This window comes from Streptopelia decaocto (genome assembly GCF_964273445.1).
Source record: "Streptopelia decaocto genome assembly, chromosome: 7".
In the NCBI taxonomy this organism is placed as follows: domain Eukaryota; kingdom Metazoa; phylum Chordata; class Aves; order Columbiformes; family Columbidae; genus Streptopelia; species Streptopelia decaocto.
This window is the reverse complement of record NC_138661.1, coordinates 18,393,642-18,537,820: the sequence shown is the minus strand read 5'-3', so window position 1 is coordinate 18,537,820 and position 144,179 is coordinate 18,393,642. Positions and strand designations below refer to the sequence as shown.

Below are 144,179 nucleotides of genomic sequence, written 5' to 3'. Positions count from 1 at the left end.
GCATTTATGCACTGCAGTTGTGCATTAAGTGCTTTCGATTTATCTTTATGGACCTGGAAGTAATTACAAATTGTCTTCCCAAATGATTATAATTATTGAGATAGTATATTAACTTCTACTCCATTCCAGTCTGTTCTTGCGCTCCTGTCTGATGATTTGAAGGCTCTGAGACTGTTAAAACTGATAAATACAAAAGCTGAAGAGAGCAGGAAATGCAGTTTCATCTGGGAGAAAACCTGGTAATACAGACTACGTGATTCAACAGCTGAGGGCCTTTCACTCAGCAATCAATGTGCTTAGTTGTTGAAGCATCAGAGGCACAAACTCTGCTTATAGTGGCTGTTACTTTAATGTTGCTAGTTTTGAAAGTCCCTGGACAGAACCAAATGCCCTTCAAAAGTGACTGTTCGAAACTGCAGGAGCAGCACACTGACCTGTTGACGATAACCAAATGCAAGTCAGAGCACTTTGCTCGCAACTGGTTATTCCCAACTACGTCTCACTGCTTTGGTGGCACTGTGCCAGGGCTCCTCTCTTCATGAAGTAGATGCTCTGATTCATCAAACAAGGGGAGTTACGTCAGAGCAATGAAGCCAAGACCTTCAAAATGCTCACAGTAGCATCCAAATGACAAGCCTTTTTTTTATTAAATTTGCAGCTGTCATATGATTCCATTGAGAGATTTAAAAAACAGAATCTGAGCAAGCTTGATCCTTGCAAGATCTGCCTCAGGATACAGTATGTTAAATGAGTATTTTCTATATCTGACTGTAATCTTCAAGGCACAAGTACACTGCATGGGAGAAATGAGCTGCCAGAAAAAGCACACAGTGATCCTTGACGATTAAACCACTTCACAAGAAAGGTCAAACTGAGATCCATGGGGATGAAATCACTGACTGGACCACGTCTTCATACAGATTAAATGTTTAAAGAGATCTTCACACCAGTGGGTCATCTGCTTTTATACCCACAGTAAGTCATACCACTAATGTGAAGGGGAAAAACGTACTGTTTCCTTTATTGATAGAATGTTTACCCATGGTCAGAAGAACTGGAGGCATCTTATCAGATATAAGCTGATTTCATAATCCTGTACTGATGCAGTAGCTCCTGGCAAGGTTGAGTGAGGAGATCCCCAAGGGGACCAAAAAAAAAAAAAGGTAGAACATTGTATTACTTACAGCAGAAACAAAACCAAACCAAACCAGAAACAAACAAAACCAACCAACCAGCCAAAAACCAAACCAAAACTCACACAAAGAAAAAAAACACCCCATTTTTCTCATTCTCTCAGGAGTAAACTTTTCATGTCTGTCCTCTTTGATCCAAAGGAGAGAGTCGCAGGGTTGGGCAGGAGATGTGGTAGCCCATTTCCAGGCTTGCTCCCATGACATGAGCACCACAGTCATTCCTTCACAGCTCAGCCGGTGCAGGGCAAGCAGATTACCAGGGCGTACACTGGGGTATGAACACGCAGCCATGCAGCTCTCCAGCCCAGCTGCCCAACTGCAAGGGTATTCAAACACTGGCATTGAGGAACCAGCTCCCCAACACTTCCACATTGTAAACTCACATGGTATCTTGCTTTGCAGTAACTTGTAGAAAAGGAATTTGGGGGTTTTAATTTGATTGCAGCATTTTAGTCTAACTGCAAGGCACTGAATAAGTCCAAGGATTATATTTGTTAATAAAACAGGAAGTTAATTTTGAGTGGCACCCTTTGAATATTTTACAGGTTGCCACAATCAGATGTAGGTTTTGAATGGCTTTGGTACCTTTTGGCACAGGTGAGTTTGATCTGCCAGTCCTCAGCAGATCTTCTGCACCCTGAGATCTCATCAGCAGTTACCATGGTATAAAATGGTGCTGTGGAGAGTACACACAAAGCAGCTTTTAATGGCTCTCCCTTCTTCCTTTGAACAGAAACTAGCAAAGAAACAAATATTTTTCTGAAAATCATGTTAAGATTGTCAGCCTTAGAGTAGGAGTGAGCCACTACAGCATTACAGGGCTCCAGAGCTCCCACTGAAGTGTGCAGCAGAGCAAGCACACAGCCCTGCGGGGCTGTGGTGGGAGGCGGCAACACCAGCCTGCCTGTACCTTCAGGTCAGCATGCATTTCACCCCAGTTACCTGCAGTGGGATTTAAGCATGTGTTCTCACTATACTGATCTGTAGACCCTCAGAAACATGAATCAGATGAAAATGCTGCTGACTCTACCAGCATCCATGAGCTCCTGCAGGGAGCATCTGTGTAGCATTTGTAAGAAAAGTAGCTTTGCTGGAAGTGTGTGGCAACTGTCCTCTGTGGCGTGTACTGCAAGGGCCAGATACACTGTGAACTCTTTCAGGTTCTTCCCTGCCACAGCAATGCATCATTCATTTGCTGTAACACCTGCTGAGTCCTAATGACCTCCTAGCCTGTAAGCACGGGCTTAAATGCTCTGCTGAGCTGGGACCAAAATGATGTTATTTAAATATAAAATGCTTTCTTGTCCTGCTGGTTATAGAAATGATTGAGCCTCAAGTGATAGATGCAACACAGTGATGCAGAGCAGATCTATAACAATCAGACCTTATGGGAATTTTGTACTGTAAAACAAATTGGAGTGCTTTGTCACCCTGATAAATGGAGAAATTGAAAATGTGATTTGTAATTCAGAAAATAATGGGATTAATTAAATAGTCTTGTAAAACTGAAGATTCCTTGAGCAATAAGGAACTGAACAGAGACCCATAATTATAGGAGAGGGGACAAAGCTGACTGGCAGTCACATTATGATCTATTGTTCCAAAATTTACTTGAACGGTGCAGTGAAAAAATGCACTGAGGAAAGAGTGATTGCAGTGAGCTGTGGTACAAAGCAAGATGGTGGCTACATTATTTCCTCTGAAAGTGGCCCATATCTTGTGGTTTGATTCCAGCTGCCCAACTCTGGAAGATAACCAGAAGCTTTTAGTTGGTATGTTTCCTGCCCAGTACCAACATCACTACTGATCTGTCTATGTACATGTCACTAAAAGCATGGCCATATTTGCTAATTGGGCTATGAATGGGGCTTCCACCTAGGGGAGTGGCAGCATATTCATAAACTGCAGAGCATAAACACTAGGATTTGGGGTAACTTTTCTAAGAGGCTGTTTTAACCTGTTCTTATCCTGACATTTCCTCTATGAGTACAGATTTGTTTACACTTTTAGGGGTAGGCAGAAAAATAGTATGTCGGATGAACATCAAAGGCAAACCAGTGTTAACAGCATGTGTGCAAGGTGCTGCAGCCACTGTCACATTCGGAGGGAGGGTAGCTGGGAGGTCCCATTGCTCCCAGGCCTGCTCTGTGCAGAGCCAAATCAGCTGTGCTCCATAACCACCTGCAGACAGAACAACGGGAGCAGCATCTAAATGCCCCACAGCATAAGCCAGATGCTCAACCAAAGACAGCTGCTTATGGACCCACTTTGAGGACATAATGATAAAAATTACTCCAGGCACCTCCTGGGCTTGGCAGCAACCACGTTTAGTGTTTAGCACCTCTTACTATCTGTATTGTCACGCTATGGCCATTTGAGTGAATCTGAGCATGTGAATCCTTTGCGCATCTGTTCCTCATGCTAGCAAGTCCTGCCCGTGGAGAAGGGCTGAGAGAACAACTTGGGACCGGAAGGTCAGTGTTAGCCAGATACCATTCAGTGGGGAAGAGTCGACCCTCACTCTACTGTCACATCCTGCATGGGGCCAGAGAGCGAGACCCCAACCATGTGCTAAAGGGGAGAAGGAACATTTCTCCCTGCTTATAGTTTTCCACTATGCAAATTCTGAAATTTTAGGAGAAAAGCTATTTTACTGGGCAGGTTAATTTTACCAAGCCCCCATGAGAAGGATTCTGGAGCAGCATGACATGGGAAGCAAAGAGAAATGATGAAGAAGAGGAGAGGGAGCCAGAGGCACATGTGCCTGTTGGGCCATGTAAGCCAGGAAGCAAGTCACTCCACCTCTGCTCAGCTCTCTCAGGGCATTTATGGAAATATCCATCCCATGTTCACTTTTGCAATGCACAAAGTCAACCACAGTTCTGTGATTACGCTTGCAGCATCTCCAGCCTTGTTCTCCTTTCTATGAGGCTGCTACAATGCAAAATGTCTCTCCCTCTCCTCCCACTGCTGTAAGACTATTTTATTTCAGCAGAAGTCACACATTCAGCTCCATTAAACATAATAGCATCAGATTGACATGAATGCTCTTTTAGTTATCTAAGTGAGTGCTTTTGCCTTTGAGCAGGCAAATCCTCTCACTAAAAGCCTCCATTCTCCATATTGTGCCAATGGGTGGCTCCATTAGTCACCAATTGCAATGTAGCTACACTTTGGGGGGTGGTTGCACCTTGCCCAGTCTTGTCTGTACCCCTGTTCCAGAAATGTGCATCAGTAGGTAAAATTTCCTCCGATGTTTAAGGAGGAGATCTACAGACTTGGTAAAATTATACAAAACAGAATTGTCTTTCAAGCATCAGTCACCTATTTGAGCTGTTCATTTCTGTAAAAACTAAGCAATAAAAATTGACACCATAGCATGTCGTGAGAATTAACAGATGTTGCAGAGCACCTGGGGACCTGAGGTGCAAGATGTTCATGGCACGGCTGTCCCAGTTTTGTGAGGCAGTTCAGTCCTTCCTAGATATTTCAAATCCAAATGCTCCCCCCAGCTGGCACCGCAAGCAGTAGTGGCACATACGCCTGCTAGGATGTACTTGTGTAATATTCTCAGAGTGATTTCTAGAGGCATGAAAAAGACATGAGCTGATTCACTGCAGTTAACCCCAAAGCGCTCTCACATCTCCCACAGACAGGCAGATGCACCAACATCTCGTGCTAGAAAATCCTGGGAGCTGCTCTCCTGTGGCACATTTCTTCCTTCGTGCCTCACTCCACACTGCAGGCTTGGAGGCTGCTGCTACAGGAATGACTTCTTCCTTCAGCTTGCCTCTCTGGCTCAGTTTGCACTTCAGTGCTGGGACAGTAGCAGTAGCTGCTGCAAAGTCAGGAGTCAACAAAATATAAAAGCCCTTGTATTACCACAGTTGTACTTTTTGTCAGAATGAGCAGAAGACAGCAACCAGCTGCTGCAGAGAGAGGTGGCTGTCCTGACCTCAGCTGTGGGAAAAAACATGTTACCTGGGAAGCTCAGGCTGATCTCTGTGGGGCCAACATATAAAGCAGAAAGGCAACTCAAAGGTTGGAGTGTCAGCCCTTGTTGTGCTTCATCATTGTCTTATAGTTTTCACTGAGTGGGCTTTTGTGCAGACACTTGTGCTTGTGACAGGCTCTCTGCTCTCTGTGCACCTGCCTTCTAGCACAGCCCCTGCCAAAAGACCGGTGTTAGCTCCCTGGGCAGCAGGGGCCCCCATGATTCGCTTGCAGTGTTGGGGAACATGGGGCCTGATGCTCATCCACCCATCATTTTGTCTTTCCACAGACCAGTTCCCTCCTGATAGACTTCAGATTCACTCCGTGCCGTGGCTTAGACATGCCTCATGCACTTTAGATGAATCAATAGGAATAATGTATTGTTAAGTGCAACAAAAGGCCTCAGAGCATCTTTGACATTCACTTGAATTTTAATTTTCCCTTTTTTGAAAAAGAACCACTGTGGTTTCCATTTGATCTCTTGGGCAAATATAGAGCAGAGTGTGACACGTGGCCACTTGTGCCAGGAGCATAGGCTTGGTAAAATGTGATAGATTGGCAGGGCACTAATTAGCAACATAGCCCTGTTCTCTCATTTGCGGATGTGGTTTCCAGCTGTGGCTTTGTATGAGAAACCAAATCAAATGCAAGTAAACAATCTGGAATTTGAAATCAGAAGTGCTTGGGTAAGAAGCTGTTTGACAGCTTCTAACCAGAGGCACGAAGATGGCAACAAGCACAGTAATAAAACATTCCATGCAATTTAGAGGGAGGAAGCAGTCACTGAAATGCCTTGCCTCAGGAGACAAAAGGAAGAATCTGTAGATTAAAACCCAAACTGAAGGTTAAATGAGCTGCCAACAGTTTCTAGGTCAGATTGTCATGTTCACCCAACAAAGCCTCACTGCTGCTGGGACCTCAGGCTGTGGTGACTTTCTTCATATCTCCTGTGTCTTTTTGCCATGGCATGTTACAGTCTTGTAGACTTTTGGTATCATGTATAGAAGAGGTTACACTTATCACAGGATATGGGGAAAGATTTCCAGCCCAGAGCTATGGCACAGAGGGGAGGCTCTGGAGAACACAGTGGATTAAGCCCTTCCAGCTTTTTTAACTTGTTGGCGTATGTTATGTGCTTGGTAGTTCTTTGATGCTGATGCACAAGGTGAAGTGTCGCTTCACTGCAGAACTGAATTTCCTGAGGACAGAGGCGGCCGAGCCCTGGCCATGCCTGACTGAGGACAGACGGGTGCTGTGGCTGCCAGCCCAGGAGACAGGAACACAGCTCTGCTCTGAGCAGACTCTGGTGAGTTAGGGGAGCACACACTCCACTCACCAGTGCCAGTGGGGAAGGGATTAGATTACATTAGGCATTCTCCCCCGCCTCGTAAGCCTGCATGGTACGGGCGGCTGTTGTTTTCCCTCTTTTCTCCTGTGCTAGCGTAAGCTTTTTGTAGGAAACCAAGCCACCGAACACATTCTGCGAACCCACTTTTTTGTCCCTTATCCTACCAGTTGCCTTCTGCACCTCAGTAACAGCCTGCAAATCAGAGACCTTTTGAGACAGGGTTTGGTCATTCCTGGGCATTCCTTCACTGAAGAAGTGCTATTCAAACACAGATCATTTGTAGCCTTCCTAAAACAAAGTTGTTAATGGAACAAAAAAGGCTTGTTCATTGCATAGTGCTATGCTGTGGTAGGAATGAGCTTTTATTCCTCATGAAGTACAGAAGAATAGATGTGAGTGTCTCTGTGGTAGCAGTATATGCCCATTTCAACAGTTTCCTACATACAAAACAGCCTCTATATTACAATGCACTAAAAGTTATGAAAAACCCACTCATGGAGGATGCCTTAATGAAGTTATGCCAAATCAGATCAGGTCAAATGTCTAGTCCTGCTTCCAACAGCAATCAGTAGCAGAAGTCCAGGAAACTTCAATGCAACAGTGTCTCCATACAGCCTCTCAGCCTCCAGGATTTTTCTACTTAAAGATTTCCCACACAGCTTGTGAGGGAACAAAAACTACAAATTTGGAAAAGGAGCAAAGAAAAGGAATCCAACAATGTAATTTAGAGGTAGAGTGAGAAGTGGAGGTTGTCAAATAATATCTGCTGGCTTGCAGATGTATGTCAGTCCTGCAGATCCTCCCACAGTTTCCAAACATTGTGTCAGCCTCAAGTCAGGAGAAACACTGGTATTGATGCTAAATGAATCCAGTCTTGAAGCTCACTTGGTATATTCCTTCTCTGAAGAGGCTGCTATGAAGGTACTCGCTGTGCTGGTACTTGCTGAGTAGCACTGGGTTGGCTGCAGTGAAAGCAGGGCTGTGTGCCAAAAAGGGGTATCTGGCACCTCATGAGACAGGGTCACCAGTGTTTGCATGCACCTGCACTCCCAGCCACAAGAAAATTAATGAGCTTTGCTTAACAAACTGCCTTGAGAGAATTCCTGCAGCAATTTACATGTTAGGTATACAGCGGTAAGGATGTAAACATTCAGACTAGCTCTTTATAAGGGATAAAATAGGGGATTTGTAATGAAGATGAAATATGAGTTGGAAATTAGATAGGAAATGAATAACTGAGCTAAAGGCAGAGTTCAGACAATGAACTGAAATATGCTTTCTGGAGGATTTTTCTATTAAGGCTAATCGCAACAATGTCTGTTAAATAACATAATCCTCACACAGCATCAACTGCTGCTGGTCCCATACACTTAAGCTTAACTAGAACAATTTACAGGCCTGTGACAGACTTCCACATTTTTAGTGAGAAAACATCCAATATTTGTATTTGTGCTGCTTCTGGACTTTGACCTGAGCTCTTAGCCCTGGCCACTGCTTACTGCAGGTAGACTCTTACAGTCAGCCCTGGTGTAAACTTACTTTCGGTAAGTTGAATTAGCCTAATGACCCAATCCAGTTCTGTCCTGTGTGTTCCATACATGCTCAGACAGTGGTGGTTTATTTTCAATTAGCTGTGTAGACAAAGGACTTGAGAACTTCTCCGCAGTGCCAGAGATAACATGGAGGTGGCCAATAAGGCAACAAACAGCTCGCACGTTACAAACAGGTACTGTGTTTAAATACAAAAAAGATGTTAATCTGACAGTTGCCATGGTCTCACAGTGAGTTGCTGCAATAACCAGTTGCAACAAGCCACACGGGAAGAAAGTCTCTTCTTTTTCTCAACAGTGCACCCATTGAAAAGTAAACCAATGAGCCTTCGGTGCGACAAATGGCCTGACTGTGTATGTGTGTATCATTGAACAGCATGTGCAGGGAAGTTTCCTGATACACCACAGGTGATACTGTGCATGCTTCCACTCCTCCTCATGGCTTGTCTGTCTGGCAGGACGAGGGTGGTCAGTGATTTTCCCTCTGGGTTGTCCACAAGTTTCCAGGTACCTGCTGGGTCTGGATGCTTTCAGTAGCTGCTTGTTCCTCAGCACTGGTTCTGGCATCAGTCTGTGCCCAGCTCCTCTGGGGGTGATGCTCACACCTCAGGCTATTCTGCAGCTGGGATGCCTGGCCACTGCATGAGCTGAGGGGAAAGGATAAAGAGAGAGAGGCTCACGAAAACTGAACTCTTCTGTATGTTTGGAAGCGTACCTCTCCCCCCAGGTCACACAGGTGGGGACAAAATCCAGGCTGTCTTGGGCACGTGTATAAGTCCCCAGTCACCAGGTTGTCAGTATGTTCAGCCATGATGCATGGCGAATGGAAAGGAGAAGGAAAAAAAAAAGGCCTCCTCATCCTTCTGAGCACTTGGCCTCTCACGTTTCCATGTGCCGTTGTCTTTCAGCTGCCAGCAGTGTGTGCAGGAGCTCCCAGCAGCCCCGAGTCTCTGGGACGCCTGGCTAGACTGGCTCCAGGGGACACATAGTGTTGTCATGATATCTCACCCCAGAACAGAAACTCTTGGGCTTGTTTTCCTCCCTTGAATCTCTTTTACCATGGGAGGAATAGAATTGTTTACAAACTCAGGACATTAATGCGAGTTAAAGGTTAAGGGTTCCTGCAGCAATTTTTGCCTCCTTCTGACAGCACAGCCAGAGACATCATATTCCTGATGGTTTTGTGCTAATTGAGGTCATGTCAGACCACTGCCTGTCCAGCACCCCTTTTTTATTTGGGGTAACTTTCCAATGTTCCTACCATAAGCTAATGATGAAAAAGAGATGATGGTCCTGTTTTTTCTATTCACTCTTACACAACTCCTCCAGACTCACTTTCCTCTTCTGGAAATACATTCTCTGGCTATAGGTGACAGGAATCAGCTGAAATCCCTTCACATTTCAGGCAGCAGTCAGACAGCACACGCCTATAAAGCTCTGCTCCCCTGCCTCTCTTTTCATCTCTTCAGCTGTTGCTGCCCTCCGTCTAGCCAACCAGTTCTTTACTGTTTTATCATTGCCTTGCAAGGTCTCCAATTTGCTCCTGGAGAGATTATCAATAACCATGGTTCTTGTCAGCACTATTTATTTTATTTGTGTATTGAGGATATTGAACACTTTCCTTGGAACTCCCAGCCCCTGCATTACTGTGATCCAGGAGCATCTCAGCTTTCTTTTGTAACATAAAATACTCTCCTGACCACAAGGAAAAGCTGGAACACAAGGTTCTGGTGCACTCTGTAAGGTCATAAAATTGAGGGCAAAGAGATCATTAAAATGTGTTTCTAAAAATAATGGGGAAAAATGTGGTTCTCATTTTGGTGTTTGCAGTGTGGCTTTGGGATTTAGGGTTGGCAGTGCTGTGAATGTTACACACAGCACTGCAGCCAGCAGCTGTTAACATGGGTTTGATTGTCGGCAGTCTCTACATAAAAATCATCAGGAGGAGACAGCAGAAAACCCTGAGAAGAGCCTCTTCCAAGGAAATTAGCATCCTTGAAGGGGAAAGTGTTTGGCCTCCACAAACCGGCAGGAACAGAAGGTACTCAGTGCTATGAATATGCAGACCCCCAAGCGAATGGTGCTGGCTGCCTCCCAGGGGCTGCAGTCCCTTCAGCCAAAACCTCTGCCTGCTTGGCATGGGACACTGGTGACTTCTGACACTGCAATTCAAACCCGGCTGCTGCCCAGAACAGCCCATGCACCAGCCCAACACTGCTTGTCCAGAACCCGCATGAGTTGCCCTGCTCCACATTCGGATGAGATACCTCACCTAGAAGTGATCCAGCTCTGCTGCCTTCCCTGCCAGGTCTGGGTCACTCATCAAACCTGGCTCCTGTTCCACGCTGTGTGAGTAGTCTCTAGAACAAACTGAGAGGAACACCAGACATTGACCTGTTCAGAGAAAGAAAAAGAGATGAAATGTTAGTTTTCTTGGAACTGCTATTTCAGGATGTCTTGTGGCCTTTTTGTTCGACAAGCTTAATAAAGAATGCTTATATTGTACAGGAAATCTGGTTAGTCTCCACGAGAGGACTTCTCAATTGTTAATCTCATTTCTGCCAGAGACTAAAATCTGGCTACCATGATTATTGTCAGCCTGTTGATCTAATATTCGTAATCATATCCTTAATTGTATAGCCAATCACTTTTTAACTGGCAGTAGGATCTCTGAAAAATACATCTGTTTGGGGTAGCAAATCTACCAGCTCTAGAGATTCCTGCTTCTAGTTTATCTTGCTTAAAATACTGAACAAATTGCAGGCTTTCAATGAAGTCCACACAAGCCATAACTGGGAGTGCTGCCATTTGCTATATAAATGCATTGTTTGTGTGCCATTTATTTTGATATTGTTTATACTCTTGTGCTGTAACCAATAATGTAGTCGTGAGGTGCAAGACAGATCAGCTGCTCCAAATACCTTGGGGAGAGTCCTGGTTTAGTTAAAAACAAGTTTCTCTTTTAGTGAATTTGCCTGTCAGCTAAAGCCTTCATATTAGCTGCATTTTCCTGGAAAACCGGATACATGTTTTGGTAAACCTAGCAATGGAATGCGAAGTTATTGATAAGCATGGATGGACATCTCACGAGGGGGGCAACGAGAAACAGGTGACAAAGACACTGACCAATGGAGTATAACATTCCATTCACGTGAATACTTCATATAAAAGCGAGAGATCACGAGGATCTCATCCTTTTTTCCTTATGGCCAACATTAGGAGAAGACCTTGCTAGTCATCCCTGCGAACTGAGGCCTAGTGACAGACTGAATCCAGCTCCGGTTGGCTGCAGAGTCCAATCCAGGACTTCAGGTGCCGGCTCTGCAGCTGCTGGGACTTTCAAGATTGGTTTTGTATATTTTGTATTATTTTCTCTATTCTTATCAGTAGCATCAGTAAAACATTTTTAATTTTTCCAGCTCTCTTCTCTCTGTCCTTCTTTCCCTCCCGATCGCCTGTCCTCAGGGGAAAAGGGGGGAGAGGGGGCTAACAATACATTTGCCACAGTTTTATTGTCACCCCACAATCAAAACCTATGACAGGGAGACACAGATTGCAGTTAGTTAATAAAAAGAGAGTTTCCTTACAAAGCAATGAGTCATACTAGATTATTTTTAAATTTCCTTATATTTTAAAGACAGCATATTAACTGTGTGGGATCTAGCACACATGAAAAGCACCATAGCTATACAGGCTACAGATTTTTCTGGCTAAAGAACAGATAATTTATAGTAAGAGTTTTAGCTAGTCATCATAATTACTTAAAGTAACATGCCCACTTTTCCTCTGCCTGAGTATGATTTGTACTAGTACAGGGCAATTTGTTGCTACTAGAGAGATAAAGGCCATCAACCTAGGTCCTCAAATGGATAATGTCAAGTTGGGCTTCAGACATCCACCAGAATCTTCTGGAATCACATGACTGTGAATTCTTTCTCTTGTCATCTCTTGGAAATCATGACCTTGAATTAGGTGTGTGGGCTCCCCTGAGAAACGCTAGAAAAAGTCAGGACTTCCAGAACAAGATTCACAGTTGTTGTGCTGTTTAAGATATCTGTTATAGAAGAAGTCTGGCATCCTTAAAGAATAAACCAGTATAAAACATTGAGAAGTTTTCACTCTCCATGGTCAGAACTGATTTTTGAGACTTACAAGTTTTCTGGAAACACACTGCTGGTGTCTAGGTTTCAGAGAAATGCCCTGCTTAGCCATCTCTGCTGTGAAATCAGTTTGGTTTAGATAATATGACTTGCATTTATGCAAGTCCTGGCACAGGGATCTCACCTTTGTTGGGATGCTAACTTCCAAGTACTCGCTTGTTCCTCCAGATGTTTCAGGGGAAAAAAAAAGACAAACATTGTCTTATTATCAAGGAGATGTAATGAATATACAAATAAATGTTATTTGTGATCCATATTGAAGAGAAGAAAACCATTTCATCTCCATATGAAGCACCATATTGAGAGCAGAATGGAGACAGGGTAATAGTGGAAATCAAAAACAATGGGAGAGAGTTCTTGTCAAGCTTCTAGGGAAACAGTGATAGTTCCCATTTAATTGCTATAACACAAACTTGAACACGCTTCTAATTTACAGAGTAGTGACTGTGTTCTTCTCTGAATAGACAAAAGGCTGGACTTAGTAGAAAAATGCCCTGAAGTCCTTACTAATGCCATGAAACTTCAAAGCTTGAACTGGACAGAAGAATGAACTACAAAAGAAGTTGACAGTGCTGTTAAGAAACAAATAGCAAATTGGGTAGGATCCCCTTGACTGTTTTCTGTAACCTTTTCAGTAACCCTGCCCCAGGAAAGCCAGCAAAGCTCTTCCCCAGCAGAGCTGCTGCATGGCTGGGGCCAAGGCCACCCAGCTGGGCTCGGACTCCTCTGTCTGAGCGCAGCCCCGCACCCTTGGTGCCTGCAGCCTGGCTGTGAAGCACGAGGAGGGCCTTGAGGGGTACTTATGAAGGTTGTGTAAATAAAATAACACCATCCCTTGAAAGCTCCAATTTTGACAATTCTTCCCTTGTGCACTTTCGCATCACGTGAGAACCTGAAGTGACGTTTGGAGTCCATCAGAGCTGAGGGACCACACAGGCAACATGAGGAGAGATTTGCATGTTCAGAGGGCACTTCCCAAGAAAACTCTACAGTCATTATGTAAATAGCTGTACTCAGAGGCATTAATAATTGTTTTCAGGGAGCTTACAGAGCCATAGGCAATAGAGTTGCCCAGAATAACTATAATATAGTACCAACAAACCTCTTTTCAACAACCACCTAAATGCAGAAAAGGGACCATGTAACATAAACTGTGCAGTCTTCTCAGCTGTTGGAGGCTAAACTGAATTTATTTCTTTGCAACAGTGCTATATTCAGTCTCAATTAAATGTGCTCAAGAGATCCATTCTCAAATGTTACTCAGACTGCATGACCAATTCTTTACTTACAAAAGGAGCATCCTGAGCTAAAAAGACCACAAAGTGAGTAATTCTTGTTGGCAGGGAAGTCCCAAGAAAGCAGGCTTCGGCAGAAGGAAATGACGTGCCACATCCTGCGGGGAAGAGGAAAATCCCTGCCCTGTACCCAGAGCCACTCAGGGCCAGGGCGGGACATTGGCAGCAGTGTGCACCCAAACATTTGCCTCATTGACCATTTAAATGTCTTTACTCCAATATTCTGTTTAGAAAAATACTCCATTTAGAAGAATACTCCACAGACTCATAACTGGGCAGCTTTTTCTGTAAAGTAACATTATGTTCTGCTCCTTTCTGTCATTCTGGTATTCCTATTTTCATATTACCCCTCACTTCTTAGTGCTTACATTCTTGTGTTATTCTGTTCTTCCCAACCCTTGACATGTATATACCCTGACATACATTTAAATACTGCTTACATCTTTTTTCTGTTTATTATTGTTTTTGCGATGTTAAATATTTCCTCCTTGGTGATTTGTATCACCACATCCCATTCCGTCATTGTTTAGTCTCTCACTTTATTATGTATCTAGGATCTAGCTAAACTGGCTTAAAAGTGTTTCACTTATTTTTCTCTGCAGCTGTGACCTTTCTGTGTAGGGAGACAGTTTACTTAGATTGTATGACCACTGCATAGCTGTGCACTGTCAATAAGAGCAACAGCAAACAATACACGAGTAGCAAAGGGGGAAAAGTTGATAACCTAGAGCAAAAAGTGCATCTCTTTATGAAGACAGAAGCACATGTACCCATGAAGACCTCTGCTGGCAAGCTCTATTTGAGAATCACTGAAATGAGAATGAGAGTCTAAAAAATGTTAAACTGTTTAATGAATTTTACTCCTAACCATAAAATATCATTTGTGTATTTGTGGAGGAATATTGTCATGGCACTCTTTCTTACAATGCATGATGTGTTCTTAAGGTGTGCTTTCTACCAAATATACTACTAATGCAGTTTTACAGGTCCAGTCGGTTGTTTTCCACTCTCAGCCTTGCAATACACAGCCTGGGCACTGCTACCTTTCCTCCCCGAGTTCTCCTGACATAAGCTCCTTCTCAGATTCCACCCTGGACTCAGAGCCACAGTTACCATCTCCTTTGCACGTGCACACACACTCCTAGCACACCTACATCAACCGAGTCGTTCATCTTTCTTTCTTTCTTCAAATCAAGCACTTCTGGTCAGAAGTGTCTTTAGTAAGCTAAATACATGTTAAATAATGTTCTTGTCTTTCAACTTTATCTAATGAAAGTATAAAACTAATCTTACAGGCAGACCCTGTCTTTGATACTTCCAGATCTGGCTTTTCTCTACGGCATAAACATAAAATGCTTGCAGGGTCAGCTAAGGTTTGTAACGGTCTGGGTTTGGGAGAGAAGGACAGAAACGTGCTATTTATTTTACTCTTAGCCCTGAGCTGAATTTGGAGTCAGACCACCATGAATTTAATTAGGAACAACTTAAATCTGACACTCAACACAAGACAGTTTTTGAAATGGCAAATGCTTTTCTACTCTGAATCCTGGTGATATATGGTAAACACCATATTATCTCTAAAGCTGATCACATGGAAGCACAGGTGGATGGAGCACAGCCACGAAGACAAATGCTGATAATAGAAGTACAATCAGTCATGGGAAGACATTAATTTCTCTAAATTTAATTATACTCTGAGATCCAATGACAGATACAGGCCAACAGTGCGTTGTGTTTAACATTCCATTTTAGTTGGAATTCTTTTAGTTTTGCAAAAGACTATTGTTTCTCTGAGGGGGCATCTGCCTTCTTCATTCTCATGCTGGGGAGGTTTGGTTTCCCATGAGCTAAAGTGTTCCCCTTCTAAGAGCTGACAGCAGAATATGTTAACATTGTTGTAACTACCATCCCTGCTTCATATTCAGTTAACTGGAATGCTTTCATGAGGTTCCTGAAAACACGATTGTGCCACAATGCAATCACATTTCATGTATAAATATGCGTGGGTTGGATAATTTTTTGGATGTGAAACCTGCCAGAAATACACTGCTGCTGCAGAAAGTTGTCTTAAGGTGTTAAGAGCAATGAAAGCAGAAAAATGGACTAGAGAATTTTGCATCTTGCTGTTGATTCACACGTACCCTGTGCCAGATCGGTCAGACTCAGCTTGGGAGTACTCTTGTAGTTTACATCAATTTTTTTCTGCAGATTGAGAAACATATTCTGCAAAAAGTAAGGTTTCTTCTACCTCTAACTTGTATAATTCTATATATCTTCGGTTGAAGCCTTTCTCTTGTGTTAGAGGGGATACAGACAAATCTTACTGAATGATGACAACAGGTGGTTTTACATGTTTCAAATGCAGTGAAGAGTAAATAGATTATGAAAGATTACAGATTACAGAAAGAAAACAGATTATGAAAGAAGAGGTGACGCTCAAAATGTCATAGCATGACCCCAGTTCAGTTTGATGTTACTGAAAAACAGTATAGTCCTGCAAATCAAACTTGTAGTCTCTAAACAGTTCACACTAGAATATGAAGTACATTATCCTGATAGATCAAACATTTGAGGAATACAGTATGAAGGAAATTTATGAGAATGAAAAAGAAGGAAACTGAAGTAGAGGGCTATTTTTACAGCAAGGAATGCAGACATTTTCAGTAACTATAAACCGGTATCTGAAAAGTCTTGCCAAGGCTGACTTTATGGGATTGGCAGAGAAAGAGTCTGTATCAGGAAGGGACAAAGCTTTTTCAACAAACATTTTTGTAAAAGGTAAGATACAGCTTCAGAGCCACAGCACCTGCACAGCTCCTATGCTTTTCCAGAGGAGACTGGCATCTCCAAATACTCCTGAATTATCCACCCTACCCATTATTAGAAACACCCAGATAAAGCAATACCCAAGGAAACAGGAATTCTCATTTCTCACTTCGCATGCCAGTACCACCTCATTCCACTGAATTCAGGGCTTTCTCCAGCTGTTTTGGATAGACAAGATTTCTCCACAGTCTCTATAGTAAGTGCTGGCACTTCCACAATGGAGCTTTGGTTCTTATTTTCAAACTTATCTTTCAATAAGAGTATCTTTTGTGTGAATGAGCAAAGTAGAACTAGAAAAAACAGTCCCTCAGCAGCTGAAGAAATAATCTGTAGAAACGGCTGCTTGCAAGTGAGGACGACTGATCTGACTACCTCAACAGATTCAATTTGCACTATTAACAGTAAACGTAATTACACAGGTATATCAACCGTACCTCCAGACAGAGCTGTGCAAACACAGGTTGATTGAACAGACTGTGCATCATGAAACTGAGGCCACAATTATTCAATAGAGGATGTGAACACGGCGAGACGCTTGTGCAGTATTAGATTACAGCGCTGCAGGAAATGACAGGGAGGAGCGACTACATGATAGCCAACAGATTAATGCAGAACCAGTACTTCGGTGAGGAGCAATTAAAACCAACGTATCTTCATCTCAATTCCAGTGGCAAGGTGGTGAAGCTAGTGACTCATGGGTTACTAGAGACATTAAGATTTTTCCATTTGTTTTTCTGCTCTCAGACAATGACTTCCCATTCTCCTGCACTGATGACAGCTCTCTCCTTTCTCTCCACTTTCTGCTTCCCTTTAACACTCCAGTGCATTCAGTCTACTTATGCTCTTCAGTATTACATTCAGCCTTCCTTTCCTTCTGCTTCCTAAGGCATTGGGACTGTCTCCAAGTGCTTTTCAACTGCAAGTCTCTCCTCAAAAGTACTGTCCTTAATGAACCCTTGGCTGGGGTGTCTGTGCTGATGTGCTTTGCCCTCAGGGCTCCCTCCTGCACTGTGAGACAGAAGTCCCATGGAGCAGGCACCACAATGCCCTTCTGGGGCTTTGCAAAGCATGAGCGCTTGTAGCACTAGATAAGTAATTATAACAACTCTGCCCTTTTGTGAGGAAAAACATACAAATCATTAGCAGTTAATAATTCAATAGAGCACATAGACTAGGCAAACAAGTCTGTCTAAGGATTTCAGACTCACAGCCTAAGTAGCAGCCACTATAATATTTAGAAAGCATTCATATGTGTATTCAGAAATACAACTTTCTGTAAAATGAGGGGAAAAGCCTATTCCAAATTTTCCTCTTTCCACAAAAATTATTTCAGTGTCTCCTCATTAGTTGACTGAGTCCTGCAAAGTGGCTCTGGAACAAACTCAATTTATGTGAATGTTGATGTAATTAATGATGAAGTACTCAGTTTGTTACCATAGACTATTGGTATATCAATGGGCTGACTCTGAGGAGCATTGGGTGATGGCATCTTTTCAACATTAGCAACTATTAATTGTCCAGGTGAAGAACTCAGGATTCCATTTATATGACATCTCCATATTTCACCACTTCCACTTTTCTCCTTTCCCCAAATTTAGTAATTTCCTCATCAGGCAGCCCTTCGTATCAGCTTTCATAAGGCTACAAAAAGCCCTAGAAAATACAGACTGGCTAATATGTTAAACCTTATGGACAAATCAACTGATTATTACATTTGCCTGGCATGCAACAAAAAGTCACCATAGCAACATCATTCTTCACTCACTGCTAAAGTACCGCAGGTTCTTTTCTTACAGAAAAACGAGAACTAATAAGCCACACTACCTAGTATTTTGCCAAACACTGTTTCAATAACAGGGAGAAAGACATTTTCTTCTTACACTCCCTTTCAGTTGGGTTTAGGATGCCACTCTGCTCTTGTGCTGCTTTCACTCTTTGGAACCCTTTAGACCAAACTTTGCCATCGCTCATGGGGATGCACTGGCCACCAGGTGAATGAGGTGAATCTGACACCGCTTACTATAAGGGACAAATTTCACTTCAGCTGTTGGATCATAAAACTGAGACGGTCTCCTTCACCCACCTGCCTGCCTACAAGACTATGAGGTTTAACTTAAAGGAATTGTGTTGCTTTGAGACTTGCAAATGAAACCATATGAAGACACAGTATATTATAAGCATTATTGGTAATCTAATTGCTTGTTCTGCAGTATTCTGAAAACACGTATGGGTCAGTCTTCAAGGTGTCAGGCTTTGCTACAGCAACTTTGGTACCACTGGTGGGAACACACAGTGTTTTAGAGGAACAAGCCCCCAGCTGCAGCCCTAACCCTCCATTCTGTCACAACCCCCTGGTGCTAACTCAGTACCTTCCAGCCGCACTAAAGCTGCAGATCCATCGCGGGGCTCTCCCCGAAATGAGGAATCAGTGAGTTGCCTTCAGTTGCCGTTTACTCTTTTGAGTGATATTATGGCAATTTTGTGCAGGGAAAGAAAGGCAGAGCAAGAGCTCCTTGTGCCTTGGGGATGCAGCAGGTCAGAGGCTGAAAGCTCTTGCCCACACTGGCCACAAGGGGGTGACAATATTCTGGGGGCCAGGAAGGACTAAGGACCAGCACTGTCCGCAGTCTAGAAACACAACACTATGTCAAGGAAGGTCACAGAAATTATGACTAATGATTCAAGCTGTGAAACATCAGGTGAATCTTTCCTAAGGGAATGCTGTCTTATTATAGACCAAATATTTCAAATCAAATGAATTTTCGCAAAGAGCCATTGAAGCTTACAGGCTTCCATTCCTTTTTAAAAATGAACTGGTGCAAATGTACAGTGTGGACTTCAGGAAAAGAATGGAGGTGAAGATGACACTCCCTTTTTTAAAATCATTGTATGTGAGTCTTGGTGATGGGAGAAGGAGGAAGAAATCATGCTGCCTGACTTAAGGCACTTATTTGAGCAGCTTAGTTAAAAAACCCCATGTCCCTGGTTCCCTGGCTGTGCAATGTAAAGGAAAAGACTGTTCCAGAAGGGGATGAGCCTTGTTCTGAACTGGGCGAGAAACTTCTCTTACTTGATTCTGTGGGGACACTGCAAGGGTGAAGTCCCGAGTTAGTAAGTACCCCTCACACAGTTACATGCCAGTTAGTTTGAAGAACTTGTAAGAAGCACAGAATTTAGACACATACACATACACACAAAAGTTTTCCAAATGGTCCTTAATAACATGCAGTTTTATTCATTTATCGAAGGAGATGTAAGTTCATAATCCACTTACAAAAAGAGGGAGTCCGAATTGCAACGTTTGAAAATATACCCCACTATATGTAGCTACAATAGTAAGCTTAATCTTTTTCTTATCTGTATTTGTTTATTTCAATTTATGGAATCAAAAAAAGCTCTAGGCACCTAGACACATATTAATAAAGATAAATTAACATCAACAACATGAGCAATCCTAGTAATTTCCTCTATGTGCAAAGGGAAAATAAATCTCTTTGCTATGTACTAATCCCAACCCAAATATTCCCCCATCCCTCAGCTGCCCTCTTCCTCCTCAGAAGCCTGGGAACAGAGACGGGGGCTTTACAACATGCCTAAAAGATCAGCAGGCAGCTTACTTCAGAATAGAAGCACTAAGAAAACACTAAGAAAAACAAAGCATAGAAAAACCCACCCTCCCTGAACAACTCTTAATATTGTTTTTATGTGAACAGAAGCTTTTTGATGCCCCCAAGGCTGTGTTCATCTTTAGAAACAAGGACTGTGTGTCCTCTCCTGTTACCCCTGCTCACTCGCTCGCTCTTTTGGCATTTTTCTAGCGAGGGTAACACAAAAAATCAGACATACCAGGATCAATGAACATATATATTGTTTAAACTTCCTAATTTGACAGTATCTTTATTCTGCAACCAAATAAAGAATCTGGATGTGGAAAGATAGGACAAGCAGCCAGGTTACAGAACCACACTTGCAGTCAGCCAGCACTAACCCCAAGAACTGAAAGCCATTAACCAGATCACCCCAAATTAGGAAATCGGTTCAAAACCCACAACATTTCTGTGATTCATGCTTTCTGTCACAGCTGTTCCACTGCATGTAGTTAAGTGAATGAGCTAGGAGACAATCTTGACAATATCCTTTTACTGTTGCTCCCATGTATAATTTCCTAATTATTATAAAGGTTACAAAACCAGATCTGCCATCACAGATGTGTCCTGTGAACTCACAAATGCAAAGCTGGGCTTTTAGATTCATCCTACACCCCTATGGTTTTGTTCAGCTCAATTCAAATGACTGCAAAGCTACAAGCCACTAAAATTGGAGTTTTATAAGAAAAAAGTGACAGGAAATCTGAACCATAACCAGTACTTCCAATTACAGGTATAATTCTAAATAAATATGGGTATGCCTGAATCTAAAGTGAGGTTGAAGAGAAGTAAAATTGCATATATCTGAGGGAGAGGATATTCTAGCAACTGTACACTGTAAGGTTAACAGAAATGCAGATGCAATCCTGTAAGACAGTAAATTCCATAAAGTGACTGTTATTAAAGCAAAGAACATCTGGTTTCATTTAATTTTATTCCAAGTGCCCTTAACAGTTACAGAACAGCTGATGCCATAACAAAAATGCAGCTAATTCATAAAAGAATAAAAATAACAGAAAAGTCAGATTAGATCCACAGTGCAAACCAGTAACTTTTGTGAACAAATGGAACCAAACCAGAGTAAATGATCAAAACCTCACACCTTTCTACATAGCTTTGCCAGGCACATTAATATTTAATAAAGCTCCCTACTAATACATGAATTCTAGAGAAAGTGTGAAAGAAAAACACAACATCAAAGCAAAGAGGAAAACATACTCCACATCCTGCTGACTGCTCTAAAGTGAAAGCCCGTTTCATAAACACTCTGATCTTTACAGTGAAAAAAGTGACGGATATAAATATAATTTATATGCTGCTTAACAGGGTGAAAGCAGAGTCTAAGTACTTTTAGACTATATTCTCATCTTGATTATAACCTTTCTGCTTATATTCAACCTGTGCTTTGCCTTTGGGAATGCCAAAAAGCAGACACTGAAAGTTTCTACTGTGTTTCCCCAGGAATATTACAGACTGGTAGAGCTCATTGTAGGTATGAATGATACATTTGTCTGGAGGGAGGGATTTCCTGAAAAGCTCACCAGTGTTCTTACAGTGCTACCCCTAAGTAAAGCAATTCTTACGCACAAAATTATGCGTTTATATTGACTAGCTGATGCAAGAGATGGAAGAACGCATCAGGTCTAGGAAAAACAACCATAACTTTAAGTACAGGTCACAAAGAATATTTCCCACTCTTCCTCCTCTGCTTCTACACTCCCACACAGGTCAGCTCACAGCAAGAAGTCCTGACAGAAAGGTCACAGTGTCTCTTCTTTCTTGGCAGTTACAACTCTCAAGGCTTCATTTCTAGACATAAAAAACCCCTCACTTCTTTGATTTGTATTTCCATTCTTTCATTACTGGGAAGCTTTTCTGGTTACTCCCTTTGCCAATAACTTTAAAACAAGGTCGAATGCCTTCATTTATTTCAAAAACACAGATGGAAAAATGTTACAGGAAAACAAATTTTTGGAAGAAGGTCTTACTGACACTTTTAAGTAGAATTAATGTCTGTTTATGTTGTTGGAACAGTCAAAACACACGGCAGCTCATGCTACAGGTGGAGAACAACCAGCACCAGTAGCACTCTGAAAACATTTGCTGCAAGCTGTACTCAGCACACCAGTCCAGATGCGGTCTCAGTAGAAGACCCATCGGTGTTGTAAAACATGAGCTCTGGTTTTGTTCCTTTCCGGACTGAGGGCTGCTCTCCTGAGCCTTAAAGCTGCCGTGCTCTGCAGCGGCCACATTCCTGCCACAGTGCCGGGCCACTCATTAAAACCAGTCTGCAGTAGGTGCCAAGCAAAGTTGTGACCGAGGAATTCTTCATGACAGCATTTCAGAAACCCCTCCCGTGACACCTGCCAGGAGCAGGTCCACTCCCCAAGCAGCGTGAGCTGCAAACTTTCTAACTTCTCCACTTGTAGCACAACAGAGCGTTTTGGTCTCTCCAGGAAGACGCATCTCTTGGTGGTTACGTAGTGGTGCTTGAGGGAGGGAACTAGAACCCTCAAGATTAATGTACTTTCCCAGCATATCATTTTTATTAACATTGCAGCAGCTGGTTAGTATGAGCTTTAACACGTATCGTGAGCTGCTCGTTTTGATGTGAACTAAACTATAAGAATACCTGAGAAATATCTCAGGGGGAAACGACAGCTTTCCTCTGGGTTTCTGGGGTGGAGAAGGCGGTTTCACACTCAGAGCACAAGCTGCTGTTCACAGAATGCTTAACTATCTTCTCCAATTGGCCATTGCTACGTGGTTCTTCTGTTAAGAAAAGTGAGAAGTGTTATTAACCTGACACTGTATTCAAAAGCTATTGCAACTCAAGCACTAGTTGAGACGTGACCACCAAGTCTCCGCCAATGGACAGAAACCGCTTTTTCTCCAGCAAACGGGTCATTCAGGAGCACTAATCCGGAGGCGTCTGAACCGCCCGCAGCAGCAGCAGCAGCAGCAGCCGGGCGGCTTTCGCTGCTCAGGGCGCGCAGGGAACAGCCTCCCGAGCTCGGAGGAACCCCGCGGGCTCCGAAACACCAGCCCCCGCGGCCGACGTGCACCTGCCGGGACGCTGCAGGCCGAGAGGGCCGCGGCTCCCAGCTGCAGCGGCGCGGAGCCCTCTGCCGCTCGCTGCCGGCCTCACACTCCGAGCGGCCGCCGCTCCTGCCTGCGCCGCCCGGGCGGCTCCGCGGGCGGACGGGACGGGACGGGACGGGACGGGACGGGCCAGCGCGGACGCCAGCGCGGACAGCAGCGCGGCCGCGGGGGGCGTGAGGGGACCGACAACCGCCTGCGGTCACGTGACCCGCTGCCCCGCGCCGCTCGCCGTTGCCCCGCCCACGCCGCGCTCCGCGTTTGGCCCTCGCCGCGCCCCGTAGTGACGCCGCCTCTGTGTCCCTCGTCGGCCGCCGTCGGGGCGGCACTTCCGGAGCGGGCAGCGGCAGGATGGTGAGACAGCAGCCGGGCCCGGGACTCTGCCCCCCCGGCCTTCTCAGCCACCCCCGCCAGCGCCCGGGGCTTTGCGGAGTCGCCGCCGGCGCGGGGCCGGAGCGCGGCCTGTAGGGCTGCGCCGGGCGGGGCTGTGAGCGGGAGCTGCCGGAGCAGAGCGGGGTTGTGGCCGGGCCGGGCGGGCATCGCCGCGGCGGGTCGGGCTTCTGCCGGCAGCAGCGCCGGTTCCTGCGGCTGGCGCTGGAAGGGCGGGGGGAGCGGCCGGTAGCGGAGCGAAGGAGGAGCTTTCGTGGTGCCCAGCGATTTACACTAGTGAGGAGTGAGCCAAAGCTGCCGTGTAGCGAGGTGATGCCAGACGCGTCCCTCCCTGCCTCTTAAACCCGCTTTTCTCTTTATTCACTGTCTTTTGACACGTAATCAGATTTATTAATACTTTGTTTAGATAGGAGAAATCTAATTATGGTATTTGTTTACATGCAACTGTCCATAGATTTCAAGATTAAGAGCAGCGTTTTGGTTTTGTTTGTTTTTGTTTGGCCTAGGGTCAAAGTCAGAGTGGGGGACACGGCCCTGGCGGTGGCAAGAAGGATGACAAGGTAACTAACAACTGTAGTTTACTGAAATGCTTTTACCTACAGGGTGAACTACAGGTGTGCTGCTACAGAGGCTGGCTGCAATATGCTTTATTTTACTTATTTTTTTTCCTTGTCCTTGGAACTGCATAAAATTATGCTTTTACTAGTTTTGATGAAATGTTTTATCTCTCCTGGGTGCACAGTGGGGGAAACTGGTTGCAGTTCAAAAACAGAAAAGGAAGCTTAACTATAAAGAGAAAGAAAAATCATTTGGCAGTAGTAATTTACTTTTTAAAACAATGAAACTATAAATCTGTCTGTCTTAGGATGGACTAGTTGCCCTCAATCTGTCACTTAAGTAACTGGTTTTACTTTGAAAATGACATCATACTGTCACCTGCATGAGGTCTGTACTCTGTGTTGTGGCCCCTTGGAGGCCTTTCCAGTTTCCTTTGGAGGTGGCAGTACAATGTCCATGCCCAGCGATGTCTCAGCCAGCAAACTGAAAGCACGTTACCTGTTGGTTAAAATGCAACAGAAATGATGTGGTTCGGTATTTTCCTTGTCCTTTCATGAATGAGTTTTGTTTGTGATTTACTTCAGGCTTCTGTGTTCCATATTCACTGAAAATGGGCAGAAATCTAAATAAGAAAGAGGGATGTAAAATAAGCAGAAGATGTTTTTCAATTTTCTTGAAAAATAAGAATAATATTCCTTTTAGGCTTCTCGCTGTATATCATAAAGGAAACAGTTTTGTTATGTAGCCATTCAGTTGAAGTTGGGCTCTTACTCAGTCTGTGTTCCTAACGTCTGTGTCTATTTTTGCATTGTTAATATTCACTTTGTGAATAAGGATAAGAAGAAGAAATATGAACCTCCGGTTCCAACCAGAGTGGGGAAAAAGAAGAAGAAAACAAAGGGACCAGATGCTGCCAGCAAACTGCCCCTGGGTAAGCGTTCTGCCTGCCCCAGCGGCCCCGTGGCCCGTCCTCTCTTCCAGAAGCACTGAGCTGTCCTCTCCCCTAGATCTGGCTCTTCCATACATCGCAAATTATTAAAGAGAAGGGCAATTGTAATTTTATTTCTAATTAACGTAAAAACACAAAATAAGATTATTGTTATGCAAGATACAGCCTGTAAATTCCTTGGTAAGAGAGAGAGAAATTGAAATGAGGAGAAATGCAGGGGAAGCATTATCTTTAAAAATGCTTTTTACCTAGAATTATAGTGGGACAAGTAAAACAGTGACTGCTGCTCATATAGAAGTTATTGTCAGAAAACAAAGCAGAATTCCTGGTAATGAATTAGTGAGTAGTTGGTACCATGCCAAACTTGCTCTACAATGTTGTGATTCTACTCTGATTGCAGTGACTCCTCACACACAGTGCAGACTCAAATTGTTGAAATTGGAGAGAATTAAAGATTACCTCTTAATGGAGGAAGAATTTATCAGAAATCAAGAGCAGATGAAACCTTTGGAAGAAAAACAAGAGGTGAGGTTTGAGTGAACTGTTACTTCCAATATTACAGTAGGTGCTCTAATGTAAACTACTTCATACAAACGCAATGGAAATAAAGTGCCGTGAATGTGTAAGTCAATACAAATATATAATATAACTTAGAATTCTTCATTAGGTCTTAATTACTGTCCAGAAAATGGGATTTTTTTCTTACCAGTTTAATGGTTTTAGTCCAAGCATGGATTACAACAGAGGAGGCCACAGTGGCTACTTGTTTCTTAGTTGTCTGTCAAAGTGCAGCTCCCAGATACCCATCCATAGAGAAAGACAGAATATTCTAGCTGTGCACATTCCTACAGGAACCTCCACAGGATAGCACTGAAGTAACAGTGAATTTTGTTACTGGCCTGTGCTTTTATGTCTGTTGGGCAGCAAAACAACAATAGCAAAGACTAGTTCTGTTATGTTTGGTGTGAACTGTTGAGCCAGTGTTGTACAGGAATGTTTTTGCCCTTGTTCTTGAGTTGTTTGTTGGATTCTTCTTGACAACAGGAAGAAAGGTCCAAGGTGGATGATCTGCGGGGAACCCCAATGTCTGTGGGTACCTTGGAGGAGATCATTGATGACAACCACGCTATCGTGTCCACATCAGTAGGATCAGAACACTACGTCAGTATTCTGTCTTTTGTGGACAAGGACCTGCTAGAGCCAGGCTGCTCTGTTTTACTAAATCATAAGGTGAGTTATTTTTATAAAATGAAGCACAAGTTCATGTGCTGTTTTTAACTGGCCTTTTTTTGTTCCTGAGAATCCCAGGTCTGAGAGCTAATGCTGTTTATTTCACACACCTAAATATATGGGCATTGTGTTTAGACTTGTATTAAAAATGCTGCTTGCTTTTTTTTTTTGACAACTCTTAATACTTGAATTAGGTTCATGCTGTGATAGGTGTCCTGATGGATGACACAGACCCGTTAGTTACTGTGATGAAAGTTGAGAAAGCTCCTCAAGAAACATACGCTGACATCGGTGGCCTTGACAACCAGATTCAAGAAATCAAGGTATTCAGATGTACTAATTCACACTGTTAAGTAAGCTAGCAGTGTAGGTGGTGTGCTGTTTGTTCACAAGAACAGGACTAAATGCTGTTTGTGTACTGCTCTTTTGTATCTTGCCAGTTCGTTTCTGGGTTTGATTTTGCTAGACAGAAACTCTTAAGTGGGTAGGATAGCCGTTCACAAACTGTTCCTTTCACAGTTGCTGTGGAATCTGTAAAGCACTGAGATCATAAAATCTCTGCAATAACTTAGTTTTATTTTCTGACTTATAAAGTGATTGTTTGTTACAAACTGAAAGTTAAATTCTAAAAAATGCAGAGGTCATTTTGAGTGTCTGATGCTGTGCGATCCAAGGGTTTTGGAGGGGGGTGTTCGCTTGGTCTGTGTTGTTGTTGGTTGGTTGGTTATCCTACCAGCAGAGCTCTGTCTGAACCCTGGTGAACTCAGCTCTTTTGCTTTGGGTGGGCAAAATCACAAACGCTCTTAAAATACTCATCTGTAGTATGTGGTAACTTGTGGTGGAAGGTGTCCTTTCGTAAAAGGTCCCCTACCCCGCAGTCCTCTGTGTTTGGGAGTCAGGAACTCCCAAGTTCTAAATTCAGCATGATGATTTTGGTTGGAGGAGGAGGAACACTCACTGCTTCTCTTCCACATGTCAAGTGGAAACAATAGGAAGACCTCTTCAAATAGAGTAGTTGTCTTGGAACTAGAGGCAACAGAAAGACATAATTTTCAAGGTCTGTCGTGAAATTAGTGAAGTTCTTTTTGCCTTTATTTCTGTTATTAATGCTGTTCTCAGGATCCCCGTGGAATTTCTGTGCAGAGTGCTCACTGTAAAAACTCGGTTTCATTTTTCTTGTGCTGCAGGAGTCTGTGGAGCTTCCTCTCACTCATCCTGAATACTATGAAGAGATGGGTATAAAGCCACCCAAAGGAGTCATTCTGTATGGCCCACCTGGCACAGGTATCTTGTAGTACAATAACAACTGTGCTGAGCTAACCCAAGTAAAATAAATGATGCTTGCTTAGTATTAAACCATTGCCGAGTTTGTCACAAATTTCTTATGATTGTTGTGTTAAAGCACTGGGGTTTTTTTTTGCCTGCAAACTAATTACAGTATTTCTGTCCAACTGAAAACAGGTAAAACTTTACTAGCCAAAGCAGTGGCAAACCAAACTTCAGCAACCTTTCTGAGAGTGGTTGGCTCAGAACTTATACAGAAATACCTGGGTGACGGTCCAAAGCTCGTGCGTGAACTGTTCCGTGTGGCTGAAGAGCACGCGCCATCCATCGTCTTCATTGATGAGATCGATGCCATTGGTACAAAGAGGTACAGTACTCTGGCTCCCACTTCACTCGCAAGTATTGTGAGGGACAATAGAAAGTTTACTAGAAACACTTCTTTGGATCTATACTGATATTCAGTTTCATAGCTCTGCTGCCATTTTCATTATACTCTATTTGATATAAGCATTTTTAACAAGTAAAACTTCAAATAACTTCTTTGAAACTAAAATATATCACAACCTTTTCATATTAAAGAGATATGACAATAGATAATCTCTGTTCTCTTGCTAGCTGGTACCGTTTGTATGATAGAATGTCTCAAACAGAAGGGAACATTGTGTGTAAGTTCACATGGTGTACTTGAAGTGCAAATCCAAATAAACAGTAATTGGCTTTAGTGATTCAACAGTAAAGCAGTGTACTTAACACAGAGTTTATCCATTTATCACTTTTCTCTTCCAGGCAGGTGAGTAAATACTTACAAGTTTTTAGAACATTATGTGATAAGCTACAGAGTGCGATGTCATGGATATGGAATTTGAGAAGCATTGTTTGTGTCACACTAAGCTGTTGTTAAGCCTGTGTTCAAATTGTATTACTTTGAAAATTCGTTAGGCTGACTGGAACTGTCCAGTACACAGAGTCTTTAAGGTAGTCAAATGTGTTTTAGATAAAAAGGTGCTCATACATGTTACTACTACAGAGCTACTAGCCTGAAGGTCCAGGATGAGGCAGCTTCTGCCCTGTGTGTTTCAGCATATGTAGAAAGGATTGGACTGATGGTGAAGTGTATAACACATGGAATTCTTCATTAATGAAGAATCTGGGTGCCTGTAAGGGCAGAGTTAAACCAGGAGCCACATTAGTAAGGCCAGAGGGCCTACAGTTACAACTGTGTGCATAAGGAAGAACATGAGATTTCCAAATACATAACAAACTTGGAAAAAGGGCAGATTTCCTTCACGTGATTGCTGTTACTTCCCCTACCTACAAGAATAGTTCATTGTCTCTTTCCTTACCTATGTGTCAACAATATGATTATGAAAAGCTGCTTTTTTCTTTTCTATGGATGATCATTGAATTAAAAAAAAAATCTGTTATGGATGTTTAAGAAAAAAACAAAACAAAACAAAACAAAAACGCCTGCAGCTACCACACAGTATTTCTGTAGATATTTGTGGCAGTTACGTGATGCATGTTCTTAAATTTGCGTAGTGCTTTTTCTGACTATATTGTTTTCTTACAGGTATGACTCAAATTCAGGTGGCGAGAGGGAAATCCAGCGTACAATGCTGGAGCTGCTGAACCAACTGGATGGGTTTGACTCTCGAGGGGATGTTAAAGTTATCATGGCAACAAACAGAATAGAAACACTGGACCCAGCTTTAATTAGGCCAGGTAAGAGACTTCCCACTGTGTGTGTTTTAAGTCACTCTTCTTGGGACTTGTCATAACTCATCAAACATGGACTAGTAAAAAGAGGGCAAGTTATGCCTTGTCTGTATTCATACACGGTTGTGTTGGTGTATCTGTTAAAATCAGAACCCATTCAAAAGTTTCCAGATGGGAGTAAAACCTATGAAAGAGACAAAATGTATTAATTCCTCTTATATATACATAAACAATTCAAATATTCTTCTTTCGTATTAAGATGGCAGAGCTATTTTAAGTGATTGCAAAGGCAAGCCATAGTGCAGCAGCATCCCGTTAGGGATGGTTGGGCAGTGTCACCTGTGCCTCATAGATGTGACAACTGAAGCCTGAACAAGGAGATACTGGATTTTGATGCAAGGAAACCCATCTGCTTTTGTACTGACCTGGCATTCTGCTGTCATCTGGGGGATGACTCAGGGAGAAGTAATATCTTACTCTGATGTGACATACGTATTACATGTTGAGCCAAGAGCTTCAACAGCCACAAGTCGTATTTTTAAATCGCCACTAAAATGTACCAAAACATAGTAGTATCTGTGGGGTCTGTTAAACCAGAACAGATAGAGAGTAAAGATAAGGTGATTTTATCAAATAACTATCTGAACGGTCGCTAGACTGTATAGACCCAAGGAGTTTAGAAAACACCTCTGTGGTATGAAGTTGCTGAGGCGTGTGTTTTTTTCAAAAGGTCTGGTTTTGTCACCATCTTAGCTTTGCTCCTCCAAATCAAAACCATCTGCTGTTTGAGTACAGAAGAGAAAATACTGAACTAGTATTATGATCTAAAATTGGTTGGAAGGAGACTTCCTACACCTATTGTGTATTTCAATTATAGCCATTGCTTGTGCAACAAGGGCACTTCTAACAGCTCGGTAGGCTGATTTACCACCGTCTATAATAGTCTGGAATATCTTATGTGGTGCCATCAACCCTTCTTAGAAAAGATACTGTAAAGAAAAATAGGAGTGATCTGGAGATGGAAAATATGTTTTAAAAAGATTGCTCATTAAAGTTAGAACAATGAGTACCAGAACATCCAAAGTCTCTGCTGACATAAAGGAGGCATCTGGTAGGGACTTGCAACAGAACAGCTTACGCAAAGCCTTCCTTCTTCAGTTCGGCTTTGGGGATTTTTTTTTAGGAGGTTGGTTATATAGGAAGAGTTCTTCAGGTTGCCACACTGACTTGTGTGTGTGGCAGAAAATTCAGAGCTAAATGTAATCTCAAGAGTAGAACAAAATTTATTACAAAAGCTTAAGGTTTTGATTAATACTTTTCTGTGCTATCACAAATTGGGGTTTTTTAAGGAAGCTACAGGTTTTCATGCTTCCAGGTGAGGTGTCTCTTCCCTACAACGACACAGACTTTCAGCAGCATAGCACCTTTCAGTTCCAGTAGCTTCCTCTTCATTACAAACAGAATAATCTGATTGCACTTTCTACTCTAACACGATTGTGAAGAAACAGTTGCTGTCAGTCTAGCCTTGACATGTTCTTCCTGCTCTGTCTCCAGTAGCCGTGTGTCAAAAACCTGACTGAAGTTCTGTTTTGCACAGGACGCATTGATAGGAAAATAGAGTTCCCTCTGCCTGATGAAAAGACCAAGAAACGAATCTTTCAGATTCACACAAGTAGGATGACGTTGGCAGATGATGTGACTTTGGATGAGCTGATTATGGCAAAAGATGATCTCAGTGGTGCGGATATTAAGGTGGGTGTACATCAGCATTGTTACGCTTCAAAAGACAAATGAAATTTCATTTTTAACTGCATGCAAAAACGTTGTGGCAATTACCTGTGGCTACATCACTGAGGGACCATTGGGTGGCTTTAAAGTGCCTTTTCTGAGTGCCACATGCTCAGCTTTATGAATGGGAAACTTATCAAAATTGCAATTGTGATGTACCATGTTTTGATAAGAGTACGTACCTGTGTTACCTGAATATGAAATTTTAAAAGTAGCAAAGTGGAAATTAGAAGAGGGATGTAGAATCTCTCACAAACATGCGAGATATCTGAAACGTTACTCAGGACAGTGCAGGATAAGAAGCATTTTTATAGACTGGTGCAAGTAGATAAAAATGCAACTGTAGATGAGGAGGCTTCAGACACACAGACTGATGGTCTGAAGCAGAAAGCGTTCTTGCTGGAGTTACCACACGAGCTTCACCAAACATGACATGACATTACTCTGCCACCTCACTGTTAACAGAGTTGGATGCATCTGTTCCTCGCAGGAGGGAAACTGTTGTTAGGAAGTGGCCTTTCTGCCATGGCAGCAGTACTCTGGTACTTTATCCAGATTGATTTCCGTGCCTCAGTGCTACTCAAGAGTATCAAATGTAAGAATGTAAATGTTGTTAACACTCTGCACCTCTCCTAGGAGTCAGTCAGAGCTGTGTGAAGGTGCTGCTGTCTTCTGAGCTGTGGCCTGCAGGTGCTGCACAGAGCCAGTAACAACTTTTTGCTTTCTCTGTTGCAGGCAATTTGTACAGAAGCTGGATTGATGGCTCTGAGGGAACGGCGAATGAAAGTCACTAATGAAGACTTCAAAAAGTCTAAAGAGAATGTTCTTTACAAGAAGCAGGAGGGAACGCCTGAGGGATTGTACCTTTAAGTCATCTGTCTCTTGGGGAACGATCAGGAACGCTGTGTTAGTGACAGTCTTGTGTACAACCACAGTCTAGCTCATTTTTCTTCTTGCAAAGTTTAAATCCTAGTGGACTGTGGGTTTTCAGTCAGTGTAACACTTCATTTCCAAATAAAACATGCATTTGAATGGAACTGGTTTGGTGGCAAAGACCTGCTATTTACCTGGAACTGTCTGTTCCTTTACATGGACTCGCTTCCAAGAAAAAGTGCGAGTGCTGTGAGTGACTGTCCCAGTGATCCAAGCACGCTGTGACAGAACAGCAAGGAGCGTGTGAGCAGGTTCCCTACTGTGGGTCCATGTTGGGCGTGGCAGTCAGGGACAACTACTGTGTTATCGCTGCTGTTCTTAAAAGTACTTTTACTTTTCCATCTCTTTTTAGGGGCTAAGTAACTAGGACAAAAGTCACTGTTGCATAACTTCAGTGTCCTAAGTCACGTATACATAAAAATTAATAAAACATGGAGCCTTAATGGTACCTGTCTCTATCTAGCACTTGTGCAACCTGGGGCTAGATGCAGGTGCTGTTAAGGCACCGACCCTGGCAGTATGTGGTTTGCCATGCAGAGAAATCCAAACTCCGTGTCACAGGGTTGCTGTTCTGCAGTGTCATCTGATAATGAATTCTTCCCCTCTGAACAAATCCGTTGCCTGCAGCTCCATCCCCGTAGGAGCTGGATTCCTATTTTGCTACATTGTAGTGATGCAAATACAGCTTATGAAGTGTGTAGTGTACATCTGTAAAGTGCTTGGTAAGTTCTAAGTAATTAATTTGCAAACGTGGTACACGTGCTTGTAAAAGTTTATGTGAAGATCCGTACACCGAACTGTCAATCACTGTGCCGTATTTGTTCTGGAAACTTTCTGTGGGAGCAAATGCTGGCCAGTAACAGCCATTGGAGAGCTACACAGCGATCCCTGTCACTGCCAGTGCTGTAACAACAATGGTGGCAGCAAGGCCAAGAGATTTTGTTTTTCTGTGTAAAAATTATGTGGTTCATTGTTAGAAACAAACCGTACAAATGAATGGAGCCTTTTATTTAATCTGGATGACAGGAACCCTGAAATAGAGTTGTTTTTCATCTGGAGATGATAGAAAAACAACAAGCAAAGTTTATTACCCATTCTCACAAGCCTTATGAGATCTGTCTCTTTGGAAAGGTCACAAAAAGCCAGTGATTGTTTTAGCACTTTCTAATCATGGCAGTTGATCTCACCATGGCTTGAGGGGCCGAAGAGCTTTATGAGATGCATGGTGAGCAAGGCTTTTTTTATATGGGACGTGGCTGTTCACGCTGGCCAGAAGTAACAACCACAAAGAGGTGGTTCAGCTGACTGAAGAAAAACTGTGATGGATTAATAAACCAAGGAGTGCGTTCTGGTACAATGCTGCAACAGTAACTGAAAAAGAAACACATTTGGAAATTAAATTCCTACCTTATGCAACAGAATTTAACTTCTGCCACTCTCTCCAACATTTCTGAACCTGAGTGAGTAATAAAGATCGGGAGAAAGTCAACAGCAAGTATATTCCCCATAAGGGCAGAAAAAGCTCCTGGGGTCTGACTGAAAAGGCAGCACTTAGTCCAGGAGCTCCGGTCAGTGGAGCAGCCTCTGGCCACCCCAAGTGAAGGCAGCAGCATGAACACAGCATGGGGAGCAGCACCCAGGGGAGGGGGACGCATGGAAGAGGCAAGTGACCGAAAGAGGAGTCACCACCACCATCACTGGAGGTTTTCAAGATGTAACTGGAGAGGGTGCTGGAAAAATCTCACCTAGGCTCCCTGTCCCAAAAAAGGTTGGACCAGATGATCTTTCGAGGCCCCTCCCAACCTGGGCTGCTCTGTGATTCTATGAAACACAATCAGGAGCACAATCAAGCTTCTCCCCACCATGCCCCTTCCAGGTCTTTAAGGGAAATGGCATTTTGCTTTGATGGGAGAGCAAAATCAAACACAATTTGTGATTCTACCTCCAATTCAGGAGCTCTGTCATTTTGGAAAGAAGAATGGATTTTTAAAACCATTTTATACCATCACTTGCACCACTGTGAAATGGCAAGGCTTTTAGAAAGTGCTGTAATACCATTTAAAATTCTGCATATTCACTGTAAGATTAAAATAATTTTAGAAAGGAATAAACAAAGTGCAGCCTAAATTAAAATATAATAAATCTTGCATTGTGCTGCTACAGGCACAACCGAGCCAGAGATTGTATGGCTTTGTCCAGCCATAGTTTTATGTGTAATCAGATCTCACCAGCTGGATGATCCCGATTGTTTTAGTGTTGTGACAGTTTTCAGTTTTCTGCTGGAAAACCTCTGAAAGAGTTTTGGATATTCAGGAGCGGCAGGTACCCTCTTCCCGACAAAGACCCAGTTTCTGAGTACTTGGGTCTCAAGAGTAGGGATGCTGAACAGTCTTTCACGTATTTCAGCACATTCTGTTTTATAAAATAAATACATATATTTAAATTGTTACTGTATTGCATATTACTTCTCTAGGGACTTGCCTACAGACTCTTGGAATGGAAGCTACTAATTAAAGTCATGTTTTGACTACTCTGCCTTCTTTGGTGAGGATTAAATACAGAACAGACCTCTGCTTCTCTTATGATGATTGCCTGTATTTGGGTCAGAAGAGAGTCATCAATCACAAACACTTGTTTAAAAATGAGCTGCTTCGAAGTGCACTATGAATATAATTTCATTTTTAATACACTCACAGTACTACTAAATCAAGAAATAAAAATCCAAGTTCCTTTTGAATTTTCAAATATTCAGGTATATTTTTCAGAAATATTCGTATTAAAATGGTCATCTGTCAAAACATACCAATACAAGTCCAAAATAGGTGTCTGCTCAAGCAAAGATTCAGCTTTTACTAACAGTTTATGTACAGATGTAATGCCTGTTTGAGTTGGTAGTTATATATACACACGCAGGCATACCAAGCTGAAGGAAATTACTGAAGTCTGCCAACTGGGGAACAGCGAAGCATCCATCTGGCAGATGTTTATTTCCTGTGCTGCTCACCAAACCATAGTTGGCATGTCCTGAATGTCTATTGAACTCCAGGGAATGTAATTTCAAACAATAGAATAAGAAATATGGGCAACATTCAACAAGAGGATATTTATAAGAGGGTATCCTTCTGTGGGAGACAGCAATACTTCAGGGAAATTGATGCATTTTTGTGGGCAAAATGCAGTACTTGATTCCAGAATACTTGCAGCAGCTAGCAGAACTCCATTTTGATAGCAATTTATACAAAAGCTTAAAAAAAAATAAAAGTATATAGTACCCAAGTCCCAACAGAGTTCCCATTTGAAAAGAGACAGGTCTAACTTAGTTTTGGAACTTGCTTCTGTGCATCCTCCGCTCAGCTACAGTCTTCTTTTAAACCTCTAACAGCAGATCCAGCTCTTCCATCGGTACCCGCACTCTCAGTTCTTTTTCAGTCATTAGATCAAGTGTCTCCTGCAGCTGATCCGGGAAGTACTCTACTGCATCCAAATACAGCACCTAGAAAGATAAGGAGAACGTTTTCTCTGCCATCTTTCTACCATAGCAAGAAACACAGTTTAAAGAAGTATGTAGATATGCAAACACCTCCGCAGCAAAAGGAAATATCATACACTTTTAAAAATAACACAAACAGAATTAGTAGTTCTACAGTGACAGAAATGTAGATGTTTAATCAAGTATTTTCCAATTCTTATTAAATAATTTTATTCAAAGAGATGAAACATAGGTCAGGAGGTGCTGGGGCATTTGCAGCATATACAGACATTACCTGAAGAGATGCAGGTGCTCCTGAATAATTTGTTATACTATTAACTAAATACATTTTTACTTGCCTTATATTTCTGCTACTACCATGCTCATGATAAAGCATGTTCTGAAAGACACGATCACTTCTAGATCACAGAGGGGAATTTATTGTCTCCTGGCCTCATGCAATGCAATACCTTCCTGTTCTGCAATGCAAACAGCACTGACCACTATCTTTGTTTCCATTTCAGATGCATCTCTCATTTGCAGAAAATTTTACAGTACTTCTCCTTCAGAAATCTCTCATTTGCATATAACTCATTACAACTACTAAATTCTAACTTTTTTTAATACAGAACTTCAAAAATTAGAGTATGATGACAACTTTATATTTTTTCCATGCTTACCTTTGCCCAAGGACAGTTTTGAAGGGCTTTATAAAACAATCCTTTACTTTTTTCTTTGTTTCCTACTGAAGCCTGTGAGAGAAAAAACATGCAATAATAGCTGAAATAATGAAACAATTATCTCTGAGACAAAGAAATTACTGCTGAAAAGCTCAGTGTACCTCTGCTGAAAAATCCCTATTACTATACATTATGGTAGCTATGCAATTTGACAGGTTACACTCTTCAATGTAACGCAAGAGATGTCTTTAAGGAGTTTCAGGGCTTTACCTGTAAGACAAGTAACAGAACCAAGACAAGCAGAAAGAGCTTGTGCTGAGTGTTTTCGCTGAAGTCAGTGCCTTAGCCTATATTTGACAATAACACTCCAATGGGCAAGAGTGCAAGCTGTTAACCAAAATGTATGCTTACACTACACAAGAGCACCTTTGGTACAGCGAAGGTGAAAATACAATATTGTAGTGCACTGAAGGGATCATGCACATTCATTTTCTTACTCAGAAGAAGCTTGTTAAGGTTGAATCCCCTTACATACAAAAATGGATATGTCAAATTAGCATCTCTCTGGAAGAGTTAAGACTTCCTCCTCAGATTATTCCTCAGACCTGTTCAGCTACGTGATACAAGTAGAGAGTACACAGCATTATCAAGTTTAAAAAGAGAAGGGAAGCAGAGTCCAGAGCACTGAACAGTCTCCTTAGCTACAGTCATCCCAGTTGCAGGTAGAAATAATTATGATTTCTTGTGAAGAAATCTTCTGAATTGGACTACTTTCAAAAACACTTAACAAAAGGGGGGTTTATGACAAATCCAAAAAAAAAAAAGGCAGTAGTTCCAAAATAATGAAAACACATTAAATGTTTTGAGATCTTTGAAGAAGAGATCTTCAATCATGAGTTTACACTTTCTCTTGTTCTTCATTATTGCCGCTAAAAATCAGCAGGTTCCCTTGTCTGTTCTTAAAATCTAGAAACTCTTTTCCATACTGTTGCACTGGGTGTAGAAACTTGTGTTGTTCTGGTGTCACGATCTCTCTTAACTGAGAAGCAACACATTTCACCTACTGGAAGCCCTGCCACCAGAGCTGTGCACCAGGATGCACATGGCACCTTTTGCAGCTCTGCCAAGAGCTTTCAGTGGCATACTGTCTCAAAGTTTTTCAGAGAATCGCAGAGGTTGGAAGGGACCTCTGGAGACCATCTGCTCCACCCACCCCTGCTCAAAGCTGGGTCAGCAAAAGCAGGCTGCTCAGAAGGATGTCCAGTTCGGTTTTGAGTATCTCTACGGATGCAAACTGCATAATCTCTAGGCAACCTGTTCCAGTGTTTCATCACCCTCACAGTAAAGAAATCTTTTTATGTTTAGATGAAATTTTCTATATTTCAATTTGTAGCTATTGCCTTTTGTCGTGTCACTAAGCATCACTGAGAAGAGTCTGGCTCTGTCTTCTTCACACTCTTACATCAGGTATTTATGTACTGAGGATGAACAACCGCAAGTCTCACAGCTTCTCCCTGTACAACACATGCTCCAGGTCCCTTATTCATCTTCATGGCTCTTGGCTATTCAAAGGGACCTTGACAAGCCAGTGGCAGAATTTGGTGCCATCAGCCACTTCACATGATTTTGTATCAACCGCAAACTTGCTCACAGCACACTCTGTCATCATCCAGATCATTAATGAAGATGTTAAAGGGCGCTGGTCCCAATACCAGGCCCCAGTGGCCGGCCTGCAGCAGGAGCTTGTGCTGCTGGTGACAATGCTTTGAGCCTGGTGGTTCCGCCAGATTTCAGTCCACCTCACCACCCACTCCCCTAATCCATACCCCATCTGACTGCCTAGGAGGACATTAAGGGAGGCAGGGGAAAAGCCCTGCTGTAGCTGAGACAAACAACATCCGCTGCTGTTCCCTCATCCACTGAGGCAGTCATCTCATCACAGCAGGCTAGCAGTCTGGTCAAGCATGATTTCATGAAAAAATAAACAGGAATTAAAGGAAATAGTTTGTTTCAAAATCTATACAAAAGCTTCGTGTTTTTAAACAGTTAAAAGCTTTTGCCCAAAATACTGAAGACTGAATATCTAGACGCAACCAAAGAGAAAACAGAGAGATCTACAAAACTTAGGGTAATACTGGACAATCACAACTACTTCTAAGACTACATCTGAAAATGTTGACGTTTCTAATTGATTTTGCTTCTCTGAACAATGTTATCCAAGGCTATTACTGTAAAAGTAGTATTTTCCTCCACCTTATTAGCATCTAATAAGTATTCCTTCTTGTTCTTGTGAAAAAGAAAACTTCAGTGAATGAGTCATTAGTGATGAAATACACACTGTGCGATATGACTTGAACATTTGTGCATACTGGAGACTCATCAGTAGTTTGTAAAGAATAACAGTAATTCAATTGTACATTCCTATACAAAGTTGTCTAAAATATTTACAAGCGTGTTTTTATGTAGAAATGGTCACAGCAACAGTCCCACACAAGAGATCCTCTCCAACATAAAATAAGAGTCTCTCCTTCCCCTGCCTCCTCCATATTTCACAGCCTGGTAACTGCTGATCCTCTGTGCCAACTTATTGCACCAAAATACATGAACAGAGGAGTAATATTGTGGAATTAAATTCCTCCTACATGAGTCCCAAGCATTTGGTTTGTGCTTTCATCTTCCATAGTGTCTTTGGAGAAGCAAGAAAAGAACCAAGATGACAAAACTGCCTAAGTGAAGTTGATTTTATTTATGCACTTCCGTGGCGAACTACGAAAGAAATGAACATTATTGCTTTTTTATGTTACTCTGTAATGGCAGTTAGCATAACCTTTATATGCAGCTTTTAAGATTCAAAAAGATTGTGAAAATTCAAGACAAGTTATAAAAGCTATAGCTATGTTTTCCCTACCATGCATTTTACTTGTATATGGATGGTGCCTTGCTTGACCCAATGTCAATCGAAAAAACCTTTGTCTGAGAAGGTTTTTATAATATGGAGAAAATAGAAAGAAGACAAATATTTGAGGGGCCCATGTAAGTGTTTTCACCATATTCTTTATCCCACCATAAATAAAAAATATATTGAAGACCAGTTGAAATTGAACCTGGCAAGGGAAGTCAAAAACAACAAAAAGGGCTTCTGTGAGTGCATACATAACAAAACCAAGGGTGAGGATACTGTGCGCCCACTGCTGAGTGAGACAGCAGACCTGGTTACACAGGACATGGAAAAGCCTGAGGTGCGAAAGGCCGCCTTTGCCTTGGTCTTTGATAGCAAGACTGGCCTTCAGGAATTCCAAGTCCCAGAGACTGGGGGGAACATGTGGAGCAAGGAAGATGTACCCTTAGTGGCAGAGGATCAGGTCAGGGAACTCTTAGACAAAAAGGACGTGTAAGTCCATGGGCCCTGGTGGAATGGCCCCACAGATGCTGAAGGAGCTGGCAGATGTCACTCTGAGGCCGCTCTTGTTAATCTTGGATTGATCACAGCAACTGAGAGAAGTGTTCGAAGACTGAAGAAAGTCAAATGTCACTCCTGTTATCAAGAAGGGCAAGAAGCAGGACCCAGGAAACTACAGGCCAATCAGCCTCATCATGACCCCTGGGAAGATGAAAGAGCAGCTCATCCTGGAAACCATTTCCAGGCACATGAACGAAAAGAAAATCATCAGGCGTAGTGAGCATGAATTGGCTAAAAGTCGTGCTTGACCAACTTAATACACTGCTATGATAAAATGACTGGCCTGGTAGATGAGGTTAGAGCAGTGGACATTGTCTGCCTGGACTTCAGTAAGGCCTTTGACAGTCTCCCATAGGTTCCTCATAGACATGCAGCAGATGTAGGAACTGGATGAGCAGACAGTGAGTTGGACTGAAAACTGGGTCCACAGCTGGTGGACCGTGGAACCAAGGGTGGTGATCCGTGGAACCAAGTTTAGTTGGAGGCCAGTAACTAGCAGTGTATCTCTGGGGTCAATATTGGGTCCAATCTCATTTAACATCTTCATTAATGGTCTCGCTGATCTGGCAGAGTATACGCTCAGCAAGATTGCAGATGACACAAAACTGAGTAGAGTGGCTGATACACCTGAGGGTTTTGCTGCCATTCAGAGGGGCTACAACAGGCTGGAGAAATGAACTGACAGGAACATCATAAAGTTCAATACGAAAAATGCAAAGTCCTGCACCTGGGGAGGAACAACCCCATGCACCAATGTATGCTGGAGGCCACTCAGCTGGAAAGCAGCTTGGCAGAGAAGGACCTGGGGGTCCTAGTAGACACCAAGTTGAAAAGGAGCCAGCAACATGCTCTTGCTGCAAAGTGCTGATGGTATCTTGGGATAGATTAGGCAAAGCATTGCCAGCAGGTTGAGGGGGAGGATCCTTCCCCTCTATTCAGCACTGGTGAGGCCACACGTGGCACAATGTGCCCAGTTCTGGCCTTCTCAGTAAAAGACAGACATAGACATACTGGAGAGAGTCCAACAAAGGGCCACTAAGATGACTAAGGGACATGGGCATCTCTCCTATGACGAGAGGCTGAGAGAGTGGGGACTGTTTAGCCTGGAAAAGGAGGGAAGGGCGGATCTTACCAATGTATATAAATACCTAAAGGGAGGATGTAAAGAAGTGAGAGCCAGTTTCTTTCCAGAGCTGCCCAGTGGCAGGGCCAGAGGCAATGGGCACAAACTGAAACACTGGAGGCTCTGTCTGAAGATCAGGAAACACTTTTTTACTGTGAGGGTTACTGACCACTGGCATGGGTTGTCCAGAGAATTATGGAGGCTCCATCCTTGGAGAGAGTCAAAAGCTATCTAGATGTTGCCATGGACAACTGGCTCTAGGTGGCCCTGCTTGAACAGCGAAGTTGGACAAGATGATCTCTTGTGGTCCCTTCCAACCTCAACCATTCTGTGATTCTGTTAAGTTACACAAAATAAGGATCTAGATTTGAGTGAAATATCAAAAGTCCTTATAATTTCCTTACAGAACCCTAAAGTAGGTCTCAAATATAAATACAGGTTGTCTTTGCTGATTTTACTTGCATAAAAATAATAAAATCCCTACAATTTTATTCCGCTTTTCTTAAATTTTGTGCCCCTGCCCACTTACCTTTACACTGTAAGACTGGGTGGAATCCATTTATTGACATCTTATGACATATTTTTAATCTATTTAATTTAGCAGACACAATAACTTGCCTGAACTTATATTAAAACTATATTGTCAGAAGCTATTACTCCTTCTAATCCACATGAAATACATTTTCCATAATATTCCCACCAATAAGGAGCATTACAAGTCAAATATAACACCTTGCACATTGTATAGATATGGTAGCATGCAGTATTCCTTTTTTTTTTTATACAGTATTGTGGCTGAGTTCATGAGAAATTCCAAATATGGTAAAAAAAAAAAAAAATTAGAACTGACACTCTCTTCTTACCAGAAAGTTCAAATACATTCTCCACAGCAGTGGACAATGGGTACCATTTTCACTCTGAACTGCATGTTCAAATAGAGCTATAATCCGATTTGTTAACCCAGTTTCAGGAATAGTGGAATGTATTTCACCAGCACCTGCCCTGAAACAGAGGAAAAAAGAAACGACAAAGCCTTAAATCCAAGCAGGAGGACCACATCCATGTAAGAGAGGGTACAGGTCAATGTGCTGTCTTTGTTCACATAGCACTGTATATAGACAGGTTTTTTTCAGTTCATACTACAAGTTCTGAAAGTTATAAACCAGATTTTTAGCACTTGCTACTCTAATCAACACATTTCGAAATACAAAAATCAGTTAATATTTCTGTGAAAATTCTTTTAGCATGTTGAAAAATTAACCCTGTCCAACTGGACGAGATCATTTCTCTTTGAGTACTATAACCCACTATCACATGATCTTAAAACACTTATCTTAGCCTTCATTCAAGATAATTTATCATTCTAAGCTTGGCATAATAGCTCAAACCAAATTATAGTCTTGGTCAGCAAGCCTTCCCATGGTGCTCAGGCAAGCCTGTTCAAATTTATTCCTGGCACTTTTCTAAGACCATACACTGGTCTTGGATCAAGGCCTTGATTACAGCTCTGGATCTTAACCTTGATTACAATAATACTTTTCCTTTTCGCCCAGAGATTCAAATCCCCTAAGTCCCAGGCATTAACACAAAAGCAGGTACGAGTTTTTCACTGAAGCGCCTATTTTTATCTACAGCTGATACAGACTGGATTAGTTTTGACACTTGAGCTTGAAGAAACAGCCCAGAGCACTTAAGGCAGCATCAATTCTGCCTGTGTGCATCCTCTTTGCCTGACAGATTGTTCCATTCACCCTTAACACTTGGCTCCTAACTTGCCTCTTCTTTCAAGGGTCTTTGAGGTCACGTTTCCTCTCATCTTAACCTTTGCCATGAGGAAAAATGATGTAATCTATGCTACATGGAGTCAGACATTTGAAGCATTATACCTCACACTGGCTTCTATAAGCTACTGTTTTACCCTTCATGTTCATTTCTTTAAATGAATTCCATGCACTTTAACAAGCAGAAATACAAAACAATAGGAAATAGTCACACACAGTACAGACATTTTCTTAGTTAGTCACAACATCATAAAAATGTAAGTTTTATACTTGACTGATAGGCCATTTATCTCTCTGTTGGAGGAGTTCAGCTCTGCTCTTGCAACATCCAACTTGTCCCTACAAAAATATAACCTATAGGAAAGGCTATGCTAGCAGAGAACAATATGGAAAGGAGCTAAATGTGACAGAGAAAACAATCACTCTGGAATTTTAAGATCATTTTCCAGTAACAGTAATGAAAATCTACCATAGTGTCAGTCTGTAATTAACAGTAAATCAAATTACAATCTTTCTTTACATTTGGTGGCTGTGGAATTCTTATTAGAGTTTAGGATGACACACACCGACAGCACAGGAATGTCACGCTCATGTATGCATGCCTGTTGCCAGACAGTGGCAATCAAAGCAGTGGGTGCACCGTCACTTCAAAGTATACTGATAATTTCATCAAGTGTGACTATTGTAAGCTGGCAGCTATGTAAAGCTTCCAGATATTTTCCTAGAAATCTCTGTTGCTAAGTGCAGACACAAAGAACCAAGCTGCCAATGTTATCAGAGATGTTTAGGCAGCAGTGGATTGGTAGCTCCAAGCAATGTCAGACAACAGTTACAGACTAAACTTTAAGAAGAACATACACCTCTGTTTCCCCACATCTCCTATCCATTTCTCCCTTCCCAGGAGCAAAAAAATTTCAGCCCAGACTGCAGATTCAGGAAATTTCCAGCCTCTTCTACCTAGCAACAGCCCCACATGAAAACTAAACTCTCAAGTACTCACTATGGAAACTGCCACAACTGTGTTCTGTGATCCAGGAGTAAAGTAGGGCAGCAAGCTTAGTCAGGAACTGCAGTGTAGCTCTGTATTATGCGCCTTATTGCTGTAGTACTAAAATGCAGCAGTTTCTAAGCTCACAATGTCTACCTTTGCCATCTGAGCAGCCTCTTAGTTATTTAAAAATAACTTAAAGAAATGTGTACCATCCGATGTCAGCAGCAAGTAATCAAATAAAACACAACACAACACATGATCTGATCCAGTAGAAAGGATATGAAACTATCATCCAGGTCTTTAATTCTATTCAGGATTCTGCCACTGACTCACTGTTCAGTCCTGAACAAATAACCCTCCCTAGCTAAAGCTTCTTCATCTGCAAAATGAGAACTACAATAGATTTTCTCTCCTCTGTTAAGTGATTAGACAGATCCAAAAAAGCATAATCATAAGGAGGTGCAAAATATTACCTCTGGACATTCTCAATGAGTCTTTTTCTCATCTGCTCTGCTTGGATTGCAAACAGCCATGGCTCTAAAGAATCAGTAGACCTTGTGACACCATCAAAAAATCTTCGTGCTTTGCTAGCACTGTGAGACTTTCTTTGGATGTGGATATATGACCTCCAAAGAGACTGGTTGCTAGGATACCGTTTCAGAGCCTCCGTTAGTGCCTCTCGCAAAGGATTCAAAGGATAAACGCTAATTTTCATGTGGAATCTGAGTAAATTTGTATGCAGCAGTGTGACAGCTTCCAGAGCAGTGGGAAAATTTTGCATGCCAAAATTCTCTCCAGTATTTTCACACTTCTGTGGACCAAGAGCTTCAAGTTTTTCTGAAGTCTGTGCATATATTAATACTGCAGCATCAATCCCAACAGTCAAATACTGTAACAGTGCGTAACAACCAACCAAGTTAACCAGCTGATTAGTATCACTGACCCGATCCTGATCAGAAACCGGTGTTTTACCTAAGTAATCTTGCAGTGCATGCTCATATGTTTTACGAGCTTTCAAGACATTCACAGGTAACACTTGTCCACTATAGGGTACATATGGTGCACTTTCAGCCAATTTGGTCAACACATGAACAGCACGTGACATAACAGCTCCTTCTAGACTTTCTAGTAGTTCCACTTCCAGCTGAGCATAAAGCAGACCGAGGCCGCAGAGCTGGGAACTCTTCAACGCTCCTGTCCCTGCTGTGCAAAGAGCCGTGTCAAGCACCTTCCTGGCGTCATCAGTGTTACCAAGCAGCCACTCTAAGTAGGCGTATAGTTTCCAGAGAGAAAGGTCATTTCGGTTGTCTGGTGCTTTAAGGAGATTCTTGGCCAACTTTTTACTCTTCCTCCCTTGTATTTTCAGCTTCTTCTTTTTTTTTGTTTGGAGACACTGAATGACCTGCAGGGGAGAATAAACAGAACACATTTTGAGATAGGTGGGAGAAGAAAGAAAAAACACACCTCACAGCATTTTTAAATTTCATTATTGTTTTTGTTTTCATCCTGTTCCATATTTTGTCACCAGCCAGATGTTGCTACTGAGTACTGTAAGTCGTCACAACAGCCTGTTATAAACTCCCTCCAACACAAATTACAGTCTTATCATTCTTAGTCCTGCTATTGCCATTAAGCAATATCAAATTTCACTCTTTTAAAAGGCCAACTGTTCAAATAAAGAGCTGCCACCCTGCAATGTTTGAGAAAAGGAAAACAAATGATCCTGCCTGGTCAGATGGAGTTTACGGCTAGCACAATTAAACCTCCAAGTAGCTTTTCAGAGTGGAGAATGTGCTGGCAGACAATTGCAAAGACTGGATGGGAAGATTACAGGAGATCTTGTCAGGTAATGTTTGCGTAAGAGATAGAGAACTTCTCCATAAGGTAACACAATACGAAACTTCCTCGGAAGACAACCTGGACTTGCATCCTTCTGTGGGCATCTATTAGAGCAGTTCTACTTCAATAAATCCATATTCAAGTGATAAGGTAGTCTTTCCTTCAATAACACTACAAATGTAACTTATATAGGAAGCAGTACATTTCTTGATAAGGTGTTCTTATCATGGTATTGGGGATTATGCACTTTGTAGAATAATTTCTTAAAAGTATTTGGCTGACTGCCTTGTAAAAAAAAGCTTGCATCCATTTCTGTCTACCATACAAGTATCATATAACAACATTTATCCAAGACTGCAAAAAGTATTTTGTTACATGTTTACCACTATGTAACATACTGAAGAAAAGGGTTTGGTTTTGTTGTTGTTGTTTTTATCCCCAGATCAATCTTAACCTGCATTTTCTGATTTGAATACTTAGTCCTACAAGACTTAATTTTCATCAATATTTATATTAATTCAATATAAACATTAGTACACAAGAAAGCCACAAAAGTGATCATAAGCAGATTCCTCATTACCTTCGATATTTCATACTGTAACCAACAAATGGACAGGTTGCACTTTTCCTTTCCTGTAAACAGCAGGGATAGAACATGGAAAACATTGTGTATGAACTCTTCTCCTTCTTTACAATGGCCTATGTGATGTCTCCCTCGTAGCATCGTGTCCATATGACCAATACTGTTGAATCCAGAAAGCGGAAAATCAACAAAAGTCAGTGGCTTTTCATCAGAAAGCACACTGTCAAAAATGTTATTTTCATCCATGGCAATATAGAGGTTGGAAGGAAAGAGTTTACTTGTGCATGGAACTCCCAGGAATTGCAAAAATGAGTACAGCAGTTGACGTTGCAGATCTGGATTAGAAAGACGGATTAAAGATGGTCCAAGATCATCAAATAATACCTAAAAAAATTCCAAATTACAACAAACTCCATTACTTTATGCAATCAAATAAAATTAACAAACCTGTAATTCATGTAATTAAAGAATATTTTTCAAGTCAATAAAGAGTTATAATTACTATTAAATGGTAACAGAATGTCATTCAAATTAAAAAAAAGATAAGTTAAACAAGCAATTTGTTCTTCCAGTCAGACTGTAAATTTGCTACCAAGAGTATTTGCCCTTGAGTGTCAAAGATGTCCACAGGAAACTTACACAATGAAGGTCTGAAAGATATTATTACTTAGGCCATTTAACATATTTTTATTTGAAAAATCAATGTCTGACTTGACCTATCTCCCAAGAAGAAAAAACATCCAACTATCTGACTTGAAGGCAACAAAACCTTTTTTAATTTAATATATATACATCACCTTAAACACAGATTTCTGTGACATTTCTGCATACAGAGAGAAATCACAGAACAGCAAAGACAGATTATTTGCCTGTCAGCCCTTTCCAAAGTTTACCACAAGCTTCCCACGGATTTCAGCAGTCTCAGCCCAAAATCTCAGGTAAAATTCGAACTCCAAACAAAGAAAATAATTTTTTCCAAACCAAGAAAAGGATTACTCCTCCAAGATATCCACTGGCAATGCTTTCAAATGAAAGAATAATTCATCTTATCATCTCCCCTTGTTTTATTATATCACAGTGACCTGTCTTTCTGGATCTTCACAATCTTCTTCAGTTTCCTTTTTGGTTTTGTCTGGCCTCCAAGGTAACCAATGCCTTGCTTCACGAGAATATTCAATATCCAGCCAAATGTGCCACTTGGGGAGAGTTTTATCCTTTATTTCTTGATCCTCATCTATCTCTTCATCATCATCATCATCTAAAACCAAATCATGACACACACACAAAATTATTATTAAAAAAAAAATCCACCAAATATGAAGACCAGACTTGATATACAATTTAACTACTTTCAAAATGTAAATAAATACAGTGTTAATAAAACAGACCCAAGACAGGGCTGAAAAACTCATCACAGTTCTGGGTTTTGACATCAACTCCGTAGGAGCACGAGGTTTCCAAACTTTTTTGAACCAGTGAATCACTGTCAGTACTCAAACTTCCTCATAGAGGAGAAAATAAAACACTGACAGGCTGTGGACAATTTTTATCAACAGCAGTTTGCAAGTAACAGCCAAGAATCAGTCATCTTTTAGGGCAACTTAGGTTCTTCACCTCATACCTGAAAATACAATCTCAAGTGCACTCTATGAATACTCGTGTACATAAAACATTTTGAGAAAGCTTCTGTAAGTAAAAAGTAGTACTACACATCGCAAAACAAGCTTGACAATGTTGCTTTTAGATACCTGGTATTTTCATCATTTTAATTAATGTGCAATTGAAATAACCAATGTAGTCGAACACACACAAAAGGAAGGGATTACCCACATCCCACTTCTATGACGATCTCTACAGATCGCCAGATGCAATTACCGCATTGTGTGCTTTTCCATCTGAAGTGTGATTTAGTTTATCCTAATCTTGGTAAGTATTTTTTAAAACTTGTATGCAAAAACATGAGAACAAACAACTTGTATCATTCTAATCAAAATGTTCAGAAGAACACACGGGCATACAACTACATGTATTGACACAGGCCTACCAGGCTTAAGAGCAATCCAGCCACCCTTTTCTTGTTGGTGCATCCACGCTTTCCAGCCTCTTGCTCCTTTCTCTCCAATTCGTGGTTCTCCACTATCCCAAAAGGGTTCAAAGAATTCAACCTGTTGTTTTGGGCAGGGGGAACCAAAACAAAACACAGAGAAAAAAAAATTTGCTGTTGTGCAGACACTGCCTGTGTCAACTTAGATTTTCCAGACCCTACAATCACTTATCTGGGTGCAGCTTCTGTATCTGAAGACTTCAATAGATGCTGCTTAAGAATGAGCAGGAATAACTGAGTGCTTCAGCTATGCCTGTGGCACAGCAGAACTGTCATCACCTCTTCCCATGAACATAAAGATTGTTTTTAAAAGATATTAGGCTTTTAAGAAAGAAAAAATACTTTTGTGCCAAATGTCCTATACAGATCCTTCAAGGAAAAGGATTCAAATGCCCCCAGAAGCCAAATCTACCCTCCTATCCATTTTTGACAAGACTCTGAAGAACTTGGCTAATCCTAGAATCATGGAATGTCATGAGTTGGAAGGGGCCCACAGGATCATCAACTCCAACCCCTGTCCCTGCATATGATAACCCTCCCGGTTCACACCATGTGTCTGAGGGCGTTGTGCAGTCTCTTCTTGAACACTCAGGCTTGGGGCCATGACACCTCCCTGGGGAGCCTGTTCCAGGGCTCCACCACCCTGGATGACATTTGTGCTCCACCACATCACAGAACAATATTTTAGACAATGATATACTTATGGTTAAACCAAAATGTTACGGTTGGATGTATATGACTGGACTGAGGACAAGAGGAAAAAGATCATTGAGGCCTTTCATCTCTCAGGTTTCAGGGTGGTCAACAACTTCAGGGCACGTCCCAGTGAATCAGAAGTCCAGGGTTCTAGTCCTGACTTTGTCACTGCCTGTATGAATTTGCCATCTTTAGATTCATCAACTCCTCCCTGCTTTGTGTATACTTAGCTCTAACAACTGTCTCTCTCCTATTATATGCTGCTGCTGTGTAACAGCCTTGGCTTGGACATTGAAATGTGGCTGTTAGTACAAATATTAACAATAAAGTTTACTCTAAAAAAAATCAAGCATCAACATATCAAAAAAAACAGGGCTTACAGCAACTGCAAAATCTAATTCTGCTCCTCATGGATTTATTCTTTGCTCCAAGTGAGAAAGTGAACTGTGAAAACAGTACGCAAACAAGTAATTCAAGATTGAGTCATAACACTTTTGTATGAGGGCAGAATGTGTGATCAGCTGTAAACCTGCATTTTCCTGTTTTCAATAATTGCACTTTCCAACCTAAACACTGTCCTTTTAAATTGAGGTTCCTTTCCATCCTGCCTTCTTAAGAGTTTTTAAATAAAACAGATAATCTTGAAGTTTTTCAAATGACTGAAAGTATAACTCGGGTTTTATCTGTGTAACTATACCAAATCTCCCATCTCACATGATAATTACGACTGAACTCTGAACTTTTGGCTTTTTTAAGACGACAACATGAATATTTAAACTAAAAGATGTCTCCATTGGTGGGCAAAACCATAATCTACAGAGCAAAAAATGGAGTCTCAGTAATGGTTGCTGGGGAAAGTGAAGTAATTAAAGGAAATTAAATTTCTGTCCTCTATGGTAGCCCAGCTGCCTAACTGCTGGCCCATCAAAAAGAAAGCAGCTCCTGACAATCCAGTGGGATGATGCTACATTGGCAACAGCCCCCTCTAAATATTAACTTACTCATCATTATTGGGGTGCACACCCAACATTTTCCTGACCAAATGAAGAGAAAAATTGACACAGTACTTCAATAGAATAAGCTGAATGGAATCTCATGGGTCAAACAAAAGGTACTTTAAAGCATGAAGGTGCTCCTAATGTAGCCGTCAAAGAATTACTGAAAACAACAGATAACAGAGAACTTAAGAAATGTTTGCAATAACAGTCTAGAACAGAAAGAGATTATGAGTCCTATCCAGAGGACCCACAAGCATTTTTCCAATGCAAGCATCACCCTGAAGAACTCTGAAGTATTTTAAGTTGTGATTCAAAATATTTCCCCATGTCCTTAAAAATTCATGAACATTTTTCTGTGACAGCATTATCTGTAATGCACAAGGACATAAATGCATTTAAATGGAAATTTCTACCTGTCCCCTTGTTGGCAGATCTTTTACACTGTCAGGTTTAAAGAAGGTGAAGTCAATCAGAGCCTGAAACAAAGACACCGCTTTCTCAGAATGGCCAGCCTGTCTCAGGAAGTGGCACTGCTGAATAAATATAGCTGTAAAGTAAAGAAGATAAAATTTTAATATTTCAAATAAATTTTGTTGCAAAGTATTTTATTACAGCCCACAAATATATAAAAGACATACATGAAGTGCTGTAGAGCATAATTGTTTTGGAACAGTATCAAAATCCAAAACACATGTCAATATTGTTGTAGTTTAATTAACTTTAAGATCTCCCACTTTAAATGTGCCAGACAGGTGACTTTTTTATTCATGCCATGCATGCACTGTTCTTGTTGTGGAATAAAACTTACACACAATGGTCTGAACTCAGCTTATCCAACATCTGTCAGAGTGGGCCATAACCCTCTTTGAAGATGCTGGGCATTATTACAATTCACACCGTGAGTGATTACAACAAAAACCCCTTTTGCCTCATTTTTGCATGAGATAGTTACATTGGTAATATGTTGGTAGTACACAATTTCCATTCCAACTCTCATTCCCATTTACATAAGAACTTAGCTAAGAGAAGTTTGGTCTTTTGACCAAAGTATTATTGGTTGAAATTAGAGTCCTATCCCTCGCTCTTCAACAAATTATTTCTGTAATCGTTGCCATATCTCCGCTACAGAGGGAGCCTCAAGTCCCAGCTCAAAAAGGGAAGGAAAGGCCCAGTTTTTCTATTAATATATTTGCAGAGTCTTAAGTGAAACAGCTGGAGAAATAGCAGGTATTATCAACACCTCTACTATTAGGCAGTTCAAGAACATCTCAGAGATATTCCATCACTCCAAATTACACTCAAGTCTTAACAAACCAGTGGCTGTTCAAAAACCAAATTGTTTTAAATCATAATATTAATTCACTTTCAAAAAGAACCAAACCCCATAAATCAAGACTTAAATAATTCATTGGTAGTTCTAGAAACAGTTCTTCAAAAACTACTGTTGCTTCACTAAATGCATTGGCTTTGCAGGGTTGCTTCTAATTAGCAGCTTATTTTTTAATCCTGAGAAGTGGCAAATTATTTACTCATTTTATTTGTATTCAGATTTACATCAGATGTGTGCATACAAAAATATGAATTCAGCTAGAATGTACAAACTAAGCAGTCCATCCAATTTTCCTGCAAAGTCAATGATTGTTTCTGACAACAAAGACTCTGAGGTTTCTAAAGGTATTTAAACAACACAAAGTATGTTTAAGTATATAATAGAATCTTCCAAAGTATTTTAACCAATTTAGGCACTTTCCCCATCAATTTCAGTATCCAACTGTCACTGTAAAATTTGTCCTTTCCTAGTTTCACAGCTTCAAACAGATGAATTTTGATTAAAATAGTCTGAATGTAGAGAATATCTCATCAGGACTTGCTGCCAAACTGAAGATAAAAATAAATTATAGCATTAGATTTTCTGCATGATAAAAAAAAAACCCTCTATATTTGAAAAAATGCAAAGATGTGCATTTTCTTTGTAGTAAAAGCTGAAACCAGCATGAATACATAGTTAATTCAGTCCATGATGCTAAAAGACTTCTGCAGCTGAACTAACCTAAAAGGTAGGGATGTTTCTCCCCAACCAGTACGTATAAATTGAGAAACAGAACTCCTTTTCCATAGCAAAATTTGAGAATGCTTACCTTCATTGGCTTTACATTAGCAGATCCTAGTAAATTAAAAATCTTACAAAATGCTATTTCAAAACTAAAGTAAAAACAAATATTATAACTTTAAATCAAATTTTACCTGTTTTCTTAAATTTCATGTTTTAAAAAAATACCCACTCATTTCCAAGCAGATAGTACCATGCACTGTACTGAACACTAGATGGCATAATCCACCACTATTTACAACTAGCTCTTACATTTTGTCATTATCAAAGGTCAAAGGTTGAAGATACAAGCCTACTATACACCTACACTGCTATTCACCTCATTATTAATTTGTGAAACTCTGTATATTTATCTTAACAAACGATTTGGTAATCTTCCTCATAAGTACACTGTCAGTTCAAATTCAGCACAAGAATTAGTAGCTGAGTCACTGAAAAAAAACAAAACAAAACCAAAACAAACAAAACAACAACAACAACACAACCCTCAGATCAAGAAGTCTCCCCACTCCTATAATTTGAATTCAAAAATTGAGGAAAAAAAAAAAAACCCACACACACGCAAAACAAACAAACAAAGAAAACCCACAAAACACCAAAACCTACAACCACAAACAAAACCCCTCAACAGTGTTCATAAACAAATCACTAGAGTCTTAATACCTTAATACAGAACAACAAGCCATTAAGAGTGGATCAGAAATACAAATAAAGCCAAGTCCATTTTCAGTTTAACCTATCCATACCGACATTGCCAGCATACAAGTATTTTGAAAAATGTTCAATCAATCTAACATAGTTAACTAGCTAAAGGAACTCCATTAAATAATGCTTATATCACTTGACAAACAGTATGTGATGGATGGATGGAAGGAAGGAAGGAAGGAAGGAAGGAAGGAAGGAAGGAAGGAAGGAAGGAAAAACTTTCCTGTGTGAAAAAACAGATGCTCAATAAAACATTTGTTCTGAGAATCATTCATTGTGATTAGTGTGCAAAGTGATCGAGGTGTTGGAAATTAGAGACAGCAGAAGCAGTTAGAAGCAGTCAGGCAGTACAATATCCACCTGCCAGCACAGGATTTTTCCTTTACAGCACTTTTTCCAGTGCTTGATCCAAAACGAATTAACTGAAGACCACAGGAGATCTGAATACCTGAAATTAATTTGCAATCCAGTATCTCAATCTGTAAATCCAGAGTGGATACTGCCTAAAAGATAGCATCACTGTTCAAACATGAGTTACAGGGACTTGGATAAAAAAAGAGCTTCCTTGGACTATGCTACATATGGAGAAATGTGGACTGCTTCATAATAGTCTCCTCTAGATATAAAACAAATTTTAAAAAGAAAAAACCAAAAGCATCACACAAATATATTCATGGTGACACTAATATTTCCCCCTCCTCAGTGTATCAATCGACTAATAATCACAATGACCCCCCAAGGTAGAGAAGCAAAATTCAAATGTGATAGGTTAAGTCATTTAGCTCCAAATAAATTTAAAGCCCATACCAGAACTGAGCATGAACTCGTTTCTTCCCTGGATCCAGTCCAGCATCCTAACATCTGACTAATTTCCCTTCCAGGGATAATTATATAACAAATTATAAGTAGTACATATACGCATACAATAAATACAGAAGGCACGATCACATGATATTACAGTTTAGAATTCTCCACCTATGAACTGGTATGCTCAAGAAAATTTCACATTAGACTTCCCATGTTTCTTCTCTTTTCTGGATTAAAGTAATTAACTATAAAACTTTTGAACAAAAGATAATTGTTTCTTTCTCACCAGGCAACTGTGGGTTTTTTTAATTAACATTTCTCAAACATAAAAGCACATCTCTCGGCTGTCGGCTGCAATTCTCCAGCCTTGAGATTTGTATTGTAAACCACTCAGCACATTAGACTTTACTGGATGTTGTATCACAAACTCTCTTGGGGTAGAAAAGCATCTGTTATGTCCATATTTGGTTGGAATTCTCAGCTAAGAAATCAGGATGCCAGGCATTTTGAATAAAAATTTCCCATAATACATAGGAAAGCCTATTCTTACAGAGAATGTAGTCAGCTCCTGTGAAGACCATTCTGAGCATAAGATGAAATAGGAAGAACCTTACCTAGCATAGCTTCTTCTGTCCCAGGCAGCAGAGGATGCGATACCATGCTGCCATCTTGTACAGCTGCCAATGTCGTCAAGCATTTTCCGTAGAGACTATTGATTTTTGAAACAGAAAACGTAGTGAACTGACTTTGACAGAACAGGAGATATTTCTTCCACAGCTCTGGATTATTGGGATGTAAGAAAATTAGCTTCTGCCATTCTTTGATCAAAGCTGGTGGTTCCCAGAATTCAGTGCAAAGCTTCAGCCTGGCAAGTTTCAGATCAACATTACTTGGATTGCTTTCAATTGCCCTCTCTAAAATAGCCAGTTTCTTTTCCAAGATTAACTTCAGTGATTTTCTTCTTACTTCCTGCTCTCCCTTGCTGGCATAAAGGCTAGATCCTCTCATTAATTCATCCTTAAAACAACAGAAAAATCATGACATTAGGAAGAATCATCACTAGAATCACAAGAAGAATGCTGATATTTTTTAAGATTAATTAACAGCTTATTCTTTATCAATAGAAGATATATAGTCCTAAACAAAGGAAACTTTTATTTATGATTTATAATAAGCAACGAGGTTGGTCAGAACACATACCTGAAAAGAAACAAATTCCATCCAAGCATTAATATCTCTTGGGTTTTCTCTGACTTTCCTGTTATGTTCTTCCACTTTTGTCATTAGAATGGAGTTGATATTTATCCCAGGCTCTTGAATTGTTTGCTGTGTATTTACAGGATCATGGTCTGCAGCACTGCACCCTTTTCCTTGTAGCTGCACTGTAGCTGATGGATCATATATCCCAAGAGAATTTACCTCCACTGTGCCAGAAGGATCATCAGTTTCCGTTTCGAAAACTGGTATAAAAGCAGTTGGGTCAGATGAAGAACCTTTCTTGCAAACAGGAATCCCATCTGTGTTCAGTATCTTCACATTGTTCTTTGTGAAGTAGCGCTCAGGTTGCCTCTGCAATTGCTTCTTTTTTGATGCAGAACTCTCCCAAGTTATACACTGTTTCTTTGCATCTATGCCAAGACAGGACTCTCCTCTCCTTTTATACCTTAGAAGGAAAAATACAATTAAACATCTTCTAAAATACACATTAGAAAAGATAACTCCTCTTGAAAGAAAGCATGGAAGAAGTACTTTAATTCAAATTGACCCAAATAATGTATGCATAGACCTTCAAAACTCTAAGAATTTGGTAACTTTCTCCTTAATTAAGGCTTTGATTTCATTATTTTTTCAGTGCCATCACAACTTTTATTATCATACTAAGATTCTTCTGAGTTCAACAGTATCTGTCATACTCAGCAGATGGAAAATTATTTTTTCCAGTATAATTTTAAGCCATGTAGACAAACCTGGAGAAAAAAATATCAGATAGTATTATTTAAGACTATTTCGATTAGCTTATTTTAAACTGAAAAAATCAGAAACCAGTAGTTCAGTCTGGTAGTATCTTTCTGCATCCCTAAGCCTCTATCCATTTTATATGCCAAGAAGTGGGTGGGGTGGGAGGGAAGAAAGAGAGACCAGGTTCATAAAGCTCACAATAATCCCATGAATTGAGAAAGGAAAATATCGCCTTAAAATATTACCAAGAATGTCCTTTCAGTGGCAGACATACTGACATGCAATGCTAAACTAACACTTTTCATCTCAAAAAACAGCTGACAGTCCAAAGATGGCAGAAAATTGGCATGGATTGTAACCAGGCAATTTTACTGCAGAGGCATATACACTACAAAAATAAAACCCATAAATCCTCCCTCCTCCACAAATAATTACTTTTTATATATGCTAAACAACTTTCCTTGAGAACATCAAGAAGTAGGTGTGCGTACATAATGCACAAGCCCAGTGTAGGCTCCTTTTGATGGGCTTCTCCATTAACATGAGGAAAAAGGGTCATCATAGTGCCAGCAACCCACTAAGGAGGTTGAATATACAATTTCACCTACACTCACTCGAAATGCACCAATGCATAAGACAGATACCCTCTGGTACAATGTCTGGGCGATGTAACATAAAATCTGTTTGTTGAAGTATCTGTGTGGCGTTTTTTGCAAGGATATCAAACTACTCAGGTAAATCTCTTGATATATCTAGTACAAAATACTCAGTACCTTCATTTCCCTTTCAGACACAGAAATGGAACAATAGACATCAAAAGAGGCACTCGCCCAAAGATGATCCATAACAGAACCCAGGGATTTCTGACCTCAAATTCATCCTTTTGAATCTGCCCCATGCTGCCACCTCCAGATAGCAGTTCTACAAGATCACATGCCTGCAGTCTACTACACAGAGAATGTTCTTAGAAAAAATAAAAATTGTGCAATTTTTTCCCATTATTTCATGGCATCTTTTGTCTTTTAAAATATTTATGCCCAATGCAAAGTCAAATTTTGTAATAAAATATTCTGTTACCTTACTTTTTCATCTTCTACATAAAAATTTCACAGCCAGACTCAAGTTACTGAATCTTGAGATAGTGACTCTGTGATAGTGACAATACCAATAGAAAACAACCTGTTGTACCTTGCTATGTCCCCTCGATACAAGGATTTGTAGGCCCAGTTTGCAGGGTCTGGTTTCTTGTCTACCCTGAAGGTTTCTGCTGTGATAGCCTGGACATCATCAAGCCAAACAAAGCGATTGCTGGTAAGATTTGATGTTTTCTTATCTAGGCTGCAGAAGAGAAGGAGTATATTCTAAGCATTTGTGCACATATTCAGCATTTACCCAGGAAACACTGCATTTCTGTTGTTCATAATAATGCAATTTACTCAAAGTCATGGTATATGATCCAGTATGGCAAAGTCAGTCACACACTTGGAAAAATCATCTAGAAATACACTAATAGGACCATCAAAACAAAATACAAGAACTCTTTGCTCTTCCAAAAATTTGATTTACAATTACAAAAGGTAATAACTAGATTTAATCAATCAACGGGCTGGCAAACTAAAATCTAAAAGCCATATTTTGCTACTTCTAAAATTTACTTTTGTCTTAGTCAGATGCTACAATTAAGAAAAACAGGATAACCTGTAAGATTTTGTTGATTAGCTGTAATTCTACCCATGCATTTGATAAAACAGTGTGCATCAAAGTGGTTTATGGATTACAGTTATATAAATGAACTTAGGTGACAACTGTTACCTGCCTCTGAATGGTAAACAACCATGAACTTCCAGTCTGAATTCATGTTACAAATACATAACTTAGTAAATGAATTTTACAGTCTTGAGAAGATGTCTGAAATTTCACAAGGCCTATTGCATTTAAAGTAATTTTGTGGTTCTCATTTCAAAAACAGTCTCCTGAAAACTCAATATTCTCACAGTATCAACAATTTGTGGGAAAAAGGTAAGAGCAGACACCCTGAAAGAACTTCAGCATTTTCATCTGCGCAAAGCACTGGCTGGTTGGCCCAATCTAGCAAACAGCTGATGAACCAGGTTCAGCACGTAAGTCCATTCCATCCAGCCCAGAACCCCTTCCAGCAAAGACAAGACTGACTGGGCAGAACAGAATGGTCTTGGCAATGCAGTGACTTTTACCGTGCTTCCTCGTAACCAAGTAAGCCTTGGCCACCACAAGCCAACAACAGGGCCTTTATCGAGGAGGAGGTGAATGTGGCCAGAGGCATCAAACAACACCTCCAGTACCACCACCATTCTTCCACATGGAAATGATGCAAAGGTCCCTCAGCACAGACAGAAGCCCACAAGCCTGTGCTCTCAGCTCCTGGTTCCTCTGCCTTGGGAAAAGGAGCAAATCTGGGGATGTCAAGGACTGCCTGGACTACACCCAGCCATGACAATTCCTCAGTGTCACCAAATTCCCACTCTGTCCCCAGGAGCATCTGCAATGCTGTGAATTAGAGCCAGAGCTGCTGATGCTAAAGAAAAAGCAGGAACTAGGGAGCCAGAAAGAGGCAAAATGGCTGCTCAAAAAACAGGATGAGAAATGGGGAAAGGTGACTTACACAGACAGCTAGATCAGTCCACTTAGAAAGAAATCACCAAAACCCAACCAATGGAGAAAGGCACAGCTAGGTATGCCAAGCTTGAATATACTTGGTGTGGCCACAGAACCTCTTTTACTGCTCAAAGATCATGCTAGCCACCACATATCTATGTTATTGTTCCACAAAAAAAAATGACACCTCCACTAATTACACAGTACTTTAGAGCTCCCAGAATTAACAAATAAGATCTAGCAAAACAATTTGAGTTTTAAAATACCCATACAGATGCACCATGAGCAAGAAGTATGAAGCACACAGCACAGAGTAATAAATGGCTGGATATAAAAGAAATGTTAAATTGTACAACAAATTTCATCTTAATATGAAACAAAGGAAATGTTAAATCTGTGAGGAGGAAGTTATATCACAAGACAAACACAGTTGTATATTAAGACTTTTGCACTAAGAATAACATTTAATGTAATCCCTCTCCAAACTCTCCCAAAAGAAGATCCATGAAAGGAAACAAGATGCTTACAAAAACTCAACATAAGCCTTGACATATCTTTAAAAATATATTTCATTACTGCCATATTATGCTTTGTTCTGCAGAACGGTACTTTTCACAGAATATTTTAGTCAGTTTTTCAGATATGATTAAACAAGTTATTCTAATTCTATTTTCATTGCTTTGAATGCAGGTTTAGTCATATACAGCTTAGAAAAAAAAATGACCCACCAGTGGTAAGAATTTCATTCATAAAAGAGACAAGTACAAGAACACAATGAATTTACATCTTGCATAGTACTAATAAATACATACTTTGCTGCTGCTTCCTTTTCGTGATTTCTGGAGCTTCCTGCAGCTTTGTCCTTGATGTGCTTAGTGTCCAGGTCCGACTCACTGCTACTGGAGTCCCCTTTGGTTTTCTTTTTTGTCTTCTTGTAGTGGTGATGCTTTTTCTTTTGCTTTTTTCTTTTCTTACTTGCCCGTTTCAGACTCTCATCTGTATCACTTTCCTCTGACAATTCTGATCTTGAAGGAGTCCTGCTTGGAAACAAGTAGGTATGTATATATATAAATATATACACACACACACCCCTCCCCCCCTACATGTCCAAGTAGTAAAACTGCAAAGAAATACCAGCATAAGAAAGTTCAGAATCATTTTAACCTTTACCTTCATTCTACCTGTATTGTTAGAGAAGAGAGTTAGCAGCAACACATAATGAAAGTGATATAAATCTGCCTTAAATAACAACAATATTCAGCTCTTGGAACAACTGACAGTCAGTGTTACAGTTTTAATTGTCAAAGGCATTTTGGTGTGTGATTTGTATAAATATCCATCTCTTATCATCACTGAACTAAAGAATATTACTGAGCTGATAAAACTTCTTAACTTTGCTCAGACAACTTAGGTCAAGCTAAAAGGATGAGAAATCTTTTGAGGTCACCCACAAAAGAAAAAAAATCTGTACTTTTTTTCCTTGTTCTTTGTGATTTACATAAGAAACAACAAAAAACCCCATACTTTTAAAATCATTTCCAGATTAGAAATCCAAATCTCAGCAATCACAGAACAGTTTTGATGACTACTGGATTAATCTTATCATACCGTATAACGTAGTAATAAACACTACAGGCAACAGACAGCTGACTTACTGAGAGATCACGCAGAGGACAGGTAGTTTTGGCAAAACATATGTATATTATTGTATATATTGCGTACACTTCCATAGTTAACAATCATCAACTGAAATAATGGAGGTCTTCTCTAACCCTTCATCAAAGCACAAGCTCTTTTTAAACAGTTTTTCTGGAATCTTTCAATAAAAGAAAGGAGTGACAAGTCTCAGTATTCCTAATATGACAGAAGCAAGGCACCTAAAAAAAAGCCTTACACAATTTAAGGGCACTAAGGAAAAAGAAGCCATGGAAGAACCATTAGCAGGCCTTTAAAACACACACACTGTCCCAAACCTAAACAAACCATAACCCCCCAAAAAAACACCAATAATGTTGAAATAATTAGTTTTTATTGAACTGAGAACATACCTAGTAATAGGCAAAAATTTCAAACATTTCTCTGAATGCTATTTTTTGACAAATTATTTTTCAAGGATTAATTAAATATGGTAGGTTTACTATGTCATTCTATCTGAATGGTAATTTGCAAATTCCTTATTTTTATGACATTAAACTGAGAAGGTCTGAAGAAATATAAGCAGAATATATGACTGATAAACAGAACAGTTATTGCATTTCAATCACACAATACATATAAATGTATGAAATAGTATATAAAAATATGTATTCAGCTATGGTTATTATTATAAAGACAATCTCTATCATGACTATCGAGAGTCATTATAAACACAGGATCTTGTATCAAATTAAAAGTGACTAAGTTTTTGAACTTGGCAACTGTAACTCGATTCCATTAATTATTAAGTGCAAGTTATAGTGTAGATATGCCAAGTATAGCAACTATTCAAGTGAAGTTGTTAAAACTAGTTCTTCAGCAAACATGGCTGCTTAAAGCTTATTTTTTTAAAAATAATGTAATCACCCACTTCCCTGATCAGCATGTTCTACACAGCTGCACAATTTGATACATGTAATATTTCATTAATCCACATCTTCAACTACTTTTTAGAAAGTAAAAAACTCGACTGTGAAATGGCTGCTTGAACTGATTTTCACAGAGAAATCACAAAGATGATGCTTAATCTTTACATTATTTCAAGGGTCACTTAGGACATTTAAAAGCTCATGAAGACTCATGATCACTCAGTTCCCTTTCCATTCCAAAATAACAATGATTTAAATGCAGCTGTGCAAAAAAGAAAATGGGAATGTAATAGCATAAGTATAATTTCTCATTATTTTAAGGACATTGAAGCATTATTCACACTTTTATACATGACTCAGTTCAGCCCTTTTTAAATACTGAACTGTGGGATGAAAAGCAGCCCTAAAAGCTTCTGATTTTGGTCTCATATAACAAAAGATAAGAAGGACAAAAGAAAGAGGATATTTTAAAAATATTGACGCATAGTCTACCTTATTAGTGGTGCTTTTTCAGGGATGAGATTTGCAACTTCTGTAGTGCGCTGATGCAGTAACAGTGCATCTTCCGCAGAGAAGCTTGGGTTACTAAGCCAGTCCAATTCTGCAGATAAAAAAAAAAAAAGTATGAGATCAGCACAAATTAGCTTGCTGTGCTTTTTAAAGCTGAGGGTTAATCTAGTCAGCAGACAGTTAAAATTGCGGCCAATGTCATTAAGTCGTGTAATACTGAGTAAATCAGAAAGCAGTCCATGAAACTTCCATTCAGCAGAAAACTAGGTTGTAATGAGGTGAAATATTTAGTAGCTGGAATCTTCCCCTGACATCAAAGTTTTAAAAAGCCCACCATATAATAATACTTGAAAGTTCATACTGAAAGCAGAGAATATGTTTCATACACTGCTATACACTTTTAAAGAAAATCTGTCCAATATTAATTTTTACTGTGTAAAAATTCTAACTTTATATATAATTATAATGCCTGGATATTATATAAGCATCTCATGTATATTTACATATTTTATGTATTAATTATAATAATGATATACAATATATAATATAGATATTTACATATTTAAAGAGTAAAATTGAAAAAATTACAGAAGGGCATAATTCAGTGAAAGGTGTAGTTAATGAATACAATACAACTTATTCAAACTTACAAAAATGTACTTTATTCACTGTATGGATAACACATAATATGAGTTTATTGTCAGAGACAGTCATTACTGATAAGATTACTCAAGTGTTTTATACGAGGTCAAAATGTGTCACTGGATTCTCAGTTCTCTAACCACCGAAATAAGATTAGACTTTGAAATACTGTGAAAAAAGGCTAATTGATGCTAATTTTGATATATTAGTCAGCATTATGCATTCTGCATCTAGACCTCAGCCATTTCAGTCATCAGATAAGATCAGATACCGATACGATGTGGAGGGGAATTTTTTGTGATAATTTTACTGGTATTAAAACTTTTATAGCAATTTTCATAGAAATTTTGTTTCTATAATTCTTTTCAGTATGTGAAATTTTCTAACATATTAAACAACAAATGTAATTTTGCATCACACAGAATTTAAAATCAGCCTCTGAGGAGCCAGACTGCAGCAGATAACAACAAAAGAAACAAATTTGGTCTCCCTGCCTGTTCTCTGTGCTCTTCACAACCATTTTTGCCTCAGTGTTCTTCCTGTCACACTCTTGTCTTTGTGCTTTTGACTACACTGACCTCTAATCCTTAAATAGCATGAACTCATTGTCTGCCAAGCCATATATCTCTTCTCCTGCTAAAGTATTTCTTTCAGAAATAGCTCTTCATACCAAAACTCTTTCTTCCATCTCATATCGCTGAACTGTTGTCCACAAAAGGATTAAAAATGGAGCAGGCTGCAAAACAGTTTGTTAACCTGAGTTAAACTCATCAAGAAAAATACATGAAAAATATGGTGATTGGCAAGAGTCACCATGGCTTCACTAAGAGCAAATTGTGCCTGACAAATTTCTGCAACGCAGTTACAGCGTTAGTAGATAAGGCAAGAGCCAATGACATAATCTACGTGGACTTGTGCAAAGCATTTAACACTGTCCCGCATAACACCCTCGTCTCTAAATTGGAGAGACATGGATTTGACTGATGGACCACTTGGTTGATAAGGAATGGGCTGGATGGTCACACTTAAAGAGTTGTGGTCAACAGCTCAATCTATAAGTGAAGACCAGTGATGAGTGGGGTTCCTCAGAGCTCAGTACTGGGATGAGTGCTGCTTAACTTCTCTGTTGGAGACATGAACAGTGGGATGGAGTGCACCCTCCCAACAACACCTAGCTGTGTGGTACAGTTAGCATGCTGGAGGGAAGCGATACCATCCAGAGGGACCTTAACAGGCTTGAGAGGTAGGCCTGTGTGACCTTCATGAAGTTCAACAAGGCCAAGTGCAAGACCCTGCACGTGGGTCAGGGCAATCCCAAGCACAAATACAGGCTGAACAGAGAATGGATTGAGAACAGCCCTGAGGAGAAAGACGTGGGGGTGTTGGTTGATGAGACGCTCAACACGACCCAAAAATGTGCGTTGGTAGACCAGAAAGCAAACTGTATCCTGGGCTGCATCAAAAAGAATCATGTCCAGCAGGTCAAGGGAGCTGATTCTCCCTCTCTACTTCTACTCCACTCTCATGAGACCCCACCTGCAGTATTGCATCCAGCTGTGGGGTCCCCAACATAAGAGGGACATGGACCTGTTGGAGTGAGTCCAGAGGAGGGCCACAAAAATGATCACAGGGCTTGTGTGCCTCTCCAATGAAGAAAAGCTGAGAGAGTTGGGGTGTTCAGCATGGAAAAGAGAAGGCTCCAGGGAGACCTTCTAGCAGCCTGCCAGTACCCAAAGAGGGCCTACAAGAAAGCTGGAGAGGGAGTTTTTACAAGGACATGTACTGATAGGACAAGGGACAATGGCTTTAAACTGAGAGTAGATCTAGATTAGATATACGGAAGAAATTCTTAATCATGAGGGTGGTGAGGCACTGGCACAGGTTGCCCAGAGAAGCTGTGGCTGCCCCATCCCTGGAAGTGTTCAAGGCCAGCTTTGAGCAACCTAGTCTAGTGGACGGTGTCCCTGTCCACAGCAGTAAGGGTGGAACTGGACGATCTTTAAGGTCCATTCCAACCCAACCCATTCTATGATTCTCTGAAGAAGCACGTACTATCAAGCTAAGCTCCATTTCCCAAGAGGCTGTCCCTGCTACCAAAGACCCTTTGGATGGGCTTGTCTTGAGCCTCCAACTCTCTGCAGAGGACAGCCCACAATTCATGACACTGTCAGGACCACAACACACTTCCCATGAACACCCCAGCTAACACCCTGCAGAACACTGCCACGCACCATTTCCCAGCTCACCAAAATGTAGGATGTAAACTGAAAAATGAAGATTCAGCTGTATAATGGATAGGTACACTATTGTAACCTTCTGCCTGGAAATCAGAATCACCAAACCTAAGGCAAATATACTATCCTGCTTTGTTGCAAATCAACATGATTTTTTTTTCCTCTTTTAGGAAAACACTTAAGAAATATTAATGTAAAATTAGAATAAAAAAATGAAACCTTAAAAGTATGATCCTTACTTGCCTATTCAAATACAATAAAAATCTACTCTTTAATTTAAACTAATCCACCCTGGCACAAACACCTTCATTTTAAGTTTCTGTCTATGATTCTAAAACTGTAAATCTCTGACAAAAAATTCTTCCAAAACCTCTGGTGAGCTTAAATGAGAAAGATTTATGCTGGATAATATCCAAGCAACATTTCACTTGCCTATCAAAATAATTACTTCCCCTGCTAGGGAATAAAGTATTATACAACAATAAGTTAATTTCTTATTTTGATCCTGTAAGAGATGTATTAAGAAACAACCTAAAATCACAATTACTTCTTAGAATAATTGTATTTACTATTTTCCATGAAGTACCAAATGTTTCTCACGAATAATTTTGTAACCATCACATATTTAAAACATATAGGAGTTAAATAAATTCATACACCAAATAGCTGCATAATCAGATTGGTTAATAATTCAATATATGTCATGCAGTATACTCAGTACTCCTTTATACTCAAGATTTTTGAGGTATATTTATTAAATGTGATTTTGATTTTAAAAATTAGCTTCCTTATATTCTTATATCCTTATATTCAATTATTTCTTCATTTTGGTAATGAAGACGGGGTGTAAGAGAACACAGGAGCAAAGTGCAACCCTGCAATGTTTTTCTACTGGTCACACTCAGGCCTTCCTTAAACAAAGACAAATTCAGAGAAAGTGCAATGGTCCAGAGCACTCTAGATTTCAGTAAATGCCACTGATGTGTGCAAAAAGCCTTTTATTTACTTACAGAAATAAAGGAGACATTTAATTCCCTTAAAGAAAATCCATCTTTGTTTTGATTTGCATTGTACTACCTAGATCCACCTAACAAGTCAGAAAAATTTACTGGTTGGCAGAGTCTCTGGTGTAAAGGTGTATCAAATAACAGCACAAAACTGTAACTTATTAGCCAGACAGATCTCCTTAAAATTATTATATCTGTTCCAAAGATATACAAGACCTATCTTATTTGTCTTTGTCCAGATCTTCAATAACATACTTCAGGCACAAAGATATTCTCTGTGGCCTTGAGCTTCTGTTCTTTTTAATAAATTATTGTTTCCCTTTGTGATGTGTAATAAATAATTGACTAGCATTATTTTTTAGCAGAAATTAATTTGTTGCAAGGTAGTTCTGCATTGATTTGAATGAAATCACTTGAAATATACTAATACTCATGGCAATAAAACACCGGGTTACATTTTTTTAAAGAGTAAGCTGGAAGGCAGAATGAAGTTAAACAATTTGCCTTCAGTCATACAGTTGTTCATGACAAAGTTCAGAATTCAGACCATCAGGAAAAACCTCTGAGATGTTTAACTTTTAAGATCTTGATCTAAGGTCTTTTAACATGCTGCATTCATCAACACAGGCTTTTCATTTATTTCAAGAGCATAACATCAGGTCTTCCAAAGATTAATGCAGATAATATATTTTTCAATATTATTCGTCAGCGTAAACAACTTAGATACAGACCAGCCCAAACTAGGAAAAAAATGTTTGCATACAGCAACAAGTATGCTACATTTTGTAACCTTGAGCCTTATGGTACTACAGCGCCAAATAGCTTCCAAATGGAGATGGAAATCCTTAGCAGCACTAAGAGCTTCAGTGTTAAAGACTGAAAAATAAAAAGTAACTCATATATTTCTTTTTAAAAGGGCATTATTGATCACACTGACAAAATGAACAGAGAAGAAAACAAACAAAGCAAGCGGTAAAGTTCCAGCTGTTTTAGAAGACACAATAAGACACAGGGCTGACTAACCATACAGATGTCCCTGAGGCACAAAACAGACTTTAAACAAAAGAGGCTTTACCGAACTGACAGAAGAGCGGAAAGCCATTATCTTTACATTTCTCTGTTTGAAAGGTTTTTCTAAGAACAGAATCACATTCCTAAATAAAAAGTGTGAGTTGGCAAAATTTTCATTCCCCTCCTCTCCCAATACATTAATGCTGCAGCTCACAAAAGGTTGAAGCCCAGATTTCTGAGTTGTGTCCTTCATTCTTTACGCTCCCCACCACTGCCACAGTTTCAGAATTACCTGGGTTCTCTAGACCATTCTACAGTAATTTGTCACATCCCTTAATTATTGGCTGGGCAAGAGTCAGACTGGAACATACGCTCATTGCCAAGCCCATCTATCCTTGTAATAGTTCAATTCACGTTACAGCCTCTACAGACGTAGGTTTTTCAAAGACTATTTTTACCATTTTTCTCTCCTACCACGACAAATTTGACTGAAAGAGTTAAAACTCCTGAGGAGGAAGAGAGAGATATTAGGTAGGCTGGCAGACAAATGCACAGCAAGCATCCATGAGATCCATATCCATAGGAAATTTGTCTTAAATATAGCAAAATAATGTCTATTATCACTGTTAGCTATTAGAAAAGGACTTCCAAGATGTCATTTTGACTTAACTTTACCTGAAAGTATCTGTTATCCCCTTACAGATGTGACGTCAACTCACTAACTTGGTGCAATATGATTACAACAGTGAGTGCAAGCAGAATAAGGTTTATTTTTTACATTTTAAACTATTTTTAGGGCCTCTAAGGAAAACTCACCTAGAGAAATGAAGTCATACACATTAATCCCCTGACTGCGCCCGTAACTTGGTTCTACCTGAGCAAATGAGATCAAATTGCATTTTTAAAACACTGAAGAATCACACTGCAAGAACCAACCCCTGTAGCACAGTCAATATGCCTCTGTGAATACACCAGGGAAATATTTAGAATTCTCCAATGACAGTATTTTCTGAATAATTTAATCAAATTGACCGAATACTCTGGAAAGAACTGAACCATTTTTTCCATTACACAACATGCAAGTACGAATCTCCTTGTAAATAATCTCCAGTGAATCACTTAGCTGGATACATCCAGTTCAAACATCAAAACACATTCCAAACTTCAAAACTCTACCTTTTCATTTGTTTTGTTTCCTTGTCAGATGTTTTAAAAGCTTATCATTTTCTCAGGTCAGATTTACGTTCTTAAAGAACATAAACAATAAAATGTATTATTTATTTTGTAATAAGATGTATGTACTTGTTCATGTTCTACTCTACCATCCACATTCATGAGCACAACAATAGAAGCAATACAATGGCATTCTTTGTATACCTTCCCAAGAAAAAAAAATATATATATTTACAGTGCATGTCTACAGAGTCAATTTTTAAGAGATATGCAAAGACTTTTGTTGCCTCTCAGAATCCTGCAAATCTGTTTTCAGCAAAAATCACTGCGTCATCTTACCTATAGAATAGCTCAGGCTGTAAATAACACTTTGCATAATGCTCACTACTGTCAGCAGGGTTAATTATTACCACTGCTCTGTTCAGTATGGCTACGGATAAATTTGTAATTTATCTTCTACCAAAAACTAATTAAGCTTGAAAACATAATTGTAAGGAACCATATCCAAAATTACTTTGCACTCTAGAGGCTGCTGCAACTCAGCAATCTAGCAGGGTAGGAAGAGCATACAGCAATACTTCTGTTTCAGGCAACACATATTTATAAATGGTTTAGGAAGGTTTGTAAGAGTATGAGACATAAATGACTGCAAGAGACACCTCAGTTTTACAAATCATGTTAAATACAACATACTCTGCGATCTCTGTATTATGATGGACTTTGGCTTCATATCAGCTCTAAGGAAAGAGAGAGTCATCTATCAGAGAGATACCAAAGTTGCCTGTCAAGTTCTCAAGTTCTCACACGCTGAACGTGTGAAATTTGATATATGCCACCATAAATGTGGCTCCGAGTTAATACTTAATTTTTATAACTTATACTGAAATGTGGTCATTAACAACAAAGTACAATATTGGATAACACATTAAAGAAACAATTTATGTTCCTTAAAGTTCTGTCTGTAATTGTCTACTTCTAGTAGACTAAAGCGTCTCTCATAAACAGAGCTAATAACTGAAACCTAGCTCCCAAAGTCAGTCTTAACCTCTTTTTCTGTGTAATTTGATCTTCCAGACAGCTGGTCTGCGGTGACACAGACTACGCATAACAAACTGTAAGGCCAATTTCGCAGAGTTTTAAAATATAAGACAGGTCTTTCTACTAGAGAATTTTAGTGTACCTGTGCCTGGCAGAGCAGCTCCTCTCTTCCTAGAAGCTATAACTTGGGATCTTATTACATCCACTATTCCCTGCACCAAGTGTCATTACCAGAGAGGCTCCTGAGCGTGGCTAGAACTTCTCTGCATTGGCAGACTGAGCCTCAACAGCTGCAATGCCACCAGGGGGTACACAGAACTGGCTAGAACAAGCAGCTAATCCCAGCCTATATTGCTAAAAGCTTCAAAACCTCACCATACTGACTGGAAAAAAGGTACAAGAAATTCAGCGTAGGAAAACAATTCTCTTAGAGTTTCCTCTTGCTGTGGTATCTCTAGGATGGGCAGACTCAAGGGTGGCAGAAGCTGACAAGCAAAACCCATCATTCAAAACATCTCCCAGTAGAATTAATATATGTTGCGCATACTTCAGAGTTTGGCAATACACCAGGAAGGGTTCTTCACTCATTTAATACAAGCGTAACTTGCTAGACAGCAACCATGACAGTCAAAGTGATAAATTGAACCGTAATCTCTCATGACCTTGCAAAAAATATCCTTTACAAATAAAATCTGGCTTAATAAACAAGGAAATGAGGAAGCACTTTTTAAGTTACCCAAGGCCAGCAGGCAATTAAAAAAAAAAAAAAAGAAAAAAAGAAAAAAGAAAAAAAAGAAGAAAAAAGAAAAAAGAAGAAAAAAGAAAAAAGAAGAAAAAAGAAAAAAGAAGAAAAAAGAAAAAAGAAGAAAAAAGAAAAAAGAAGAAAAAAGAAAAAAGAAGAAAAAAGAAAAAAGAAGAAAAAAGAAAAAAGAAGAAAAAAGAAAAAAGAAGAAAAAAGAAAAAAGAAAAAAAAAGAAAAAAGAAAAAAAAAAGATGAAAAAAAAAGAAGAAAAAAGAAACCCTCATTTTCCACATAAAGCAAATGTTCTCCACCACACACACAAAGCCAACATAGACTTCCTCGAAGATGAGTATTTGTACAGCCATGCTTAGGGACATAGTCTAGTGCTAGATTTAGGTTCTGGTTGGACTCGATGATCTCAAGGGCCCCTTCGAACCAAAATGGTTCTATGACTCTACGATCTACCAGCAGACAGCCGGACGCAAAACTGCACACACTTGAGAACCTCCTAAGGAGAAGCTGGCATCATTTCTATGTGGACGACCCTGGTGCAGGTTCTCTCTGCAGGCCCCTCACGGGTATTAACTCCCCGGTAGCCATGACCGCTCTGCTCCCAGCAGCCCGGCTGTGACCTGCACAGAGTGCGCACACAGGCAGGCCGAGCCGAGCGCTCCCGGCGGCGGGGTTGCCCTGGCAGCCGAGCCCCTGTGCGCACCCCCGAGCCCCCAGAGCCGCCGCACACAGAGAACCGCTGCCGGGGTCCCGGCGGCAGCACCGCCCACCCCGCAGCTCCGTGGCGGAGGCGGAGCGCCCGTCAGCAACGCGGGCACGCAGGGGCGGGCCGGGCTGTGCCGTCGGAGGGCGGGCGGCCGGAGTAGGCCTGACGGGGTGCGCGGAACGGCCGGCACGGGGCAGGAGGCTCCGTGTGGAGGCGAGTGGAAGCGGAAGGGCTTCCCGAGGGCTGTTGGGGAAAAGAGAGCTCTCCCAGGACTTTACCTTTCCTGGAGCCCTCGCTGCTACCGGCTGGGGGCTCCCCGGGCTCGGCGGCCCCAGCAAAGGCCGGGAACAGGGCCATGTCTGCGCTTGTCGCCACTATTCTGCCCGATCCGCCCCGCGGAGCGGCGGGGCAAGATGGCGCCGCGGTGCCGAGCATCCTGGGAGATGTAGTCCGTCCGCTCGACCGCTCAAAATGGCGGCGGGACCCTATGGCTCTTGAGAGAAAAAGGGCCCAGCGCTGAGGCTGTTCGGGTGTTTGTTTCCTGCAGGCCTCCGCGTAGCCTGCACCTTCCGCCGCCATCACCAAGGGGACTGGAGGAGGGAACTGCTGAAGGAAGGGAATGGGGTTTACAGAGCCAGCCTGCCCTTCCCCACCACCCTGCCTTCCCTCATGGGGTTCACTAGGAGGAAGCACCCCAGAAACGTCTTTTCGGGACTGGAATACTCGGCTGTGTAAAGCAGAATGTTGCAAGAAGCCATGCTTGCTTTCTGTTAGTATCCACTGTATGTCAGAAGGCCCATCTATCCCGGCAGCCTCTCTCAAACACCATTAGCGAGGGCTTAGGGAAGAAATAACCTCCTACAGTCAGTCCTTCGTAAGTCTCCTGACCACGGAGTTGCCCAGCATGTTTAATAGCATCCATGAGCCTGTCTTCCATAAACAAACTGGAAAAATAATTTCTGTACTGTTATACTTAGCACTTCGTTGGGCAGGATGTTCCATTTTTTAATTAGTTAATGTCTGAAACAGTATTTCTTTTATGTCTCGAGCCCGGTGCCTGATTCTTGCATTGTGAGGTAAAATAAGCATCCCTGTTCACTTTCTTTGCAAAATTTTATACACTGTTAAGATACTTCTCCTTTCTGAACTGAAAAGTCTGCCTTTTTTCTTTGTATATTAAAGCTGCTTCATAATGTTCTCTTTGTTGAATTTCTTTAGTTTTTCTAACTCCTACATCAATACCACTGCACGAACAGAATTTCACGCAGTGGTTAAGCTATAGGTGTACAATGGGTTTAGGGATTATATGGAATTCAAATGAGTGGTTTGTTTTCTACTCCTTTCCAAATACCAATCATTCTGTTTGGCCTTTGGCCTCTCCTGAGCTACGATGTCTCTTCAGAGCCCATTCCTGAGAAGCAAAAAGTAATAGGTAACTATTGTGTATAGATGTTAGAATTAGCTTCCCTATACACACTGCTTCACATTTACTGAGCTGATTTTTTAAAATTTTATTATTTATTTCTGAAATATTTGAGTGACCTTTCTCAGTCAGCTTTCCAGTTGATTATCCTGAATATTTTTGCACCATCTATAGTTATCAGCTCTGTGTTCACTGCCATTTTCAGCCTTTTTGTAGATGTTGAACAGTCAGATACGGACAAATCCTGCTGGTGACTTCTTCCTTTAGAAAAAAAAAAATAAAAACACAAAACCAACCAACAACAACAACAATTTCTTAATCATCCTTTCCTACCTTTAGTTTATTTTTAATCTGTAAAATTATATTCATTTTTATCAACAGGAGAGAAGAATATAAGTGCAGAGAGAAGAGGATTCAGAACAAAATAGTGGTCATGGACACTGTCTGGAAGTCATCAAATGAGTGGGGCCTGATTGCCATCTTGGAAAGAATGTGCTTTAAAATGCGTGCTCACATACTAATGTGGAGCAATGTTTTTGCTCAGGCTTGTTAATATCTATCAAGCTCTGTAGTAAAACATGAGAATGTGGAAGATGCAGTATGTAATACATAGAAATGTATATCTGCCTAGAGTTGATACAGGAGACAGGGAAAAAAAATCTAAAAGAAACACATTACCAATTTGTGACCAAATTCCAAAGAGACAATTTAAAAAAAACCAGAAAAACACTTGCCACTTTTTAGCCTTTTTCCTGAGAAGATAAAACCTACATAATTACACTACCTGAACAAGCATTTGTCTGTCTGCCTGGCATAATTTCTCCAGGTACTTTTAAAACTCGTGACCAATTTCAACCAAATTTAACAGGAGGTTACAGGTTATTACATTACTGCAAATTACATGAAAACAGGTGGCAACGCGGAGCAGGATTTTCAGTGGGAGGAAAACTCCAATGTGCATGCAGTTCATATTGGGAGTCTAATCTACTGGGAAAATTGAATCAGAATTCTCCTGCTGATGGAAATATCTGTTATAATCTTATTTGGATAGTTATTGAAATTTGTAAATGCATTTATTCTGCATGCCTCAGCACTGGGAAAGCTACCACCTCTCTACAGAAAATTAATTATTTCCCTATCCTCCTAGGAACCAGACTAAAAGCTCTTTCAAGATATTGATGCTCTACATGCAGGATAAACTAAATGGATTTCATAACAAAAGCATTCAGTTTATTTGCTGAATGTCATTATTCACATTGTCTCTCAGCTGCTTATAGTAATGGTAACTAACATCTTCTCAACAAAGAGAATACAGAAAATGTGCTTTTTGAGAGTAAAGCAAATGGACAAAGAGAGAGTTTGTAAGAATCCTAAATACAGATTTTATGCCCTGTATCCCTGGAAATTCATTTCAATTATGGATAAAGGGAGGGATAAATTAACACAAAGTGTTATTATTGTTGCCATACTATATATATATATTACTGTGGCATCATAAGAAACCAAACACCACCATATTCAACACTATCACATTAATGCAGGCAACATTTCCCATTTTCACAAGTGGAAGTTAAACTCCTGTGAACATTGTTTTTACATTATTGCATCTATTTGTACAAGCAGGTTCCTATTTATCATTATTAGAAATTGGCTGTGTAGTGAAATCTTCTAAACTGACATTTCCTTGACTTACTGAGTAAGCAGTGCTCATTCTGATGAAATGTAGTTTTCTGCAGTGTATTTAGCTCCACACCTAAGAAATTTTATTTTCCAACTTTTATCTTAAGACACTGCAGAATGCATTTTAATTATGTTATATGAATGCTTTACTGAGCCTTTACAGGCAAAAAAGTACTATTAGAAATAAATAATTTGCCTCAACTCAGTTGAGCCAAGCCTTTTCTTAGGATTAGTGAAGAACATGACCAAAACACAATGTCTAGAATAAAGTTACTTGAAACACTCAGCAAACCAGCAAACCTTTTACAATACAGTCAAAACCACAGCAGCTGTGTACAACAAGAGTTCCTTGTTATTATAATAAGGAACAAACTAACCAATTAGAGGAACTAACAAGTTCCTTACTTAAGAACACTCTGGTCCACTTTTTACATGGTATCTACCTATTTATCATATTAAAGTCTGGTACAGATAATGTTTCTTATTAATAATCTATTTTAAGGATTCTTCTTCTTTGATAAGGATTTTTCTTCTTTAGAAAGCCTTATGGTGAGTGAGGTACTGAACTGCCTAAGCAGATCTGAGAGTGATAGTTTTCAGTAGATTTAGGAATTGAGTTCTTTTGTGTATTTTGACAAAAATCATAACATTATATTTAGGGACATAAAACCCCTCACATCGGGTCCATAACATTTTCCTTATTACAATAAAATTGTAGTAGGCATTTGTGAGTCTGGCTTTTGTGAAGTGGGTGCCATAAGCAGCAGTAATTCAGGGCCCCTCACCAGGGCCAGGAAGGCCACAGCAGGCCCGTTTTGTTTCTTGGCCACACACACTCAATGTTTTGTTCTGTCGTGCTCTCTACGCCTTAACGTCACAGCCTCTGATATCACATCTCTCATAATTTTCTATTCTCTGTTGCTTCTCCACACTTGCTACTTTCTCTGTAGTAAATCCTGTAGTTAGTTCTTCCACTCTGAGAGTGCAGGAGCTCCTGCTAGGAGTAGGTCCATCTCTCTATTAGACACCAAGAGACCATCCTTTTTACAAAGGAGGGTTTCTTCTCACATGCAAAAACTTAGAGAACAAGCTGTATAGTACAGCATTATAAACAGTGTGATTTGAAGCACACACAGTGGCCTTGAATAAAAACATCAGAAATAAAGGCAACCATTTTGAGCAAGGGCTACATTGCACTCATTTAAAGAAATAAGCATTCCCAAAGTTTTGTGAAATTTTGTAAGACTGTAAGAGCAGAGGCTGCATTAGGAAGGGCACAAAATTAATTCTGACCAGGAAGCTAGAGGGACAACTGGGTGTATTTCTGTATGCCTTCTTTGGCTCCCCTGAACAACCCCAATGGGATGGATTAGAAGGCATCCACCTTTGTGCTTGACCAGCCTTTTCAAACCTCATTGACATACCAAGTGCTACCAGCATCATGTGATGACGCGTTTGTATGACAGTAAGAATGCAGCTTACTCTATTAAGAAAATACATGGGTTTAATATGACATATTTAGCATGTTCCAACAGTGAGAGGGACTAGGCGAATGTAAAAAGAGGGTGCTATAGCTTTATCTCCTTGCAGTGAGGCCTCTGGCACACAACAGAGTTTCCAGTGACACGGGTTCCTGTTCTGATGGTGTGCCAAGTTTCCAGCCTTCCTCTACATTTTCCCAGCCCCTTCTCAGGTTTCTTTTACTAAGAAATCCTTTTGTCTATGCCAATGCTACTCAGATGTATTGAGATCTATTGAGTAATTTTACCAAGGGCTAATTTTTTATTGAGACCCACTCGGCAGGCAGAAACACGAGAGCTCCCGTTCCCTCTCTGCCAGGTGCCAGGCGCTGCCGCTGGGCTGCAGCCTCAGCACTGTGCCATGGCCGGCCTCGCCAGGAGACCATCTCCTGCAGCAGCATCACAAGTTTGGGACTTTATGATGCGTGATAAGGTCCCCGTAGCTATTTATTTCCTCTTTCTGCCCTGCTGTTGGGGTGCTGTGTGGGCTGGCAGCTCCCAGTGGACAGGACAGGAGCACTTCACCCCACTCCATTCCCCTTTGAAGCTGCTGTTATACTTCCCATGCCTTCACCCTTCCCACCTCTGCCATTCCCTTGAAGAGGGAGAGGACCAACCTGCCCTGGCTCTGGACATGGCCTGGCAGCCACCACTGCTGTGCCACTGGCTCTCCTCCCTGCCTGCTTCCTTCCCCAGGTCACCGGCTCCATGCCATGAGCATCAGGCAGGACATGGCTGGGACATTTCACACAGGGAACGATGCAGAGCTCTCCATTATCTCATGCTTTGCCGTTGCTTGAGAGGCAGCTCAAGAAGATGTCTTCTGAGAAAAAATTCTTCTTAAATGTCTAGATAATATTCTTCTGGTCCTCAAAACTGACAGATCAAAACTGAATATAGTTTGATACAAAGGTATAATAATTTTACATCTTTCAAAAGCACTTCTATTATATTTTTAAAGGGAAATGAGCTGACTCATATTTAGCAACAAATTCCAACTACTTTCTCTTTGGTGTTTAATTATGTATTGTATTACACGTAGAGTTAAGTATTTTAGGTGAGAATACTGTATAATATTGCTACTAAATTTGATGTATCATATTTTACTCTCAAAGCAGGTCAGTATGTATATCCCTCCTAGAGTCTTCTGTACAGATTTTGAAAATTACATTACTGCTCATTGAAAAATATGCAATTCTACTGCCTCCTTATTCTTAAAATGTAATAAATAATACTCAAATAAAATCTTAGTCTAAATTATTAATAAAACAGGGATATAAAATGACACGGAAGTGGTGCAAACATCTTGCCTTCAACAGATAAAACTAAATAGAAAGTAAACACATATAAATTGATCTTATTCAGAGATGCATTACTGCTGATATTTTCACAAAGGCTGTCAGGCCGTCTTTCTAGAGCCTTAATCAATCTTATGATTTATTTACTGATCCAAGTTCTATCTGTAAAATCTTGAGTTATGATAAGCTTGGTGGGTTATCAAATGCTTGCTGGGTAGATCAGCTATTACAGGTATGTTTGTGGTGAATATATGTAATAACTGATTCTGTTCCAATACACATTCCGATTCTATAATTTAAAAACCTGAAGATTTCTGCACTTGATTACTCAAGCTGCATGGCAGTGCTGGGCTTGAACTTTGAACTAAAGCCATGGTCAGACTGACACTGTATGAATATATGAAATATGTATATATTCTTCCATACTACAAACAAAACGAAAATTAATATGAAAAACCTTTGTATCAAAGCCATACTCTAGATAGGCCTATTAGGTTTTTAGACATAAACCTCAGACTTGTAAAGTATTTTAACTTTTGCTGTACACACATGTATGCATATGTGAATATACAACTGTATTCCTATATAGATTACAAAAAATTAGGGTCTTGATATTGTTCCCAGTACATTTACTGAGAATTTTGCTGTGAACAAAAACTACATCCAGAAGACGAAGGAGGTATTTTGCAGATATAAGCAAAACATTCTGTTTACTAGAAGCTTTCTCAGGACAAAAACTAGAGAATTTTAAGAAATTCTGAATTATCAGAACTTCTTATATATCCAAAACCATGCGAATTTTACCTCGATTTTCCAATGCTTAGGAACATCCTGACTTCCTCCTTAATTTCATTCATGCTCTGTTTATATCCATCTGTTTCTGGGCCAGCATTTTCCTATGGCTTAAAATAGCTCCTCACTTTGCCAGGGTGCTAACCTGGATGTAACCTATACACAGACAGTAATCATATGCCACTCAGCCTTCCATTAAGCAATTTTAAAGTTTTGTAAGATCAGTTCTCTGGATTTTTTGCACTTTTCTCAGTTCATATCCTGAACTAGAATTGTACACAGTATTCTAGATGCAGTGGTACTCCACAGAATGGCCTACTGCATATTCTCTACTGAAAATATTCTACAGCCCTGCATTGACGTTTAGTTGTCTGAATTGTACTAGTGGCTCATAATGACCCTGATCAATAATTACACTCTGATGTTTCCAATCTATCACTTCCCTTGGATGAATCCCCCTATTATACCAGAAAATCTTATTATTAATCCCTAAGGACATGGCCTTGTATTTTGTATTACATTTAATTTTACTTCTGTTACTCCAGGCTGCTAAGTCACCTGTTTTCTAGGAATGAAATTCTTGAGATGGCTTATTGTAAGCAGGGCCTCTCAGTTTTTGTCATCAGCAAGTTTAATTAGCATGTTCTTATTTTCGTGCCATTGCATTTATTAGATAAGATCAGGACAAATGCTGCTATAAGGAGCCTCACTTGGAATCCCTCTCTGGTCTCATAGTGCCCTTTCCAGCACAGACCTATTGTCATCCCTCTTTTAGACACTTTTTAATCTGACTTATGTTTCTTATGCTATTTCCCATTTCAACTAATAATCTCACAAGTACTACATTGCAAAGTGCTTTATTGAGATAAAAATAAATTGGACCTACCAGGTTTCTATCCATAAATATTCTGCTGCTATTAAAGTTCACTCATGATCTACCTTTAGTAAACTTGGACTGCATTTTATCCCATGTTCTATTTATATCCATAGCATTCATTATTTTCAAAATTTGTTCTAAAGCTTTGTGTGTTACTGTAAACTAACAGAATAACTACAAATCTATTACATGTTTACAAAAAAAAGAGGAAGCTTGCTATATAGCACCACCACAATACAACAGATGGATTAAAATCTCTACCACAAACCATAAAACTCCATACCCTTGTTCTTTCCTTAGTAACGTTTCCCCATTTGAGCAAGCTGACTTCTCCTAGTTTAGCTTCCATGCCATGGCTCTTTTCACTTTGTGTATTCTCTTCTAACAGCAAACTTAGCTTTGACTTTCTACATCTTTGTTCTGAAAGCTGCAAAAATTACTCATCAGGCTGGGGAATGTAGCTGGATTATATATAACCTCAGTGCTTTGGGGTTCCCCCTTCTTTTTATGCTAGTTGCAATGAGCTACCTACATGGTTAAACAGTCTTTTACTTTTTGTTTTACTCTTTGCAAGATCTAGCTCTGGGTTCGGTTTGGTAAATCTTCCTTGAGTTCTGCACCTCCAAGTCTTTAAGTCATGTCTTCATTCATTTCCCTTCTCCATTCTGTACAGACCTTTTCCTTGTTTTTGCTCTGACTGGTGAGGTGGTTACTCATCCCACTTCCATACTTGGAATGTAAATTCCAGATGTTTTTTGCATCTCTGAGTTAGATAAATTCCAGGTCTCTGTCATGTTTAAGCTTCTGATTTATTCAGTCCCTTTGAATATCTCAATTGCTATGTCTAATCTACCAACATTTGTTATTACAGTATTAAAAAAAGCCCTCCAAAACCTTAATTGTTGAAACAGCTTTGTTTATTCTTCCCTTTCTTTTGGATTTTTCAACCAAGTGGGGATGGGGATGGAGAGAGGACTGATCTGCTTTAACTTTAAAACAACCAGCTCTCTCCCCATCATTACTACCTATCTTAGTCTAAAATAGCATCAGTTTGTACCGAAAAAAAAAAAAAAGGTGCTTTGGTTGTCATTTGCACAAATATCTGGGCTGTACTGGTATTAGTAGCTCATGTTTTCCACTGTACATCTGCATTTTTGAATCTCTCTTCAAAGAACCTCATCAGAAATCTCCCTTATCCCCATGTTTCACCAACAACTGAGCTGTGATGCTTGCAGATTTTCCCTTCTCCAGTCTCCATTTGTGCTGCAAAATTCCATTAATTCAGCTGCCATCAAGATCGCAAAGTTTCCTCCAGTTTTCTAGAAAATTTCTATTTGCAAATTATATCACCTAAGTATCCATTACCAGTACTGAAAAGTTTTATCACCAGACAATTTGTATAATGCTTGAGTTGTATGCAATGTCACCTCTGACAGAATGCCAATTGCTGTCACTAGACAACTGATATGACAGGCATTGAAACTGGTTGATATATATACAGTAAAAAAAAAGGAAAAAAATTCACAACATAATGAACTGGAATCTTGTTGTCCTGAACTACTACACTGTTCTTTCAGCACACTGAGGATTATTATGCCTATAAAAACACCAGCCTAACATCCTTAAATTATAGATAGCATCACTAAGTCACAATAATATATTAACTGGAACTAATCAACTATATATTTATTGTACTGAAATCCTCTATCTTATTAGCAGTGCAAGTCCTTTTATACAAGCTGCAATTATTCTACTGAAGTGCTGTTACTTTCAACCTAAAGAACAGAAATATGCTGCACAACCTTGAGAAGAGGAGAATGCAGAGGCAAGTACACTTGGTAAGCTCTGTAATAGCATTAAGAAATTTAATTTTCATGTAAAGAAGAATGGATATTAATTTTATTTTTATGGTCCTTCCTCAAAGGTATGACTGTGCTTCCTTTATGCATTTCTTCTTCACCTTACCTGTTCTTCAGGTAACTGCATAAAAGCAGTTCTTTTGGCTTCAGAAGGCTGGAAAAAAACAGCCATACGTGCATTACATGTATTAGGAGGAAAAGTAAGGGTGATGATAATTCAAACCTAATCCTTTGTGCAATAAAATAGCCTAAGCCAGAATAATTTGAATGTTCACGTACCTTCATCAGCATATGAGTGAAAATATATATTATGTCTATACAATTTATATTTCAGAGCTTATTTTATACACATATACAGGAATGGAGCAGTTTGAAATGTTACTTTCTTTTTTAATTCCCCTGAAATTCTCTATCACTTTCTCTTAGATCATCAATTTTTTTTTCAAACTTGTTGGGCTTTCATGAACCCTGAGCTCATTTTCACAACAGCAGCCATTATCTAAAATATTTTCTACCCATCTGGCCATAAGTCAGTCCTTTTTGCTCAGAGGACTTCTTATCTATTTTCATTACTTCACTTTTGCCAGCACATGAAATCCACCCTCAGAAATACAAGCTGGGATGGAATCAAGGCATTAGAAAGACAAAGGAACAGCAACCACCACATCAGTCAAGGCTAGACCTCAACAGCTTGCAAAAGCAGCATTATGTGTGGTTCAGATGGGTGAGGGCATGTGATGAAAATATGGAGTGTGAAAGATTATCTTCTGCTTTTTCACTTCTATCAGTCCGCTTGTGATTATACTCTGCTTTTCAAATACTGCGCACATCTCTGCAAAACAGCAAGGTGGGAGGTAGCTGTAATGGCCTTGGGAGATAAGATCTTGCTAATTATCTAATCACTCTTGAGAGGTCAAGCAGTGGACACCCAAGCCCATAGCCAGCAAAAAAAAAAAAGAAAGTGTTCCAGGGCTTGTAGTGAATGACTCCATTAATGGAGATCAGAAGACTGATTTCTATAACCAGTGTTTGCTTAAACAGATATTTTATGTTATGATGGAAATAATGTGGAATACTCTTCCTCAAATTCTTCTAAGTCAATGAGTCAATACACTATCAATCCACAAATTAATACATCAAGCATTCTCCTGACCCCTCTCTAATAACACAGTCTCAATTACCTTTTCAAAGAAGTGACTAGAGTACTTCTAGCATTTCTTTACCCACTAGAGATTAAAACACAATAGACCTTACATCTTCAATTTATTGTGCTGGTCTCATTTGTTAACAAATTTAGGATACAAGGTGGTATGCTCAACCAAAAGCATTTCTTATTCTATTAGGTCTAAAAGAAGTGCAAACAAAATATCCTGTTTCATATTCACCTATCATATTAACAAACAAAATATAGAAACAATATTTTTTCTATAAGATGTAATCCCTCATATAGTGTGATCTGCTGTAGTTTTTCCTCAGCACATAGGTCACAGGCAGCATGTTCCCTGCAAGACTCTCTGACATTGCTCAAGGCCTTAGCAAAGTACTGTTTTAACTATGGTCCAGGTTGATACAGAACAGAACAAGTGTTTCCCCTAGAATACTAGTTGTTCATGGAAAACAATACTTAGACAACAAAGCTTAGTCACACAGACCATATTATGTTGCTCATCAATCTTGCATTGTTGATTTTGCCATTTCCCAAAGAATCATTTCCCACTTCCAGACACGGCCAGGTTGGGGCTTGGATTCTTTTCCACTGTCCATTGTTAGAGGAATTAGGAATTTGCGGAGGAAAAAAAAACCCAAACTTTATCTACTGGTCCAAACCACACTACCAATTAGCCAGAAACTGGAGAGATTCTGAGAGATTATTAATAAATATTAGACAAGGTAAGCCCATGTGTCTAGCTCAAATCAAAAGTTAGGCGTATCTGATCTGCAGCAAAGTCCAGAGACAGATCTGTATGGGAACACTGTAAATAACTCTGAACATGTTTTGTTGCTGAACTTCTGAATACAGAGAGTCCTTCCATTAGACTAAAAGGAGAGCAATGGCATTTATAACTCATCTACACATATCTTAACATCTACTTAGCCATCTGATAGATTATTGGTGAGGTATGGGTTCTGGTTGTATTTCTAACAAAAGAAGCCACAGTTCCATTTCCATTGAAATGAATGGGATCTTCTCTGCACCTCCATTCAAACAGGTGAACTCTTCACATGCACCTGGTAGATGTTGTTTTTGTAGATTATCTTGCTTCTGACTATAGATTTGAAGTAAAACAGTTAATTTTGCTATTTGACATCTTATGAGGGAGCAGCTTAAAATACAAAAGGAAGGAAACATTAACCTTTATCTTACTAAAGGTTAAGCACCTCTGGAAACTTATGAGGCTTGATCCCAGAACCTTATAGGACCAAAGTTACTCATTATTTAAGATACTAGACCGGAAAAATAATTAAAAGTTCAATTTAGTGTTGTCTCCTTACCTCTTCAAACAAGTGAAAAGCTTTGCTGTATTGAGGGAAAAATATTGGGAAAATTACCAAATAAAACCTCGGTACCCCAAGGGTATTATTCCTCTTGATCAAAAGCCACCAGAGAAAAACTTGTGAGGAACATGTAGAAATAGGAATAACGTCTTCCTCTACAGCAACATGAGATCATGTGAAAAAGAATTACAAGACAGAAAAGGGTAAAAGAGTCAGAAAAATGTAAAACTCTACTGAATTTGTATAATTTAGTATTATTTGTAAAAAAATTATTGTACAAGTGGAAAAGTATCATTTAAATATGGAAAACCTCTAAAATGCTTCAGGGACAGTTTATTATTCTATACACTTTACTTTGATAAACAGCCTTAGTCCATTGATTTCTGTCTGCTCTTTTCATTATAATCCACATTAGATATGAGCTGTTCTCTGTAAAATTTAGCCTAGCAATTACATTAGGTTATTATTCTGAACTAGAAATCATATGTTAAAAAATACAGAAAAACCATATATGAGTTAATAGAAATGCAGCTAACACAGAAATACATACCTGAACATATTTATGTAATTTATTAATGACTAAGAAATTATTATTAGTGTTCATCAGTATATCCAGAACAACTTCATTAATCTTTAAAGTATAGCAAACCACAGTAGACAATCTTGCACTGGAAGCGACAGAACACTGCAGCTGTATTTCCCAGGAATCATAGCCATTGATTCCTGATATTTAGCACTGTTCAAAGTCCTAAAATCGAAATAACACTGAAATGGTATTCTACCATCTTTGCTACCAAAAGGGTGCCAATGAGCTTTAGAATGAAGTACTTATTTTGAGCTGAGCATATTGCTGTTTCAATGAAGAAAGCACACCATATGCTTAAATCAAAAACTTCTGGCACCTGCGCACTAAAAGGGGAAGCTGCACTCCACCCCAAACTATGTTACGGCCTTTGGCAGAAACCTACGGTAGCCTCGTATGAACTGTGGAATCTCTAAACACTGTCAATGCAGCCTTCATTTAGGAAGAGCTGCATAAAGCAGGCTCTACGAGGTTCATCTGAGTTCATTTATAGAACACTGTACCTTGGGTTTGTGAGCTGTTTTCCCAAATTTGTGAGCAAACAAATCTGTAACAATATACCAGAAAGGAAAAAACTCAAATGTTAACATTATAGAAGTGCTTGAACAGCCATAATCATTAATGGAGGCCCCATACTAGAGTGCTACTACTGAAATATGAAACCTGAAGACTTTAAGACCTAGTCTAGAAAGCATCCTATTTTAAAATGCTAAGATCAGGGGTTTTTCTTTGGCTGCTACAAGTAATTACTTTTTATTGCTATTCAGTAAATAACTATTTGAGAAAGGTAATTTAATAGGACTAGCAGTTGCAGACAATCCCAGAGATAAGCACATTCAGATAATCAGCCCAGTATGTTCAGTGAGTTGTCAGGAACATAGATAAGTTGGGGAGGGGTGCAAGAAGAGACTAAAGAGGAAAGGGAGGAAGGAAAGCAGTAAGAAACGCTAGAATTAGAAAATGAGAGCTGCTGAATGCCATTTGTAAATTAATAGCTGTAGCCAGAGTTTCCTGGTGATAGAATTTGTTCTTCTCAAGTCAAGAGAAATACAGTATTTTCTCTGTTGTTCAGGGATCTCTTTCCCTGGGGTTGCCAGCTGTGTTTTTATAGCAAGATTGGGTGGGAAATTTCTCCAGTGGCAGACTCTGACATCCTTCTTCCCTGTCAAGGAAACAGCTCAACAGCCATCAGTTCCTTTGCTTATCAAGGGAATTTTTTTGCTCCCTGGCAAAGTGCCTGCTCTGTATTTATTCCCTTTGTTTGGATTTCCTTTCTGATGACATTTTCTGCACACAAGGATTCTCATCCTTTCATGGAAAACCATGGTTAGACCATCATATGCCACTCCTAGAAGTGACTTCTGAAGCCCGATGATCATGTGTCTCCCCCCACCCCGTATCATTTTCATTCCCCACAAGTGGGGTGGAGCAAGAGGAGGCAGCAGCAAGGACAACCAGGGATTTATTTCTCAGCAATTTCTGGCCCTGTGACACCACGCCTGCAAGGCAGAGCGCCCCCTGCAGCCACTCTATTTGTAGCCTTTTCCCCACTGAAATCACTGGCAAAGATGACTGGGAAACCCGAGGCTCTATTGTTTTTCATTCCCAGCAAGCCATGAAGTGCACAGTGGTACATGGCTCGGTGAAGCCATCTAGTTTTCCACAGAGTACTGTGTGTGGTTTGTAATTCTGCAGCCCTGCAGTTTTCTATGTGGTTGTTCAGTACTAAAACAAAGAAAATACCATTTTGATGTGCTAAAATAATTCTGTTTATTAATGCCATTCCTAAATTATTATATTTGTAGGGAATAAGAGGCCTTCCCTCAAATCTCCAGCTGCCTACCAACATTTTTGATATTTTAATATTTCACCTTCTCAGAGCAAACATGTTTGGTGATCTTGGAAACCTTGTTTTATTTGAGATCACTCCAAATTTACAATGGTACAGCTTTAGAATTAGTGGAATTACAGGAGTTACCCTGTGGCTATTGTTTCACAATAAAAAATGGCAACAGTAGCTTAAAGCCCTCTAATACCCCCTCTGCCCCTCCACTGGGCCAACACAATTGCTTGTAGGGCTTCTTAAATAAGGCTTATTAAAAGGCTGTCAGCACTAAGTCAAGGAACTGATTGGATTAAAAAAAATAATTAATGATCTTGAAAAGTTGTGCTAGCACAAGTGAATGGGTGGTGGGTGGCATGCCACAGACAGAAGAGGGAACAAAAAGGAAGCAGGAATACCTCAAGCTGATCCTGCTGCTTGAACAGCAGTGAAGTAACAGCCTATGCAAGATCAAAACTGAGAGCAAGCCTGTAACACCCATTAAGCCAATTGTCAATTACCTATGATTAGATTATCTACATTGCATCCAGCATAGTTATTAGCTGAGTCCCACCACTGCACTAGTGTCTCTTGCAAGACTGTCCCTGGCCTGAAACAATACATGTGCATTCACGCAGAGCCAGAGCTCATAAACTCTTTTGATCCGAAGTTGCTTCTGAAGAAACAGCCGAGGCCCCTCCTCACCGTGTTCCCAGAACCAGGAGCGACAGACAGAGTGCAGACAGCACCGAAACAGCTCAAACCCCGCTGGGCTTCAGGCCAACTGCAGCCGACTGCGTGCAGGGACAGCTGAAATGATCCCCCACCGGCGGGACAGGACAGGCCCTGTAGGTCAGGTGAATACGATACACACACTCGGATCCAGTTCGGATATCTGACCCAACAAACTCTCCTACAGGGAACCAAGGAGACGACATTGAAACACCAGCAGCAAGAAGCCTGGCCGGTTTCTGGAGGAGAGTGCAGGAGCAGAATGAAAAGGCCAAATGTCATAGGTGACACCCCCAGCAAGGCATTTACACTATAAAGTATTGCTTGCAAAAGAAAACAGGAAACATTACAATTAGGAGTAGGATGTTGAGAAGTATTCTGTCTTGGGCTCAGCTCCAGCCCGACGGCGCTGGATGACACAGAGGATCCAGCTAAAGTTGTAAGGCAACTGTTTCTTGGTTGTCTGTTATAGTGCTAACACAAAGCTTACAACCACAGGAGTTTCCTACTACAATAAAACAATCACCTCTCAGTGTGAAAGTACATTTTAGTGCTAGACAGTAGATTTGCAACTGATTATTCTGTATTATTTACATTGTGCCATAAATGTGTTTACTGTTTTGGATTATTTTAAAAGAATATAGTTTGCCATAGAAAAGCAAGCCAACCTCCAAATGAACACAAGTATTTTTACACTAATGCAATAGCTATCACTTTGCCTTTAACGGATGATCAAAAATTCAAAACTACTTCAATTCTTTGCAAATATTTAGATAAGATGCACAATTTCATTAAATTGCAGCTGCAGGACTTCATTTTTGTGTGCTTTGTCTGCCCTATATAAGCAATATCAGCGAAGCCAAACAGGCTGTTGGCCTGTTCCTATCTATGTTGCATTCTTATGTGATAGTATATTCTCTAGTAATGTCAATTCTTTTTGGCCTAAAGAGTCGATCAGCTTTCCACATCTTTAAGGTTGTTCCCATTAGGAAAAGAAATTGATGAAATGTGATATGATCCCCTTTATTTAGGAAGAATGGGTAAAACATCCTGATTTATGGAGCACAAAGAAATTCAGATGAGTAAGAGCAATTTATTTAACTGTAGTTCCCAGGGTCTCTGTAGGCAGCTGTATTCTAAAAATCTTCCTTCCAGCATTTCTGATGCCACACAGACAGAATTACAGCAGCTTCCAGATCACTTCCTCAGTTCTGAAATTATTTCTAAATCCTCAGAAACCAGCTGGACTGTTTGACCCTCCTGTTGTCTGCACCTGTTTGTGACCCAGTGCGAGTACAACATTTTCTACTGCCCATTACTGAAATCAAAGTAAATTTTAACTATGTCTTGTGGTTTCTGAATGGATAATGGCTCTCATGGCCATGACTTTGAACAAAATGGTTCAACTGTCCAACGCCCAACACAGTAGCATGCTCTTCAGACTTCATTTTTTCATATTGTCAAACAAATCCCTTTGGAATCACACAGAATCTCTCAGCTTAGCCAAATATCACAGGCAATCCCATGTGGCCATCCACTGAAGCCAAGAGAATTACTGCAGGGATGGATTTGGCAGTACAGCATTTTGAACTGAGTTCCCTTAAGCAAGAAATCAGCACAAATGTACAAATCTGGCTGTGTTCGAAGGTTCTGTTTTGCAGCCATCTGTGCAGGTTTTTATTGTTAAACAGGAGTAAAACAAATTCTGGACTAAATGATACATATTTTTATATGTTTGCAGGTAAAAAAAAATACACAGAATTCAGAAAGCTGGAAATAACTAGAAAAAGCTGGTTTAAAATTATTAGAAAACCCAGAAAACATCACGTTTGAGTAGAACACTAAGCGTCCAATTTAAGACATGTTGACACTGCAAATTAAAATCAGAATCTCAGTATGATTTCTTAAGCTAAAAGATACAGTCAGCTGAAGACAGTTTACTGTGTGTTGATTTCTCAGACAAAACATGAGAGCTGAAACATTGCCTCCTTTGTAATGGTACATAAAATCTTGTATAATTTTTGTAGAAATAATGTACTTGATTACTGTTTGCCAAATCAATGAGTAATTACATGGTGAAACATATTGCTACAGAAACTCACTGACGCCAAGAACCCAGTAAATTCTAAAAATGTACATGAATAACAAACTAGCCAGAGCTGCGGTTGTTCACAATAATTCTGGAAGCCTTATTGTATGTCATGCTTCAAATTTCATAAAATCTCGTACAGTTTAGAATACAATCTTTTATGGAGACAGACTATCTCCTGTTACCAGCAGCAAATACTTTGTTCAGAGACCTGAGCTTGCCATAGCTGTCAAAAGTACTGACCCAGGGCATCTCAAGTCTGATCCAGAATAGTACTTTTTATGTGTCAACCTCTGAGCTTCCTGTGACATCCCTGCCATCTGGGAGCTGAAGCAAGCAGGGTGGATGCCAATTTCAGTTACTTTTTTGCCATTTTGCTTTATCAGTAACAACCATTTTAAGGATGAGATGCATAAATGATTACACAAGTTTATAGATTTTTTTTCTCAACATACCAACTCAACTATGTTTCAATCTCTGCAGTCAGATTATTTTTTTTTAAATGCAGTTCTGCACAAAAACTTGATATACATTCTGCTTTCACTCCTATTTAGGACCAGCTTGTCATCATTTTAAGCATAGGAACAGAGTGAGGGTTTAAGCTCTGAAGTGCTCTCAGATTCAGACAAGATCATAATTCTGTTCATTAGCAACATTATTTTTGCTTTTTTAAGACTCTTTAAATTGCAAGGAATGACACAAGCAGCAGATACATACTCACCCGAGCTGTGGAGCAATCGCCACCGCAAAAATAGTTCCAAGGAGCCACTAACCATTCACACTGCAAAGTCTCCTTGTGTCTCCAGTACACTCTGGCATAGAGCAGTTACTCTGAAACAGCATGTGTAACCCAGGAGTAAACTCCTCTACACCTGGAGTTTTGTAAGATGAGCAGTTAACACCAACCAGCTGATGGGCATTGACTTGCTGCTGTCTCCGCCATCATTGCAGCTCTGTAAGAGCCAAGCCAGAGCCACCTTTTCCAAGACTCTAGGAGCAAGTCAGGGTAGAGAATGTGACACGGATGGAGTGGAGGTGGATGAGGGAATGGAACTGGCTTCTTTCTGTGGTGATGAGGGAGGCAAATTAAAATTTTAAAATTTGAGGCTTCAATATGTGATGCATGGACACAGGTACAGAAGTGGCATCAGAGGGCAGATGTGGAAGCACATATCTTCCTGCACACCAGTCTGGGGACAGAAGTTTGAAGCTACCAGTTGCACCAAAGCCTTGCCCCTCTCCAGTGGATGAAGCCTGGGAGCCCCTGCTCTGTATTAGTCTGTTTTGCTGTCACGGAATCTATACTAGAATAGATAACAAACAACTTAAAATTTACACCCAGGAAGTTAATCACATGTTGCGACTGACGAACACGTGCCCACAATGGAAGAACTCCTGCCATAAAACCTGTGACAGAATTAGTCAAACAATTAGAGCAATGGGTTACCATGAAAAAACTCACCCACCACATAACATCCCAGTATGGCCTTTTAAGAAACCGGAGAGGAGATGGCACATGCCTATTGACTGTAGCACTTTAAATAAAGCAACTGGCCCTCTAACAGACCCTGTTCCTAGCAGAGTAGATATGAACGTGATCTTCTGGGAGTGGGAGTGTTAACCACGAAAGGTATGGTCCTTATGATCCCAATACAAGAGCAAGACAAACAACAGTTTGCATTTCCTTGGGGTGGAAGACAATATAGTTTCATTACCTACGCCAAGGTTTTAAACATAGCTCCATCATCACCCATGCCATGGTAGCCAAAGAGTTCGAATCAGTCATCCTCCCACCTGAAGTAACTATTTTGCAATATACAGATGATACTCTGATTGAAGGACACGATGAGGAAATGGTTCACCAGAGTATGAATGCTATCATCCAGCGTTTAGAAGAATTAAATATTATTGTTCCTGACTTGAAACAGCAAGGACCAAGTCAAGAAGCTGCATTTTCATCAGGTATATACTAAAGGACAGAAAACTGTTACAGAATCTGTATTAACAGAGATACAAAGCATTCAAGAACCTTCTGATAAAAAGGAGTTACAAGCTTTATTAGGAACTTTTGGGCTTTGGAAGTCACGCATTCCTGGATTCGGTATTTTATAAGGATCTCTGCAATTTGCTGAAAAAACCCACAATATGGAATTGGGGAAAAAAATCATAATGAATCATTAAATGCTTTCAATGCTTAAATTTTACTAACCAATCTATGGTACTCATTAAGCCTGCACACCCTAGTACACTTCATATAGTCATAGGTTATGAGAGATATCAATAGCAATTATGGCAATAAGATGTGAAAGGTAAAAAGGCATTTTGCTCTAAATTGTGGTGAGGCTCCCAACTACACTCCATTTGAGAAAGTGCTGTTAGCTGCATATGAAGGGCTGCTAATTACCAAGCCATTAATTTGAGAAAGAGAAATCAAGTTATGTGTGGCCATTCCTATTTTAAAACCAATTTTAACTGGTAAGCTGCTACCCTTAATGGTAGCCCAGGAAACTGCTGTGCAGCAATGGGCCCCGTACATACTTTACCAGGCAACAAGTGATGGGATAAATAGAGAAAACAAATGATCAGAGAGTGTAGAGCAAATAGGGATGCCTATCGAACACTCCCATCTGCACTCCTCTCCAATAAATGATGCGCTGCCATGGGAAGGCGAGACAAAGGAAGTTTGGTTCAGAGTGCCTAGAGAACTGGGTGAAAAACAATCAGCAAGTAAATGGTAGAGACCTATGGGGAAAAACACACTGGAAAGATTTACAATGTAGACCAATCCAAGTGCATATCTACAGGGCATCTATCTGCTCACCAAAAACTAAAAACCCCTAAGGGAAAGTGGAATCAGATCACTGATCATTTGGCTAAAATAAATATATAGCAAAACTCAAGGCAGAAAGGCTAGTAAGTGGTTACAGGATTGGCTAGGACACATTGGGAATTATGATTTTTTTCAATGAACTGAAAGCAGAGGATGGCCTGTGACAAAAGCTCTGGCAATACATACTGTAGATGCATACCATTTTTTCAAACAATGGTACAGTACCTGTCAAAAGGACAACAGTTTGCCAATCTCAGGAAAGGTAAATTACTCAGAGAAACTTGTCAGCTAGATTATGTTAGTATTTTAAAGTGACCACCTGAAGGCTGGAAATACATCCTCACGGGAGTAGAAACAATGGTGTAGGGAATGTCAACCCCACCCAAGCTGTGACTGGTCCAGCAATCACTGCTGGTTTAAACGGATGGTTTGCTACTTCTCCCTTGCCCAGAGAAATACAATCTGATAAGAGATCACATTTTAAAAATAAAGTTTTGCATAGGAAAAGGAGCATGGAATTCTGCAGACACTACAGCGACTAAATTAACAATAACTGGGGCTTGGATCATGCCTGAGACCTAGATGTCTTCTTTTGCAGGAAAATAGAGGGTTACCTTATCACCCTGGGAATACTGACAATGAGAACACATGCCTGAGTCTTGTCTCTAAGAGGTTCTGCCTTTTCACATCACATAGTTATAGTAGCAGGAGATTGTTTGCATTGTAATACATGACATTTATGAAATCAGTAAACACTACACCTATTGGCTCAAGCTGAGGATGGACCTGCTCTACTATGCCCAGAGCTCCAGAACCATGCATTATGAAACACTCCTCTGGTATCTGCATCTGGCAGCATGTCTACAGTAGTGAGATATAAGTATATGGCAATGGTTTTGGATGTGTGTGTATCCACTGTCAGTACTATCCACTTCAAAGATGATGTAAACTTTGGACCTGGCAACGTTTGCTGCTGTAATATGACATATGTTTTTGATCAAATAACCAATTATATTTACAAGTTAACTTCTTGACTGAACAAAATAAGTCTTATTTCATGGCATTTAAGATATCAGTAACATGTGGGGTGACCTTTGATCCATAAGATGACTTTCTCAAAGAAAATGCCAAGGTTACCCAACATCTGTCTGAAATTGAAAAATGTTTAGGTGAAAGACAAGTAAAAATGGTATATGATAATAATGAACCAGCCTTACTGAACAGCATTGGTATGACATATTTGAAGGTTTGTCACCAAAAGCTACCAATGCGCTGAAACTAATGTTACATTCTATGCCTGTATTGTTAATAACCACTGTAATGTTATTTGTAACCTTGATATTGACCTGTTACTTGAAAAATCAAATAGTACATGAGATTAACTCAAGTTAAATCACATAGCAAAGCTGTAAATAATAATTTTCCCATATGCCCTCACCCTCAGCATGCACAGGCACGAGGGCTGGTAATTCATAGCACTGTTGTATCAAGCTCACTGTGCAACACTAATAATTGTTGAATGCCAGGCTGAGCGAAGGGGTGGATTGCAATCAACCTAGACACCCCATACACCGGAGCAAAGCTCAGAGGCGATGAGCAAAAAAACAATTATCTCAAGGACTCTAAAGAAAAAGCACCAATTATACTAAAGATGAACTTAACACAAAGGGGGCTGGAGGGTAACCTTTGTTTTAGATATAAGGCTGTACCAGCAGGTCATCACGTTGTATAAACAGCCTTCTCTGAGATAACTAGTAGAGAATAATGCCTTCCTGAGCTAGCCAGAGCAACATGGCAGGGAGGAGTGGCTCAGCCAAAACCAGAGTACAGAAACTGAGCAACCAACAACATGCACTTTGGAAAGAGCAACGGGTTTGAGCTGGCTTCAACCACGTACTCCTTCCTGGTGACTGGGCATGCTCAGAATCATGATGGTGAGCGCACAGACCTATAACAAGAATGATGCTTTTACTGTGATTAATCTGTATATCAGAACTGCTATTTGATCCTTTCATTGTGATTTCAGTACATTGCTGTATCACTCTTCTAAATCAAAATCACATGTAATACCCAATATATCAAATAAATAAATTTGATATTAAACATTAAAACACCATGTGCAGTATTTAAAGGAACTTGGTCAGAGACTATGTGACTCTGACACATATGAAAATATGGTATTACAATCAAGCAAGATGCATTGGGGGAGAAAACCCTTCTCATAAGTGGGAAATAACTCAAAAGGTGAAGACTCGGTTGGTTCTTACACAAAACCAATTATGCTAAGGCTTTTATTGTGGTGGTAAGTAGTATTTCACATCATCAAATTCAGCTGACAGTAATCTAAGTGGCAATTTGTGCTCACTGTCTTTTCCCAGCAAGATTATCAGGGTAGACGTGAATATTTGCAAATGACACTATATGGAGACAATATAATTTATTTTCTAGTACAGGTACAACTCGGTGAAATCAGACATCCACCTAAGTTTAGATGCCGGGTGCTACCAGATTTTCCAGCAACTGGTAACACTCCGCAAAAGTTCACTGAATGCTGGACAATTTGTTTAAGTGCTCCACTACAATATCTGACAGTATCACAACCACTTAGATCAACCACTTTCCTAACTCACCTCAAACTTTTCAAGAACTAAATAATAAGGTCTTCCTGAGGAATCCTTTTCACCTAAAAATAAATTTTCATCAGTTAAAATGAAAATAACGTATAATACTTGTTGTACCAATTATAACACTCTTGTGTTCTTATGCGTGTGTTCTTAGCTGACCCAAAAGCCACTCATCAAGTTTATCTGACATCAGCTTTTAAAAAAATAGAAAATAAAACCAAGCAAACAAAAGAGCATCATTTTTGCAACTTTAACAGCTTTGCCAGACTTTAATCACTTGGGCTGAAAATTTCCATGATGATTGTCTGCCTTGGCCTGTACAAACTTCATTCAAAATTGTTCATAATAATACTCTAACAACTACAGAAAAGCCCATATATAAATTACTAATTTTGTCTTTAGCATAGGGTTTTACTAGCTTGCAGCAAATACAGCATAGTTACACTCCAAACAAAGAGGCTAAAACAGAATTCTGAACAGCTATTCACTAAATAGCTCCATCTAACCTGACTGCTGCATCAGGCAGTGGTGCCAAAGGAAAAAATAGCACATGATGATGTTGTTCAAGGCTGTCATATAATGTAAAAAACCAACTTCAACTTTAAAACTTCCCAGCTTTTCCATGTTTGAACTTGTAACTGTAATGTCTTTATTTGATTGTGTGTTTACAGGTGTTTGCTAGAATGCACACATAAATGCAATAAATATACATATCAAATAGAAACAATGTGTCAAAATTGTGCAAGTTTTAGAAGAAGGAATACATTACCTGAAAAGGAAAAATTCAAACTATTCTCCTAATATGAACATGTAGTTCTATATTCTGTTATTTGGTAGTACCATTCAGGCTCCATAAGATGGCAGACCTGCATATATTTAACAGATGTTAATGTAATGACATTGCTGTAAAAACATGGCTTTTAAAATGGTTGCTTTAAATGGATGGTGCAAGTTTTTAGGCAGCATGTTTTGAATGTGATGTATTTAGAACCATAACAAACTCTGCTTACTACTCTGTCTTACCTTTCCTGTACTTATTGATGGCTTTGGATGTGGCCTACATAGATCACTGGTAAAAAAAAGAAAACGTGGCATTATCACTCACGAGTTGATTGATTTGGAATTACTTGAACTTGATCAATGCAACTCTTTCTAATAAATGTCTAATTGGTATTTATTCCCACTGATTGATTCTAGCAACTTGTGTTCAAAGTAAGCTAATTCTTAGAATATTATTGCTGTCTTGAACACAATATAAAGCTCTTGAGCTTATCTTTTAAACAGTCTGCTTTACAGGAGACTATTTGGGGCAGCTATGATTTACTCATTAACCCTGAAACTGGTATATTTATTTCCCATTGAATGATGATGTCACCTCTAAAAGCTTTTTTCAAGTTCTCTGACATTAATGTAGTTCTATTATTTGTACAGTCATTATAATAAATTAACAAATTGGTTTGATGACTAATATAGTGTTCAAGGTTGTTCTGGAGAATACTGTGTGATCCCTTTGCCAGGGCTTTATATCCATTTCCTTCCCGTTTTTTAAAACCTCAAGCTGATTTAGATCTAAGATTTTCAAATGTGAATTTTTAAAAAACACTGTCATACTTTAAATGACCAAGTAAGAAATGGAATGAGCTTGCAATCTCATTTTTATGTTTCACTTTAGCAAACCTTCACTCCTAAACATTATAATTATAATTACACAGGCATATAATTTTCCCATAAAGGTTTCATTGCACTTGTTCCACGTGGCTAGGACTACAAGGAAAAGTGGCTAGATTATTTTTAAATTTTGAAAGAATTCTTTGGAAAAAAAGACAGTAAGAAGTGTTCATGCCAGCAAGAAAGCAGTTTGTACTGAATAAGGCTGTGAAAAGGAAATCACAATAATTTTAAAATAAAAGGTGTTCTACTTCCTAGTGAGCAAACAGAATAACGGAAACAAATTACCTTCCAAGAGTACATTGGGAATGTTATCCTGAAAACTGTAGTTAGGAAGAAAACTTCCACTAGAGTCAAGAAATTGGGCTGGTTATGTTCATATGCAAATGTGCAATTTTTTCATATGTAAACATGCTCTTTAATAACTGCTTAGCAGTGAAACCTTATTTAAAGTACTGCTCCCTGATACATTCAGAGACTTCTTGCTGACTCACTCTTCAAGAACGAGATTGTGAAAAAGAGCAATGAAAACACTCCAATAACAGAAATACTAAAGAATTTTGATAATATGATGAGTGTCTGTAACCCACTTCTACGTTTTGACGGTTATTGTATCAAGCTTCACAGATGTGCCAGCAAGTTCTTGCTGGTTTGAGACTTCCATAGTTTCAAAAGCACTCCTGTAAGCCTCTTACTGGTGCAGGCTTCGTTACTTGTTTGCTTCTGATTTCTCGATGCTTATTTCAATTAGAGCCACACAGAAACCCCAGAGGGGTGTTTACGGCATGGGCGCAGCTCCTTGCGCAGCGGGGCTGCCGCGGGTTTGGCCAGGCTCAGGACACCTGGCCACGTCCAGCCGTGCGGGGGGCAGCAGGCCGGCCTCACGGGTCCCAGCGCCGCTTTGGACTGCGGGCCTCGTTTTGCAGAAGCATCTCTTTGCGTTGAAAGATCTTGCAGCGGTTTAGCAGGATATTTAGGAGATCACTCATGGCTTTATCGTGCATATCCTCCTCCAAACGTCACTCAAACTGGCACTCAGAGCAGCAGTCCAAGAAATGCTCCTCACACTGCAGGTGGAAGGGCAGAAGCAGCAAATTTGTACTGCCGCATTTTGCACCTCTGACACCCTGCATTATGGAGAGAGAACGAGAAAAGAGGCTTTGTTTTTCTGCTGCTTTTTGATACAGAAAGCCAGCTCTAAAGCGATAACTGAGGAAAAGCTTCTTCCTGCCAGTTCTGGCTCATGAGCCAACCAACTGCTATTGCCGCAAGCTGCAGCTGCATGAAGGGGCGGGAATCTAGCGCTCGGGCTGCTGAGGCTGCCAGGAAGGGCCGCCGGCCCTGCGGAGCTCGCAAGCCCGTGCGACCGCGGCCAAAGCCGGACCCCGAGCAGCCCCGCCACCGTGCCCACCGCCGAGCCCACACCGGCGCCGACACACGCAGCCCAGCATCCTCACTTGACGCATTGCAGGTACAACGCACCCAATTAGAGGGCTCGACTCTTACCAGCTAACCATTGCAGACTCCCTTTAGCCAATCAGACGCTCTCTGACAAAGTGCTGCTTCAGATCTCTCAGCACCGCTTCCGTCGGTTGTGGCCGAGCTAGGGCGCGGTAACCTTCCGCGAGAGGATATAGGCCTTGCCTCAGGCCAGCCGTTGGCTGTTGCTGGATGCCCGGCGAGGCAGGCTGGCCGGCTGGCAGGCTCGGCTGCCCGAGCGTTGCTCCCGGCGTCTCAGCCGCTGCCTCTCCCCGGCTGGAGCTGTGGGACCCTACAAGACGCGAGGAGCTGCCGCCTTTCCCATGGCAGCCAACGGCCGCCGCTCCGGCCGAGCCCTTCCCGCCGCCCTTCCCGCCCCGCCGACTGCGGGAAAGGGGTGGGGGAAATAAAGATGTTTTCTTTACAGTTCTACTCGGGAGGCTGCAGGAGGCTTAGGGAAAGCAAAGGGGTTTGTGCTGTGCTGCCCGGGCCCCTGCTGGTGGTTATAATGTTAATCGCCATCAGCAGCCCCAGCGTGGAGGCCGGAGCCTGGAGAGGCACCAGAGCGCGCCGAGCCAATTCTCTGTGCAGACAAATGCTGAAGTGCTCCAGAGGAGCCGAGGAGCTGTCTCTGCCAGCCGGGCAAATGGCATTTGCTAGAGACACAGCTGAGAGCCCTGCAGTGGCTTGCAGTCGATGGTGGTGTCAGCCATAGTGCCTCTGAGGGTGACGAGGGTGCTGCTGATTGCTCTGCTCCAGGGAGAAACACCAGGCCCCCAGCAAGGGGCAGGTGACAAGGAAACCTGGTGGCTTCCCAAGTTACTTAGAACTCTTGTAGCAAACTGAGTCCTCAGCATATCAACTATTACTCCTCTGTATTCTTCCTTTGGGGTGCCTGGTTAAAAATCCACCCCCTTCCCCATGCCCACGGACAAGCAATAAATACGCTTTCTTTGAAATACAGGTTCAGATGTTGTTGTGTTGTCATGCCAACATGACACTGCTGTTTCTGGCCCGGGACAGCGCTGTGAGATCCCTTGCTTTATCGAACATCCAGGTGGAACCACCTGCAAAAGGGCCTGGCAAGGCTATCTCAGGAGGTTCGCTCTGCAAAGGACTCTCCCTCGCCGCACTGGAGGCTGAGGGATTGACGTCAGGATTGCAGGACAGCCAGAATTCTAATGATAACATTTTTTTGCAAGAATTAAGTTAGATGACTACTTGGCACCCGTGGACCCATCATGAAACAGAGTTCATTTTTTCTGCAGAAGCTTGTGGGACAGCAGTATGTCCCTGAGAGAACAAGATGAGACAAACTAGAGAAAAGAAGTGGGAGGAGGAGTAGGAAGATATCTATGTTTAAGTGATTTAACCCCATAATAATAATAACAAAATAGTCTATTTTGAGTCTTTTGCTTTTTGCTTATTTGATGCTGAATATCTTGTTTCAGTTATATTTCAGTTAAGGAGATTGGTGCTCTTTAAGCACCTAAAATAGAATATGGAGATAGAAACAGCAGAAGCAGAATGGATGCCAAAGTGAAATGATCTGGAGTGCTGAGCACTGCATCAACCCACACACAGGCCCACCCCAAGGATAGTGATGCAGAGAAGTCTTCGATGGTGCTCCCTGCTTGGAAAAATGATGTCAGTATTGGCAGACCCGAAACTAAACTGAAGGCTAACCAAACTAAACTCATTAAATGTAATTCCCTTCTATAGACCATAAGAATCCCATTCTCGGTGCAATGCACCTTTGTATTACACTTGTGTTCTTTAAAAATGCTGCTGACAGCTTCACAGCCAGCACATAACAGTGCACTTACTAAATATAAGTACTTCATTAGCATCTAGCATACTTCTGCTACCACAAAAATAATAACAAATAGCCATACTACAGGGAAGGTCAGTGCTGCTTGCCAGGAACGGTGTGCACGAAGTGCTAGATGCCTGGGATAGACCAGATTTTAGGAATATTCTTACTTCACAGAAGTTGACAGCCTCAGAATAAGGCAGGCAGAACAGAGATTTAATTAGGTAGCTGATATGAACTGTGCTCTCACAAAAATGTTGGGAAGAACAGCAGGCCCCATGGGACAGCTCTGTTTTCCAGGTTTACAAAGAAAGATGGATTTTCTTGGTATCGTTTCTGGAATTTCAAAAATGATGTGAGATGCTTTAGGTTGGAGGCACATGCATATTCTGAGGGTCAGACATTTTACAAGAATGGACTTCATGTGTGCTAGTGCCCCCAAAGGTGAGAACCTGAATTTCTAGACAAAGAACTGGATCAAAGAGAAACCTAAAGGGAGATATCAGAACCTATATTCTGGAGGCATCAGATGTTCCTATTCTTTTAAAAATTCTTTTCCCTGAAACACTTTTAAAAAGACGAACCCTCAGTAGAGGATTTCCTAGGTACCGCCATGCCAGGTTCCCAAGGGAGAGGCAGTCTGTTGGCTCTCTGGCAATATGCTGTGGATATTGGAATTTATTTTTACAGTTTCTCGGAAATGATACTAGAAATGTATCTTCTCTTCAAGCTTGTTGAAAAACTTAGGGGTTTTTTTCTCCCTCAAAATGGCAATCAGGCAGTTGGAGAAGTTATTTCATTATTAGGTGGGTTTATTGTTGATGGAAGCACAAACAAAATAGTGGTCCAAAGAAATGTAATGGTCCCATAGCTTTCTTCATGTACTTTAGACAAATGAAGAAGAGTATTGTCTGGCAACGATTCTGGCTTTCAGCACCTGTAATTTGGGATGTATGTATAACACTTCTCACCTCAGGCCAGCTCCATAGTATGGTGGATTAGAATACTGGATGTCTCTTGGATGGCAGTATTTCACATCCATTAACTCATATGGTTTTGATCTTGTAGCTTCTTAGCCCAATGAATCTGACAAACTGATAGAAACTCCTCATTTCAGGTGTGTGAAAGAAGGGGAAATTAACATGGATTTATTGACTTCAGGGCATGTTTATGGTTGCTGAAAATCTGTACTGGAAACTACAATTCAGATTTAAAATTATGATTACTCTTAAACTGCATATGTGGAGTCATTGAATTTTTTACTTCTAGTTGTAGCATGAAGACCTATGACAGCCTTACCTGACCCTAAAAAATGTTTTTTAACATAGACCTACTACAAAATTAACAATTTGGGGTTAAGTAAGGGACACTTCGCCATTAGAGGATATATCTGTGGATTTTATATACCTGTCTGCCTGTGTGTCATGGTTTGACCTCAGCTAGCAACTAAGCCACACACAGCCACTCTCTCAGTCCCCACCCCCCACCCACTGCCACCGGTAGGAGGGGGGAGAGACTCAGAAAAGCAAAAGTGAGAAAACTCATGGGTTGAGAGAAAGACAGTTTAATAACTAAGGCAAAAGCCGCGCACACAAGCAAAGCAAAACAAGGAATTCATTTGCCTCTCCCATGGGCAAGCAGATGTTCAGCCATCTCCAGGACAGTAGGGCTCCATCATGCTCAACGGTCACCTGGGAAGACAGATGCCATCACTCCGAATGTCCCCCTTCCTTCTTCTTCCCCCAGCTTTATATGCTGAGCATGACATCATATAGTGTGAGATATCCCTTTGGTCAGTTGGGGTCAGCTGTCCCAGCTGTGTCCCCTCCCAGGTCCATGTGCACCCCCAGCTGTTCACTGGCAGGGAGCTGTGACAGCCAGAAAAGGCCTTGACTGTGTGAACACTGCTTAGCAATAACTAATATGTCCCTTTATTATCAATACTGTTTTCAGCATAAATCTGAAACATAGCCCCATCTGAGATACTATGAAGAAAATTAACTCTATCCCAGCTAAAACCAGCATACTACGTCATATGTGTTCTTTTATATATATACGTATATATATTCATTAAATTTAGGTGGGACTTTTATTGCAAAATTGATGTCCCAGTTTGCCCCTCAGGAACATTCAGATGAAAACAAATTACTCCTGGATGAAGGAGAGGTGTAAAAAACAATGTAAACGGATCATTTAATAATTTCCATTATGTAAAAAAACAATCCTAAGTATATTTGAAGATGCTTTTTCCATGTTAAATAGGACAAACTGAAATGAGAAACAATGGTACTAGAGCTGAACAAACTGATTTCCAACCTTTCTTCAGGACTTCAATTCTGAAGCATATTTCCTTACCATAGTTTATTATACCATTATAAGCTGTATATTGGTTTAAAATCTGTAGCTAACAGCAACAGCTGTTTGGCTTTTATCTATTAGTTCCAAGACGAAAATTTGAACCTATAAAGTAAACCAGTTTGTGGCCCATTCAGTTTTCCAGCTTATTGTTAATAAATGAAATGCAAACTCAAGCCATTCCTAAAAAGGTGAATATTACTAAGAATTGTCTTCCTGTTTGTTACATTGTTTCATTGAAAATTTTGAGGAATCCATCTACTGAAATTAGAAACAGCAGTTTTCCTGTCATTAGAATGACTGTTCCCATACATATATTTCTATATGAAATATTTTAAAATGCATTTGTGGTAAAAATAAATTACTTTGACAGATGTACTAACTGGAATTACCATCAGGGAATATAGTTCATACACGTGTATCCGACAGTGAAGAAGCATGACCTAGGTATGCTTAGCAATGTTATGTAAATATCTGAAATACTTAGCAGACACATACATAAGTATTCTGTCCTCTTCTGCATTTGATTCTTGAAAAATAGTCAATATAATCTGGCTTTTGTCCTTAAAAACACTAACGATAAGAAAACATAAACAATAGATAAATGGAAGGAGTAACTTCTGTTTATATCATGAATCATCCAATGTTTACTTTCCTATGAAACTGGCAATTACAAAAACTGAGAAGGAGAATTCTGTTTTCACATACTCCAATATTTGTAGAGAACTCTTCATAGGACTATGAAGTAAAGTTTGTTTTTTAAGACTGTGTGAAAACACCTTGTTCTTTTTTTTCATTTATTTTACATTCAAATGTAAACAACCAAAACAAAACAAAAACAAAAGGCAGGGAAAAGCACGTTGGTTTAAAACAATTATTTTATAATGCTTAATCTGCAAGATATATGACCGAGTTTATGTATGGGAGCAGGTCTGTAATTGCCATCTGTGCACGTCTTTTTAAGATAGGATCTTTAAGATTCCCAACTCAAACCGCCTTAAGTTTAAAAGACAAAACTTTTCAAATTATTTGGCTTCAAGAATGCCAGTTTATGTAGCTACGTAGAAAAAAAAGGATTAATTAATTTAATTGCAATGTGTAAATAATCAAGTTCTAACCAACAGCTAAATTAGTTTTATGCCACCATCTAAAACTTTACAAGACAACGAACACTCAACGTACGTAGCAACTACTATTATTTAATTACACAGATGGCCTTCTAACAATGCTCAGTGAAAATCCACAATTGCATGTGATTTTGATACACACCAGTGGGAATGAGGAAATATAAAGAAATAATGAGAATATAAAAGATTAGGGAGTTTGGTGTTTTTTTCTTTCTCTCTCAAAAAAGAAGCAGTAATCTACAGGAACACATGTTCCCTTTAAAAGAGCTACCGGGTCTGGAAATTCAAATGTTAAGATTAAAGCAATTTTTATTTTCACATCTTGTATAAATGTGGTAAAATTCAATTCTGCTCTAGCTTTTTATCTCAATGGAGTTCCACCCACTTATTTGCAATCTTAGTGAAGCTCATGGAGCATTTTTGTAAGGATACTGGCTTAGATTTTCACAGCTGCCAATGGCATTTAGAAACATTAATTTTGTGGAAAATGGTCTCCCCTAAAAGCATTGCCTATAAGAACAGAATTTTATAGAGAGGGCAAAAAACTATTTTCTGATGTACCGAGAGAATTCCAGTTGACTTGAAAAGCAATACAACAAATTCAAACCCAGTTCGAGTAGCTCACATATATAACTGAAAACTTATTATGTATTTGTTCCAGTTGCACAGATGTTGCACGCACATGTATACTTGATTTTGGCTTCTTATGTTTCTAACTTATTATATACTGGTTATCTATGCTTATTGCCATAATATCAGCCTCCCAGCTGTGCATTAAATGATATGACAAACTTCTGTCCATCTGTTCTCACATCCATTCTCCCAGGGCACGTCTGTGAAGTGGTTTGTTTTGTTTTTTTAACTTATGTGTATATAGTATGAGAAAGCAATTGATATGTGTGAAGCTATGTTCTTCAGTGCTTATATTGACAAAGCCAAGGTTGAAAAACACACCCTGCATGTAAGTAATAAGGTTTAGTATTTTGCCATGTTCTTAACAGAATTCCTCCATGTATCTTAGGCTGCTCCCAAAGAATGGACATGTTAAGGCTATGCAGAAACAGAGACCAACACTGTAACCTTGCTGTCATATTTAGGTAAAATTTAGAAATTTAATACTAGGCAGAATGGTTGCAAGCCTTTCACTGCAACTAATAACTTTACAAAAGAATTGTTTGTTAATATTCCAGCTTAAACAAGAATCAACAAAAGCATGCTTAGAGATGGAGAGTAAAATAATCTAGAACAGTAAATCTATCCAGTCAGAAATTCATCTTAATAGCTATCACATAGTCCTCTGTTCATAAAAAAGCTGTGTAGCTATGGGATGGCCAAGCTCTACGGTTTTAGGCACAAATACTGAGTAATTCCATGGCCCAGTCCCACTCCCACTGAGATCCAGGAGATTTTGAATGAGACTGTAGAAGATCCTGGCAAATCACTTGACATTGTATGTCATTGGAGTGACAGGGGCATTTCTTGCCTGCCCACAACTGAATGTAAATTTTAAGAGAACAAAGAATACTGATAAAATCTAGCTGTACAATTGACTGGAAGCAAATTTACAAGGAGCAGGCAGATGCCAGTTCAGATGAGGGGTTTTTTCTACATTAAATAAGCAGCAAAACATTAGTATTCTGTTTTGTTTACATTTATCACTGCCGTATGTCAAATTAGGAAAAAAAATTCCCCTTAGTCAGAATGTTATTGTGGAGCATTAGCTGTGAAATATTTTCAAATACAAAGTGATGTAATTTAACAGAAACTGCTGCAGAATGTTACTGTGGCACCTTAATTAATCATCCTGAAGCTTTTCTTAAATAAAGCAAGATAACTATATTCCAAACTACTTTAAAAGTAACTTTATTTTAAAATTCCATTTTTAATATAAATGAATTATTGATGTGAACCATCAAGAGCTAGCAAAAGGAGGCACAAAAAGTTAAAAAAAACCAGGAATAAATGTACAGCAATTCTTGTACTCAAAGGCCTTGTTAATCTTTGGCATCATTCAATGAATATGACAGAGTGGCTTTTACCACATTTCCAAGTTTCTTCACATATGTCCACATGCTGTAATGCTGATAAGTCTGTAAAATAATCTAAATAAATTTTAATTACTTGTCTCATAGTCTCTCCTCAATAGATAAATCCACTCCCTTAATTTTTTAACAAATGAAAGTTTGGATCAATGGAAGAACATATTACATGTACTTAATTTTAAAGAGACTGAAATAAGGCACCCATATTCTAAACCATCACATTTTAATGTTGGTAAGATTATTCTCCTGATAATACCTTCGGCCTTCCATGTTAGAAACATTTTGATCAAAGACCATGAGGTTTTATTGGCAATTTATCTTTGTGAAAGAAATGTACAAATTTCTTGGCCAAATATTCAAATAGAATTCAGTGTTTCAATAATGAGATCTTCACCTGTGTGAGACTAGCACAATGAGGTGAATTATTTGTACATGAACATTGTTCTGCACACCTCCCTAGGAGCCTCATGGAGTTCCAAGATGTGCTTATCAAAGCAAAAGCTCCTGTAGCCCACATCAAACATTGTGCCATGTTTTCCAGAAAAAAAAAATAAGCTGGGAAAATAAGAGCTTAAAATTGTTGGTCTGGTTTGAAAACAAAATGGAGATTTGTGTGTTCTTCCATGGCAAAAAAAAAATATCAACGTCACTGCTTCGTAGTTTTTTTAAGAAAAGTATATTAAAAATAGGAGGCTGGGCATTCTGCACCTAAAATGGAAGCTGTCTATAAACCTATCATTTGCAGACTAGCCAGCTGCAAATCAGCTTTCTGACACCATTTCATATACACAAATGTTAGGATGGTTTGGGGAACAAACTATGACACATTAAATATGCTATTTCGTTTGCTATGAGAAATCCTTCTAGATTGTAAACAGGTAACTGTTGTTTGCGAACCTATCACTAGGTTGCAGAGAGGCAAGCAAATAAATTTTAACTCTAGTGGTAGAGCCACTGAAATTGTTAAACAAAGAGAACCCAACTGAAATTAGGCACTGTTTTTCAAAAACAGAAAAATAGAAAAATGTATTCTAAAATATTTAGTGCTATACTGCAAGCAGATCATCAGAATTATGACCACATTGGAAATACTACTATCCTCCCAATCCAGAGAGAGGCCCAAACTAAAACCTTAACTAATAATATCTTGAACTATAAGGAAACTCAAAATCTAAGGGTACCTGTCACAAACAGAACCAAGATCCTTGATTCCCGTGTGGGTCCATGTTTGTGCCTCCATCTAGTAAAGGAGGTACGGTGTGCATGCTACAATATTTACCTGGGTTATCAGTTGATAGACAAAATCTTTAAACCCAGAAAACATTTGACATCAGGACGTGCTTTTGCTGCCTCTCACTTGTAGGCTACAGCTGTTCTGCTGAGAAGGGGTTGAGGTGACACGTCAGTCGCAGACCATCTGATTCTGGATTGAATTTTACCATCATCTAGATTTTGGTGCTTGACAAAAGCCCTACGATAAAAAAAAAGGCAGCTATGCTCACTTCAACATACCAGCTTCACAGTCTGTGTCGTCGTACCCCCCTTATCGTTCAGATTTTCCCGAAGAATATGCTTTATTAACGCCCCCCCCCCCCAGCTTCCCGTGGCATCCTTGTCTCCCCGGTACCGCTGCGGGCTCCCCGGGGGAGCGCAGGCCCCTGCACCGCCAGCGGGGATGCGGTCTAGGGGAAAAAAAAAAAAAAAAAAAAGGCAAAAAAAGCACCAACTCTGCCGAGATTCCCCTCACCCCCGAACTAGCGAGCGACGGGGCGATGGGGAGAGGCCTCGACGTGGGGCCAGCGGGGTCCCCGCGGTGGCGCAGACCCGCGGCGGGCAGCTCTCCCCGCCGGCCCGGCCGTCCTCCCTCCGCGGGCTCCGCCGGAAAATGGCCACTGCCGCGGCCAGGCTGTCCTCGCCCCGCGGCTCGGGAGCGGGGGTCAGCCGTGCAGCCCGCGGAGCAGCAGCCGTGCCGCCCTGGGAGCGGGGCCTCTCCCTCCTGTGGGGGGGCTGCTCACCCGCCTGCCCCTGGCGGCGCTTACCTCGGGGCGAGGAGACAGGGGAAGGGGATAGGAGCATGACGGGGGAAGTGGGGGGGGAAACCGCTCGGCTGTAACCCACCGCAGCCCCACACCCGCAGCGGGCAGCCGGCCGCGCCTCTGGGGGCAACCGGCCCGGCAGGGGGCGGGGGGGGAGTGTGCCCGCCAGGGGAGGGGCCGGGCCGCGGAGGGGGCAGGGCCGCTCGCCGCAGTCACCCTCACACATACCGCGCCGGGGAGGAGAGAAGAAGGCCCTCTCTGGCGGAGGGATACAGCCCTACATATATAGTGCGGCGGCGCAGGCTCACAGCCCCAGCACTTCTCCGAGCCGCGCCGGGGAGGAGGCATCAGCCGCCGCCGCTCGTGGTCGCGCAGTTCGTGCAGCCGCCGCCGGGCCCGCCGCCGCCGCGCCATGGTAGGTAGCTCGACCGACCGCGGCGCGCCCGGGCTGCCGCAGGGGCTGGCGCACAGGGGGCTACCCGGGGCTTCGCTGCGGAGCCGGGGACGGTCGGATCGGCATTGCTGGGCTCTTCCCGGGGAGGAGTGGGGGATGGGGGAGAAGCCCGCGGGGAGGGGGTGGTAGGAGGCCGCAGTCCCTCCCGCCCGGGTCCCCGCGGGGTGAGCGGGCTGGTGGTTGCGGACGCCCCCCCGCCGCGCTGCGCGGGAGCGCCGCAGAGCTGCGGCCCTGCCTCTTCCGCCGCTTCCTTCCCCTTTCTCCGGGGCCTGCCGTGTGGGCGCCCCGGCCCCGTGCCCTCCCGCCGCGGCCCCGCCTCGCCTTCCCCCGCATGCGGCGCTCGCTCCCCTCCGGAAAGGGCTGGGCGCCTCTCCCCGGGGCCGCGGCCCCTCCGCCGGGCAGGGCGCGTTGCGGGGCGGGGGCTGTGCCGGGCGGGGCGCGGGTCTGTGGGCGAGGATCCCGCTCGGCTCCGGCACCAGCTGCACTGCGCAGGGAGCGGGGGGGGCGGCCCGGGGGAGGGCACCGCGCTGCAGCTAGTGCGCCCTCGCCCCCCCCCATCCCCCAAAAAAACGCAGCAGCCGCGGTGAAGCCCATCGCTGTCTGCATTACATCATGTCTCCTCCTCTTCCTCCCCGGCCCCCGCGCACCCCCCGGCTGGGGGGGGCCGGGGCGCAGCGCGTGTTGATCGGTTGGCAACGGCCCAACGCCCGCATGGGGGGCTTGGGGAGGCGGCGAGCGCAGCCTTTCTCCTCCCCGGGGCCTGCGGGCGAAGAGCCGCTACCCGGGCCGCCGAGGGGAGGGAGGGGATGAGGGAGGCTGGCGGCGGAGCCCGGGCGCCCTCCCGGCCGCAGGATGAGGACGTGGTGCGGCTGGGGAGGGAGGGGAGACGGGGCCGCAGTGCAGCAGCGGGTGGCTGCCGGCCGGGAAGGGCGCCTGTTGCTCCCGGCGGGCTTCGAGCCCTCTTGTGCCCCGCCCGGGCGATGCCAGCTTCCGCCTCCCCGTCTGGAACGCATCGGTGGGCTTTGGGAGCAGCCAGCCTCATCCCCCGGGTGCCGCAGTGCCAGCCCGGACTCCTCGCAAAAGAGGCCAAGAGGAAGGGCTGGGATTTTCCCGGCGGTTTTTCGCTTCCTACGAGAGCGGCGAAGCAGTCGCACGCTGACCTCTAATCGCATTTTGGCAATCTGGGTGTTCCTCGGCTCTGTCTCTCCATCTCCCCTTCCCGTCGGGGAAGGCTGACATCACCAGGACAGGATTTGATGACTTGGCTGGGTGGGGTGATGGCTCCAGCCCTGGGTACCCTTTGTCCTGTGGCTGGGGAGAGCAGGCAGTAGCTGTGCCTGTTGCTCGGGAACGTGAGCCCCATGGTGGTTTAGGGTCGGGCTGTGTGCTTCTGCCATGGCGCTGTGTGCGAGGTTGTGGATTGTTTTGGTTTTGGGGTGTTGTTTTTTTTTTTTTTTTTTTAATTCGAAATCCGATTTTTAGGAACAGCTCTGTTTAATGGGGCAGTGAGCCGGTGCTGTGGGTTGGAGTTTTTTGCCGAGGTGTGGCTCTGTTTCCTGTTCTGCAGGGCATTGAGTCTGTTATGTAAATTCCTTAGATAATGTTTTGGTAAAACCCTCGCATTTTCTGGAAAATCACAAAAAGAGTGTAAAAGTTGAACTGGATTTGAACCGAAGTTTTATGCTGTCATTAAATAAGACTTAGTAAATTTGAATCCTGTTTTTAGCTTTTAACATTTCTACACTTTTTTCCTCCCCAAACCCACCTTGCATATGGGAAGTTATTTAATCATTGCATACAGACATTAAAACAAAAAAAACCCCAATCCTAACACCTATTTACTGTTGAAATCTGTGTATGTAACTTAACATCTACAGCAGGCTTTCAGCCCTACCCTATTCCCCTGTGCAAGAGCTTAACAGATTGTATAGCCTGTTAATTCTCCATTGTATTTGTTGCTCGTTACTGCAGTTAAATGGCTGTTACACTTGAATAATGATATTTTAGGACAAAGGGTTACAAGATGTCTGCTTTCTCTGACCTATAAAATTCTCTGTTCAGTGAAAGTTGTTCAATAAAATTACTTTAAAAGGGGTTACTAGGTGTGTAAAATCTGGATTTTTTTTTTTTTAATTGCTAGGAAAATGTGTATTTCTCCATAAAGAACTGGTTAGCTCCCTTGAGTCCAAACAGCGGAGCTTTTTGTGATAGTCTCTTCATGCAGAAGGGAGAGGCTTCTGGAAGGATGTGGTTAGCACAGTTAAGCTCTGGGAAAGCCCAGTTTAATTGCTCACTGAGCTGTGTACCTTTGGATGCAGCAGTGGCCTCTTGATGTACAGAAGGTCATAAGCAGGCATTTTAAATCTTGACATTCAAAATGATGTGTAAAACAACCCATATATCAGTGTGAGGCACCTTAAACTGCTTGGCTGAATTGAAGAACAACGTGATGCTTGAAAAATTGCCTTTTTTTGTCAGAGATGGCAAAAATCTCAACAATAGCGAGTAGGGATTCCTTCTAATATCACAGCACAGTCCCTTCTGTTAGGCTTACAGTCAGCTAATACTTGCTGTGATGCCTCAGTAGTGTTAGATCACTAGGTGGCACACTGGTTGTTAGCCCACTAATGTGCAAATACCCCCACGCAGTATTAGGGTCACTGTACTGCTGGAAATGACATTTGATGTGATGTGACACCCCAAACATGTCATTATGGATTTCGTGCCTCTCTGACCAATTGCAAGGAGTTGCCCAGTGTCCTTCACTTGACCAAATTGGATTGTCCAAGTTGAAGGATGGTGGGTCTGGTTCTTCGTATGCAGTTTCAAAACAAGTTGGCTTATATACTTTTGGAAACAGCTGCATGGTGTAGGTGAGTGAAATCTTCTTGCAGAGGCAGAATTCCAGGGACTGAATGTGGCTTTGTAAAAGTGATGATAAATCACTACTGCAGTCTAAAGGAAGTGTCTCATGGCTTAACATAACTAGAGGTAAACAGTATTCTAAAATGTTCTATTCTTCATGTAGGCTGATCAGCTGACTGAAGAACAGATTGCTGGTAAGTGACTTGATGAGAAATTGTTTTTCCTCACTCCTTGTGACAGTAAGAAAATATATTATCTCAAACATAATGGGGAAAAAAAGGTGACAATTTCAAATCTGTACTAATGCTTTTTTAAAAAGCATTAACTTTAAAAAAATATTGCAGAAGATTACTGGTTCATTGCCTCTTAATTTAGACTGCTTGTTCCTTGGACTACAGATAATGATTTTTTTTTTAGACTTTCAGACTTGAGCCAAGTCCTTCTAGATTTCTTGCAAACAGAAATAATTGCTAGACTCAAGTGAACTTGTTGGAGTCAAAGCAGATCTAGGTACTCTTTCATTTTTAATAAAGAGAAAATGAAATAGCAACAAATAAACCTAAAATGGATTTACTACACATTAATATAGGCCAGTGTTTTTTAAATAACTTTGAACAGTGCCTGTAATTCAAACTCGTTAGGAGAAGGAGCATTATTTGACCTTCTGGAGTGACCAGTCACTTGTGGCTGACACCTATTCTTATTGTCTGCTGCCTTAAAAATAAGTGGTAAATGACAACACTGTTCCTGTAAATCTGTTAGTGGTGAAGGGAACCTAGTGGGTTCCCAAGTAGCTGCTCTTAATGGTGCAACTGTGCCTCAAGCGAGATGATGTTGAACTGCATTATAGTTGTAATGGCAGATAATAGCCACATGAAATAAGTTTAAATATATGATGTAAATTATGTTGGTAGTGTAAGTAATTTTTTTATTAATATTTGAGTGTTAATTCTCTCAATACATAGACAGAAAATGTTTCGTAAAATTGTACCATGCATTGTCAGTGGAGTGCGTTTCTAGTATGTAGTTTTCTCATGCTGGTGATGTTACTAAACACTGGGACTGTTTCTGCCTCTAGAATTCAAGGAAGCCTTTTCCCTATTTGACAAAGATGGTGATGGTACTATCACAACAAAAGAACTGGGAACTGTCATGAGGTCATTGGGTCAAAATCCAACAGAAGCAGAATTGCAGGATATGATCAACGAGGTAGATGCTGATGGTAAGTGTTGGAAAAGTAGTTACTAGTGCTGTGATCATCTTAAGTATGTATGACCTCCACATCTGAATTTGAACTGCATAGAAAAGATTCTATGGCATTTATCTTGAAGCAGTTTCAAAATACTCGATAGAATCTAAACTCAGATGTATAATTTTTTTGGTTGCTCTCTGCAAAACAGTCAGATGTCAGCAGTATTAGAATCTAAAAAAGGGGATGGGCAGAGACAAAGTTATGCTGTTTGTCTTGAATATTTTATGGGTCCCAGGCTTCCTGTTGCTATCTGACTTGCCCTGACCTGCTGTTAACCTGCATTTCCACCCAACTTTTCTAGGCATGTTTCATCAGCCCATGTTGTTCTTAATAGCTGTACTAATGTCTGTGGTTTCGTCTAAAGCCAAAAGTGCGGTAGGAGTGGAATAGTGCTAAACTTCCAAGAATTAACACAACAGGGAGGGACTGTATAGACTAATGTAGTATATTGGATCGCTAATAAATAGGTGGGAGGGATTGGAGGCAAAAGCAGAAAAACCTTCCTGCATCACGTCTATCAGAATTGCTTTAAATGGATGCCAGAGAGGGTAACCGCACATTTTGTTTCTGAGACTGCAGACAGGCTAGCAGTTATAAAAGGAAAAATGCTTTCCCCTGCTCAGTGATATCAAGGTTTTGATATTGTGTGTTGGTTGTGATAGTGATTTTTTTTTTTTCTCTAATATCTCTGTAAAAGGAGAGCTAAAGTATATTGGCAAGAGTATAGATTATCTGTTTATCAGACTACATTAATTACAACTACTTTCTTAAAAGTGTAAGTTGACCCTAATTTTTACCTCCTGGATGCAGTTACTCAAAAACTTTAGGGTTTGTGGTGCTATGTAGAGTTTTTGTTTAGTGACTTCTCTAGGCTGCAGTCCACAACGCTGTGCTGGTAGATTAAAAGTGAAAGGACACTGAGGACTTCAGATAAGTATTCCTGCCCATCTGTTGAGACTTGATTTATGGCAGAATGCTTTGCTATTATTCTGTGTGTTCATTGAGGATTTTTTTCAAAGCGGAGTACAAGACTTGTACTCTGATTTAGCTGGTAGCTAAGCTGGCCGTGATGATAAATAGCTGTGTAATGCTGAAGCTGCAAAGGTTTTCGTAAACTGCACATATTTAGCTTCTTTGCTATATGTACCCAATCAGTTTGTATGTTTCCCTCAAGCAATGGGTAGTTCTTAGTTGCACAGTAAACTATTTAATGCATTTTTTCCTTTCAGCATATAGGGCAGAATCCTGACTATACAGATGTAGTTTTTGCTGTTCTATAGAATGTGTTTCTTTACCATGCCATTTTTCTTGTAGCTTTGAGCAGCCTGAAGTTTGAATCCTTACTTTGAATGAAGAATTTAAAAATTGTAGGGATGAAGCCTGGGTGTTACCAGGGATTTTCAGTTTTGCAGTGGAATACCTATAAGAACACCTACTGCTAAGCTTATCAGAAATACCAAATAATGGCAGCTTTTTTCATGTTGCTGGAATTGGCAGATTCTTGTTGCCCCTTAAAATGGTGCATTACTTCTGTGGTATATAATATGTGTTGATAAATGACTTTTTTTTTTAACAAGGAACAGGTATTTATGAGCAGTTGAGTGAAGTGTAATTTTTCTCAGATTTTTAGATATCCTGGATTTTTAGTGTCAGCTTTATAATACATTCCCTTCTGAAATCTCCCACAGGAATGGGGAGATCTGAAGAAACTAAATGATTAATTTTGGTGAGTGATGTGAAGTAAAGTCTTAGTATTGGTTAACCTTCAAGCATCAGACTGACATTTTACTTGCAACTTGGGTTGCAAATGGTATGGCTTGACCCGGAGAGAGCAGAACAGTTGATTGTGTCGAAACAGTGCAGAGACAGCGGCCACTGCACACTCTTAACAGCAAAAAAGCAGCGGTAGCAGCTGAGGGAGAAGATCCAGTTCTTCTGTAAGGATAGTTTACAGAGGATTTGTCAATCTTGTCCGTGGCTAAATCAAATGCCAGATTTTTGTGCATGTGAAGAAAAGCATGGAAGTTTAATTTTTGGAAGTTTCTTTTCATTAAGGCAATGGCACTATCGACTTTCCTGAATTTTTAACCATGATGGCCAGAAAAATGAAGGACACAGACAGCGAGGAAGAAATCCGTGAGGCATTCCGAGTCTTTGACAAGGTATTAATAAAAGTACAATTATTCTTTAGAAGCAGTAATGATGTCCATTTTTTCCTCAGTATTTTCTCTCTTCTTGTCTAGAAGGAAAAAAGTCACCTAGTAGAAGCAGAGGAATTGGAAAGAGAGCAGGGCCTGTTCTGGAAACAGAACCAGGACTGTTGCAGGCTGCTTCTACCTGCTTTACACAGCAGATCTAAGCTTCAGTCTCATCCATGAGGAAAACTTTCTGACCTTTCCTTAGGAGCAGAGATGAGCAGAACTTGATGCTTGTGGGGTGTGTTTTTTTTCTTCGGGGAGGTTGGGTGTAGTGAAGGGGTGGGGATTTTCTGTACCTTCTGGCTTTGGGGAAATGTTTGTGTGGATGCACAAGGTTTTATACTTCTTTGAAACTAAGATGTCATCAGTATTTAAAGGGACATGAAGTGCTGCGTGTTCAGTTTTTCAAGATGTGGACTTTGAGGTTGTCTTCAAGAAAACAGAGCTCAGCTCCATCTGTCTTTAAGGATACCTGGGTGTACCTTATGAAGGTTAATTATAGAACAGGGGTTCCCCTCTTTGAATTGCCTGGATATGACAGATGGTACAAGAGAATAGTGTTGAGCAATGGCTGGTGCAGCTGCTAAGCTGATGCACGCATGTGTGGAGGAAGGCCTTACTACTTCTGCTTTTGTGGGAAAAAAGTGGCAGTCTCTAGTACTTTGCTGGAAAATGTGCTGGAGGAAATGGTCAGTTGTTTGGTTAGTAGTTTATCTACCCTGTTGGCTTATTTCTGCAGACTAGATTTCTGTTTAAAGACACTGAGGTAGCCTGTCTACTGGTGATGTCTGTATGAACTCCTGCTCTAAGCTAGTGTATTCTTCCTGTGGATGGAAGAGGACAGTTTCTGAAATGGCCAGGGATGAGCTCTAGGTTTGGATACTACTAATGAGAACACTGACTTAGTGTCATTCTCCCCCCTCATACTCCCCCCCACCCTGTGTGTTCGGGTTTTTTTGGTTTTTGTTGGGTTTTTTATTTTTTTGGCACGAAGCTTTTCACAACTCCTTATGAGTGGAATTTAAATGCTTTTTTTGAAGGTTTGTTCCATATTGTCTTAGACAAGAAGCCTAACCTAGCCACCTGCAGTTTGGTTGTAGAGGTAGTGTTACACAGAAGAGAAAGCTGACTTTATTCTTGCTGGTATGGAAACTGGTGTTTTGTTTTGGGTTTTTTTTTTTGGCCTTGCTTAGGCAGCAGAAACTTAAAAAAAAAAACAACCCATTTTGTTTATGGGTTTATTTTTGAAAGCTCTTTAAAAGCATTAAAATACCTTATCACAGCTACAAATCAAGCATGCAGTTATTCTTCCAATGCAATAGTTGTACATGCTTCCTAAGGCAATGGGACTATTATGTACTGTAGGGTGGTGCAGTGTACCAGGTCTGTATGTCTGTCCCAAGTGCCGTAAGGCTAGTTCAGAAGGAGTTACTGGAAACCTAGATGTAGTTTCAGAGTTAACCAATGTCAGGATTGTTGATTGTGATCATGTGCAACTCTTTCTTCACAGGATGGCAATGGCTATATCAGTGCAGCAGAACTACGTCACGTTATGACAAACTTAGGAGAAAAGCTAACAGATGAAGAAGTAGATGAAATGATCAGAGAAGCAGACATTGATGGGGATGGGCAAGTCAACTATGAAGGTAAAAAGATGTTTGTCTTGACTCAAATCCGTTACCCAGCTTGAGTGAAAGCCAGTTGCATAGGGCATTAATTTCTATTACTTGGGACACCAGTTTATTCAGTCCACTTCTGTGGACAAAAACTGAAATGCAGTGAAAGGAGCTTTTTTTTAATGTCAAGTGTGTTTAAGTGACTTATCAGTTGAAGTACTATGGAGACAATAAATCACAGTGACTTTTTATCTTTTCAGAATTCGTACAGATGATGACTGCAAAGTGAAGAGACCTCCTTTACACCTTTTTTCCTCTAGAAGAATCAAATTGAATCTTTTACTTACCTCTTGCAAAAAAAAATGTTCATTTATTCATTCTGTTTCTGTATAGCAAAACTGAATGTCAAAATACCTTCTGTCCACAAACTGCATGTAATGGTTGGTGGTCCTGTCCCCAAAAGATAAACATCAGTTTTACAATATAAGTAATTGTACTACCTTGAAAATAAAAAAAAAAAAGGAAGCACTTAGTGAACTCAAAAGTTCCATTTGCTAATGACTATTACACTGTTTGGGCTGGCCAGTTTTTCATGCATGCAGCTTGACAATTGAGCACAGTCAGACATTTGTATTAAAAGGAAAAAACAACCTAAAAGAATCCACTCTTTTGTTTTACAGTGGATTCTAGTTCAATTTGTAGTAAAAATTGTCATAGCTGGTTTACTTTAAAATTGGTTTATACCTCAGGATGGTATGCAGCAAAATGGTTGAAGGATGCAAAACCTAGAGAAAATGCCCTAAAGGTTGAATGGTTCTCCTGTACGTAGCAGTGTGCTCCAAAAATACGATGATCTTAACTATGGATGGCATGTCTGTGTTAAAATACTGGTTTAACATTGTCTGCATTGCACTATAGTGAAACGGGTGTCGGGCTGTTACCGTTCACAAAATTTTTAAAAGAAAACTTCACCGAGGGAGCATCTTTGGACTCTCATATTTTTAAAACCTTCTGTACCATGACTTGGAGCTGGCGGAGTAGCCTGTGGACTTCAGCACAACTATCAACATTGCTGTTCAAGATATTACAATTTATGTCCATTCCAAGTTGTAAATGCTAGTCTTTTTTTCCAATAAAAGACCATTAACTTAAAGGTGGTGTTAAATGCTTTGTAAAGCTAAAATATATATATATAATTGAGATAATAAACCAAAAAAGCAGTAGGAGGGAAGTGTTTCTATGAATGACTTGCTGCTAAATTATAATGCATATGTATGCAATAAGTTACCCCCTATCTTTTCAAGATGGCAAGAACCGACCTCCTGTAACCCAAGACCTTTGCTATAAATAAATGAACTTGTGCTTGCCTTTCATATTACGACAATGTTAATTTAGTTGGTCTCAAAGTCGTGTAATGCTGACTCGTCAACTATCAGCACAGAAGTAACACCTCATTTCACTAAAATGGAGAGCTCTGAGCATGCATGTCAATACTGGGCAAACATGTATAGGTTGCTTATGTTTTCTTGACAGGTTATAGAAACTAGTCAGAGAACTTCAACAGCATGGACTTCATAGGTATCTATGATTCTCAAACATGCCAAAAATGCATTTCTTTACCCACAGAAAGAAAACAAAAGGACAGTTCTTTTACAATGTGTTTAAAAAAAAAAAAAAACAAAAAAAAACTAAGCCTTTTTGGAAAGTGGGGCTGATACGTCTTGACTATCTTCTCAAACGCATGAATTTTGTGGGGTGGAGAAGAGGACTAGGGTTAATCTAAATCCATCTTGTTACTTCTGCTTTGCATGCACTAGCAGTGCTTAGTCATTCCAAGTCTCTGAGTAAGTGTTCTCTGATCCTTCAGCTTCCCTGTGAATGAGTGGCAAAGCAGCCATGTCCACTCTTCTTTGTTTGAAAGAAGAAATTTTTTGGGTTTTTTTTAATAGCAGAGCCTCCATGTGGAAGGCTTTTATGCTTGGGAGGGAGGGACTACAGCTTCTTTACTTGATTGTAAGTTTGTTTCCAAACGTAACTGGAGTTGCAAACCTTAATTGCTTAATGCCTTTGGTTTGGGGGAGTGTTGGTACTATCTCTTGGAAGAGTGCAAGTCTCCATTCATCCTGTCTAACTGAGGTGCCAGTGTTAAGAAGTTGGTTGCCTGAGATGCAGCTTTGCTCAGTGGGGGTCAAGAGACACCTCCAGAAGGCAGTTGAGGCTATCTGCCTTCAGTGATACTTTATTTATTTTTTTTTTTTTAATTTTTTTTCCTGGGGGGATGGGGGGGGTGGTTCTGGGTGACTAGGGACCCAGACACCTTAACCAAGTGCCTAAAAGTTAGATGGGCTGAATGTAGGCAATTGTTTAGATCTCTAGTTGTTGCAAAGGCTTTTTGCTATGGCTGTGTACGCCATCTTAGCAAACTGGCCATGATGATGGTGATTACCACTTGGAAGTCTTGCATGGCAGCTGTAAACTGCTGCTTTGGTAGTGTTTGAGAAAGGCTGTACTGATTTCTATAGACCAGCTTTTAAAGAGAACGTGCTCAAGAGACAGACAAGGTAGGAGCAATGGTTGCTGCTCTGAACTAATTACTTCTGCCTGAGTGTGCAGAGAGATCTTGTCTAGTAGGTAAATGCTTCTTACCATCTATCTGTCATTCACTCACGGTTGGTAGGGTAGTTCATTTAAGAACAGCTGCTTTTAGCGTATTTAGTGTGCTCTGTGCTTGCTAGCAAAGAGACCTCACTCCTGCAAGAGGTTCTTGGCTTGATTAGAAATTGTCTGGCAGTGTGCCGTGTTGGTATGCCCTGTAACTGAATCTGCCTGGAGGTATCTAATTATTAACTGACTTCAGTACCACATCAACCTCGAGTAAATGTATCCTCTGTACAGGACTTTAGCTCTGTTCCCTTCTGCATAGTAAATATCTAGAGAAATGAAATGGTGTCATCAAGGACTTTTTTTTTTTTAATTATTATTATTTTTTTTTTCTGTGAGTGTGTGTGTATGTGTGGCTTTGGCTTTTTCCAAATGTGAAAGTGTGGGCTGGATACACTTGGTGCATGGCTTAGAAATGGGACTGGAAAGAACTTCCTGGGTCATCAGATCCAGTCCCCTGCTATTGCAGGCAACCGTGTCATATAATCCTTTTAATAAACTGATGAAGCTTAACCACCTGCTTGTAAGTGGCTTGTTTTCATGGAAGTTCTGTAACTCATGTTGCTTTCAACTGATGCAAGTAATATATGAAATATGAAGTTAATCAAAAGGTCCTCCAGCTTAGCTTTAGATTTATCATTACACTTATTTAACTGACTTTCTCAAACCTGTTATTCTTCCCACAACACTCAGGAAAGTGTTGAACCTTTACACCCCCTTGCTATGAATAAGAGTTGGTGTGCTTGCTTATTTTTTTTTAATGGAAAAGATGGATGTCTGGCTTGTTGAAATTTGTTACATATGTTAATTGTCAAGGCAAGAAACAACTGAGTTACTTGTATTTGATACATAAATTTAAGGCTAGAGTATACATAACCATTTTTAAAATACATCAACTTGCAGTGTAGTTTTATATTTAATACTGAAATTGTACTGCTAAAGTTTAAACTGCTGTTAATCATATTCTTCTGATCATAATGAAAAAATAAAGGGTAAGAAAATGCTTAACATAGATTATTCATTATCATGCTTATTTTATTAATAATTCAGGCACCGAAACATCTCCAGGTATGGGGCATTTGCTTTGCTGGAAAGGGGTGGGGCGAACACGAGGGTTTACTGATGCAGTAGAAGATGCTAATCCCCCAATCATTTGTCACATTTGTGCGGCTTCAGAAACACAGATGTTGTCAAAACCTGATGCATTTCTCTGCACCTTATCGATGCACTGAATGCAGGTGTGGGTGTGATCCGTGGGCAGTGTACAGAGCTGCAGCCCCTGCACCCTGCCTGGGCGAGTGGGGAGGGGGACGAGGCTGTAACATGGTCCCCATGTTGTGGCAAGCATGTGATGTGAATGCAGATCCTTGTTTCCCGGTGACACCATCCTAAACTAAAAGCACAGTCTTGGGGTTTAAAATAACAAGACTTAATACAGCTTGCTTTACCCCTACCATGAAACTAACTGGACCACTTACTGCAATCCAATTAGGGTTGGTTTGTTTTTCCAATTTAATGACAAAAAGTGAAGTCTGATAGAAAGGACTGCGACAGGATGACAACATGTCTTCTGGCCACAGACATCTAGCCATTAATTGAAGATAAGGCGATGAAGGCTGATGCCATGTTTCTCCTGACTGACATTTAGGAAAGTTAATGGTATACTTGCAAATAGAGCAGGTGGACCTTTAAAATCAGTAAGACAAACCCTTATAAAGTTGTGTGGGGATTTCTACATAACAGCATTGCAATTCCAGAATACTAAAGGATTTTTAAAAAAATCTGAATACAAGATTTTGAAGTAATGAATTAAGATTATTAATTGTGTACGGATCTGGAGTTCCAAAGGTTCCTGGTGTTGTTTGCTATAGAAAATTTGTATGAAGGCCCAAGTACTTAAATAATTTTGTATTTTCTAAGAAGCCCGATCAGTCAGTGTCTTAGGGAAGCTTTCACACAATATTAGTCATAGTTGATAGTTTGTTTTAAGCTTGATATTAATAAATCTGGTTTTGAACTGAAGTGGCCTAACACCCACTAAGCAGCAGAGCTGCTGACTAGGTAGACACCAAAAAAATCTTCTATTCCCATGGATGACCAAGCACAGTTGATATCTAGCAATGAATGAGTGCTTGTGTTGCTCTCCATCCTACTGGTGACGGTAACCACGAGCAGAGCAGCCCAGCCTGTTGTGCTGTGCTCCCTGTAGCACTGACAAGGACCCTCTCCTTGGTTCCCTGCGTGGTATTTTCCTCTGTGGAGCAGAAGCACACTTCAGAGTGCAGCACAGCCCTTTTAGCTGTCAAACTACTGAACTCCCAGAGAAAACCAACCAACCAAACAAACCCCAAAAAATCCACAAAGAACCCACCACAAAACAAAAAAAACCCAACCCAACAACAGACCAAAAAAACCCCAAACCCACCAAAAAAACCTCAAACAGCATTTCACACAGAAAAGAGGAGTGTATTGCAGCAGGGAGTTACATTTCTCCCAGATCCCTGTGGAGTCTGGGATGCTGAGAGACACCAGCACTATATAGCAATGTTACAGAAACAAAGTTGAGAAGCAGGTCTCCCAGCATTGCCACCAGAGAACCTGGTAAAGAGGGTCTAAGTTGCCCTTTCCAGCAAAGGGGAAGCTGGCTCTGGCTGGCAATGAGTACTGCAGCCTTGTGCATGGGGACTTCTGATCTTTCATAGAAGCGTTGTTGACTGGGAAATCTTGTACAGATCTCCTCCAAAGAGCCACTCCCATTTCGGTTGCCTCAGAAGTCAGCATCTGCAGAAATACTGAAAGAATTATTCATAATGCAGACTTTTCCTGGCAAAAAACATCTAATATTATTAGTTGTTGAAGTACAATATGAAAACTGGGCTAATCACCTAAAAGTGAATCAAAATGCTTTCTGACTTTTTTTTTTTTTTAAATTATTTCTAGATCTCTAAACATGATGTATTTGAAAAACAGATTCTTGAACAAAAGTCCTGCTTGCTCTACCAGTTGCAGCATTTAAAATGAACATAATATTTGAATAGGAACCAACTGCCATAAAAAGGCATTAAATACCATTCCCCAGTTTACTAGTTTGCAGTGGAGTTGGCAATAACAATGCTGACAGTGTAGTAAATATTCTGAAAAAGGACATGGTGAAAGAAATGGATAGGGTGAGAGCAGAAAGAATACCTGAGCATAGGCCTGCTTTGTAGTCTTGTCTCACAGAGTATTTGTTGCTCATAAATCTATAAATATTTGATTTTGAGCTCCCTGGGCATTAAGTTTTTCTAGCAGCGGTGCTGTCACTCAGTTTTTTCCGCTTTTCCTAAGCTTCCCCATAACCTCCCTGTGCTAACTCTATATATACCTGAAAATATACAACCTGGAAAAGTTGTTAGCCTGCTGCAGTTCAGAACTTGCCAAATGTGCTGTGCTTGTTCTGAGCTTTACAAATACATTAAAAAGAATAATTTCCTTCAGACATTCTGGTAGTAGACCAAATATAACCACAATTTCGGATAGGTTTTCACTGAATCTCTTTTGTTAAGTAAAATGTTTTAACCCAGGGTGTTTAGCTCCCTAGGAATCTGTGTACGACATCATCAAAACTAGTTTCTCAAGGATTTTGACGTAAAATTTGATGGATGCTTTCTAGTAACTTATTAATTTCTTTAGATATTTATAAAGTAAAAGTTTATATACACATATACCAGATGCTCTGACATGCGTGATGCTGTCCAGTCTATGTAGCTGAATTAGAGTCAATCAGTAAATCAAGCCAATAAGTAAAGCATCTTTTCACTACCAAAGAAGATACCTTGCTCTACAGCACAGTTAGAAAAAAAACACTGCTAAAGTGTGAAAATTGCCTTGCTGATTTATTTTCCATCAAATTAATTCGTAGAGGAAGACAAGTAATTCACTAGTTCGGGTTGTTGCTTTCTGTATTAAACACTTTCACACATGGAAAATATTACAGCAAAATAATAGTTTTAAGGCTACAAAACTAAACACTGAAAATATAAAAAAAAACAAAACAAAACCCCTCAAAAACCCAACCCAACCCAAAACTAACAAAAGACCACACACACTCAAATTAAAGTTATCAATGAGACTCCAGTTTGGCGTATTGCAAATGTGATTGCAGAACATTATGACATTGTCTTGTCTCATACTACACTGCCCACAGCATCTTTACATCAGTGTATTAAGTGTTTCATTCCAACTTGCTTTTGAGTGCATTGTTCCATACCCTGGTCACTGATCACTACCCAGCTCTTGTTCCAAAGACAGAATTACTAGTTTCTTCAATTTTTCCTATGGCACCTAAGTATCTGAGTGCTTCACAAATACTGCTTTGTTTTTAGGACATGCAGTGAAGTAAGGACACGCTTTATCCTCATTAAATAGAAGCAGCTGAGGTGCAGCCACTGAAGTCCAAAGCAGGATTTCTGAGAGCTCAGTCTGAGACATTTTCGTTTGTCAGAATCATAATCGTGCCTTGCGTGTGGCACAGAGAGACCTCATTGCTAACAGTGTCCTCCATGTCTGAAAATCAATCTAAGCCTCCGAGTCAGGCGGTTGTTGACCGATGCACTCAGAGGCAGCGACCGCTGGCAGACAGCTGAGCCTAAGCGGCCGACCCCCCCACGCGGGGACCCCACGCAGGGACCCCACGCAGGGACCGCGAGCGCTGGTTCCCCAGGGCAGTGACAGACGGCCTCGTCGGCTTTGCTCTTCATCCAGCCCCTGCATCCCTCACTGTGCATTGCCTAATTCCTGCAACATGAGAAAAGAGATCAGCTACGCAGCATTTCTTTCATTGCACCACACTGATTCATGCCCAGAGCAGCTCCCCTTGTGCCAGGGAAGAGAAGGAGCTGAAATAAACAGGATGATTTCATGCTAGGACCTCAAAATAGGGGAGATGGAAGGGAAGTAGAGGAATAAAAGTGGCAAAGAAGCTCAATTCTGACACTTCCTAATTTTAAGGCATAACTTTGTGCTTTTGCTGCTATTTCAATCCTGTAATCTACTACTGCGAGAGTGAAAGCAGAACTGCACTCCCAGCACAGGAAGCTCCGTTGTTTGGTGTGACGGTGACACTCCCGTGAGTCATCATCCCAGCCCCTGCCTTGGGGTTCTGCACAGGCCACGACCTCTCAATGTAACAGAGGTTTGGCAAGCAAAGCTCTTCTGCTTCCTCCACCAACTTGACACACGGAGACAGCACTTTGCCCATGGGTTTGCAGAAGAGAGGAGGATTTGAGGACTGTGGGAGCAGCTCAGAGCTCTACTTTGATGGTCCTAGGTTCTACCACCTGTCCACTGTAACCATGACCCATACCTCCTGTCCTCTGCCTGTTCTACCCCTCCCTTCCTCTCTGTTTTATTCCCTACCCTTATCAGGCCCAGCTTGTGCCTCTCAGACTTTTCCTGATTTCCTTGCCTCATGGTCCTTGACTCTTTTTCATCTTCTCTGCTGTTGTGGGTTAAGCCCAGTTGGCAGCTCAGCCCCAACAGCTGCTCACTCACTGCCCTCCCTGGTGGGATAAGCCAGAGGATCGGAAGGGTAAAAGTACAAAAACTTGTGGGTTGAGAGAAAGACAGTTTAACCAGGGAAGTAAAAGTCACGTGTGCAAGCAAAGCAAAATAAGGAATTCATTCATCACTCCTCATCAGCAGGCAGGTGTTCCGTCATCCCCAGGACAGCAGGGCTCCATCACACATAATGGTTGTTTGGGAAGACAAACGCCATAACTCCAAATGTCCTCCCTTCCTTCCTCTTCCTCCAGCTTTTATTGCTGAACATGAGATCATATGATCTGGAATATCCCTTTGGTCAGTTGGGGTCAGCTGTCCCAGCTGTGTCCCCTCCCAGCTTCTTGTGCACCCCCAGCTGCTCGCTGGTGGGGTGGTGTGAGAGGCAGAAAAGGCCTTGACTCTGTGTGAGCACTGCTCAACGATAACTAAAACATACCTGTGTTATCCACACTGTTTGGGTCACAAATCCAAAACCCAGTACCACATAAGCTACTGTGAAGAAAATGAACTCTATCCTAACCCAAACCAGCACATTGGTCCATCCATTTCTCTCTCTCATCAGGGCTGCCAATGACACGTTCCAGATCTGCATTCCCATAAACACCCACCATCTTTTTGTCCTAACCTGCTGATTGCTCACCAAGGAGCTTTCTCCTCTGTGCTGCCTAAGACAGGGTGATCACTCAAGTCAGTGTGCAGAGGAAAGTCCTCTTGTGCTCTGCTCAGGCCCCATGTTGTAGATGAGGATCTGAGCCTCGTTTGGCTTGCAGGAGCAGAGAGCTGTGGTTGCAAAAGAAAGATACAGAGCAGGTATCCCTGAGCTTCAAGATAGAGGTACCTGGTCTGGGGACCAGTAAGCTGTTGGAAGTCTACCTTGGCCATGAGCACAGCTGTGAGGGTGCAGTGCTCACTTCACTGCTTTCCTGAAATGCTGCTTTTGCCTCGGAAAAGTGAAGTGGCCCACACTCTGCTGTATATATACACACATACCTTCTTGCTTTCAAGAAGAGCTTTGCTGTCCACTTCTCCTGAGCAGAATCACATAAGAGGCCACTTCACCCACCGTTGACATCCAATCATCTCGAGCCTAAAATGTGGTAGATTTTTAAGGGATGGTCTTTGCACATGAGTCATTCCTAGCAGAGATCAATGCATCAAATTTTGAACTTGGGGTTGTAATGTGGTGTGTGATGTATGTAATTCTGAGGCAGCGAGGGAAGTGAGACCAGGGACAGACTATCCCAAGACACTGGGATCCCTCCCAGACCTCTTCTCCCACCAACTCTCCCTCTCTCTTCCCTTCTATGCTAATCTCCATCTCTTCTTTGGTTTCCTAAGCCACAGTTTACCTGTTTGACAAAGAGCACCTCACTGAACTTAATTCTGTTCGTAGGCAGCTCTAGATTAGATCAGTTACTATTTGCTAAACTACTGCAGGAGTACCCCCACACAAAAAGTACAAGTAGGAAGCTCTCAATTGGAGAAGTATGGCTGCAGAAAAAGTCATATAAAGTTTGATTGCTCTGATATTAAATTATTATGGTAGTTTGAAGTTTTATGAAGCAATAGTTATAAAATGCTATTTTAGTACTCTGTAGTTAGACACATTAGACCTGCTTCCATACAGTAGGCAGTTACTCTCTGGGGAAAAATAACCTTCCTTCTCTGATGTGGCAAAAAGCATCTTCATATCACAGCTATTGCCATTAATGAATATGTATAAACGAAAAAGTTAAATCTAATAAAATATATATAGCTAGGTACTTTTTTTCAGAATTTTGCAGTACGTTGCTTTCTATGAAATAATGGAACATAGTTTAGTGCTTCTCATTTAAACAGGATAGGGAAGAACTCAGATTCTTATTCATGATTAATGTCCAAGTGACTTCACACTGCCAGTCAAATGATGATATTACTTCAGGGATGAAGTATGATACTAATCTGTTTGCAGATTGTCAATTACTAAAGCCATACTGGATTTCACATGAAGCTTTAGTTCTTAAGCTATTACCCAGAGGTTATAGAATCTACTTGTATGGCAATGTAGGTATTTTTAGTGATTTAAAACTTGTAAGGCATTGTTGTGAACAAATTCCAGATTAAATTTATTTGAGCAATTAATACAACAACAGTTGAAGTAGGCATTAAGGTCACATAGCTGAACTGGTGAAAAAACGGAACAATGTTTTTAGAGCAATTGCTGGCTGCACACCGTTGACTGCTAGTTCTGGAATTTATTTAGTCTCTTCGGTCTTATTCTATTCGATTGGCAAAGTTTTTTTTACATGCGGATTTTCTAATAAATTGAATATCCTTCCCTCTGAGTGAACAGGTTGCTGTTAAATATTTCAGTCTGGGATTTGACCAGTTTTGCAAATTTATCACCTTACAGCAAATTTTATTCCAATTTTATGTTTCCAAATGCAAAAAAAATCTATCACTCTTTTCAACAAAAACCAGCAAAAGCAGCATTCTACGATCATCATGTTCTGTTTCTGCACTACCAGCTCAGTGCCCATAAACTCTGGTAATTAAACAGGACTAGCTGAACAAGGCAGATTCATCATTAGCTCAGAATTTCTTTGATTCTGGAAATGTAGGTCAGACCAAGTTTTACAAAATAAGGTTTTGTGCTTTCATTTAATTTTTATTATATCTTCTATTAAAAAAAGAAAAGTTTTAAAAGGAAAAAGGTGTTACTGCTATAAGCAAAGACAGGAAAGATGGACTGATGGACTTACAGAGGAATAAAATATGAGTGTGTTCAGCATAGCACTTGCACAGAAGAGCTCTGCTAGGGATGATGAGAGATTTCTGTAGAGCCAGCTCCGGGAGGATCCCTGCAGGGAAGAGAGGAGAGTGGGGGCAGAAGTGTTTGAGGGAAGATCTAAAATAGATGAAAAAAGGTGAAACATGCAAATGGCCTTGGGAATGCAACCTGCTACAAATTATAGCAGCCCTGATGCAGAAGCAAAGCCATCATGACCTGCATTAAGCTCCCAGACTCCCTGCATGGATTAGAGAGGAAAAACCAATGCACAGGAGAAGATTCAGGGAGGGACCCATTTAATGTAGACATTGGGGGAAAAGCATGCAGAGGTGACAACCAGACCTGCTGCTGTTCCCTGTGCAAGTTTTGTCTGGTGCCATGCCTGTGTCCACTTGTCTGGAAGGCAAGCAGCTGAGGACCACGCAGTCACTGTCATCAGACATCGCTGTGGTCAGCCCTGGAATCATGCCTCACATCCTTGCCAGTCTCCAGGGTTTAACTATTTCATTCTGGGATGCTGAAAGGGACCTCCATTGTGAGGGAAGTCAGTGCTTCGAGCCTGCATGCAGTAAGGGCTGTGCTGGCAGGGCCATCCATGGTGGTCAAGCTGTTCTTTGTGATGCAGGGGACAGGTGACAGCTTCCCACCTTGTGCAGAATGAGTGATAACCACTTTGATGCAGAGGAAAACATCAGGCACCAGCAAGTGCATCTCTCATCTCTTGGTCTCCCTGAAGAGTGGAAAGCTCCATCCCAAAGCTTTGTGTCGGTGGTGCCAGGTTCAGGATAGTGAAGTTGTCAGTGAACCTAAGGCTGGTGCCCAGGTCTACATGCCCCAACAATCAGGAAGGACACGTGGGACCCTACTGCACAGATCCCAAGGAGGCAGGGACTGTATTGAATGTAAATGTTGAAGCCAAGGCACTTACAATCACATTCAAGAGCTCAGAAAACAGTTTTCAACACCATAGTCTTTAGGTAGTAGCTGAGCAGGAGTTTAAGGGGCTGTGACTTGGGAGGAGTGGGACACAATCCCTTTGTCTTTCCAGTTCCAGCAATGACTCTAGTGGTGGCTTGGCTTTCTGTCTGGTCTTTAAAGCTGACCTTGTCTCCTGTGCTGTAGTACACATTACCAAGCTAGGTGCTGGATTTTTTAGGGTGTTTTCTCTATCCAGCCATTGCACACATGCATTTCTCCTCAACTTTTAAGATATTCGCACACCACAGTTTAGGACTGAAGCCTTACAAGGGACTGAGCTTGAATGTGGACTGTTTAATTGAAAACTGTCAGATGGGAGATTTAAAGAGTACCTGGAACAGTTTGGAATGGTTTAAAACACATTACAATATTTTCTAGCTCCTTTCTTTAGCCTCTAGCCCTATTCTTTTATTTAATCACACCAGTTTTAAAACCAGTGAAAAAGAGACCACAAAGAATGTATAATGGGTCCCAAATTAACACTTAGTGACAAAATCAAAAGCAAACACTTTCCTCTTTTTGAACAGTGTAGCAAATGGTCTAGAAAAAGGAATATGGTGCAGAACCATCCAGCCCAAGTTCATCGGTTCAGATGTGACCTGCAAGAAGTTAACAGAAGTTAATGGCAACAATGCCTGCTTGGCAGTCTGCAGAGGAGTGCTGCCTTTAACTTCACCCTACATAAGTACTTGTGGTTACTGATTCCCCTTCACAGGTGCTGCTATGGCAGGTGACAATACTAAGTCTCCTGGTCTGGTGGCACTCCAGCTGCTAAAAAGACATCCTTGTTTTCAGTGGGCTGAGCACACTCAGTTCTGAAGTTCAGATACATGCTTCTGCAGACCACCCTGCAAATGGAGGCCAAGACTCGCTGTGTTGCAGCAATGGCTGGAGACTGCTTGACCAGAAAGGGTTGTTGGCTTCTGGGCAACCTTGTTGTTGCCCTTTGTGGGATGCTTGGACTTGCAGCCATGGTGGGCTCGCTGCTGTGGTGGGCTCACTGTTGTGGTGGGCACATTGCCATGGTGGGCACCCTGCTGTGGTGGAAACTCTGCCATAGTGGGCACACTGCTGTGGTGGGCATGCTGCTGGCCCACCTGAGATGTGGGCTCATGTTCCCGCAGGGCGTCCACCACTTCCCCATCAGGTTTTGCAACCCACGCTGAGCGCTCTGCTGCTCCCGCCAGCACAGGTGGTTGAAGAACCCTGCTTAAAGCAGCTGGGAGAGCCTCACACAATACTTTGGCCACTGGGGATCACATCCTCAGAGTGATCCTCTGGCTGCTCCACAGGCCTGGGCTAGAAAAACACATTTGTTGTTACTGTTGATATAATTATTGGAGCCAACAGGCTGGCGTGAGCTCCCTGCTCATGCGCTTTATTGCCCTTCACAAGGAAATCACCCATGGAGCCAGTCCCCTTCCTGTTCAACTGAAACCTCCACATACCCATGGGAGCAGAGCAGCCGCCAGGCTGGATCCTGCATGGCCATGGCCGGGAGCTCACCCAAACCCGGCTTGCACACACCGCCCCGACCACCCAGCCCAGTGAAATGTGATGGGATGTTGACATGTTGGCAGGCTGGAGGCACTGGAGGGTCTCAGCTTGTCAGCTCCCATCAGTGCCTCCCAGGGTAGAAACACAGGGAAGAAAACATCTTACAAATGGATGTGGGCTGTATGCAGCAATCTGCATTAAATATTGGCAGCTGAAGCCCATCCAAACTTTTGACAAATTCAGACTTAAACTTTGTCTGTGGACTCTATCTTGTCAATCAAACAAAACACCCCCCATTCCACTCTCACTTGCAAATGCAGTGTGTTTGAAATTCAGGTACAAAGAGAAATTTCACACCTTTAGCCCTCCCCACCCCCGAGTTGTTCATAGTGTGCCAGACATGCTGTTCCTTTTTTTTTCTTTCTGGATCAATATGAGCATCTTTAATACTTTTATGGTTAGTCTCTATAAATATTATCAGGAAAACAAATACCAGAAAAGAAGGTTCATTTAAGTTAAGGGACAATTCTAGAAGTACAAATGGGTAGGAAGAGGCCCAGGGTAAACCTGTGTTGGAAATTAAAGGTTTCCTGGCATCAGAAGGCTCTAGTTGTGGAGTCGCCATTCTGTAAGTAGCCATGAGAGTAAAAGAATTGGCTAATTTTTGCTCAAGCTGTACCAAAGCAAATAGACAATGTGATTGCCTGAATCTCCCAAAAGCTATCTCCAAGCCTATCTCCAGCCTTCATAATGGCACTTGCAGTGAGGCTAAATCTCTATTATAGTATATTTCAGGAAGAGTTTTGTGGCAAAATCAGTGTTTTCTCACCATCCAGTCTGTCTTCCTAACTGAAAAGTTCCCTCATTTTTTGGTTTGCATTTTGCTATAGTTTTTTTAATATTGTTCAGCAATTACAGATCCTGCTCATTATGCCCACAGCAAACTAAGCAGCAGAAGATATTTCAATCAAATCCATTGAGTTCTGGGTATCTTGTACAGCTCCCTTGTTTTGTTTTGTTGTTTTTTTCTCCCAGTTAAAATCGTCTGAGTGTTTTTCAGTCATGCTATTAGTGAACTGCCTGCCTGCATATAAACATTACCACATTATTTCCGTATATCCAAATGATTAACTCAGCTTCTGCCATTCTTCATTTTATCTTTTTTAAGATAACTAACAAAGTTTCTTAAGTGTTTACCCAGGTCAATGAGCTCAAGAGCTAACGATCAAAGAGGGGGATGTATTGGGAAATAAGAAGAGCTCAATAAGGATTTTTTAGTCTCTTTTTGGTGACGCTGAAGCCTGGTCTGAGGTAATAGTGACAGGTCTATTATTACCATATGCCAAATATTTAATTTTTTGCTGGACCAAGTTTGATAATGACAGTTGACTTCCCCCAGGGCAAGTGGCCTCTTATTAACACTATATTCACTGTCAGCCTCATTGGATGTCTTGAAGGACAAGCTGAGAACTAATTGGGAGCTGGATAGAGAAGGGCTCATGCATAGGGATGAGCCCTGGGCCATGGATAGGTGGACTAAGGAAACCTGGTGTTAGCACTTCCAGGCTGTACCTGTTACTGGGTCATTAGAAGATTTCGATCTTCAGGGGTGCACAAACTCTGTTACCCAGCCAGTCATTCTCTGAATTATTCACAAGTGATTTAAAAAGATAAGGGAATGAAATATAAGATGCATGACCATAAATCATACTTAGATCTTGACAGTACCTGCTATGGTCAAGAATGAAACCCAGCTACCATTGCAATCTCTTTTTCTCACTTGTTCCTAATTTAGAAAACAAAACAAAAATAGAAACAACAACTTTGAAGCAAATGTGTTTGGTTTGGTCACTCTCCAAATTAATATTTAGGGGAAGTTTGACTGTCACCTTTTTGCCTTCACCCAAAAACTTTTTCTTTCTTTAGGAAGAAAACAAGCAAAGAAATTAAATGCAAAGTATTCAAGTCGACGAATGCCAGGATATGCAAAAGGGAAGTTTCTAATCACCTCATTGTCTGACACTGCAATTTGTATTTATCTTTGTTATGTTTAATCTAAAGTTAAATAAAACAATATCTGTAGTTTAAGGCATAACTTGCAGACTATCCAGCACATCAGGTTTTCAAAGCCAACAATAGCTTGGGTGAAAAGAGATCAGGAACTGTAGAATGGTGAATATTTTTGAAAAATACGGCCTCCTTCTTAGGCAGTCCCGGCTTCCCCTGATGAATAGAGGATGTATCACTCCCACGCCAGTTTGTCCCTCTGCGTAAAGTTGCTGAGATGGCAATGGTTGCACATCTTGAGTTTTAAATATTTCCTACAGTGCACCATTTTGAAGTTGTGTACGTTTTCTCAGTGTTGTTAGGTAACATACAGTGCATCCTGAAAAAAAGGGAATTGTGCACTCACAGAGAATAAAATGATCCATTAGAACAATACATGTATTAATGCAGAATTTCAATGAATATTTAAAATTACAAGACTGTCACTTTGAGTTACAGTTGACTTACACATACAATCCTGTTGACTTTAATTGAGGCAAAAAATTGCTACTTTATTTTCTTTAACAAATTGTTCATTAAATGTTTGTGAGTTCTCTACTGAACCATGTGGCACTTGAAAAGACCAGTATCTTCATTGTTCATTTATGATTTTTGCTGAAAGTGTCCATTAGAGTTGCAATTTTGCCTTATGTTAGCAAATGTATTAATGGAATTACCCTCTTTTGGGGAACTTTTTAGTTTGCAACAACAGTTTCCGTGTTTTGTTTTAATTTCATTTCCACTCCTTCGCGCTGGTTTTCTAATGAGTCTCCCTGCGTGAGGTAGAAGGGCTGAGGTGTCCGGCTGCTGCAGGCAACCCAAGTGCTCTTCTGTAAATCCAGGGTCTACTTAAATGGCCTTAGGGGACACAATGTGACGGATCAAATGAATTTTAAAAACTTGCTGTGTAATAATCTCCTCATAGTGAAATGCACACAGTGTCTTGTTGCTATTAAGAAATTGCTTAATTAAAATAAGAAAAACAATTGGAATTGCGTGCTATAAAAGTGGCCAAAGAAGGATCAGTGTCTGAGATTTGGTTCACGTCCTAAAGATAGTTCACAAAGCTGTGTGGATAGTTTAGTAAATTCCTAGGCATCAGCAGTATTTGTAGGCAAAAAGACTGGTGGTTTTAATGTCTGTACATATTTTGTGATATGAAAATATTGCAAAATAATTGTACATGGTTTGATCCTCATGGCACTGGTGATGATACTTTCATTGATGGTTTGAGTGGGTGCAGCCTTCTTAACCTGGTAAAATAGTGAAGGTGCTCACCAGTGTTTGGACCAGCTCTTACAAATACTGTATCCTCCCAACTATAATTCATGTTAACAGGTGACGTGGACACTGAGTACTTGGAACTGCACTGATGGGGGTTGATATTTCCAGATGCTTGGCGATCCTGTGAGATGCTGAGAGATTTCTAGTGAAGTGAGTGAGAGGCAGAATGTCAGCTCCTGGCTGGCTTGAGCCTTTGCAGACCACAAATTAGGTTCTGTCTGCTGCTCTGCACTTTTGCTGAAAATGCTTGCTCTTTCATGCCGGCTAGTTATTGCTCTACTTTATTATTGCTTATGACAAAGTAACAGACTAATCAAAGTCAGCCTTTTTGTAATCATATCAGAGTAGTGATTTAGTGGGACATTGTATTTTTCTGGGGGGATTTTAAAGCTTTTTTTAGTCATTTAGAATGGAAACACACAAAGCAGTGCAGTCCCAGTACCCAGTTAAAGATCACTGAAACAAATATGCAACATCATATATAATAGAGTTGGACAGTTTATTTATTTGGAATAAAATACTGAAGAATTGCTCCAATTAGGGTGATGTTTGTCCAGACCATCTTTGTTGGACTTGAAAAGAAAATACTGTGCTCTTCTTGTTGCTCTTTTCTGGGTTTTTGTTTCTCTCCTCACACTTCCTTAATCTCCTGGCTTGCTTGTTTTCATGAATACTGCAAGCCATGCAATTTAAGAAAAGATCTACAAATTGGGCTGTTGTGTTTGTCACTGTGCATCTGCATTAAAACAAAATAAAAGGCAGCGTTTGAAGATAGGCAGAGCCTGCTGACATCACCATGGATATCTTTCTGAGGGCCTGGAAACCCATCTAGTGTAGGGTGTGTGTGTTGGGGGGAGAGAACAGAAGGACACACAGATTTTTTTCTCTCTCTTTATTCACACAGAAAACATTAGCGTTTGACCTCTGTCTGTGTCTGGCAATCTCCTTCTGGACATTAATCTTGTGTGCAAGACCACTACATGAAAAGATGGCATGCTCTTGAAACTGAAGGCAGGTGTCTAAGAAGACAACAGTCAGTGGAGATGCTGCCCTGCTGAGCACACAGACCTTGTTCTTGCTGCCTCTTCCAGATTCCTCCTGCCTGAGGTGCTCTCTCCTGCTGCTGGTCTTCTGGCATGTGGCTGTATGAGCTGCAGCTGCAGGGGAAGTCCTCACTCTGTTTCTCAGTGTGAACTGCAGATTTCAGCCCTGCAGGAAAAGCAATCCCAGAAGTTTGCTGGGAGGTGCACAAACTCAGGGGCTGGTAGCATTTTTCAGGAGAGGGCATGGGCCTGGGAGGTGCCCCACAGGTGGTCCATCCCATTCCTGTGTGAATCACAGCAGAGTTCAGATTTAATTGTGGTTTTGTCACATAAACCTTACTTAAATCGTATTGCTAACTTTACCTCTTCCTGCTATGTGGAATATGGGATGAATGTAACATATCCCCTAAAACATTGGATGATATTCTGAAGGGCTGCAAAGACCCATAAGCTGTGCAAATAACTGTAAACCTCCCGAGACTCTTGGTAATATTTTAACCAGTCATCCTTCTTCAGGCTAGAAAAAAAAAAACCCTGTCTCATCCTGCGTCTGCACACGTAGCACTAGTATGATTTGTCACACTTCCCTTCTTTCTCAGAAGCTGCCTTCACAACCATTTGGTCCTCATATGTTCTTTCACAGAACTGAAGTGGGCATCTTTTCAGAATTACAGGGCAAAATGTTCACACCATAATCACAAAATGGAAGAAGCTGTTTATTTTTCAGGCATTTGGACATATGCATTTGTTTCCTGCAAAATATTTCCAACTTCAGTGGTGGATGTGGTACTCACAAAAGGGTTAATGACTTCTCTGCAGTTGCTAGGTGATGCTGTCTTGTCATTGGGACCACTGTTAGTGACAGCCTTCTGATGATGTAATGCTTAAATAGTAATTGTAGAGTGCATTAAATTACCTTTTCATTTTTCTTGTTTCCTTTAGAAAGCTGGGAAATGAAACATAAAAGCCTGCAGCATTGTGATATTGTAGCTGTATGGATAAATCAGCCAAAAGCCAGAAAATACAGAAGCTGAACATTAGTCTAAGGAGACATCTTCAGCTCTGAGAGAGTGAGCTCTCTTGAAATGTATTTTAATACAGCCTTTGGTAGAAAACGCTGCTGCTTCATAGTTTTTGGACCAGTGTAGATTGAAGTTATGGGTTCAAGTGATGAGTCACTACAATAATAAATATGGAAATGTCAAACAGGCTACACTCCAGTTAAAAATTCCTTTGCTCATTTTAATTTTTTTTCTTATTTCTGTTTAATTTGGTAATTAGAGTCACTCTTATAAAACAACAAGCACTGTTTGGATTCAAATTACTTTTGGAGACAGACCAAAGTGCTCAAACCCACATACAGACAGAGGTGCAGCCAGAACCCATGCAGTCAGGTCTGTTCCAGAGGTGCATTCTTTGGATATCAGATCTGAAGCAATTGCTAATTTGTTCCTAGGTTACAGGAAAACACATTAAAGTGAATACAGCTATTCAATAAACATTTCATTCCCACTTCTGTTCATCTCATTCAGGCAAGTGGTCCAACCTCAGATCCCTCCTTTCCTAGCCTGAGAAATACCAGAGGAGGGCTCTGAGACTCTGTGCGGTTTTATACCCTCAAAATCCTCAGAGATTGCAAGAGCCCTTGACCCCGGTGGTGACACATCCTTCCTGTGCTTGCTCTCTCAGCCTCCTGGGACCCTGTCCTCCAAACCCCCTGCCCACCACAAGCTTCATGTGGACAGGGGCTGCTTTACCCAAGGTTGCACAACCCCGAACAAGGATGCTTTAATGTAAGCACAGCACAAGCTCAGCGAATGGTCCCAGATCAGTGTGCCAATGCCTTCTTTCACATGCTTTCTTTCACGTGGCCTTTTTCTCCACAAACATCTCAGAACGTGAAATAGCATTGGGAGTTTGGGCACTTGGGGTGATTACAATGTGTCTGATTATCTTTTCATGCAAGCAAGGCAAATCCACTTGTGGATGCCATCCCCGAGGCATGACCTTACTCTGGATTAGAAAGCAATCACATACCGGGGAAGTGGGTATTCATATAGCTGGTACCATACAAATGGAGAGAGAAAGTTATGGGTAAACAGCAGATTCTTCTTTCTAAATTGATTTGCATGATCATTTATGAACCCATTTTGTGACTAGGAGAAACTGCGTGTTCACCCAAACCTGTATAATTGTGCTGAGCTCAGCTGATGTGTCTGGATCTTGCTGAGAGCAGCTGTTTTAACCAGCAACAGTGGCAACCCAGCACCTTTGTACCTTCCATTTGTCAAATTAAAAGGTCCTATTTCAGGCTTTCCTTTACGTATACTCCTACAGTGCCGCTTTCAGCAGACACACGGAAGGAGACCAATAGCTCACTGAGATGTGTGTGGGATTCAGTGCCAGGAGAAATCAAGAAGTCTGCAGGCTTCAGCACCCAGCTTTTTTGTGCCACTGACAAAACTAACAAGAATAAAATATGCAGTCTGAAAGGAGAAGGGAAAAAATATCCTTATGTAGAGTCCTCCTCTGAGTTTTGGGACATGCAACCATAATAATGGTGGACACTGCATAGAAGACAATACACAGGAAGAGATCATTCTTGTGGTCAGGTTCAGTACAGGTATTATTTACCAGAACCACAGTGTATAGAGACTCTTTGCAGGGCAGGTCTCTCCTATGTCAGATCATTCAAATGCTTGTGACAAGTACAGTGACTGCTGATGTGAAAAAGCACTATTAGGAAAAGAACTGATTACAGATTCTGAACCACTGTAGACAGATAGATTTTAGTATACTAAATTAAGGTTTAGCCTGTATGTAGGTAGATAGGTGAAGCATCACCATAGCTGTGAATGGCATTACCAGTTACATTGAATTCCATCTGATTAGATAGAAGGTTTCATCCTATTCATTCATTTGTCTCATCTTGAAAAACAGCCTTTATACAAATACCTGATATATAATGCATCTCTCCATCCAAAGGAGCATGCACGGTTTTGAAGTTGTCCTGTTTTGCTGTCGTGTTCCTCCCACACAGAGCAGGTGATGGATAAAGGTTGGTTGCGGTGCCAAACAGCATCTGCAGGTACCACATCCATCCTGGAGGGCTGACAGAGACATGTGTGTGAGGTGAAGTCTGGTTTACTGATTTGCTCATTTCTCCATTTCTGAACTCAATAACAGTGGTGCTGCGTCTAATGCATGGGTAGCATTTGAGAGAGTTACAGAAACATTGAGTGCATTAAGGGAAGAAGGTTTAACCCCACAAATCAGTGCTTTCAGAAATCATCTCAGGACCTCTCATTGTCTTCCACTTAAGTAACATTCACAACAAAGACTGATATAGGATGTTAAGAAATTACACTACTACTGAAATTGAACTATCACTTTGCTACTCTTTAAAACACTTTTCCCTCTAAGGACCAATGGTCTCTGCAAACATCAGTTACATCAACATACACTTACAACCATCCTGCCTGCAGTGCCATTGATCACTATTCGCCCTGCCTTCCAGGGGAAGGACATAGCATGCAAACAATCTGCCTGCCCTCATCCAAGTATAAATCTTGGCCCAAAGTTATCCACCTGGTCTGTGATGCATCCAATCATTGCCATCGAGTCTGCTGGTCTGACCACAGGTAACTACAGTCACCTGAGTACCCCCTGAAGCACCCCTGACAGTACTTCCCACAGGGACTGGTGTGCAGCTCCTGCCTTTGGGTCTCCACACGTGAGCAGTGTTTCCTCTTCAGTTTTCTTCAGTTTGGGAGAGGCAAAACATCATCCTCAGTCACTGGCTTTGCTGGAACAGATGTGGTCTTTGCTTTATCTAGCACAAGAAATACACAGATCAAAAGCTAATAGTGGAATGAACATGCATTTCCCAGTTTTTCTTTCCTAAGTGTATCTGAGTTCAGGTCGGAGTCTATCCAAGATCTTTCCCTATATTTTGTGGCTTCTGCATGGATTCACTTATCTTCCCCCTTCTTGCAATCATCTCCTTTGACCATGGCTTATTCTGCAAGTGACAAGGTCTTATCCTTCCCCAAAGATTTATTTTTCTCCTTACTTTTGCCATGCCAGGTTAATAAGTTATAGTACCAACATCTGGCTTCTGTGTTCTGCTACTGGTAGTTTCTGATCTCTGCTGTGGTCAAAATATCTGCCCAGTTGTACCTCCCAGCCAGCCCTGCAAGAGTGGGGTGGGTGCGCGGGGAGCTGGGGGACATGCGCCCCTGCACACACATGGGGATCAGAGACACCCCAGCCCACGGTTCTGGGAAGAAATGGCAGATTCAGGGGCCTGTGGGGAGATTTGGGAATGAGTGTTTTGGCCTCCTCTCAGTTCAGCAATGGTTCCCTTCACCAAACATCTCTTGTGGTACCTTTGTCTGCAGGATGAGGCTCCTGACAAGTTATTTCCATTCTGTACATATGCTGGGGCATTCTCATCAAATGGCTGCAAAGGTTTGTTTCTGCCTCTCCTCTCCTCAATAAATGTGTGATTTGGAAAACACATTTAATTTTGCTGATTCCATCTGACTGTTTGTTATGCTGGATTTCTAAGGCACTTATGCTTGGCTTGGTGATTCCTCAGAAAGGGAATGGTGCCTGTTGTAGTTAACTCTGTAAACTGTCTAATGAATAATTAAATAGCATGTTGTCTGTAATTCAGCTTTGTCAGTTTGGTCAGTCAATTGCTGGTTGCTGCTCCTATCAGACAAAAACCTTGCTGTGAAGCTTGTTTAAAATTCAGCATTTGCTAATTAGCATTGTTCCGAATGTAATTCTAAGTGCCACTTCTTCAGGCAATTCAAGAGAGCAATGTAGAACTTCAGTGTCTCTATGGAGACCATCTATAATTTAAAAGACAGAAACAACACTTTAATGCCTTGTAATACTTAAAAATTCACCAGTAGCTCTTTCCAAAATAGTCCCAAAATACGAATAGAAAAAAGGATTGTGCCCTACTAGTATACGCAGCCAATTTGTTGAAGATCACTGAATAGTGATAGAGATGATTCAGTGAAACTAGTTGAGGGCTAAGTCAAAGCACCAGGATTAGTCTCAGGGGTTTAAATTAAATGCTGAATAAATATTTAAAATGCAAAAGATCAAATTATTAGGCGCATGTGCCAGCTGTAGGAAGGTAAAAGCATTTCATTGGATTTATGCACAGAAAGACCAAGAAATTAATTCAATAGCCCTGCTAACCATCTGGCTCGCAGGACTGTAAGCCATGACTGATCTTGGTTTTCAGAGCAGAAGCGAAGTGGGTTTGATCACCCACACCGGGCATCTTGCCTCCAGCAATGGCTTATAGCGAATGCTTCAGAGAAAAACAACATTGGGCATGACAGTAAGACAAGGTCTCCTGTAAATAACCAGCAACCATACAGGCAAGCTCTGGTGAAAGCTGCGCCATACAGCGGTGTTATGGCTGATCAAAACCCAGGGCTGAAGCTGGTAGTGCTGCAGCACGTCAGGGAGAGAAGAACTGAGTGCCTGCAGCAGAGCACCAGGATAAACACAGCTTCTGGGGCTCTTCAGCCTTGCAGACAGCTCACCAGCACCTTGGAAACTCTAAAACCACGGTCACAGAACAGTGCTGGGTGTGATGTGGGGAAAAGTATGCAGACAGCAAAAGCCATCTTTCCCACAGCCAAGGAGCAAAGGTGAAGGCTGATGGAGTAGCAGAGGAGGTCCCAGGAGCCATGGAAGAGTCCTGTCCTGGTCCAGACCTACATTTGGTACCTAGCAGCTTTGGGGAGCTTCCTTGTGTGGTGGCATTTTTTGAGATCAGCAGGGAGGGTGTGAAAGGGAAATGGGGAAAGGAGGAAGAGACAGGAGACGGTGGGGAGGGAGGGGAGCACAGCCCTTCTCAAAGCTGGGCTGCAGGCACCAGGTGTGAGAGGGGATAAGCTCCATCTCACGATGGATGTGGAAAACACAGCATCTTGCAAGGCCCAGCAGTGTACCAGGAAGGCTTTGGGCAAAAATGCCTTTTGGCCTGAATTTCGCAGGTAAAGGGGAACACGAGAAGTACAAATCTCACCATGCAGCCCCTGGGAAGAGGTAGGATAAAAGGTAGGCTACTCTGCCTGAAAAGAGTAAGCAGAAGCTAAAAACACCTTCTAAAACTGAGATCTTTAGTGCTCAGATGTCTCTATACCTTTTTCAAGGTTGACTTGCAGTTGAGAGCTTCTCTCTCCTGGTGTGAAATATCCTAAAATAAATAACACTATCTTCTCCAATGGCGCATTATAATCAGAATAGGAGTTTTTAAAAAGCCAAGTGGAAATATGGGGTCTGATTTCTAGCTGAGTTGATCAGAGATCAATTTTCTTACATCCCTAAAGTTTTTTTAATATAGTGGGATTTTTTATTATACCTTGTTAGATCACAGGAAATATTTACTACTCAAAGTTGTTAAGGAATACATTTTACCTTATTCATTGTCCTATTTCCTTTTCCCCTTCAGCAATACTGTTCATTAGTGTCTGTAAAAATAGACATTAAATGAGATGTTTACTTCATTTAATTAAAGTCTAATATTTTCTGCCTGGAGTACAATATCTACTTAGTGCTTTTTTTCTACATTGGATACACGTTAACTACATAACTGGATATTAGCAAAGAACAGGGATTTTCTTCTTTAATACCAATAATTGTATTTTTCTCCTTATTGTTCACTCACTGTTCCAGCTAATGTCAGTGGAAGGACACATATAGGAAAAATGTGAGCAGACAATGCAATGCACTTCATATTTCATGTGCAGCAGTATTTTTCTTGAAGAAACAAATGCTTTTTGCACATCAGCTTTAGTTTTTAGGTAGCTTATGTAATTTTTTTGTCTTGCACTTGAGTATATTCAGCCATAGGATGAAAGAAATGCTTTGGTCATGGCAGTTTTCGAAAGTCCTACTTGGCATGAGATTAGGTACGGCTCACGCTGCTGCTGCCCTCACCAGCTTGATACTCAGCTCACTTTTGTCTCCTTTTTCCCCTTTGTTTTCTTGCTGCCACAATATGCACCCTTGCTATACGTGACTGGTTATCAGAGCCTTCAGCAGCCATTTTGAATCACTGTCTGCACAGAAGCCACCAGCATATGCTGAAATCCCGTATCTTCCAGGTGGTAGGGTCTCATCCAAGCACTGAGCTGTACATACCACACCTGCTAAGTGTCTGCAAGAGCATATTTAGGGTGCAGTTCTGCAGTCAGATGTCCCTCTGCTCCAGCAAAGGTTAAACCAATGGGTCCATGGCTGCAAAAACATAGGTTGGAGTTTTGCATCCCAACTGTTTATGAGTTAGAGGGTGAATACCTGGAAGCTCCATATCTCTTTTTCCTGACAAAACAAGCATGCGTATCAGGGCACAGCTGGTCACACCAAGCCAAACAGCAGAAGAATTGGATCAAGCCAGATGGATTTTGTCAAAAGCCTTACACCCAGATACCAATCCTTCTTAATTAACCGACATTTAGACTGAAGTTATGCCTTGTCAACACAGCCATGTTCCTGTTGAACTTTTTTATTTTCTGGTGGATCAGCATAACTTGACTGGAAAAAAAAAAAAAGGCGAAGAAATATCTCATCAAAACCAATACCTCCTTCCACTCCCACCTCCAGCAAGGGAGTGTTTCATGGATCAACACAGCTGGAATCATCTGGGGTTTGTACCCCAAAAGCATCCTGCTTGGAGCCAAAGAGGCTTCGCCTCTCTAATCAGATATATGTACATTTTGAAAACAAAATTAGGTTCATCCTTCATTCCATTTACTTTCCTTTCTGTCTACAGGACATAACTTCGAAGTCTGCATAATGCCTTCTGACCCACTGGATTGTACTTGAGATGTCTGCTTCAGACCTCTTTTTTAATATCATGTCTCTTCCACTTCAGACTAGGTTAGCTATTATTGTATTAAGAATATTAGAAGTATTTTTTAAAATGTAGTAAATTAAAACCTACCATTTCTTCTGTGTCTGTTCTTCCTTTCTAATGATGTTGTTTGGGCAATACATCATAAAAAACACCTCACTACAGTGATGTATGGCACCAATCTATCACATGAGCACTATCTTTTTGGTGATATATTAGAACAATGCATCATTAAAACATCATTGAGGTAGATATATATTACTCGGCTACTGACTGGCTAGCAACAATATATATATGGGTACTTAGATGGGTTTAATGTATTAAATCAAAAGTGCATGGATTTGAATCTAAAATAATAATAGCTGAATGCTGTTAAGAATGGTGTGAAGTTGTATATTAATAGGTATAACGAGAGCCTCCGCAAGACATTTCAATTAAAGAAAAAAAAAAAGACATTCTAACAAAGTGGTGGAAGCTGCCCTTCTTCCACCCACGTTATTTTCCTGTTCCAGAATGGGCCAAAAAGGAAATAAAAAGGCAGAATGAAAAGATATAGGGCAATAGTCCAAAGGCATCACTGCCTCCCACAACTTTGATGGGAAATGGGAAAAATAATAAAAGCAAATGAAAATTTAAATGGAGAAAAGCGGTACCATTCTTTTAGGATTTGCTGACAGCTTTGAGTCTTTTTAATATCCCTGGCTTTGAAGTTAAAGCAGGGTCTCTGATCTTCAATAAACCTAAGTGAGGTGGACCATGGGTGTGAGCACTAATAAAAAGAATGAAAGGAAGCATGACTGTATGTGATTCATTAGTTTCTAGAAAATTATGTGGCTTTGTTCTGGAGCATTTTTTTAAAATTCCCTGTTTTTTCTAGAGTTACACTCTTTGTCAGGAAGAAAATATGGGGTCACATCTCTTGCCTGTCAAAGCCCTTCACAGGCTATTTCCACTTGTACCAGAACATTAGATGCACCTGCCGTTTTTGGATGTTGTTGGCTCTTCCTGATCACCCATCTTTTGGGAATATTCAGGAAATACTCAGGGGGTCAGAGAGAGGCCATTGCATTCTTCTGCATGGGTCCTTTTTGCCTCCAAGTACAAGCTTAAAGCAGAAGCTGTGCTACAAACCTCTGCACACCCTGGTTCCTTTGGGGGAGTGTTTTTGGTTTTGTAGGGATTCTCAATGACTCGAAAGCTACTTTTTTTTTTTTTTTAATCATCTGCTCTTCATTTTCCATGGCAATAACACTCTACACAGTTAACAATTTTATCTCATAACCCACCTTTGAACCATAGAAAAATTAACTAATATTTCAGAAGCTTGTTACAGCGAATCATAACAACTGTTTTATCCAAGCTCAAGGAGCATATTGGTGTCAGAGGTGGGATTGCAGTCAGCAGGCTTCTTCCATGTTTTCCTAGACTTTAAATCATATTTACCTTTCAGAACTTCCAGTGGTCCTTCACATTTGTTAACCATTTTTTATCAGTCTGATTTCTTATGTGACCACATTACTTGCTTAACCAAACTTTCAGGCCCACTATCATAGCACAACAGATTCAGCTCAGTAATATACAATAGAAATCACTTATTCCCAATCTGTCATTATTCCTGAAGAGCAAAATGGATGATTATCCCACTTTGCCACATTCTGTGGACAGGGTTTGGAAAGGATAATCCAAACTTCAGAATAATCTCTAAGGTGCAGGTGTATCCTGGTCTGTAAAATGGGAAAGCTGCATATTAATATTAGACTGAAATCAGGATATGTCATGGTTCAATGATGAAACTGCAAATTATTCGGTTATATTAACAGAAGAAGAGAGACACGGGAGCAAGGAGCAGCAGGTTCAGCAGCACGGAGAAACCACTTGGTAGCATTTTGTAATGATGGGGGAGGGAGGGAGCGGGTTTTCAATGCCTGAGGAATCATTTTCCACACAAAGACCTTTCCCTATGTACAGCCTTGAGTACATCCTGCACTCCACCAAGGCATTCAGCATTGCCAGGCACTGGGCCATCACATGCCCTATAACTTCCAATAATTAATCTCCCTTTCCACTGGAAGAATATGTTACATCAATGAGTATAATTGACACAGTGAGGTGGCAGCGAATGTGCTGTTTCTGCTGTTAGTGATGCAGTGTAGGACACAGAAAATAAACTGCCTAGCAATATAAGAGTGTCGTCTGGGAAAATGATGTGGATATAAAAATCCAGTAGTACAGGGCACCAGACACTCATCTGTTCTTTTTACAGTGCAGGCCGTATTTTTTCTTGTGGCTTTCAGCAAGTCCCTCAGGTTTTCTGAGCCTAGTCCATAAAATCAGCCTTGCTGTCTTTTGTCATGTCCTGCATAAGGGAGCATTAAAGATTGATTCATTCTTGTTTGAAAATTTCTGTGAAGATGAAAACTGCAGTATAAATTCTGCCTATTGTTCCAGTTGACTCCTGATTTCAAAGGCTGCCAGGGTTAAAACCGTAAGAGACTGATTAAACCAAAACACAGTGTAGCTGATGCAGGAGTCAGAACATGTTCAGCAGCACAGCCTGAGCAGGGAAGATGCACAGAGAGATGATACATAAAGCTCTTCAATGCCACAAAGGCACACATTAAAAAAAAAAAAAAAATCTCATTACTGCCTTTTGCACTCTCTAGCCACTGTTCCTACAACTCTTTTGGGCTCTGGCACTAGTGAGAAACATGTTAATGAAACAGAACATTATCTGGAACATCTGGAAAGGATATTGTGTCAGGTTGTATGATGAGATACACAGACATCCTTTGGAGTTTGCCAAGAGTGAGACAATTATATGCACGCTTAGAATAAAACCCCTGCTTTTGTAAGCAGGTAGCAAAACATCCGAGGGGCAAAGAGGTGGGAAGAGAAGCTCTCACTGTGACATACAGTGGCTCTGTCAGAGCACAGGAAAGGAGCTGGCATCAATGCTTTTCATAAAACCTGACAAGGTAGAAAAAGAAGGAAATACAAGAGTGACGGATACCAGTGTGCCTGCCTCTGTTAGAGCCAGGGCACAAACCCCTGAACCCACCCCACAAGGACAGTGCAGCTGCTTCTTGCTGTGGATGGGAAACCTGGTGCAGGAAGGAGTCCAGAAACTTTCACTCAGGTTTTCTCTTTAAGAAATGGAACAGGGAAATTAATAGGGTTAATTAATTACCTTGGAAAATCATCATTAATTAAAACCCAGCCCTGACTCACTGAAGTCCAGACATCTTGGGCACTCACAGTGTAGATAATGATGCTTGAGACACAGTCCTAATCTCACCTAATGGAACTCACTGCAGATCTGGGCAGCCTCCACAGCAGCATTGCAGTGGGCCCAGGAATGGGAAGAGCTCCAGGTGATGTGCTCACCACCACTGCCTGTAAGAGAGCTGAAAGCCACTGGGAGAGCTGGGGCAGCCTGCAAGAAGGAGCTGTATTTGGGATCCGACCTGAAACCCCGAAACACTCATGTGTTGCAGTGTTATTACCATCACTTCTCTGTGTTTGTGGAGGTAACCCATGGCAGGACTTGCTCTTGGTGCTGTGCAGACCTGCGATGCCAGGCTGACCCCACAGCTCAGGGCTGGACTCAGCCCTGCTCAGCAGCCTGGGTGTCTGCCAGCCTTGAGGCCCAGAATAAGATGGAAACAACATACAAGCATGTGGGAAAATGTCATTCAAAAGGTGAGAAGTTGCTAATGATTCAATATGTTATTTTACTCTGCGGTTTCCTGGTGAGCCCAGGCTGCTGTGCACTGACATGGTGGATGGGAGCAGTCTTGCGGCACACAAGGAAACAAAGTGGTGCAGGATGTTCGTGTAACCTACCACCCACAACAGCCCTTTCCCTTCACATATTCGGAGGAACAATAACAATTAATTAAAATATTGCCCTTCGACAGTGCCTTTCAGTCACAGCATTTTTATAAGCATCACCGAACAAAGGTTCCCAGCCTCGCTGGAGGTAAGAGTGATTGCTCCCCATGTTTTATGGCTTGATTAGCAAAGGCCTGGAGAGATGAAAGGCTTGTTGTTGCCAGCCTTGCTGAGTGGGCAAGTGGAGAGGTAGGGGCCAGGAAACCTGCCCTTTTCTCTTGCTTGGCCTTTCCCAGCCCAGACATCTGTCCAGGAAAAAGCCCGGGAGTTCTGGGGTATCTGCCTGGCACCACGTCATGGGGGCATCCCCATAGGGATGGGACTGGGCATCCCATCACATATGTGCCAGCAACAAAGGGCCCGCTCACCAGGACAGGGAAAACAGCACATGTTGACACACAGACAATTTGCTCAACACCACCAGGGAATTTTTTGTGGCTGAGCATTGGCACCCAGGACTTTCGGTGCCGACTTCTCCCCTGTCAGCAAGATAACACGACTTGGGGGTAGCTGAAATGAACGGCTTGTAAATGAGCAGGTTCAGATTTTTATGGTCTGAAAAAAGGGAGTTGATCAGGGTCAAGACATTGGAGTGACTGCTCATAACCAAGCTGTCTTATTAGATTGCTAGCTCCAATTTTGGGCCCAGATGTTATAGCATACAAAAGCTGACATAAATTTATCATAGCAAAGCTGCCTTTGGGCACTCCAGTGCCCATCATCAGCAGTGCACACACTCATTTAATGGTTCCTCTGGGCTTCCAGGGTAAACACTGCTTTTATGTAACATACCTAGGCACATGCACATATGCGCAGAAGGATTTGGGAACACTTTCACTGAATTCTGTGTGGAGGAATTAGTCTACCTGAATGCCATGTTGAATTTCATTGCTCTCATATCACCGCACATCTGGCACAGCTGTGGCCCTCTCTTGGCAGACTGACAGTCTCTGCCTCCTGCAGCAGCTATGTGGAAAAGTCCTTCTGTTCACACTGCTGCCTTCTGCAGCCCTCTCCCTCCCCTAAGAGGCTTTAGATGATGTAATACATACTGCTGTTTCACTTGGTACTGCTTTTTCATCCAGCAAGATAGATGATCATGAAGAATCACTCGGCCTTCCTCTGAGCACAGCTTCCTCCATGTGTAGGGAAGATAAATACTCAGGCAAGCCACTCATCTCAAAAAGCATCTAGGCAAGCATTCACACTATTTTAAAAATTCAGTGCCCAACACTGTAGTGGCAATTGCCACAGAGAAGTCTATAAACAAAGCAAACAGATATAATACCATTGAGAATCAGAAGAAAGCAATAGTAAAGCTTGCTACTCTGCAACCACTTCAAAATCCCAAACCAACCAAAATTGTTTTCTTAGTTACGTTTTCAACCTTTTCCCTAGGCCTTTTCCATAAGGTACTTAGTGGAAATGAAAGCAATAGTTTTATATAAATAAATCCATAGCACTGAAAGAGACTGATCTCTTTTCTCTAGGTGCTCTAACACTGCACCAGTCT

At 41.0% G+C, this 144,179-nt stretch overlaps 3 protein-coding genes and 2 long non-coding RNA genes across 7 annotated transcripts; 2 read left to right on the top strand and 3 right to left on the bottom strand.

Moving 5' to 3' along the window:
* The first annotated feature begins 23,372 nt into the window (after positions 1–23,372).
* Positions 23,373–32,063, top strand: PSMC1 (proteasome 26S subunit, ATPase 1). The gene is made up of 11 exons (XM_082059130.1): positions 23,373–23,465; positions 24,008–24,061; positions 24,894–24,990; positions 25,409–25,533; positions 26,053–26,238; positions 26,433–26,561; positions 27,426–27,522; positions 27,700–27,889; positions 29,093–29,244; positions 30,836–30,990; positions 31,762–32,063. The coding sequence occupies exons 1-11, from the start codon at positions 23,463–23,465 to the stop codon at positions 31,894–31,896; spliced, it is 1,323 nt and encodes a 440-aa protein (XP_081915256.1). The 5' UTR covers positions 23,373–23,462; the 3' UTR covers positions 31,897–32,063.
* A 2,553-nt stretch (positions 32,064–34,616) lies between these two features.
* Positions 34,617–70,190, bottom strand: NRDE2 (NRDE-2, necessary for RNA interference, domain containing). Of its 3 annotated transcripts, none has more exons than XM_082059128.1 (14): positions 69,816–70,184; positions 60,955–61,063; positions 58,711–58,935; positions 56,453–56,602; positions 54,506–54,968; positions 53,920–54,322; positions 50,097–50,230; positions 47,930–48,050; positions 46,968–47,143; positions 45,883–46,269; positions 43,937–44,865; positions 41,555–41,693; positions 36,109–36,180; positions 34,617–35,452 (listed from the first exon to the last, which is right to left on the bottom strand). In XM_082059128.1, the coding sequence occupies exons 1-14, from the start codon at positions 70,114–70,116 to the stop codon at positions 35,327–35,329; spliced, it is 3,735 nt and encodes a 1,244-aa protein (XP_081915254.1). In that variant the 5' UTR covers positions 70,117–70,184; the 3' UTR covers positions 34,617–35,326. The 3 variants fall into 3 exon arrangements, 2 of the variants coding, with proteins under 2 accessions (XP_081915254.1, XP_081915255.1); XM_082059129.1 differs by lacking the exon at positions 69,816–70,184 and adding an exon at positions 62,193–62,300; XR_014184700.1 differs by lacking the exon at positions 34,617–35,452 and having other exon boundaries at positions 36,166–36,180; positions 41,555–41,688; positions 69,816–70,190.
* Positions 70,191–71,071: 881 nt separating this feature from the next.
* Positions 71,072–96,236, bottom strand: LOC309442221. Its single transcript, XR_014184565.1, has 3 exons — positions 95,337–96,236; positions 94,119–94,957; positions 71,072–71,221 (listed from the first exon to the last, which is right to left on the bottom strand). It is a non-coding gene; the product is annotated as an uncharacterized lncRNA (long non-coding RNA).
* A 2,471-nt stretch (positions 96,237–98,707) lies between these two features.
* On the bottom strand, positions 98,708–104,840 carry LOC309442627. The gene is made up of 3 exons (XR_014184643.1): positions 104,686–104,840; positions 103,926–104,117; positions 98,708–98,813 (listed from the first exon to the last, which is right to left on the bottom strand). It is a non-coding gene; the product is annotated as an uncharacterized lncRNA (long non-coding RNA).
* A 119-nt stretch (positions 104,841–104,959) lies between these two features.
* Positions 104,960–116,241, top strand: CALM1 (calmodulin 1). The gene is made up of 6 exons (XM_082058657.1): positions 104,960–105,097; positions 108,165–108,195; positions 109,080–109,223; positions 111,309–111,415; positions 112,962–113,097; positions 113,328–116,241. Exons 1-6 carry the CDS (start codon positions 105,095–105,097, stop codon positions 113,354–113,356), a joined length of 450 nt encoding a protein of 149 aa, XP_081914783.1. The 5' UTR covers positions 104,960–105,094; the 3' UTR covers positions 113,357–116,241.
* The last annotated feature ends 27,938 nt before the right edge of the window (positions 116,242–144,179 follow it).

Excerpts from the sequence above, each read along its gene's own strand:
- NRDE2 (XM_082059128.1), bottom strand. The coding sequence starts at position 70,116 with ATGGCGGCGGAAGGTGCAGGCTACGCGGAGGCCTGCAGGAAACAAACA. Across the intron at positions 50,231-53,919 it reads GACAGAAGAAGCTATGCTAG|CTATATTTATTCAGCAGTGC; the intron begins GTAAGGTTCTTC and ends TTTACTTTACAG. Across the intron at positions 47,144-47,929 it reads CTGGATTGCTCTTAAGCCTG|ATGATGATGATGATGAAGAG; the intron begins GTAGGCCTGTGT and ends ATTTGGTTTTAG.
- PSMC1 (XM_082059130.1), top strand. Across the intron at positions 25,534-26,052 it reads CTTTGGAAGAAAAACAAGAG|GAAGAAAGGTCCAAGGTGGA; the intron begins GTGAGGTTTGAG and ends TCTTGACAACAG. Across the intron at positions 30,991-31,761 it reads TCAGTGGTGCGGATATTAAG|GCAATTTGTACAGAAGCTGG; the intron begins GTGGGTGTACAT and ends TCTCTGTTGCAG.
- CALM1 (XM_082058657.1), top strand. Across the intron at positions 109,224-111,308 it reads CAACGAGGTAGATGCTGATG|GCAATGGCACTATCGACTTT; the intron begins GTAAGTGTTGGA and ends CTTTTCATTAAG. Across the intron at positions 111,416-112,961 it reads CATTCCGAGTCTTTGACAAG|GATGGCAATGGCTATATCAG; the intron begins GTATTAATAAAA and ends CTTTCTTCACAG.